General features: G+C 38.6%; 2 protein-coding genes and 1 long non-coding RNA gene across 7 annotated transcripts; 2 read left to right on the forward strand and 1 right to left on the reverse strand.

The window, feature by feature from the left end:
• Positions 1-28,767: 28,767 nt before the first annotated feature.
• LOC123611459 (U2 snRNP associated SURP domain containing) lies at positions 28,768-84,241 on the reverse strand. Of its 3 annotated transcripts, none has more exons than XM_045503395.1 (28): positions 84,055-84,241; positions 75,441-75,485; positions 73,626-73,757; positions 70,760-70,858; positions 68,140-68,254; positions 67,534-67,667; positions 64,828-64,895; positions 64,152-64,246; positions 64,034-64,069; positions 63,860-63,942; positions 62,184-62,349; positions 61,550-61,761; positions 60,574-60,617; positions 57,386-57,490; positions 56,139-56,205; positions 55,898-56,061; positions 54,399-54,561; positions 53,911-53,990; positions 53,143-53,230; positions 51,796-51,918; positions 46,440-46,596; positions 45,619-45,714; positions 44,860-44,926; positions 41,894-42,053; positions 38,855-38,965; positions 36,212-36,330; positions 34,140-34,316; positions 28,768-32,960 (listed from the first exon to the last, which is right to left on the reverse strand). In XM_045503395.1, exons 1-28 carry the CDS (start codon positions 84,097-84,099, stop codon positions 32,822-32,824), a joined length of 3,090 nt encoding a protein of 1,029 aa, XP_045359351.1. In that variant the 5' UTR covers positions 84,100-84,241; the 3' UTR covers positions 28,768-32,821. The 3 variants fall into 3 exon arrangements, with proteins under 3 accessions (XP_045359351.1, XP_045359350.1, XP_045359352.1); XM_045503394.1 differs by having other exon boundaries at positions 64,037-64,069; positions 84,055-84,164; XM_045503396.1 differs by lacking the exons at positions 60,574-60,617; positions 62,184-62,349; positions 63,860-63,942; ... (7 more) ...; positions 75,441-75,485; positions 84,055-84,241 and having other exon boundaries at positions 61,550-61,722.
• LOC123611461 lies at positions 39,899-40,298 on the forward strand. Its single transcript, XR_006718682.1, has 2 exons — positions 39,899-39,998; positions 40,232-40,298. It is a non-coding gene; the product is annotated as an uncharacterized LOC123611461 (long non-coding RNA).
• Positions 84,242-133,544: 49,303 nt separating the features above from the next.
• On the forward strand, positions 133,545-143,248 carry PAQR9 (progestin and adipoQ receptor family member 9). Of its 3 annotated transcripts, none has more exons than XM_045503397.1 (2): positions 133,545-133,764; positions 134,651-143,248. In XM_045503397.1, exon 2 carries the CDS (start codon positions 134,805-134,807, stop codon positions 135,936-135,938), a length of 1,134 nt encoding a protein of 377 aa, XP_045359353.1. In that variant the 5' UTR covers positions 133,545-133,764; positions 134,651-134,804; the 3' UTR covers positions 135,939-143,248. The 3 variants fall into 3 exon arrangements, with proteins under 3 accessions (XP_045359353.1, XP_045359355.1, XP_045359354.1); XM_045503399.1 differs by lacking the exon at positions 133,545-133,764 and adding an exon at positions 134,141-134,267; XM_045503398.1 differs by lacking the exon at positions 133,545-133,764 and adding an exon at positions 134,187-134,349.
• Positions 143,249-144,179: the final 931 nt, after the last annotated feature.

Below are 144,179 nucleotides of genomic sequence, written 5' to 3' on the forward strand. Positions count from 1 at the left end.
ATTCAATGTTAGAATTGCTATTAGAGGGGTGCCTGGGTGGCTTGCTCAGTTAAGCGTCCAACTCTTGAATTCGGCCCAGGTCATGATCTCATGGTTCATGAGATCAAGTCCTACATCGGGCTCTGCATTGACAGCATGGAGCCTGCTTGGGATTCTCTCTCTCCCTCTCTCTCTCTACCCCTCTCCCCACTGTGCTCTCTCTCTCTCTCTCTCAAAATAAATAAACTTTAAAAAAAAGAATTTTTGGTAGAAAAATACAGTGTTGTCTTTTAGTTGGGAGTGAGGGAAAACATCTGAGTGTCCTCTGTAGTTATTGTAAAACAAAAAGTGTTCCCAGTGGTGGTTCTGGATTTCCAAGTACTACTGTCTAAATGGACACTAGAAATCTTCATGGGAATACCTAACATGTATGGCACACTTACTTTGCAACTGTCTAAATATTCTCAATGAATGTGTTACTCAATATCCATCTGATCCTATGAAGTAGGTGTTATTATTAGCATCCCTATTTTTTAGATGAGATAACTGAGATGCTGGAGTTTTCCCACCTTAATCGTGGAGCCTCAGCTTAGAGAGTGGCAAATGGGAGAAACAGCAGAAAGCATCTAGGGGCCCCTCCTGATGACCTGAGCCTCAGCTGAGAGGTTGCAGAATTGGAGTTACGATCTACCTTCATCCCTTTGTTGGAGACAAGCAGCCCTGGAAGCCAGACAGGTCTGAGTTGGGGATGGGGGTGGTCAGGGCACACTGAAATGACAAGGGGAGGAAAAAAGGGGAGAAAGAGAGGTCTGTCTCAGCTGACCTCTCTACCTGCAACCAGGAAGAGGGGAGATGAAGGATCACATGGTGGTCTCAAAGTGTTTCTCAGCCCCTCCTCTCCAGCCCCACTTGGCCATGTGTGCTGCTACCCCTGGGGCCCTCTCCCTGGGCCCTTGGTATGAGACTTCTCGCTGTCTCTGGCCTCTCCTCTCTCTGCCGCCACAATGGCACAGAGAGAACTTTTCAAAACTCAGATCTGGTGTCCCCTTTCCTGAAAAAATGTGACAGGTCCCCATGGCCTCCACCAGTGATTCAGACACCACCTTTGAGAATTTTGTTTCCCATAGCCACGAACACCTATCACTTAGTGCTTGTCTTTAGAACAACTCACTTCCTGACCTAAATAATTGTATCCTCACTCTAAGCAGTAATACCCATAACATTGTGGGTTTGATGTGCTGTTTACCATTTTCCCCAATATGCAATAAAATAATTGCATAACTGAAAATTCTAAATGCTCCTTGGTACCACCTCAAATGATCCCACTGACTGTATTTCACTCTGGAGCCATATTGAGAGTATGTCAGAATACTTGGGTTGCAAGAAACAGGAACTGAGTCTGACCACCATAAACTAAAATATATTTTATTGGAATCTTTGGGGGCATCAGAGGGCGGGGATGTGAAGAGTCTCACAAAGGACTAGACCAATAGGTCTGGTCAGGGGTGGGATATCCAGGAAACTGGGCTCAAGCCCCATCCAGACACCCACATCAGAGTGAATGACAACCAAGCACCTTCAGCCTCTAAGTCATGCTGTGAGTCAAATCCCCAGGAAGGGAATTCCCATGAGCCTACTTGGGTCTCTTGCTCACCTCATAGCTATTGGCTCAGGTGCAACCATAGAGTGGATGCTGCCACACCCAAAGACCGCTCTCTGCTCATTTCCTTCTTCACTGAAAACTGACTCTGCCACATTATTCCTGGGTAGAATATTTCTCCAGCTTCTCACTGAAGGTAGAAATAATGTTGTGTCTTTTAATCAGATTTGGTTCCTTTCGGGGATTTTTATCTCATTAACTTGTTTGATGTTGGAGCTTTTTAGGAGGAAGGGTGGGCAAAGGATATTGACAGCACTAAAACTGTCTAGCTTTTATTTTCATTTATTTTTTTAGAGAGAGAGAGCATGAGTGGGGGAGAGGGACAAAGAGAGAGGAGAGAGAGAGAGAGAGAGAGAGAGAGAGAGAATGCCAAGTAGGCTCCATGCTCAGCCCAACTCGGGGCTTGATCCCATGACCCTGGGATCATGACCTGAGCAGAAATCAAGATGCCCAACCAACTGAGCCACCTAGCCACCCCCAAACTGTCTGGCTTCTAAAAGTAAATCTGATTTAAATGGATTAAAATACTTTAATCATTGTTATCTACTGATTAACTTGGCCCAAAAGAAATTCCCTCTGGCTCGTAATCTAAGACCAGCTGGGATTCTCCTAGATCGACTAGAAAGCTCTAAACCAACTGCTGGCCCACTGATAGTAAAATGTGTGGTTTTTAGCCACCCTCCATATTTATACTTATTTTTCTTTTTCCATCACCCCTTCTCAGCTCCACCTACTTTCTTTTATGAGTATTGGGGTTTTAATTTTTTTAATGTTTTTTTTTTGAGAGAGAGGGAGAGAGACAGCATGAGTGGGGGAGGGGCAGAGAGAGAGGGAGATACAGAATCCAAAGCAGGCTTCAGGCTCCAAGCTGTCAGCACAGAGCCCAACACAGGGCTAGAACTCACAAACCATGAGATCAGGACCTGAGCCTAAGTCGAATGCTTAACCAACTGAGCCACCCAGGCGTGCCAGTTTTGTTTGTTTTTTATATCCTTGAAAGAGACCTTAAATATGATGGATAACAAGTTGGGAGATGTAATGATGAGGAGGAAGAACACACACACACACACACACACACACACACACACACACACACACACCAGGCTGTTAAGGTGAGCCTCTTTCAGGCTCTGTTGTGGTCAAAGCTCCACATGGCCACAAACAAATCAATAGGTGTCAGGTATTCCCACATGTCACACATTAGTACTACGCCATCCACATAGACTCAAAAAAGGGGCTCCAAAATTGCAGTCCTTGGCTCCATACCATCTCTAAGGTTTTAAGGATTGAGGTGAAGAGGTTCTAGAAAAAGCCTTTAGCAAAATGAGAACATTTTCCTCCCCCCTCCCCCTTCTATGGGGAGAAGTGAAGGGAGAGAGAGGCTGTACGGGACCAAAGACAAGAGGGGAGAGTAAGTGTTTCTTGTGAGTCCTCAGGACTCCTAGTCTTGGAACACGTCAGTTCCATAAACTCAGTCTTAACACTCAGACTTTAGATCATAGGGATCAATTCTTTACACAGTGTTAGTCCTGGATCCCTGCATGCCAGTCTACATGATTTCCACAAGAAACCTTATCACCAAAGTAAATGAAAGTTTTTGCCTGCTATTGGACCATAGAACTGTTCTAAATCTAGCAGAACGCCACTCTACCCAGATGCCTCAACTCTCCCTAAGGGTCTTTGGATATAGGAGCTCTCCAAGATTTCCCTTGTTTTACATTGGTCTGTGGAGATAAGGTCTGGAGAACTCCTTCCCCTTTCTCATAAAATTTGCTGACAGAGGCCACTGCCCTGTGACTGGCAGGTATGTGTTACAGGTATGTGTCAAGTATGTGTACCTCTGGAAAGGATCTAGATAGAGGAGAAAATGGAGCCCCAGAAAGGTGTGGACCCAGGCAGCAGGGAGATCCCAAGATGTAAATCTTAGCAAGGCCTGTGAAATATCCTAACCATCAAGATCATCAAGTCAGAAATCAGGTGGTGAAGTGTCCTTGCCTGACTTCCCCGGAGGTTGGGAGGTTAAGCAGCCCTGCTCCTTCAGGAAATGTAGTAGCTAAATGCAGTGCTCTCACAGGGAACAGACCCACTTCTCCTAATTGGTAAATGCTTCAAGATTAGGTCTTTCTACATCTCCTAAATGATAGGTTGTACTGAGTGTTCAATACATGTTAATAGATGTGGTAGGAAGAATGGATTGTACAATTTAAAGCAAGTGGTATGAAATTCTAGCAGATCAATGCACTCTGGGTTAAATGTCTTATTATAGTTATGGAAGAACTAAGATATTCAAATAATGGGCTCAAAATAAATTGTTCCTAGGTTTTCTGAGGTTATGGCTTTAGGGAATTACCTTTTCTGATAATCAAAAACACAACAAATACGCTTTTTTTCTTCACTTGTTTAATTATTTTAAACATTCAGCTCTGGTCATATGCCTGATAGCTATAAAAATGAGAGATCAAAGCATCCCAGGGCTCCTTATTAATTCTGCCCACCAAACATTCCCAAATAACCCTATATAATACACTGCTAACAATAAATATTTTAGTCTGAGAAATAAAATACATTTAATTTTAAATTTATGGTTTGGGGATAAGCCGGTTCTCAGCCTCTAAGCGTTTTATTGTTTCCCAGACTTTTCCCAAATACAGATGTTAAAGAAGGGCTTTTCAGAAAGAATGTTTTAATTTTTTTTAACTTATTTTAATTTAATTCAATTTTAGAGACAGAGTGCATAAGCCAGGGAGAGAGGCAGAGAGAGAGAGAGAGAGAGGATCATAAGCAGGCTCCACACTCAGCACGGAGCCCAACAGGGGGCTCAATCCCACGGCCCTGGAATCATGACCTGAGCTGAAATCAAGAGTTGGATGCTCAACCAACTGAGCCACGCAGGCGTCCCAGAAAGAATGTTTTGATGAGTTATCAACTCAATAAAGAAATGAGCAAAAGATATGAACAGACACTTCACTGGCAATCAAATCCCTTTCCTAAATTTGGAAACTTCCCCAGCATGATTCCATCCCCATAGAGAAGCCAAAAGGGCTAACACATGCATTCCCAGACTCTACATGAAGCATCCAGGCTTGTGACCTCATGCAGCTAAGAACCCTGACTCTTTCAGTACCAAATCAGGAATGTGGGGACACTGTGGTTGCACAAGGTGCCAGACCTCAAATGTGCCTCAGTTTCTCACCTAAAAGAGGGAGCTGCCAACACCAGCTTCTGTTTCACTGAATTCTTAACAAGAAAAGCTTGTAAAATTCCGAATTTCTTAGGGATTAAGTGGCATGGACAAACAAGTATGTGTACATGTTTTGGAACCAACGAATTTTACTAAAAGGAATGCAAATTTCGAAGCCAGGAGAGAGAGAGAGAGAGAGAGAAGACTGTGCGGAAATGCTGTTCCATATACAAATTCCAGTTCCTTCAGGCAATGAGTGGAAATCCAGCCTGCACGGCGGCCTGACTGGATTTCAGAATTTATGGAGCCTCCCAGGAGAAGAGTTTCTTCACGGACCTAACAATGTCATCTAACGCTTTGAAAAGCATTCCATGTAGCCATAATTCCACCTGTGTGTCACAGCTTCTGTGTGTTTCCCTACTCTGTATCTTTTTCAAGCAACGAGATAAATACAAGACCTTGGTCTCCTAAGAATTCATCTATTTGAGACTTTTTCTTCTCACCAGTGTAACCTCCAATCATAGCATCCAACATAGAGGCTAGGGACATGGTAATCATGTCACGAAGAATGAGCCCAGAAAGAGAAAAAGCAGCCAACACAAGGAAACCCTGCTAGTCAGAAGCCCATTCTTAGAACAAAAGGTCACTTACAAGGGAAAAGAAAAAAGAAAATTGAATGCAGAGCATCTGATGAATATTCCTGCATTAAGACTTACTTTTTAATCCTATAAAGTCAGGGCGCCACACCCTTTAGAGAATATCACACACTCTTGTTTGCAAATCCAGCCAACAGCATCGTGTCCCCTCTCACTGCAAACATGCTGGAGAAGATGAACAACAGTCAGCCCCTGGGCGGCCACCATGGGAAAGAGCAGAGCCTCCGGGGACTCCGGGGTATCAGACCAGAACAAGCGGCTTGGACGAGTTAACATTTTCCTGCCGGTGTCAATGACTTGGAAAGTCAATTCTATTCCACTGAGCCTTTTCATCAGTTATGACACCCTAAACCCATCTTCTTTTCACACCTGCAGCTTAGAGAAAATTCTATGAATCAGTCTGTCACCAGGCCGCCCTCGGCATGTCTCCAACAGGCACATCTCCGGCTGCAGCCAGCTGGCCTAAGGCAAACACAGAGATTCCTTTTAGGGGAAGGTGCTACCAAGAGAATGTCAAAGTCTGGGTGCACATAAGGGAGACCTGCAGCCTTCTGCTGTCTCCACAGAACCAAATGCCGCTTATATGGCCCCAGAGGGCAGGTAGAGGATGACTGCTCTCCAGCTCTTGAGGCTGAGTTCGTTCATCCTTTCGCCCTTCCAAAGGGCAAGCCCAAATACAGAGGCACTCACAAATACCAGCTCTGATCCCTCCCTACAGCACAGAAGTGACCAGACAGATCTGGGTCCCACAGGTTAGGTTCAGGATTGGGGGGGTGGGGGGTGGGGCAGGGAAGGGCTGGGATGCTCCATCCAGCTCCCAGGGTAGGGGACATTGGGCACCCCAGGTTTGCCCTCAGGCTGCCATGCCCCTCATCCAGGACACTCAATCAGAGATGGGCATTTCCTTTGCATTGTTCCAAAGTGTATGCACTTTGAGTTTCAGCCACTGCAAGTTCAAGTGGCTTCGTCCCTTTCTAGCCCCAGACTGCAGGGAAGTGGAGGACAGTGGTGTAGACGTGGACTCAACCACAGTGCCCAACAGGTCCCTGTAATATCCATTCTACAGTGTATCCACAACCCATTTTACTGGCCACAGCACAAAGAACCGACTCTTCAGGGTGTTTAAACAATTTGTTAGCATTTTTCAATATTATTGCTAGATAAGATACAGCTTTATTACCATCTCTAGCTGCCCTTTCCAATTCTAATATTCTCATATTCTGTGCATCCCAAGAGGGCCCTTCCCTGACAAAGATGTTTACCTTAGATATGTGTGACTTCCAGGAGTCCAAACTATGATCATAAAGCATTTGCTAACACGGTGACTGTTAGCTTCTTCAAAACAGAACTCACATCATTAATAAGTCTTTTAGGATATCCATCTTTGCCAAGCTTTCTTTTATCCCCCAAGGTGAGGAGGACTTATTATAGATTATATGCTGGATCCACCAGGGGACCACAGAAATGAAGCCTGCACGGCATTTTATTAGCCCAATAGATTATATTCATGATGGAGAGGGAGAAAAAGCAAGTTAACACCCCCAAGAGACTTATAATGGTCCAAAGCATTTCTGTCAAGCTGAAACAGGAGGAAGAAGCCCCAGCCTGGGCAAGGAAACCGGCAGGCTCCAGGGTCTTCTCTCGTAGGGCTCACTTCTGCCCTCGAGAGGCCAGATGGTGTACACTCTTCTGGAAAACAACTCTGAGAGGTCTCCTGTGGATTCAGAGTTGGTTTAGACAGCCGTTCTCAGACTTGAGCCCCTGTCAGAATCACCTGGAAGACTGGCTGAAGCACAGATTGCTGGGCCCCACCAGAATTTCTGGCTGTGCTGATGTTTGGGGCTCGGGGGGAGAGGGGGGCCAAGAATCTGCATTTCTAACCAGTTCCCAGAGCTGCTGCTGCTATGGGGACCACACTCTAGGATCACTGGAGATACAAGATGGGGCACTGCTTTAGGACACTCTAAGGGAGCCAGTGAACACAGGCTCTCATGGATGCCCCAATCCAGCTGCTCTTCAGGCCCCTGGCTTTCAGGCCCCTGTGACCCCTCTCCTCAGAGGTCCAGATCTCCCTGGACTGGCGCCAGGCCTGTTCCCTTCGATTTCAGGGCCAAGTGCTACCCACGCAGCAATTCCCTCACCACAAGGACAAGTTTTCCCCCTGTGGGAACCGGCTACATAATTTGTGGGGTCTAATGGAAAATGGAAATTTAGGGCCCTTTGCTGAAATAGTAGTAAGACTCAATAATAATAGTATTAATACACTGACAAGAGAGCATTAAGCTCAGCATGTGCCTTTCTTCCCAAGGCCTTGTCTTTGGCCCCGCACTATTGAGACCAGAGAGTTACGACTCTTGCTCACCCCACCCTCCTGTCCTCATCATGTCTTCACACAAGAATCCATCCTTCCTCTGCACCAGACCCCACCTCCTTGACTCCACAGCTTCAGTCCCTCAAAACGAGGGCATTGGTATATGTTTGGAGGGAAATTTAAATCCCTGTCAAGATTATGAAAGATTCCTGGGGCACCTGGGTGGCTCAGTTGCTTAAGCATCTGGCTCTTGATCTCAACCCAGCTCATGATCTCACGGTTTGTGGGTTCAAGCCCCACATGGGGGTCTGCATTGCCAGCGTGGAGCCTGCTTGGGATCCTCTCTCCTTCTCTCCCTCTGCCCCTCCTTTACTTGTGCTCTCTCTTTCAAAAATAAATAAATAAACTTTCAAAAAATTATAAAATATTCTTACTCTTTAATACAGCAATTCCACTCCCAGGAATTTATTTGTCCTCCAGTGGATAGACTCTGTAAAGTGCTCTTAAAGTGCTCAAAGGATGTTCACTGAGACAGTATTTGTAATCAGAAAAAAATGGAAACAACTTAATGTCTATCAATAATAGTTACAGCATAAGGAATATTTATAGGTAATGATTAGGAAGTCTATTCAAGATATACCAAGTATAAAAAGAAAGTTGAAAGTGTGTGTGTGGGTGTGTGTGTGTGTGTGTGTGCGCGTGTTAGTGCATGAATAGAGAAACACCCAGGTAATCTAAACAAGTTGTTAGTCATTACCACTGGAAATGTTCACTTTATAGCATATTCACTTTAAATTTTAAAATGTTTTATTATTTCTTTTATTACTTCTAAGTATACGTAGAACAAAAAAAATGCTTAAGACTTCCACCAAAACTGGTCTCAGCCAGAAACCTTGAGCACCGGCCAGGGCTACTATCTCTCCCCCAGCCCCTTGTCCTTCCAGCCCTGTCCCTCCTGCACTGGGACATGGCCCATTCCTGTAACTCTCCATTCCCCGTTGCTATGAAGCCTCTCAGGTATCTGATCAAAGCAAGACCACAAATGAATCTGCTCATCTAAATATATTCAGTCCTCCCCAGAAGGGGCTCCTGCGAAAGCCTAATAAAAATATAGAAAAGAGAAGCATTTATGAAACATCTTTAGATCTATTGCCTTACTTCGTTTTTACTCTGAGGTAATGGATTCTTATTTATTCTTATTTCCAAGTTGAATTTGTATCTTGACTAATAGCCTCCAGCCTGCCCACTTCCTGAGGCTCTAAACCATCCTGTTCCTCACTCTCAGTCTCAAACAATAATACGTTTAGTTGAGATACTAGGGTAAGCAATGCTAGCTAACAACAAACTCCCAAGTTTGGTGGCTTAACACAGAGGTTTATTTTTCACTCCGCTCGTTATGGATGTTCCAGTGGCAGACAGCATTCTGGTTCATCCTCGAGGGTCCCAGGTGCTTCCACCTTCTGACTCTGCCCTCCTTTGTGTCCCCAGTGCAGGGAAAGGGACAGAGCATGAGGACTACAAGGGAGATTTTATGGGCCAGGCCTGGGAGGGAAGAGTAAAAATCATATTTCTCTGGTCACATTCCATTGGCCAGAATTTGGCTTCATAACTCTTTTAACCATGTGGGAGACCAGCATGAGCAATGTGGCAGACAGAAGAATGGCCCCCAAAGATGTCCCTAGAACTTGTGTTATATGTTCCTAGCCAAAAAGGACTTTGCAGATGTCATTAAGAATCCTGAGATGAGGAGGCTGTCCTGGATTATGTGGGTGGGACCAATGTAATCCCAGTGTCCTCATAAGAGAGAGGCAGAGGGCCAAAGTCGGAAAAGGGGCTGCAAGGGTGCAAGCAGCTTGGAGTGATGTCCTTGAAGATTGAGGGAGGAGCCCAAGCCAAGGAACACAGGTGGCCTCTAGGAGCTGGAAAAGGCAAGTAAATACATTCTCCCCAGAAACCCACAGATGGAACAAAGCCCTGCCAACACCCTTCTGACATCCCGGATTACAAGAGAACCAGTTTGTATTGTTTTAAGCCACCTAGTTTGTGGCAATTCGTTACAGTGGCAATGGGACAAATACAAGTGTGCTGTGTGCTAAGGAGGAAAAGGCGACAGAATCTTTTTCATGGGTAGGTAAATCCATCCTTCCTGCCGCTGCCACCTCTGTTCAAGCTCCTGTGGCCTTTCTTCACCTGACCTGTGTGGTTTTGGCTGCCCTCCCAATGATTTTACCTCATGCCAACCTCTCCTACGCAGCCGCCAGAGTGGTTCTCTTGAATTATAGGTCAGATGGCGTCACTCCCTTGCTCAAAAACCCCTGTAATTTCTAAAGGAGAAAATCTAAATTTCTCAGCCCAGCCCTCCAAGTCCTCTGTAATGTGGCTCCTACCTGCCTTTCCACCTTTTCCCTCACAAGGTCTCCTCTCCCAGGCGGGGGAAGTACTGATAAGTGCCCGTGAGTAGATGTCAAGAGATGGGGGTGAAAGAAGCCTGGTTAGCCAGCGCTTATCCGCTTCCTCACCCTCAGCTTCCACCTCCTGTCAAGAGAGAGAAAGCCAGGGCAGGACCTTCCAGGTGCTGGGGAGGTAGGAGTTGAGAAAATATGCCTCACCTATCAATACATACAACCTAAAGGAGCTTGTCAGAAGGCCAAGCAATGAAGAGGGCAAGCCCCAAACAAACTTTGATGGATACTCCCTTGGTTACCCAAATATATTGAAGCCAAATTCCTCAACATGCCAGTCATGTTGGACAGTCATGTTGGACAGACTGGCCAGACAGGCTGGACAGTCATCCTCACCATCAAGCCACGTTCTTCGAAGCCCTTGGTGTGAAAACTATCCACAGTGCTCTCAATGAGGACATGCCAGAGATGGTCAACAGGGAGACTAAAGAGCTTTTAAAGATTCCTCATGCTCATAGGTGAACCATTTGTGAGCTTAATGAAGACAATGATCAGGTAAGACTAAAGGGGGGGGGCACTGTCATGTCCACTGTCACCCCCCAACCCTGGCCCTTCTCAGCCTGGTGCTCGTATCTCCCCCACCACTCCCCAGATAACGCCCCAAACTCTGGGTTCTATCTTACGTTTTGTGCTCCTTTTCCCTAAACCTGTTGTTTCTAAATGACAAGGGACTGCATGTCAGTCAATCATGTAATATCACAGACTTGTAGAATTTCCAAATACATGTATAACTAATTTGGGGGAAAAAATCGGAAAAGGGGGAGGGTAGAGAGAAATCACCCGTTAGGTTACTAACCAACTGCTATCATTTTGGCATATTCCATTTTAAACACTTTCATATGCATATTTTAACATAATGTCATAAATACAATTTTGCATCTGGCTGCATAGTCCTCCCAGGCATCATTTAATGGCCTCATGATATCCCTTCCAGTAAATTCTCTGCAATCTACCTAACTACTCTCCTATTTTTGGATGTTTGAGCTATGTCTAACTTTTTACAGTTTGCAAATAAAGCTTTGATGAATGCATTTTCCATTTTTAAAATTATTTCCTTAGATCAGATTTCCAAAAGTGGCATTTCTGGGTCAAAGTGTATGAAGATATTTCAGGAGAGATACATTTGAAAGTGCAGCTAAGAATATCGGTTGTCAAAATATATGTTTATTTCATATAAATATTTAAAAATCATTCCAAATAAATTTTTGCTACTTTAATAAGAAAAAATAAAACAAAGCAGTGTTTTGGAGTTGAAAGGAAACTCAGATTTAGCCCAGTGGTTCCCAAACTTGGCTGCCCATCAGAATTAACTGAAGAGTCTTAACAATATGAATTCCACTAAAGCTTGAGCAATAATTTAAGTCTGGAGTAAATAATGTACAAGATGAGCCTGGAGAACTTGTCATTTTCAGAAAACAAGGAAACTATCAAAGACCAATGCCATGTGTCCAAAGAACTCAAGAGAAAACTTGAAGAAGCTGCCACTGGCCAAAGAGAGGAATTCTAAGAATAAGAATTGCAGTAGACCAGAGCACATCAAATATGTTAAAAATCCACGAGGTTAGAATGACACTAAAAATAATAATGAAACTTCAATGCTCACTTTGGAGGATCATAGTAATATCTCAGCATCAAAATGACTTTGAAAACTGGAAAATGAAAGAATTTAGGGTATGTTTCCTACTGAACTGTACTGCGAAATCAGTAAGTAGTAGATGAGGGCAAGTTTCTCTGTATTATTCCACCTAATAAGTGAAAAAGGAATGCTGGGGTTAGGATATCATCATTTGCAACCATAATGAATTAATGGACACAGGCAATGACCATAAATGGCTGCTAATGTTACAAAAAGAGACACAACCAGACATTATGTGACCCTAATGAAAATGCACAGTACCTCTTATGAAGTATTCTTGCCAAAACTTTTGAACCTAAGTCAGATCAAACCTCTAGGTCAAATTTCTGTTTTACAGAAAATAAACATGGGAGGTAAGGATGCAATCAGCAAAATCCAGACTATGGGAAAGTCTTCAGGACAAACAACCCAGTTTTTTTTCAACAAAAGGTTTAAAGGAGAAAAAAATTAAATTGAGGAACACCAATGGATTAAAAGTTACTTAAGAGGTATATGAACCGGGGCGCCTGGGTGGCGCAGTCGGTTAAGCGTCCGACTTCAGCCAGGTCACGATCTCGTGGTCCGGGAGTTCGAGCCCCGCGTCAGGCTCTGGGCTGATGGCTCAGAGCCTGGAGCCTGTTTCCGATTCTGTGTCTCCCTCTCTCTCTGCCCCTCCCCTGTTCATGCTCTGTCTCTCTCTGTCCCAAAAATAAATAAACGTTGAAAAAAAAATAAAAAAATAAAAAAAAGAGGTATATGAACCAATGATATTGTACGATCCTTATTTGGATTTCAATTCAAACAAACAAAAAGAAACCATTTTTCATCAGACAATTGTGGATTTGTGAACATTGACAAGAGTTTTGATAATATTAAAAGACTACTGTTATTTTTTCTGGTCTAAAATGGTATTGTGAATATTTTAAAGTCTGTATCTTGTAGAGAAACCTACTAAAACACATATAATTAATTAAAGGATAATTGTTAAAGCTGGGTGATATATTCAAGAGGGTTCATTATACTACCTTCTCTACTTTTGCATAGGTTTGAACTTTCCATAATTAAAAAAAAGTACATATATATCAGGTCCTAGGCCCTACCCCAGACTTGCTGAACCAGGATCTGAGATACAAGAACCTGGCGTCTGAGTTCTGAGAGCCCCCATCTGATTCTGACGTAGCTGGTCTGTGGACTAGTGTCTAGGAAGCAGTGATTTGACTCATAAGGAAACTGAGGCACAATGACAGTACATTTCTTGCCCAAGCTCACATAACTAGTTCATGGAAGAACCCAAGTTTCTTAAATCTTGCCCAAGATCCTTTCCAAGATGATAGGTAGCCTCTTGAATACAAATACCCTAGATCCAGAATGTGCTCCCCTCTTGGGCAGCATGATGTTTTGGCCTGGTTTGAACACATTGTGTTCAGAAGGCACTCTGGGAGTTGTCTAGGATCTTTTATCTCTTTGAAGTCATAGTCCCATGGGGTTATCCATGAGATCTCAGTGTCTATCACAAAAATGGAGGGGGGACTTTTGAGCCACACCTACACATAGGAACACAAACTTAAGATCTCCAATGTTATTTCCGAATGAGATTATACATGGAGATCACAAATTTTCCCTTGCTGTCCTTCAGGATTCACGGTCCAGTAGTTGCAAAATCCCCTCTACCTTCAACCTCTTTTCTAAATGGAAACCAGATGACAACAGAACATTCAGAACGGAGGTTGAGGACATAGGGAATATTGCTTCTGTTGGACTGTGAATCCTGAACAGAAAGGGGGATATTCAGCCTGACAGGTATTAAATGTTAGAGGTGGCATAGGAGTCTGGGGCTTCTCATGATAGCTGACCTAACCTGGGATAAGGAATTGGATAAACTCAGTCTTGGCAGGTTAAGGAAAAATAATGGTAGGAGTGGTTGTGAGAAGTTGTGAGGAGGGAAAGGAGAGGTGTCTGTGGTCTTCTCCTGACCACTGTTTAATATGAGGACTTCTTTTTTTTAATGTATATTTATTTATTTTGAGAGAGAAAGAGAGAGTGTTCAGAAGAGGGTCAGGGAGAGAGGGAGACAGAAAATCCCAAGCAGGCTCCATGCTGTCAGCACAGAGCCCAACTTGGGGCTCGATCTCACCAACCATGAGACCATGACTTGAGCCAAGATCAAGAGTCACTTAACCAACTGACCCCAAAATGAGGACTTCTTCTTGACCTTTGCTGTTGGGGGACAGAGGCTTAAGGGAGGTTCACTCCTAACCTGACCTCTGTTGTTAAAGGGGCAAACCCACACCAAAAGTGCTGGGTTCTCGCTGGCGCAGAAGCTGGAGACGTCTCATCACCCCTGATGATGTAGGGTAGGAAGTTTAGGGGAGATATGTCTCACTCCCCTACCTTGCTACCATATTGGATGTTCAATATTGCTACTGTTCTAATCAAACACAAGATAAGATTTGGAGAATAAGAACATGCAGGTCCAATTTTTTAACTCTTAGTGCAGGAAGACTTTACAGCATTCCATCTCAAAAATCATCAGGGAGGAGAAGGTTTCCCCTAACTAAATATATCAAGATATAGTAGGGAAAAAAAGATACCCATCTAGGTGTCCCTTGTTTGGGGGGCGGGGGGAGGGCGGGTGGAAGGAGACAGCATTGCTTGGCTTGATCTTTTAATGTACCAGAAATATACTCCTCTCTATCACCCCCAATCCTCATCACGCAACACAGGACCACACTCATACACTTACACACGTGAAAAACTAACCTGAAAAATCACATGTAAAAAAATGAAAACAGCTAACATCACCCAAAAAACTTACATTTGAGTTATTAAATAATTTCTCTCTTCTAAACATAGTATAAAAATAGTGATTTTTCTTAAAAAACTAAGTTATAATCGATAGATTCATATTGGGAGTCTTTGGCCTTTTGCCTGACCTGTCAGAGGAAATCAGTGTGGATCTAAGGACATAGCTATCACTCAGTATGGTTGATGCAAGTAGGATTGCTTTAGACCCACACATTTCTTCAGATGACTAGACTAGTTACCTCACTCATCTATATAGCCTGCCAAAATCACCCTCTGTTTTATAGATTCCAGAAATCTCCCCAGCTGGGAGCAAGTAATTTCATCCAATTTGAATTTCTTTTTAAAGTAGTATGTCACAAACTCCCAGTGTTGGCAAAGGTGTGGTGACATACCCATCCCCCACATCACAGAAACTCTATAATGATACATTTTTGGAAAGACAGTTGGCAATATGAGCTTTAAAGTGTTTATGTTCTCTGACCCAATAATTCCATATCTGAGAATAATCCAAAAAAATTTTGAAGGAATGAAAACAAAAGTATTATGCATAGTGATATTCATCACAGCATTACTGAGAATAGAAAAAGCAACAACTCAAGTTTCTAACAACAGGGCCTTGGCAAACTACAGTAAAGGATTGTTTGTGGCCACTAAAGTCATATTTTCTAAAAGTTGATAACCTGCAAAGCAAGGTCCATGTGGTGCTCCCTTCCTGGAATGTACACCTCCAACCGAAAGACCAAGCAGCTGCAGAACACTGGAGCTGTGATCATCTGGGTGGGTAGCCTGGCCAGATTGCCCACCGCTGGATTCTGGCTCCCTCAGCCCACTGCTTTCTCCTGTCCTGCTGATTCCCACATTTGGCTCACCAGCTACACTGTCAATTCTCAGAGATTCCATAGGCTTCCACTGAATTCCTTTTTGCTTAACTTCGCTAGAGATGTCCTCTGTTGTTTGTGCCAAAGGACACTGACACATCTAACTAACCCATTAATCAGATCATCAGACTCTGAAAAATAGTTGCCCAATTACAGCTTGAAAGTGTTTTCCAGAGTCTTTCCAGTAGAACTTTAGCCTTCTGAGATCAGATAAGTTGGGGGAATATGACATAATGTCTCCTGCCTGGGGATACAGAGTACATAGTCTCAGTCCTTTATGAGAAGTTCTGCTGAAAAAGCCTATTAGCCTAGTGTTTCCAATTTACTTGACCACATGACTCTTTTTTTCTAAGTAACACCTGGTTTCACTGTGCAGGGCAGTAGGTAGCAGGAGCAGTGGCCGGCAGCACACCGAATATATGAAGGAATGCTTATGCAGTCTTCACAATTTATCAGTTCCTCATCTACCAGCCAGAGAGCGACAGGGATGCTCTGTCGTGATGTAGCCAGCTTGGTTTAAGAGAGGCCAAGTGAAGTTAATCTTACGGTGAATACTGAGCCTCTGTTGGGGGAAAAGAAATCACAAGATCCAAGAACATGATGAGAGGAGAGGCTGAATTATTTATCAGGGAGCTGCTGTTTGCTTGGGGCGATGCTAGATACTTTACTTATAAGACCATTTAATCTCCACAGCCAAGAACCTCCTAACTGGTCTCCCTGCTTCTCCCCTTGCTCCTCTCCCATTCTCCCTGCTCAGTGACCAGAGTGAGCTTCTGAAACGACATCAGGTCACCCCCTTGCTTAAACTGTCAAGTTCCACTGAACCTCATCTCATGCCACACCTTCCTTTCCTCACTGCCCTCAAGCCACGCTGACTGCTTTCCTCAAGTGCCTTTCCATTCCTCAACACACCACCATTGTTCCCGCTTAAAAGTTCCATACTGGCAGCTCCCTTGGCCCAGAGCACTCAGTGCCTTATCTTCACATAGCTAGCTCCATGTTATTATTCAGCTCAGCTCCCAATGTTAGTGCCATTGGGAGGCCCTCTTTGACTACCCTATCTATGAAAGTACCTCTCACCTTTTCTATCTCACCACTGTGTTTTTCAGTCCATTTTACTATCTGAAATTATCTTGATTTTTTTTTTTTCTTTTTGGTCTGACTCTCCCACTAGTATGTAAATTCCAAAAGACCTTGTCTGTGCTATCCATCACCTTATATCCCCAGGACCTAGAACAGTGCCTGGTGCATAGTAAATGCTCAGTGTGTTGATGACCCCTGTAATCTGGATGGCATACTCATGCTGCAGATGAGGAAATGGGCTCAAAATGCCCTGGTTAAGCATCTTGACCAAGGCCACACAGCTGGAAAGTGATCAGAACCCATGCTTTGCAATGACGGTAGCCTGAAAGGAGTCTTTGGAGTCCAGTTATTATGTTGTATGGCTGGCCAAGTCCTGCTGGGTCACACAATACAAAGAACTAGGTTTTCCAGGAAGCACTCACCTTCTGTGAACTTTGTGCCTGTCAAGCCCTATAGGAAATAATCTAGATTTATTAAATATAATCAAGGTTAGGGGCGCCTGGGTGGCTCAATTGGTTGAGCGTCCGACTTCAGCTCGGGTCATGGTCTCATGGTTTGTGGGTTCAAGCCCCACATGGGGCTATGTGCTGACAGCTCAGAGCCTGGAGCCTGCTTCAGATTCTGTGTCTTACCCTCAGACTGTCCCTCCCCTGCTCATCCACTGTCTCTGTCTGTCCCTCAAAAATAAACATAAAAAAATTAAAAAAATTAAAAAATAAAAAAAAGATGATCAAGGTTAGAAATTCATTTTTAGAAATCAGATTCTACCCAAAATATCCAAAGAGCTCTAAGGTCCTAAGGTTTGACAACTGGACACATTCATACAGGAGATTATGGAAGTGATTACATCTAATATTTCATGCCCTTGCTCCTTGCATTGGGCAGTGGTTTGGTCAAAGGTAAGGATCTGTACAAATTAATCAGAGAGAAGTCACTTTAGCCCAAATCAGGCATGTTATCATATTTACTTTGTTGTCTGCAACACATTCTGCAAGGAAAGAACTAAAAGCTTCAGAGAAAGTGGGGAGGTCAATCAGAGGAGGTAAGGAGGGCAGGGGAAGTCCTCTATTTCTGCCAAAAGCATATTATATTCTCCTCCATTTTCATCAAAATGTTCTGTTTCTGGGGCACCTAGGTGGCTCAGTTGGTTAAGCATTTTACTCTTGACTTTTGCTCAGGTCATGATCTCACAGCTCATGAGTTCAAGCCCTAAGGAGCCTGCTTGGGATTCTCTCTCTCCTCTGTCCCTCCCCTGCTAGAGCTCTCTCTCTCTCAAAATAAAGTTTTTGTTATTTTTTTTTTAAATGGGGGGGGGAGGTCCTGTTTCAATAGAGGTAAACCATCTGCCACACAGACACAAGAAGCTTTGCAAAGTCAAGGACCTTTGGACCCCCAATGGGTGCATATAAGGACACAAAGAGGTGTAGGCATTAGTGTACTCAGGCACTAAAAATAGCTTGAAGGGTTTTTTTTCTACAATCCAAGTTATATAAGGATGTATGAGGTTCAAGCAAAGCTATGAGGAGGTGGTGATCTGTGTAGCTCAGTACTTTGAATTCCACTGTGATAGGCTACGGCACTTAAAGAGAATCATTTGCACTCTCCACTGGATAGGACAATTATCAGTGTATGTGCCATATAAGATGATAAACTGTTCTAAACAGATCTAGATAGGTGAATTCTGCGCCTTACCACTAATAGTATTATAAGCTCTGAAATATATAGTAGACAGAGTAATTATTTATCTCAGCACCAAAACTTTCTCTCCTTCATACATTGTTAGTCATGGCTTTATTATACAACAAAGTTAAGAATATACTAGGTTTCATTACAAAGTATATGCAAATAAAGGATATTCTGAGAGGTTTTGACAATTTCTACATTGAGTCAGGAGAACAAACAGGTAAACAAATCATTCCCTGCTTAAAGACTTTCGCTAACGTACACCTGCTCTTTAAGTAAAATAAAACATGCTTTTAGAGAGATCAATGCAGAATTAAACCAGTATTTTTAGAAGTTGATGCCTCTTAAGAAGTACTTGATGAGTGATATTTCTGCTTGGTGGCACTTACACATATACAGTACTTGGCACAGAGCTGAACATGCTGTAGATTTTTCTAGGGAGGACACATTCTTAAAATAAGATGGGATGTATAAGAAATTGTGGCTAAGCACCCGATGAAATAGCACCTGAGGGTACACATAATACGTGATTTTGAAATTTAGAGTTGACATTCACATTAGCTGAATGTTGTGATTGGAGAATATAGATAAAAAATCTACTTAGATCACCATTTGAGTTTTGATACCTCACTATACCCTGTGAGGAAGACCTATATTAGACCCAAATAGTTTACTTTTCCAGAAGTAAGTGAACAGTTTGACAGCTCTTTTACTACAATGCTAGCATGGCCAAAAACCATCTGAAACTCATTTTCCTAAATGCTCTTAATAAACCGCTCACACCCGTTGGCTATTGCAATGCCATAAAACAAAATATGCTGAAACAAGAAAAATCATCTAATAGCACTTCATGGAATAGGACTATTTAGCTGCTAAGGTAGCCAACATATAGTGAGGTGCTTATTCTTTTCAATTTCAATGCTTCCGCTTTATGGAGGATCAAATAGTGTTTTGAATCAAAGTTTTGCTCTTCCGGCTTCATGTTTGTGTAAGTCGCAAGAACTCTGAAGAGTTTTACAAATGTCCTGAGGACATTACTACAAAGCCATTATTTCTGAGCAGAATTTAAAGTGTCATTTCCTTTTCAAATTCTTTATCATTTCAGCTTTCCAGTCTAAAGGGTATTTTTAGGGTACATTACTTATTTCTGCATAATCTGAAAATACCAACTGTAACATACACATATACACAAAATACAAGAGTTCAATTCTCCTCACATCACTAACCTTAGTCTTCTCTCAGGATACCCTTCTCTGTCCATTCATCTTGTGAAAATTCCCACATTGCAGCTCAGTTCTGTTAATGTGATTTTTTTTTTTTTTTTTACTTTGAACTTGGGCAAAAATTCTAGTGCTTCATCATATTTCATACTGTTCTCTATGTTCCTTCACCATATACCCTATTTAAGTTGTTCACAATTAAGTGTTCCTTTATGGGCTTTCTCTCAGAAACTTTTGTCATGGAACTCTACAATAATAAATGACAACTAATAAAAACTATTTTTAAAAATCTAGTTAATAAAAATATTAAGGTGGGAGGAGCCAACATGGCAGAACAGCATGGAAGTTTTTTGTGTGTCTCCCATCCATGAAATACAGCCAGACCAACACTAAACCATCCTGCACACCTAAAAAACTGATCTGAGGATTAACACGACAATCTGCACCACCTGAATCACACAATTCAGCAGGTACTCGGCACGGAGATGTGAACTGGGGGAGAGAGAAGCCACAGAGGGCAAGGAGCTGTTTTTGCGTGCAGAGAGAGGACTGAGATGGGGGGAAGTGGGGAAATGGGAAAAGCACCCCCCCCCCAAAAGCAGCTGAGAGAAAGTGGAAAAGCGGAAACAGCCGCAGGGACTGAACAAAAAAGGGAGAAAGGAGAAAGAAGAGGGTTTAAATTCCATTAAGACTCTATAAATAGGGGGATCACAGAGTCTGAAACTCCATAGCTCGATACCTGGCGGTGCTCTGGTGACAAGGGTGAATCCCCAGGAGCAGAGTGAAGTCTGGAGGTCTTGGGGCCACGGGGAGAGCCAGTTCCCCTGCTGGGAGGACAGCTGGTAGAGGCTGTGTGATTCCCCCAAAGACAAAGGCCCCAGTGGACCCGGGAGAACAATCACATGCACTGGTGCTGGAACAAGGTCGTTAAGGGTGAAGCCTGGTGCCAGATGCGTGTTGTGATTTTCCATAATCCCTGAAACGCTGCTGCTATATGACCGCGTAAACTTCTTCTGGGGCGGGCTGGCACCCAGCCTCAGGTTCTGGGCATCAGCAGCAGCATAGTCTCGCAAACGTTCCTGGGCGCAGCCAGCACCCGGTCATTTCCAGCAGAGGGACAGAACGGGTCAAAGCCATAGTCCCTCAGAAATAAGGGGTCAGGAAAAACAGCCACATCTGAGATAAAACTCAGGAGGGAGGTTCTACCTGGTGCTTGGTCACAGACAGTGTAAAAGCGGGGAGTGGACGGAATCCGAAGACAAAGGACTGGTACGCGATTGCTGATTGGGAAGAACAGAGTTCCGATACTAGAGTTTGAACAGCTGGGTGACTCCATTTTCGCCGAACGCGCGCACACGCGTGCGCACACACACTGACGAGCACCACAATAATCCACCCCAATAAGCAAGGCAGTGCCATCTAGTGGAGAATGGAGCCATTACACTAAGCCCCACCCAACTGGGCTAACCTTGCTCTTCAGGAACACAAGTCTCTCCACCTGCTTAGTTTATGGACTATAAAGCGTTTCACAGTTTGACTTCTAGGGGAAAATGAAGTGATTTCAGTCATATTTCAATCTGTTTGCCAGTCCATATATTCAGTTTTTCTTTTTTTTCTTTTTTCTCTTTTTTGTTTCTTTTTGTTTTCATGAATACAGAAAGATAAAAAATTCATTTTTATTTTCAATTTGTATTAAAAATATTTTTAAATATTTTTCTACTATATATTGTTTTTTACTTTTGTGTAAATTTTTTCAAATACTATTTTACTTCCATCATTTCATTTTATTCTACTTCGGTGTACTCATTTTTTCAAATTTTCAGACAATTTCCTTTTTTTCTTTCCTCTTTTTTCTCTAATCTATCAAGCCCCTTTCAACACCCAGACAAAAACACACCTAGGATCTAGCATCATTTATGTGTGTGTGTTTTTAATTTTTTAATTTTAGTATTTTTTTTTAATTTTAATTTTAATTTTTTTTACCTCATTAATTCCTTTTCTCCCTTCAAAATGACAAAATGAAGGAATTCACCCCAAAAGAAAGAGCAGGAAGAAATGACAGCCAGGGACATAACCAACACAGATACAAGCAAGATGTCTGAACCAGAATTTAGAATCACGATAATAAGAATACTAGCTGGAGTCGAAAATAGATTAGAATCCCTTTCTGCAGAGATAAAAGAAGTAAAAAATAGAATGAAATTAAAAATGCTATAACTGAGCTGCAATCACGGATGGATGCCGTGGCAGCAAGGATGGATGAGGCAGAACAATCAGCAATATAGAGGACAAACTTATAGAGAATAATGAAGCACAAAAAAAGAGGGAGATGAAGGCAAAAGAGCACGATTTAAGAATTAGAGAAATCAGTGACTCATTAAAAAGGAACATCAGAATCATAGGGGTCCCAGAAGAGGAAGAGAGAGAAATAGGGGTAGAGGGTTATGTGAGTAAATCATAGCAGAAAACTTTCCTAACCTGGGGAAAGACACAGATATCAAAATCCAGGAAGCACAGAGGACCCCCATTAGATTTAACAAAAACTGACCATCAACAAGGCATATCATAGTCAAATTCACAAAATACTCAGACAAGGAGAAAATCATGAAAGCAGCAAGGGAAAAAAAGTCCCTAACCTACAAGGGAAGACAGATGAGGTTTGCAGCAGACCCATGCACAGAAACTTGGCAGGCCAGAAAGGAGTGGCAGGATATATTCAATGTGCTGAATCAGAAAAATATGTAACCAAGAATTCTTTATCCAGCAAGGTTGTCATTCAAAATAGAAGGAGAGAGAAAAAGTTTCCCAGACAAACAAAAATTAAAGGAGTTTGTGATCACTAAACCAACCCTGCAAGAAATTTTAAGGGGGACTCTCTGAAGGGAGAAAAGATGAAAGAAAAAATCAAACAAACAAATAAAGACCAAAAGCAACAAAGACTAGAAAGGAAGAGAAATACCACCAGAAACTCCAACTCTGCAAGCAACATAATGGCAATAAATTCGTATCTTTTAGTACTTACTTTAATCGTCAATGGACTCAATGCTCCTATCAAAAGACCTAGGGTAACAGAATGGATAAGAAAACGAGATCCATCTATATGCTGTTTACAAGAGACCCACTTTAGACCTAAAGACAACTTCAGATTGAAAGTAAGGGGATGGAGAACCATCTATCATGCTAACGGCCAACAAAAAAAGCCAAGTAGCCATACTTATATCAGACAATCTAGACTTTAAAATAAAGACTGTTAACGAGATGAAGAAGGGCATTATATCATAATTAAGGGGTCTATCTACCAAGAAGACCTAACAATTGTAAACATTTATGCACCAAATGTGACAGCACCCAAATATGTAAATCAATTAATCACAAACATAAAGAAACTCATCAATAGTAATACCATAATAGTAGGGGACTTCAACACCCCACTCACAGCAATGGAGAGATCATGTAATCAAAAAACCAACAAGGAAACAATGGCTTTGAATGACACACTGGACCAGATGGACTTAACAGATATATTCAGAACATTTCACCCTAAAGCAGCAGAATATACATTCTTCTCCAGTGCACATGGTACTTTCTCCAGAACAGGCCACATACTGGGACACAAATCAGCCCTCAATGAGTACAAAAAGGTCGAGATCTTACCGTGCATATTTTCAGACCACAACGCTATGAAACTCAAAATCAACCACAAGAAAAAATTTGGAAAGGTAACAAATACTTGGAGACTGAAGAACATCCTACTAAAGAATGAATGGGCTAACCAAAAAGTTAAAGAGGAAATTAAAAAGTTCATGGAAGCCAATGAAAATGATAACACCACAACCCAAAACCTCTGGGACACAGCAAAGGAGGTTTTAAGAGGAAAGTATATACCAATTCAGGCCTTCCTAAAGAAGGAAGAAAGATCTGATACACAACCTAATCTTACGCCTTAAGGAGCTGGTAAAAGAATAGCAAATAAAACCCAAAACCAGAAGACAAAAAGTAATAAAGAGTAGAGCAGAAATTAATCTATTGAAATCATAAAAAAAAAACAAACAAAAAACAAAAAACAAAAACAGAACAGATCAATGAAACCAGAAGCTGGTTCTTTGAAAGAATTAACAAAATTGATAAGCCACTAGTCAGTGTGATCAAAAAGAAAAAGGAAAGGACCCAAAAAAATAAAATCAAGAATGAAAGAGGAGAGATCACAACCAACACAGCAGAAGTAAAAACAATAATAAGAGAATATTATGAGCAATTATATGCCAACAAAATGGGCAATCTGGAAGAAACGGAAAAATTTCTAGAAACACATACACTACCAAAACTGAAACAGGAAGAAATAGAAAATTTGAACAGAACCATAACCAGTAAGGAAATTGAATTAGTAATCAAAAATCTCCCAAAAAGCAAGAGTCCAGGGCCAGGTGGCTTTCCAGGGGAATTCTACCAAACATTTCAGGAAGACTTAACACCTATTCTCTTGAAGCTGTTCCAAAAAATAGAAATGGAAGGAAAACTTCCAAACTCTTTCTATGAAGCCAGCATTACCTTGATTCCAAAACCAGACAGAGACCCCACTAAAAGGAGAACTATAGACCAATTTCCCTGATGAACATGGATGCAAAAATCCTCAATAAGATATTAACCAACCGGATCCAACGATACATTAAAAAAATTATTTCACCACAACCAAGTGGGATTTATACCTGGGATGCAGGGCTGCTTCAGTATCTGCAAAACAATCAGTGTGATTCACCACATCAATAAAAGGAAGGACAAGAACCATATGATCCTCTCAGTAGATGCAGAGAAAGCACTTGACAAAATACAGCATCCTTTCTTGATAAAAACCCTCAAGAAAGTAGGGACAGAAGGAGCATACCTCAAGATCATAAAAGCCATATATGAATGACCCAACACCAATACCATCCTCAATGGGGAAAAACTGAGAGCTTTCCCCTAAGGTCAGGAACAAGACAGGGATGTCCACTCTTGCCACATTATTCAACATAGTATTGGAAGTCTTAGCCTCTGCAATCTGACAACACAAAGAAATAAAAGGCATCCAAATCAGCCAGGATGAGGTCAAACTTTCACTCTTCGCAGATGACACGATAGTCTATATGGAAACTCCAAAAGATTCCACAAAAAAAAACTGCTAGAACTGAGTCATGAATTCAGCAAAGTTGTAGGACATAAAATCAATGCACAGAAATCAGTTGCATTCCTATACACCAACAATGAAGCCACAGAAAGAGAAATCAAGGAATCGATCCCATTTACAGTTGCACCAAAAACCGTAAGATATCCAGGAATAAATCTAACCAAAGAGGTGAAAAATCTATACACTGAAAACTTTAGAAAGCTTATAAAAGAAACTGAAGACACAAAAAAGTGGAAAAATATTCCACGCACCTGGATAGGAAGAACAAATATTGTTAAAATGTCAATAGTATCCAAAGCAATCTACATATTCAATGCAATCCCTATCAAAGTAACACCAGCATTCTTCACAGAGCTAGAACAAACAATCCTAAAATTTGTATGGAACCAGAAAAGACCCCGAATAACCAAAGCAATCTTGAAAAAAGAAAACCGAAGCGGAAGGCATCACAATCCCGGACTTCAAACTGTACTACAAAGCTGTAATCTGGGGCGCCTGGGTGGCTCAGTCGGTTAAGCATCCGACTTCGGCTCAGGTTGTGATCTCACAGTCCGTGAGTTCCAGCCCCGCGTCGGGCTCTGTGCTGACAGCTCAGAGCCTGGAGCCTGTTTCAGATTCTGTGTCTCCCTCTCTCTGACCCTCCCCCGTTCATGCTCTGTCTCTCTCTGTCTCAAAAATAAATAAACGTTAAAAAAAAAATTTTTTTTTAATTTAAAAAATTAAAAAAAAAAAAGCTGTAATCAGCAAGACAATATGGTACTGGCACAAAAACAGATACTCAGATCAATGGAACAGAATAGAGAACCCAGAAATGGACCCGCAAACATATGGCCAACTAATCTTTGACAAAGCAGGAAAGACTACCCAATGGAATGAAGAGTCTCTTCAGCAAGGGGTGCTGGGAAAACTGGACAGCAACATGCAGAAGAATGAAACTGGGCCACTTTCTTACACCATACACAAAAATAAACTCAAAATGGATTAACACCTCAATGTAAGACAGGAAGCCATCAAAATCCTCAAGGAGAAAGCAGGCAAAAAACTCTTTGATCTTGGCCGCAGCAACTTCTTACTCAACACATCTCCAGAGGCAAGGGAAACAAAAGCAAAAATGAACTATTGAGACCTCATCAAAATAAAAAGCTTCTGCACAGCGATGGAAACAATCAGGAAAACTAAAAGGCAACTGACAGAATGGGAGAAGATATTTGTAAACGACAAATTAGATAAAGGGTTAGTATCCAAAATCTGTAAAGAACTTATCAAACTCAACACCCAAAAAACAAGTAATCCAGTGAAAAAAATGGGCAAAAGACATGAATAGACACTTCTCCAAAGGAGACATCCAGATGGCCAACTGACACATGAAAAAATGTGCAGCATCACTCATCAGGGAAATACAAATCAAAACCACAAAGAGATACCACCTCACACCTGTCAGAATAGCTAACATTAACAACTCAGGCAACAACAGGTGTTGGTGAGGATGTGGACAAAGAGGATCTCTTTTGCACTGTTGGTGGGAATGCAAGCTGGTGCAGTCACTGTGGAAAACAGTAGGGAGCTTCCTCAAAAAATTAAAAATAGAACTACCCTATGACCCAGCAATTGCACTACTAGGCATTTATCCAAGAGATACAGGTATGCTGTTTTGAAGGCACCCCAATGTTTATAGCAGCACTATCAACAGTAGCCAAAGTATGCAAAGAGCCCAAATGTCCATTGATGGATGAATGGATAAAGAGATGTGGTATATATACCTAATGGAGTAGTACTAGGCAATCAAAAAGAATGAATCTTACCATTTGCAACTACGTGGATGGAACTAGAGGGTATTATGCTATGCAAAATTAGTCAGAGAAAGACAAATATCCTATGACTTTGCTCATATGAGGACTTTAAGACACAGAACAGGGGCGCCTGGGTGGCGCAGTCGGTTAAGCGTCCGACTTCAGCCAGGTCACGATCTCGCGGTCCGGGAGTTCGAGCCCCGCGTCAGGCTCTGGGCTGATGGCTCAGAGCCTGGAGCCTGTTTCCGATTCTGTGTCTCCCTCTCTCTCTGCCCCTCCCCCGTTCATGCTCTGTCTCTCTGTGTCCCAAAAATAAATAAACGTTGAAAAAAAAAAAAATTTAAAAAAAAAAAAAAAAAAAAGACACAGAACAGGTGAGCATAAAGACAGGGAAGCAAAAATAATATAAAAACAGGGAGGCGGACAAAACATAAGAGACTCTTAAACACGGAGAACAAACAGAGGGTTACTGGAGGGGTTGTAGGAGGGGGAATTGGCTTAATGGGTAAGGGGCATTAAGAAATCTACTGAAATCATTGTGCACCATGTGCTAGCTAACTAACTTGGATGTAAATTTAAAAAGTTAAATTAAACTAAAAAAAAAAGCTGCTGTAACAGAAAAAAATAAAATAAAAATAAAAATATTAAGAATTAAATGCCTGTAATACTGGGACAGAATATATACGGATATTCAGTGTGCAATAAAGCAATGTATATCCCCAATGTAAGTTTATAAAACGTATTACACTGCTATGGAATTACAGTATAACTCTATTTTTAGTTAAGATGTTCCCATCATTAGTTTTCAAATACGGTTATTAATTTTAAATACCACTGTATAAGTATGTGTCAGTGATTTACATGTGATTTCACGTTTACAATAAACACCCAAGGTCAGTACCCATTTTGTGAGAAAATTAGATTCCGAAATATCACACAGCTAGTAATGGTGAATAGCTGGGAATTCCAGTCCAAATAGGACTCCACAGCCCAGGCTCTTCCTCCCCTTCCACACTAGGCCTTGCCACATCTCATTTAAAAATCAAAAAGCAAGTTCCTTACTGTAAACAGTTTGAAGCTCTGCATTTTCTTAGGGCCAAATAAAAGAAACGAGAATAGAGTTTTTCTTCTTTCCTTTGTGGCAAATGAATATCCAATCCAAAAACTGCATTTACTACATGCCAAAGTTTTAGTTTCCTTTTCAGCAGGCAGTAAGAAAAAAAAAAAAAAAAAAAAAGCATTTGAGTATGGTAATTACTATTAATACACTACAATTTCAAAATCACATGGCTTGCTTTGAAAGCATACTTTGTACCCCATGCTATGAAATGTTGATGTGAAATTATACATAACCATTAAAGAGAACACAGCACAAAAAGTGGTAAAAATGGTAAAGAAAGTGATATGGAAATAGCTGGCATATATACTTGGTATTACTTGTTTTCTTTTGAAGTTTTTACTCAAAATAGAAAATGCTAATGTGCCATTTGGGGAAAATCCTTTTCAAATTCTGTAAGGAAACAGAGAAACTTTAAAGAAAAAGTAGGTTTTAAAAAAAGAACCAATGCACAAGCTACCACATGGATGAACCTTGAGGACATTATACTAAGTGAATTATGCCAGTCACAGAAAGACAAATACTGTATGATTCCACTTATTTGAGGTATCTGGAGTAGTCAGTGATACTCCCAGAAATAAAAAGAAAATAGGGGATGAGGAGGACATGAGGAGTTAATTGTTCAATTTTCAATTTTGTAAAATGAAGTTATGGAGACTGCTTGCACAATGTGAATACACTGAACACAACTGGATTATACACCTAAAAATAGTTAAGATGGTAAATTTTGTTATATTTTACCACAATTAAAACATTTTTAAGTCTTAAAAGAAACCAATGGATTATTTTTAGTGTACTAATGATATTGTGACTACGTTGTTTTAAAAACAAAACATTCAGTCAGAGATACATACTAACAAGGTGATACTTGGGATGTTCATTCTACAATTTTGTATGTTTGAAACCTTTCCCCCCGTGAAATAAAATGAACAAAATAACTCTTCAAAGCAAGGGGAACAATAAAATTTCCTAATCAAGAGAATCATCTATCATAAAAATATTTTATTATAGTTTAAACATGTAAGATGTAACATTTTAGCTACAACTGATAAATGTGACACATCACTTATTTCACTTGAAAGAAAGCTGCTGAAAACCAGCTATGGTTTAGTGAGCTTGCATTAGAAAAACTACATGGAGAAAATTACATGAACAGGCTAAAGTTTGCTATGAAAACAATGTTTTTTTATTAAAGTAATTAAAAGTCAAAAAACAACAACAAAGGGAAATTCCACAACCTTTGCAACTATATAATCTTTATGTAGAAAAACTATAAAGTGACAGTCTGGAAAGCAGCTCCACAATAAACTTAATCCTTACATCAAGAGTAACTAAATTATGGAATCAGTTCACCCAAAAGAAAAGGTCTTGCTATAAAATATTTCAGCTGAGCTGATTTCAACTAGATTATTCTCATTCCTGAAAAATTGTCTTTCCTGATATTTCAAATCAGCAGAGATGTAACGTACAAGAGCCTGTTGAAGTAAAAGGATAAAACAAATATTCCAAGCACAATTACATGTGAAAATGAATGAGGGCATTTTATCTATAGATCTACAAAACTATATAAATAATCAGTTATACACATAACCCATTTACACTGAAGCTCCATGAGGTGGTACTGAATAAACACTGAGGCGTTGAATTTTCAACAATGGAACATGGCTCACTCTGAACAGCAGCACATTCCCACCTTTTAGTCTAGCATCACAACACTTCCCCTGGGATTTGTATTTGTGTATTTTCTGAGTCCTGGGAAGCTGACAACAAAAATAAAGAAAAAAAGCAAAATGACAAGAAATGAAATACCCCCTAAAATTTGCCTAAAATCTACATGTGAAATATGAAGAAATCAAGCACTTTGTGAGTTTTTAGTCACGTGTTCTTTTAAACTTGTACTAGTGTCTTCATTAGTATCTGTGCTGAATTTCCTGTAATTAGTTTTTCCATTAAAGTGAAAGAGGAAAACAACAAAGAAAAAAAGCTCTTATTTTGTAAATGTACAGTCTTAGAATAGCGTTACTATTTATTTTTAAAACAACCTTCTCTGTTGAAGAAATCACACTGATGTGGTCATCAGAATAGCCGAGGTCACTTTGGCAATACAGCGATTTATTTGCTCTCATTTTTTAATAATCATAATGATAGACTATTATGGCCATAAAACTTTTCACAATCTATATGATCATGAAGGCAAATGTGTAGAGAACATGTCTAATATACTTAAATCGATTGGAACTTCTTAAAAATATTTTCAAGAATATTAAATTTTGGGGATAAAATACAGAAGTCACAAGCAAAGTCATTGCTTTAATTGGGATACTTTAATTGGGATAAAAATCTCAGGGTTAGCTCACGAATGGTCTGTAACAAAGAAAAATTAGGTCAGCGTAATCTCTGCAAACTTTAGCAGAAAAGCCAAAAACATTCTAAGCATCATAAAAGAGCTTTTTGTTGTTTTAGTCTTTAATCTCTAACTTCTCAACATTTATAGTTTAGAAATGCCCATATGCTTGCTAATGGTAATAAGGAAATACAATGTCAAAGAAAAGATTCACAAACATGATCCTTTTCAATCATAGGTCTCTCTTTGGTAAGAAACAGACCACCATTTATTTGTGTGTTTTCTCTCAGGGTAGGAGAAGGAGATTAAATGGTATTAAACTGGTAAGAAATCCCCGTGTATAAATGTTATTAGGATCGAAGGTAAAGAGATTAAGCCTTTATAAGAAGAGTAGGATCTTCTTTATAAAAAGAGTAGGTAACTCTTACTTGTAGCTATGACAGAGCATCATAACCATCTATTACAGAGCAGGAACAGTGTATTTCCTGCAACTTGTATAGAAAGCCACCCTACAAACCTGTGGAAATTTTGCTGTCTAATGAAGAGTGTTCTTTAGATAGGAAACAGATGAATAATATGCTATTTAAAAAATGGTAAACTATCTCCCCCGCTAAGAATTTACCAATTTATGATCCTATTAAACTTTCATAGAAATGAAGAATTAAACAGGCTTACTCTAGATATTTTCTCATTAAGTAAAATTGGAAATAACCTATGTAACAATACCATTTGCAATTCCAGGAAAAAAAAATCCAATCCCATCTAATACACACATTTAGCAAACTTACAGAATACATATTCTATCAAGCCTAAGCAATCCCCTCCCCCAACACACCCAAAAGAATATTTGCTGTATCTGGATCCAAATTAAAGGGACTGCAAACTTCCATTGCAGTAGGAAAACTACTACAAATAAGCACCCAAAACTGACGTAACAATTTCTACTCACTCCTCCTTCCCCAGGGTATTTTTTTTTTTTTTAAAGAGAAAAAAATAAACACTCCTTGTAACTTGGCTGGGAAAATCATAACCTGACCAATTACTTATAAAACTATACTAGATACCAACTAATAATGGAATGCCCAAATCACTAGCAACTCAACATTATTGTTATATTTGCAGAAAAAAGCAATATATAAATTTCCCTTCTCCCAGGCAATGAACAGAGGAGAAAAAAATGTGTTGCTTTTAAAATGGCTATATTTGTAGGTTTTTAAAAACCAGCACCAAATGTTCATGTTTAATTATTCTGAGCAACATTTAGGAATTAACATTCCCTAACATTATGGACAAACAAAAGAGTGAACAGTAAGGGAGTAACTTTCAAGCAATATTGCATGTTGACAAGAACCATTAAGTAAAACAATCTGATTGGCTCTTTTCTAAAGCTGTATTTTAAGGTTGCCCAGTTTGGAAACAGCATACCTCACTGCTCAGCTAATATACCTACTCCTCAAACCATTGGTATAGCTTATTTTATAACTAGGCAACAGTAAGTAAAACAACTGGAAAATACAGTTTTAAAATCTAACTCAAAACAATCCATTATTAGAACAGTTTTCTACTCTATGAAGGAGGGAAAATATCAAACCACTGCATAAAGTGTCTAAATAAAAAACTGAAAAATTCACAAATTGTAGTAGTGTCAGTTCAAGTCTACATAACCCTTTATTATATATTTATAGCAATATTATGATCAACATTACACAAGTTTCCTTATTTCTTCCTCATACTGCAGCAATTATTCCCATTGTATATAGATTTTAACTCTGCAAATTGCTTAAATCAACTTTGCACAATGAATTTACAAGCTATTGGATGTTAAGTTTCCTGAAAACTATTTTACTTTTAAGTATTACCTAAAGCTAAACCTAAAATTCAATTCTTAAAAAAACAAAACAAAAAACTAAGGTGCTTTAAACAGAACTTTGTAGAAATACATGAATACAAGCATTTGAAAGGTAATCTACAGAGGGCTATATAAAAGGGCATTTATTATACAAAAAACTTCTACGGCCAACTCTTGTTAGAAAATTTCTTTTATAAATAAACTTCTTTCATGATAGAAGATGAGTCAAAAGATGGAGATTTAATTTTCCCCTAAAAATAAGTAGTTGCTCAGGACATAGGCTGAGTATACTGAAATCGTATTGCTTCTTTGAAAAAAGAAAAAATATTGTAGCCAGGCATTCCATTAACAAAAAAGACCATGCCACCTTTACCTAGTCTTTTGATCTCTGGGTACTAGTATTATCCAAGATAACCTCATCGAAGTTGGTTGGCAAGCCTACCAAATAGGAGTCTCAGGTCCCTTAATTTTCATAGTCGTCTTAGTAAATATAAAACTTTAGCTACTTGAACAATGGAGCTTATAAAGTGCATTAAGTATAAGAAACACAACAGAAGTGCTAAACTCAGTAGGACTTTAAGGGACTTGATGTCACCAATGGGGCAAAAAAACAACATTATAGTTTTCTGTTCAGATTTTATTTGAAATCTAATTCAAATTGTCAAAGCTACAAAAGGGGGGAAGACATCTGTATTATTTTTGCTAAGTCACAACATCCTAAAACAAAATACTACTACTGCCAGCAGATCCATTATACACATTTCTGATGAAATTCATTAGCACAATAAAAATTTCATCTTGAGAAACAGCCACAATGAAAGTAATTTATACAATATAAAACAATGACAGGTCTACAGATGTAGTTACTCATGAGTTTACACATGCATTCACAAACAAATAAACAAAAAATCCAGGAATGCTCTTTCATTTGATTTTTTGTTTTTGTTTTTTTTAAAAAAACAGACCATTCAGGCACAAAACAAAATTGCATTTCCAATAAGTGACAGCATCTTAAAGATTTATGTCAGTGTTTGTTTTTCTTTGACTTTTTATGAGACCTGTGTGGAGATCGGGACTGAGATCTGGATTTCTTCCCTGACTTTTTAGGGGATCTAGACCGTGATCGCCTAGACCTTTTAGGTGTCCTGGAACCAGATGGTGATCTGTGGAAACAAATGAAAACAATTTATCAAAGTACTCATGTGATCAAAATGGACCGTCCTTCAATTACCTAAAATGATCTTTAACAGAGCACAAAGTCAGAAATAAAACAGCTTGTAAACTTCCCAAATTTACACTTTGCCTACTTTACAGAAACACACATACACACAAGTTTGCACCTCCGGTGTGCAGCACCCATGATTATCAGTGGTGCGCTTGCTTACGAAGACAAAATCTTGAGCCCCACCACTGTTCTATTTAATCAAAATCCCAAGAGGTAAGGACTGGGAATTTGCATTTTTAACAAGCTCCCCAGGTTACTAATATACCCCCAAAGTCTGAACCTCTAAATCTACAAGATAAAGTTCAAAATGGCATCTAAAATCATTCACACAATTTTTAAAGCATAGCAGCTCTGCAGCCTATCTTCTTGAAGGAAAAGCACCAACTACTGCATATCGTTAAGGAAATCATTTAAGACACCATAATTCTGTACGCGCAGTTCATGAAGATTACCAAAACTAATAAATATACTTTATATGTATATATATATGCAAGTACCACTTAGAAAAGGAGAAACATATCTCTTTTATAAAGAATTTACTAAAAATGGTTACAATAATAAAGTTTTAGGACATAAAGCAGTTTTAGTTCACAGGAAAATTCCACTATGTAACACCAAATGAACCATTTTTCTTCTTCTTTCTTAACCATTTTTCTAGAACTACAAGGAAAAGAAGTATGTAACACACTAAAACTACACACTGAAGAATGGTATTTAATTCCACAAGTCTCTACCCAAGAACTTGCTAATAAGACGCAGGGGCAGGAGGAAGGGGGTAATGTATTTTTCTTTCAGCCTTGACAAAATCAAAGAATATTCTATAGAAACTGAAGAACAAAATGAAAAGTAAAGCAGCTACCCCTAGTCCACAGAGAACACTGGATGTAATGTTTAAAATTCTTGGCTGGTCTTTACTTGTTGGAAGCCTTCTTATGCTTTAAGTCATTATGAGACTGGGGTGGGGAGGTGGGAAGGAATAATCTAAAATGAAAGTATACTTCTCTGGTTTTCTAACACCCTTTAAAAAAATGGCTGCCAGCCAAATTATTTTCAAAAGCTGGTAAAATGACAAGGAAACCGGCATTTGAAATATTACCAAAAAATTAACCGCATTTACCTTTTGGCCTTTTTGCTAACATCTCTAGGAGAATCTTTGTGAGATGACCTGGACCGTGAACTCTCTTTATGAGATCTTTCTGAACGCTCTGATCGCTCCGATTTGGGTGAAGGGGATTTCACTCGTCTACCACTGCTACTTCGAGATGGGCTAGGGGATGTGCTGTGTCGCCTCTTCCTATGGAACAAAGCCCCCAAAACATTACATAAGTGAACAAAGGATCAAGTATTCATTTTCCTTCTACTGAATTAGCGATTTATTCCTATCAGTTTATACTAACTTTATTTTCACTTAACCTTATTAATGTTATTTTCCAACAACATTCAAAGCCCTTTATAAAGAATATCTTAAAGATAGGTTCATCAACATGGATGGAACTAGGGTGTATTATGCTAAGCAAAGTAAGTCAGTCAGAGAAAGATAAATGTCATGTGATTTCACTCATGTGGAATTTAAGAAACAAAACAGATGAACATTGGGGAAAGGAAGGAAAAACAAGATAAAAACAGAGAGGGAGGAAAATCATAAGAGACTCTTAAATACAGAGAAATGAGGGTTGCTAGAGGGGAGGTGGGGGCGGATGGGCTAAAATGGGTGATGAGCATTAAGGAGGGCACTTGTTGGGATGAACCCTGGGTGTTAGATATAAGTGATGAATCACTAAATTCTGCTCCTGAAACCATTATTGCACTATATGTTAATTAGCGTGGATTTAAATAAAATTATAAATTAATTAAATATAGGTTGATCAAAACAAATACTGAACTCAACTAAGTTCAATTGTCTTTTTCTATGAGACACTGGAACAATGGATAAAATTTCATTAAGGTCTCTGATGAGGTGTTTTTTAAACACTTTACTTATTTATTCATTCATTCATTTTTAAAGTTTATTTATTCTGAGCAGGGCTTGAACCCACAAACCATGAGATCATTAAATGTTAGTTCTCCAATCTTGAAACTTATTGTGGTTATATAAGAAAATGGGGCATCATGTTGGCAAGTTACTTTTTTTTTTTTTTTTAATGTTAATTTATTTTTGAGAGAGAGAGACAGAGAGACAGAGACAGAGCATGAGCTGGGGAAGGGGCAGAGAGAGGGAGACACAGAATCCAAAGCAGGCTCCAGGCTCTGAGCTGTCAGCACAGAGACGGATGTGGGGCTCGAACTCACAAGCCGCAAGATCATGACCTGAGCCAAAGTCGGATGCTCAACCGACTGAGCCATCCAGGAACCCCAGAAAGTTACTCTTAAATGGTTGGGAGGAGGGGAAAGGAAGGGGAAAAAAAATAAAGCAAAAGTAGAAATATTTCAACATTTGGAGAGTGTGCGTGAAGGATATCTGGGAATTCTTTATACTATCCTTGCAACTTTTCTATGAATCAAAAAATGTATCAAAAAAATAAATACAAGACAAACAAATGGTAAATTTAGCATTTAACCAATTAGTATACCTATGTTATTTGTAACTATCTGTAGAGTAAGCCAGAATTTTTTAAATTTACATTCACTTGGTTTTTATTAGGAAAATCTCAGTTCTGTTACTAAAGCAATTTTCTCTATTAAATGAGACATTTAGGAACTGAAAGTAAAATAAAAACTAAAAGAGAAGTGATTTTGATTAGAATGAAGACTTAAAATGAGGAGCAAGTCCCTATGGTCCATGTACACAAACTCCTTTTAGACAGGATTGGGAGATTCAAGTTTTCAAAGGCAGCAGCCTCAACTCAGAAGAAATGCTTATACCAGAGACAACAAGCAAGATATAGCAAGCTGTTTAGTTATTTAAGCCTTAGGTCTGATACCTAATACGGTAACTGAATTCTTGCACTTAACTAAGGCTAAGGTACCATACGACCCACGTAGAGGGATGATGTCCCAGTTAGCTAAGCCAAGTGCCAGCTAACTGCCCCATTTCTCAGCTAATTCCGCCTCCTGCAGGCAGGAGCCAAACACATTTATCATGAAAAAATACTTTTCTAGTTTGTTGGCATCGGTGATGAAAACATTACAAAATGAAACACCATTTCAAAACTTGAAACCAGCATAGGAACTGAGTGAGAAATGTTATACCTTTCTTTCCTTGTTGGAGTACATTCATCTTTCTCCTTCTTGTCTTTGGATCGAGATTCCAATTTTTCTTTATCCTTTTTATCTCTTTCTCGTTCTCTTTCTAATTCTTTCTCTTTCTCCTGTTTTATTTTTTTTAAAGAAAGAATAGTCATTAAAAAATACCAATCTGGGTTAATCTCATTTATGCAACAATATTTTAACCACTTTTTAAAATAACTACTGAAGGTACAATGCCATTTTTTAAAAAATACCTACTCTTCCAGGAAAAGTAGTCATTTCTTCTTACACTGAGTGAAAATACTAATACCAGTGACAGCAGCTAAACGGTTGAATTCCTACCACAGACCAATTGCTAAACAACTTGCCATATACCATTTCATGTAACACTTCAAAACAGAAAATAGAAATTTGCTATTACCCTCATTCTAAAGATGAAAAATGACACTCAGAAAGGTTAAGTACCATGCTCATAGTCATAATGGATGGAGAAGTCAGGATCTGAGTCTAAGCTCTACAGCCAGTGCTCTTAACTACTCCCTCTGTCCCTCCACTTAAAAAAAAAAACAAAACAAAAAAAAACAAGGAAAAAGGTAAGAGACTGGCCTTTCTATCTTAGACTACAATAGTCAGCAGCATTCCTACAGCAAGTTGATTTAATCAAAGGAGAGCTCTTTCCAAGCAAAAGGCTTAAAAGGAAATATAGCTATTCACAATAATCATCCATCAGAAAATCTTAATTAGTAACAAGTACCATTTGTATTGGAAATTTTAAATCCTAACTTCTACAAGTACAAAATGACTATATGACTTTATATAAACCAGAAAGATGACCTATCTGCTTATCCCCACTGCTACTACTGCCACTTCTCACTTGAAATTATGACTTCTGTTGATAAAATAATTAAGGGAGTGGCTACAAACAATGAACCGACAAAGCCAACTTAGGTCTTCATTACCAGGCATTGAATCTCTCTATGATTTGTATGCATCAAGAAAGCTACCTGGTAACTGATAAAATGCCTATACCAGATGTTGCAAACATTTTCTACAAAGAGTCATAGAGTAAGTATTTTCTGCTCTATGGGCCACACAGGATCTCTGTCCCAAGTATTCAACTCTGTCATGATAGTCCAAAAGCTTGAAGGGGCATGGATGTGTTCCAACAAGCTGATTTATGATGAGGTGATGAGTCTGCTGACCCTCAGTATATACCTTGAAGAAACACATCCTTCTCTCCAATTACAATCATAGAATGCAGAGAGTAAAATGGTAATATAGGTATTACTACCATCAGGACCAGTGAGTATCTCAAAGTATAGTCTTAAATGCAGATCAAATCCCTGCCACCAACTCCACAGGGACTCTTGGGGTACAGATACATCTTTTTAAAAATCTCATTTTTCTTTTTTTGAAATACAACTAGAGTACAGATTTAAAAAGTGATGCTGAGGGGGCGCCTGGGTGGCTCAGTTGGTAAAGCATCCACCTTCAGCTCAGATCATGAACTCACAGTTCATGGGTTCGAGCCCCACGTCGGGCTCTGTGTTGACAGCCCAGACCTGGAGCCTGCTTTGGATTCTGTCTCTCTCTCTCTCGCTCTCTGTTCCTCCCCCACCTGCACTCTGTCTCTCTCTCTCTCTCAAAAATAAAGATTTTTAAAAATTAGAAAATGAATAAATAGACAGATAGATAGATAGATAGATAGTGATGCTGAGGACACTGTCTTCATCTGGTAATCTGTAGGATATATTTTCCTGATTGAAATACTTAAAATATTTTGAACAAGTGAATCCAATAAAAAAAGTAATTAAAATCCAATTTAAAAAGCAGCGATTATCTCACAGTCCTGCAAAATTGGGACTATCAACCTAGTTTCACAGAGAAAAGCAGGCCTCCGGGACTTGCCTGGGAGCACACAGCAAAAGGCGGCCCCAGGAGTGCACAGGTCTGTGTGGCACTGAAGCTACTTTACCATAGTGCTGCTCCTCTCACTGGTTCTACACCATTAACAGCTTTAGTGAGTCTAAGTTCTAGTGTTCTAGTCTAGCCTTTTCTTTTCTTTCTCTCTATATAGTCTTTTCTACAATGACAATCAAGGTAAAACTTAATAGCAGTCCCAATAAAATTCCTGGGTTCTTTCAACAATTAACAAATGGGCTTTCTTGTTCTAAATTCTCTGTATATCGCCACAATTTTTTTATGTACTCGAGTTCACCAATGAAGTATGTTACCCCTTGGTGTCCTTCTTTGTAAACAATGGAAAAGGAGTCCTAAATGAACGTCCCAAATTCTAAGTCCATCTTTATCTCTGTGCCACTTCTCAGGGGGTTGTTGGTGTTTTACTGTCACAAATGTTGGCACTTCATATAAGGTCTTCCAGCTTTGAAAGCATGGAATTTCTAGTCCACAGGTAGTATATCCAGAATAAAATGGTGCGCTATTGCTTTCAGACCCTTTCCCAAGTTGAAATGATTGCAAAACATCAAATTTCTAATGTTCCTGCCTACCAGTATTCAGCATTTGCACATCAAAGGATATAATTTGAGATATACTTTTCCTTTAGTGTACTAATATACCAAAATTCTAGGTAGTCAAACAAATTACTTCAGAAAATACGCATTACTGAGTACACTTATTCCTTACTCGTTGAAGAAGTTTATCTCTGTAGTGTTCTACTTGCTCCTGAAAGCTCTGGCCTGGTTTTTTAGGTCTTTTTCCAGATTCCAATTCATCCTGAAACTTCATAACTTTGAGCTGTGAAATAAGACATTTTAAAAATAAATCTTTTCATCATTATAGCTTTCAAGCAGTGCTTTGGTCCTTTAAAAAATTCCTTTTTTCTTTGAAATAAATGTGTAAAAAGGAAAAATATAAGCACAGCAAAGCAATATCTGATTGGGACTCAGTCAAAATATAACATCAACATAAAGCTCCCTTATCTGAAGACCATTTGGCAGACAAGCCCAACCATGCAGGATTCAAGCAATCAGGCATGGGCCCACAGGCTCTCTGCACAGCCACATGAGAGGACTCAAAAACCATGAACTATATATAGTTCAGACCCTTAAGAACCTTATTATCTTAGAAGAACTTATTATCTCAACACAACGATAATGAATTTGCTATCTGGCTCCCCAAATGTGAGAGGCAAGGGTGCTATACAGGCAAGCATACTTCCAACAAGATATGACAGCCAGCAGGACACAAGATATTTTTTTTAAAGCATTCTTTACAGTTCATGTAGGACCAAACACAGAACTACAGAATTTGAATGTTTCACTCTATTTATAGTACAATGTAATCACTGAATACCAAGACATCAAGGAAAGGTTAAATCATATCAGAATATACTTAAGATAGTAAGAATATGTACTAATAAAAAAAATCAGAAACACTTCCATTTCTTGTAATTTATACACAAGCAGAAAACCATTTGTATAAAACATCCAATACAGCATTGTGTGTATGTATAATATATATTCCACACTTTAATTATGTTAATACAGTTATACAGTAACACATATATATTTGTATGTACACATATATAAAAATGTTTTATTACATAAAGATATCTATATATAACCTTATTAAACGAAGGGAGAACAAGTAAGATGAAATACATGAGGACTCAGGCTGTTGGAGGTGGAACTGGAAAGCACATGGATCCACCGGTTGCAGCGTCAAACCTGCCCACCCTATGTCATCCGAAGAGGGGAAGAAAACACTCTGGCCTGACAGGATTATTGTATATGCAAACATCTTAACCTATTTTACTGAGCACTGATAGGTCCTTTAAATTTTTTTTTTTTTTCAACGTTTATTCATTTTTGGGACAGAGAGAGACAGAGCATGAACGGGGGAGGGGCAGAGAGAGAGGGAGACACAGAATCGGAAACAGGCTCCAGGCTCTGAGCCATCAGCCCAGAGCCCGACGCGGGGCTCGAACTCACGGACCGCGAGATCGTGACCTGGCTGAAGTCGGACGCTTAACCGACTGCGCCACCCAGGCGCCCCTGATAGGTCCTTTAAATGAACTAAACACTACTATAAATATTATGAGGCTTTCCCATAGAATGGGAACAAACTACAAAAACTTTCTTCCATTCAAAGTATTATTTTCACTATTTTTGACTTCATGAACATTTCTCATAAATTCCCCAATTTTTGCCCTTTTTCTATCAGGGTAAATAGAACATCTTAAAACTATCCAGTAGTCTGTTTTGGCATTTAAACGGTATAACTTCATTATCAAGAAAATATATTTTTATTTAACTCCAGAAAGGCAGAGTTCAGTAAGTTTGGGAGGAGTTCTGAGAGTTAAGAAGGGGCATGTGCAACTTGGAAAAAAGAAACCACAGGTGGAGTGAGGTCACTGATATAGTCCCCTAAAAAATTTGACAACAAGGGCGCCCTAGCTGACTCAATTGGTTAAACACCCAACTCTTCATTTCGGCTCACAGTTCATGAGTTCAAGCCCCACACTGGGCTCCACAATGACAGTGCAGTGCCTGCTTGGGATTCTCTCCCTTCCTCTGTCTCTCCCCTGCTTGAGCTCCCCACCATCCCCTGAGTAAAAGAAATAATTTTTTTTAATTGGTAAAGATTGTATATAAAAAAATATATCCAACACGTTAACTCTGAAAATCCCCCCTCTTCACTTATTACAGACAGTATACTGATTCTGTGTAAGGTTAAAATGAAATACTTTCCCTGTTAACAGTTACTTTGGCTTAATGATATCTGAGAAAGAGTGGGGCAAAAACTTGTACCAGCCCAACAGTGATTAGAGAACTGGAAATAAGGTAATTACTATGGTGGGAATTATAAATTAGTAAGAGGAACAGTGCTGATACATAGCAGACATCCAAAATACTGTTAAATCAATGGACAAAGTATTAAAATACACTCTCAGATATACTTCTGAGACTCTGGACTGACTGCTACACTAACATTTACTACTGGGAATGTTTCATCACCTTGAAACAAGGAATAAGGAAGGTTCCCATTACAATACCCTTCCCTCTGATAGGTCTCCTTTTGGTAATTAAAAAAAAAAAAAAAAAGGCATTAAAAAGGACAGGGGACTGAGGGAGGGAAAAGTCAGGTTGAGATAGTTTGGACTCATTCCCATAAGTTTTTCCCCCTTCTTACTGCTAAGTCTCACTTAATGTCTACTCTCCCCACTGAAATAAAATGCAGATGTAACCTAAAGGTACCAGAAAATAGCTCACTTTTCCTCGTTACATACTATGTTCACTCAAATGTAATAATTTTATAATGCCAGTGTAATCAATATCTTCAAAAGATCTCCCATGTGCCAGGCACTGGATTTATGATGATGAACAGACAACAGACATGGTTCTTTCCCCTCATGTAAACCAGCACCTAGTAGGGACTAGAAACATTAAACAAGCAAGCTAAAACAAAATAAAACACACACCACAGTACATGTAAAATAACGAGAGAGATAAATAGGGAGAAGTAAGCAAATGCACAAGTGTAAGAAAAGGATAGCAGGAGAGAAGAAATGCTTGAACTAAGAGGTCTGTAGGAAGTCAGCTGTTATGAAGGTTTCTAGGCACCGAGTAAATGACCAAAGGAATGATGCCAAGAGGGAGCCTAGGTCAGTGGAAAAGTGAAAGGCGGCCAGTGAAATAGTTTCAACTTCACTGAAATACTGACCTCAATTTCACGAAGTTTAGCTCGTTTTTCCTCACTCATTTCAGAGTACTTAGAAAACTTAGACTCCGTCATTTCTTCTTTGATTGGATTAGAGTACAAATGATGTTCTTCTGATTTGGAACTCTGAGTATCTTCTTCATCCTCACTTTCTTCTTCTTGACTTTGGAAATAAGCAGAATATATCGTATGTCAAGACAGAAAAAAATGTTACATTTTACAGTTTGGCTTTTTTTATTTTTCAGTCTTAGTCTGTAAATAGTGTTAACAAAACAGGACAATTCATCACTAAAACGTTTTTATAAAATATTTTATCAAATAGACAATTCTATAAAACTCTTCTGTTTCTTCCACATAAAAAGTTTGAGCTTCAACATAATCATTTAAAAACAACTTCTATGTTATCTACAACATTCTACAACTTTCCTTGCAGTGTTAAGTCAAATGAATAATCAATGATTCCTCATACTTTCCAGTTCAGAGTGATTTCAGAACACTTCATGTTAAAAAGGCCAAATGTTTACCCTTTATTCAGCAGAGCCTATACACTATAAAATACATCAGCCTGTGTCATACATAGTTAACTAAGAAACAAGGTAGTAGGTAAAGACCTTATCTGATTAGTACACAATCCCAGGAATAAATGTGTAAATTTTAAATATTATCACATATTAGTACTCAATATCATAGTTGATTCTGAAAATTATACTGTTAGAATCTATGTCAGATAAGAAGAAAATGAAAAACTAAGGGACTACCATGGTAAGGATACAAAGAGGAAAAATTCTCCTATCCTTCCAGAGCAATACAGTGCAAAGAGGCAAGCAACTATTGTAAAGTTGGTCTTGTTTATATGTTTTCTATATATAGAGAAAGGATCTAGATGACTAGATACCAAACATTAACCATATTATTTACTTTTAAAATAAGTTATACTTCATAATTTAAGATACATATTTATTTTATGATTTCTATTTTAATTTTGCAGTCCCTGAGCAGTCCATTCTAACTGGTTTTGATTTTAGCTCTTAGTTACCAGTTCTAGGTAACCAGGACTTATTCTTTTAAAGAAATGGAAATTCAAGTCTATAAAACCATACAGAATTCATCATAAATGAAATTAAATTACTATTTGGAAGTTCTCTACAAAGAGTAGTGCTATGTATTTTTTTAATCACTTTTCTGCCATAAAAAATAATTACTAGTTTCAAAAAAGCATTTTGGATTCAGCCACTAGAGAGCAGTAGTGAGCCATAAAAAAATTTCAAGGACCAGAAAGTTGTATGTGAAAATTATCTTTGCCTTGCTTTATACTTCCATAAAGTTATTTTTATGTTACCGTGATTTATTTAGAGCTCTTAAGGAAAATAAAAATTACATTTCCAGTGATCCATGCCTCACTGTATTCTACTGACTCTATTTTCACTGATTACTTTACTTTCAACACTGAAATGCAGTCATAATCCAAACATTAACACTAATATCAAATTTACACAAAAAAAGTTAATACCTATAGAAACAAAACAAACTGAAGAAACATTTGAGTTCTGCAATGGCCTTTTATACCCTCCCTTTCCCCTAAATTAATTATCTCATGAATTAACACATGTATTTTAAGCCAGTGATGCTACAATAGTCAGAGATGTTAATAATGTGGTACTGTAGACATTAAAAAGGTTAAAGCACTATTTTAAAGCAAACTGGACTATCCCAATTCCTGTATTCTTCAACAGCCTTGGAGAGGTATTTCCATCAGCAAACCACATCTATATTTTGTTAATATTCCATCATCATCATTGCTGACTTGTTCTGATCACACCAATGTTTCTGGAAAGACATCACTGATGCGAAGTTTTCCTCAGTATATCAAACTGTGTTCCCACAATCACATTTCTTTAACACCAATCTAAATGCTACTAATATCCATTTACTGAATCCATACAATGCCCAAACTGTGCTGGGACACAAAAGGGACTTTTTCCCTTTGTTCACTCTTCCATTTGAGAAGGATAAAAGAACAAAGATTTTTTCTTTCTTTTTTGTTTTTTTAAGCAGAAACCTCTGCTTTGTGTTCTTGAGGTCATCTGTTCTATTTAAAAAAAATTAATTTCCTTTGCAATGATTTAAAAAGCTGTCAGGTTCTACCTAAAATCTACCAATACAAACTTGCTGGAGAATCTGGGAGCAAGATTCCTATCATCGCATTCAGTATGCAAAAACAATCTTGAGGTGATTACGAAAAAGCAAACTTTGAAATTATAATTTCTCTACATGTTAAAGGAAAGCTTTTTTTTAATTCATTCTTAGTTCTTCTGAGATGTTTACATTTTTTTTTTTATGTTTATTTATTTTAAGAGAGAGAACGAGAAAGCTCATGCAACCAGGGGAGGGGCAGAGAGAAAAGAAGAGAATCCCAAGCAGGCTCCACACCCAGTTCAGAGCCAACACAGGACTTGGGGTTTGATCTCAGGACAGTGAGATCACGACCTGAGCCAAAACCAAGAGTGGAACTTTTAACCAAATAAGCCACCCAGGCACCCCTGTTTACATTTAAATAACATAACAGAATAGCCATAATGCACTGCTTTTCTTAGCAATGTACAATCCAAATAAAAAGCAGCATAATTTCCCATTCACATTTTAAAAATCACTTTCTGCAAAGCCAAAACAGTATTTCATGACAAAGATTTGAAATAAATGCAGTTGACCATTTAATAACTACCAAGTGAGAATATATAAACCTAGCATTGAAAAATCAACTCAGAAGCAAAGTGAAACGAGGTACATCAGACCAGAAACCAAAAGCTCTTTATTCACTGGAAAAACAATGAAGAACAAAAATTATCCTCCCAACAAGGTTTTAAAGAGTGAAGTTTTCCTCTTCACTATTATTTCAAGCATACCTCTTAATGAAAAAGGGAGCTTATATATAATAAGAAACTGAGTAAGTTCAAAACTTAGATTCTTACTTTTGATTTTCTTCTTCTTCTGATTCTTCATGCTGGTCAAATAACTCCCATTTAGAAGTTGTTACAGCTAAAGGGAAGGAAAAGGATGTAATTCCATTAAGGTAAATTAGCATTTTGCAGTAGTATAGTAGAAGCCCAGCTCTAGAATTCAAAGTTTATATTACAGAAATTATCTGCCAATTATCTCTTCTTTGAAAACCATTTCTATGTGCTATATTTCTTTCCTCACACCTATGCTATAATTTTATTCAAATTCATGAAGTGACAAATAATGTTATCGTTTTTATTTGTGTGCTGAATGGTTAAGATTTATTCATTAGAACCTACAAATATTAACAATTACATATTATAAGTACTTAAGGACACGAATCCAAGTAAGTATGAAAGGCAGGTCTAAACTGCATCTAAAAAGTCAAGCATTATGGGAGGATCAAAGCCTGGTTTCTCTGAAACTGACCTCTAAGTAGATTTCCAAATAGGTGTAACTTCCATCTACATTTTCTACTGAAATGCCTTACCCTGAAAGGTATTAGTGATTTCTTTGATTACTCACAAAGCATCCAAACTGAAAGATGTACGAAAATTGTAACAACAACCATAATGAAAACTTAGCCACTAGACATAAAATATAGTAACTCCGGGTCTTAAAGTCGAAATGTTGTAAAACATAAAAAGAAAACATACACACACACACACACCAATAATTGATTTTAAGTACTCAATTTTCTAAAGCTTAATATTTATTGTACTTTTACTCACCCTGTGCTTCTAATTCAGATTCATCTACAGCTTCCCATTTTGATGGGGCAACTTTAAATATGGGCTCATTCTTCTTGGAGTCTTCAGTTGCATCCACTAATGAGGAAGAATAAGCCATTAACCCCTACTACTAGATGACTTAAAGAGTTCACGGGTATTCATTCTATTATTAAAAAGTAAAATAAGGCCACACATGGACTAATAATGCTAGTGTCAAGAACAAGGATTATGACTAATCTAATTCTCTACACCTGAGGTCCGATGTTTAAACACAAATACATCAATACAAAATATACAAGTTATTATGATTTCAAGCAAATGGAGAAGTTGGGGCAGTAAAAAAATCTTTAAGGTCTTTACCTAATCACTATTTAAACTATACAATTCTTATACTGCTTAATATTTTCATGCAATTCAAACATACTACAGATTCTGTATACATCCTATGGCCAAAAGTGACTTCAGGCATCTAAGAAACATGAACCCATAAATTATGAATAAAAACAGAACTGACAAAACAAGGCATCTTAGGATTATGAGTATAACTGAGAACAAGATTGTGCCTATAGTTTTCATGACAATTAAGACAAAAAGAGAAACTTAACTTATACGAGGCTATCCCAATAAAGATATGTGACTAGAAAGAAAACCTTTTTCTTGGCAGAGTCAAATGTATTACTGGGTATTTGAATTTTGAAAAGTCAAAAATAAAAGACAAATTAAAGACTGATACCTTAAACTTTTTCCATATCCACATGTGTGGAAATTAAAGAGTTTTGGAATCAAACTTATTAGCTCATCAGTTTGAAATTTGAACTTACAAGGCACTCCATCAAGATCATCATCAAGACTCTTTATAGGGACTCCGTCAAGATCATCAATGGGAGTAGCATCAATAGGAATTCCATCCACATCTTCTAGAGGTGCACCATCAAGCTCTTCCTCAATGGGGGCACCATCGAGGTCATCTGGTACATCCTACAGAAACATACACACTTGCTGTAACATTTTCCTTTACTAAAGTCATATTGCTATAACTAGGATATACTTCATCCTCCTGTCTGACAAAGAAGCAGTCATTCTTTCATTATTTAAGAAATATCTACCAAGTATTTCTTGATGCCAGGTACCATGTAAGGCACTGAGGATACAATAATAAACAAAAACAAGTTTGTTCCTTTGGTCCCTCATGTAATAGGTCTTACTAGAATTTTCTGGGAGACCAGGGGGTAGGAGGAAGCAGGCAATCATAAAATCACAATATTCAAAGAACTGTGACTATAATGACTGCTACAACAAAGAGGCATATCATACTATTCAAATGTATAAGTAGGTTTCACCTAAAGCGGTCTGAGAAGACTCAAAGATACTGAGTCTTAAATTGACATCTGAAGGATCTCAGGTAAACAGGAGATGTTTCAGAGAGAGGCAAGAATATTTACAAAGGTTTATGGTAGAAGGAAACGTATACTTAAGAAACTGAAACGAGGACCATGTGCTTGGAACAGGGGGGCTAATTAGAATCTCATAGGAATGAAAGTGAAAAGATAACTGGATGAGGATGGTAGAAATGAAGACAAAGGATTCATGAAACAATGATGAGGTGAAAAGCAACAGAATCGTGATGAACAGAATCTGCTACCATTGTGGTGCATCTCTTCATGTACATATTTACTTATATAGCTACTTTAGTTTAATAAAATTAAATCATGCAATATATATTGCTTTATTCCTTTTTTCAACTAATGCATCATGTGTCTTTTCATGTCATCAAATTAAAAAAAAAAAAAAAGTGATCAGGGGCACCTAGGTGGCTCAGTTAAGCGTCTAACTATTGATTTTGGCTCAGGTCATGATCTCATGGTTCATGATATCAAACCCCACATTGGGCTCTGCGCTGACAGCATGGAGCCCACTTGGGATTCTCCCTCTCTCTCTCTCTCTCTCTCTCTCTCTTTCTGCCCCTCCCTGTGGTTTCTCTCTTTCAAAATAAATAAATAAGCATTTTAAAAAAGTCATCAGAAATCAAAAACTACATGGAGACAAAGAAAATGGAAAAAAAAAAAAAAAGAACAAGTCCAAAATCTTTGGGACATAGCAAAAGCAGTTCTAAGAGGGAAGTTTATATCAATATAGGCCTACCTCAAGAAACAAGAAAAATATCAAATAAACACTCTAACCTTACATGTAAAGGAATTAAAAAAAGAAGAACAAAGGCCAAAGCTAGTAGGACTAAAACAGATGAGCAGACACAAACAAAATAGAAACTAAAAAAAAAATTTTTTTAAAAATCAATGAAACCAAGTGCTGGTTCTTTGAAGATAAATAAAATTGATAAACCTTTAGCCAGACTCATCTAGAAAAAAGAAGATTCAAATAAATAAAATAAAAATGAAGGAGAAATAACAACCAATACCCCAGAAATACAAAGAATTATAAGAAAATAGTATGAAAAAATCATATGCCAACAAACCGAACAACATAGAAGAAATGGATAACTTCCCAAAAACATTCAATCTCCAAAACTGGAATCAGTAATCAAAATAAAAATCCAAATTAAAATCCAGGACCAGATGGCTTTCCAGGTGAATTCTACCAAACAATTAAAAGAGTCAAGGGGCACCTGGGTGGCGCAGTCGGTTAAGCGTCCGACTTCAGCCAGTCACGATCTCGCAGCCCGTGAGTTCGAGCCCCGCGTCAGGCTCTGGGCTGATGGCTCAGAGCCTGGAGCCTGTTTCCGATTCTGTGTCTCCCTCTCTCTCTGCCCCTCCCCCGTTCGTGCTCTGTCTCTCTCTGTCCCAAAAATAAATAAACGTTGAAAAAAAAAAAAAAATTTAAAAGAGTCAAAACCTATTCTTCTCAAACTATCCCAAAAAATAGAAGAAGGAAAACTTTCAAATTCATTCTGTAAGACCAGCATTATTCTGACACCAAAATCAGATAAAGACATTAAAAAAAGAAAACTACAGGCCAATATCCCTGTTGAACACAGATGCAAAAAACCTCAACAAAATATTAGCAAACCAAATCCAACAATACATTAAAACAATCATTACCATAATCAAGTGGGATTTACTCCTGGGATGTCAGGGTTGTTCAACACTCATCAATCAATGTGATACATCACATTCAAAAAAGGACAAAAACCACATGATCATCTCAGCGGGGGCAGAAGAAGCATCTAACAAAATACTATATTCATTCGTGATAAAAACTCAGCAAAGTGGGTTTTAGAGGGAACATACCTTAACATAATGAAGGACATATATGAAAACCCACAGGCTAACATCATACTCAATAGTGAAAAACTGAAAGCTTTTCCTCTAAGAACAGGAATAAGACAAGGATGTTCACTCTCAACACTTCTATTCAACATAGCACTGGAAGTCCTAGCCACAGCAATGAGGTAAGAAATAAAAGGCATCTCAATAGGTAGGGAAAAATAAAACTATTTGCAGATGACACAATACTATACATAGAAAACCTTAAAGACTCCACCAAAAAAACTATTAGAATAAATGAATGCAGTAAAGTTGTAGGATATAAAATATACAGAAATCTGTTACATGTCTATACACTAATTACAAAGTAGTAGAAAGAGCGCTTACAAAAACATTCCCAATTACAACTGCACCAAAAGCAAAAACTACCTAGGAATAAATTTAACCAAGGAGGTAAAATACTTATATTCTGGAATCTATAAAAACTGATGGAAAAAACCAAAGATGACAAAAACCAATGAAAAGATATTCCATACTCACGGACTGGAAGAATTAATATTGTTAAAATATCCATACTACCCAAAGCAGTCTATGGATTCAATGCAATCCCTATCAAAATAACCAATAGCATTTTTCATAGAACTAGAACAAATAATCCTAAAATTTGTATGGAACCACAAAAGACCTCAAACAGCCAAATAAAATAAGAACAAGACAGAGGTAGGACGATCCCAAATTTCAAGATACCTACAAAGCTACAGTAATCAAAACCATGGTACTGGTCCAAAAATAAACACATGATCAACAGAACAGAATATCCAAAAATAAATCCACACCTATAGAGTTAATCTACAACAAAGGAGGCAAGAATATTTAATGAAGAAAAGACGGTCTCTTCAATAAATGCTGGAAAAACTGAACAGCTACATGAAAAAACCAAAATGGACCACTTTCTTACATCATACACAAAATCAATTCAAGATGGATTAGAGATCTAAATATGAGACCCAAAACCATAAAACTCCATAAAACAGGCAGTAATCTCTTGGGCACTGGCCTTAGCAACGTATTTACAGATAGGTCTCCTCAGGCAAGGAAAACAAAAGCAAAAATCAACTACTGGAACTACACTAAAACAAAAAGCTTTTGCACAGAAAAGGAAACTCAACAAATCAAACAGGCAACCTACCAGAGGGAGGTGGTGTTTGCACATGATATACTCAATAAGGTGTTAATATCCAAAATATATAAAGAACTTATACAACTCAACACCAAAATGAAACAATCCGATAAGTGGGCAAAAAAGAACCTGACATACACTTAAAAAAAAAAAAAAAAAAAAAAAAAAAAAAAAAAAAAGATATACAAATTGCTCAACAGACACATGAAAGTAGGCTCAACATGAAAGTAGATGATTAAGCATCAGGGAAATGCAAATCAAAACCACAAGGAGACATATCACCTCACACCAGTAAGAATGGCTGGTATCAAAAGGACAAGAAATAACAAGTGTTGGCAAGGATGTGGAGAAAAGGGAACCATCATGTACTACTGGTAGGAATGTAAACTGGTGAAACTACTGTAGAAAACAGTATGAAGATTCCCCAAAAATTTAAAAACAGAAATACGGTATGATCCAGTAACTCCACTGCTGGGTATTTACCCAAAAAAACCCAAAAACACTAATTCAAAAACATATATGCACCCCTATTTTTATTTCAGCATTATTTACAATAGCCAAGATATGGAAATAACCAAAGTATCTACTGACAAATGAATGGATGTGGTATACACACGTACACACTACTCACTCATAAAAAGAATGGATTCTTGGGGCGCCTGGGTGGCACAGTCGGTTAAGCGTCCGACTTCAGCCAGGTCACGATCTCGCGGTCTGTGGGTTCGAGCCCCGCGTCAGGCTCTGGGCTGATGGCTCAGAGCCTGGAGCCTGTTTCCGATTCTGTGTCTCCCTCTCTCTCTGCCCCTCCCCCGTTCATGCTCTGTCTCTCTCTGTCCCAAAAATAAATAAACGTTGAAAAAAAAAATTTAAAAAAAAAAAAAAAAAAAAAAAGAAGAAGAAAAAGAATGGATTCTTGCCATTTGTTTTTTTTTTTTTTTTAACGTTTTTATTTATTTTTGAGACAGAGAGAGACACAGCATGAACGGGGGAGGGTCAGAGAGAGAGGGAGACACAGAATCGGAAGCAGGCTCCAGGCTCTGAGCCATCAGCCCAGAGCCTGAGGCGGGGCTCGAACTCACGGACCGCGAGATCGTGACCTGGCTGAAGTCGGACGCTTAACCGACTGCGCCACCCAGGCGCCCCTGGATTCTTGCCATTTGTGACAACAGAGACAGACCTAGAGAGTATTATGCTAAGTGAAATAATTCAGAGAAACACAAATACCGTACGATTTCATTTATATATGGAATGTAAAAAACAAAAACAAAATAGACTCTTAAACACAGAGAACTGGTAGTTGCAAAAAGGAAGCAAAAAGAGATTAAGATGTACAAACTTCCAATTATAAAATACATAAGTCACAGAGATGAAAAGTATAGCATGAGGAACATAATAACATCGTAATAACATTGTATGGTAACTACACTTATCATGGTGAGCATCAAGTAATGTATAGAATTGCTGAATCACTACACTGTACACCTGAAACTAATATAACATTGTATGTCAACTATACTCAATAATTACCAAAAAAAAAAAAAAAAAAAAAAAATGTGGAGGTACCCAGTTACCCAATTTTCACATAAGGAAACAAAACAGAGAATTACTATTATACATAATTTCCTCTCCTGGGCTCCAGCAATTCCAGGAACAAAATCCACAAGTTAGTGGTAAATACTAGGTATTTTTCACAAAGAAATACTATTCACATCTGTAATATACAGCATCCCCAGAAATCAATTCTAAAATAATCAGACAAATACACTGAGTACCTACCTCTGTTTCCTTTTCTTCAATAATATTTACAAGTCCTAAGAAAATATTTTGTAGTTTGATCAAAAATGGTTCTGGATAAATTGCCCAATCCTCCCATGCTCTGAAACAGGTCATTACCCGTTGCTAAATAAACAGGAAAAAGACAACAAATTATTATTTTAGGGCAATGTCTCAAACTTCATCTCATGAAAATGACCATCACGATTTGCTGTATTTCCTTTAAACCAAGATTCTTAATAAAAAACAATTTAACTATCATTATATTTTTAAAAAATCAATGTCACCTTCTAACTAAAAGGGAATTAGAAATAAAAATAATGAAAAAGAAACAGTAACTATTTTGTTCTTGACCATCTAAGATCAATGCCCCATACCACAAGTGGTACACAAGGCCACAATCTGGGAATAACTTAGAAATTTATGACAGTTGGATACCAGGGTAGCCAAGTTTTGACCCGAATTCCTTTATGGTCCAATGAAGTACTTTCTTGATTCTGGATATACTTTTCTCTTCCCATCTCTAAACCTTTCTACAAGCTCTAATTTATAGTCAAAATTTTTAAATGTAGTTGTTTAAATTCCCTAATTGGTGGGGTCACTGGTATCTTCCCAAGTTAAAAATTTCCTAAAAAAAAAAAAAAGGAAAGAAAAAAAAAAAGTTGTTTTTTTTTTTAAGTTCATTTATTTTGAGAGAGAGCACCAGGGAGGGGCAGAGAGAGAAGGAGAGAAAGAATTCCAAGCAGGCTCCAAACTGTCAGCGCAGAGCCCAACACAGGGCTGGAATCCACACACCTGTGAGATCATGACCTGAGCTGAAATCAAGAGTCAGACACTTAACCTACTGAGCCACACCCAGGCACCCTCCCATAGCTAAAAATTTCATTCCATGAAAAGTCTTCCTCCCATGAAAGTAATATCTATTTATTCCATTATAAGCAAGATTTTTTGTTTGGCTTTCTTAACACTGATCTACAAAGAAAGAGGTTATAAAAAGTAACTGAATACATTTTCTAAGCATGAATAACCAAAATTATGATCCTATTCCAGCCAAATTATATATACCATTCTAAAACAAGTGATATTCTGAATTTTTTGTGGAAAGACTAATATTTAAAACATTTAAATAAAATACTTCAAACTTAACACCGAACAACTCTAGATAAAATATTTCAAAATTTCAGATATTTCTGATACTGAAGATAAAATGGCAGTAAATCTTAAAACAATAATTTCTGAAAGATGCACATTATGTCCTATACTTGTCCTATGTACTTCTCTAGCCCTCCAATGTGCTTGCCAGCCCCTACCCCCTGCTTAACACTAGGGAAAAAAATAAAATAAACATACCTTAAAGTTTTCAGACTGTAAATGGCCTTGGATTGTACGATAGGTAGCATTGAGGTCTGAAAATATCTGACATAACTTTGTTTCAAAACTGAAATTCAAAGAATATAGATTTATGATAGAATTTATTTAAAAACCCCCATTCTACTTCAGCATGCTAGCAAATGAAAAAAACTCTTAAACTCAAAAAAAGAAAAAAAAAAACCTCATAGATTAATCAAGTAACTCTTCAAAAATCAATAACTAGATGTCTAAACTCTTAACACTGAATTCCTTATTCTGTATGGTTATGCCATGAATTAGTTTCCTTGATTAACAAGGAACTTTACATTTATGATACATTAAGTTACCTAAACTGACCTCTGTTTTATATTAGGAAAAGTTAAGTGACTTGTCCAAGGCAAAAAAAACTAGTTAGATTGAACAGCTAGATAAAACAGTTCATGTTCTGTCTCTGGTCTCTTCCTTTATGCCTCCTATTATTTCTATTGTTTCTGTTTATTTACTACACAACTGGCTAAATATGCAATAGAAATATAAAGTTATTTTTTAACGCTTATTTGTTCTAGTGTAATTTATCAAAAAATTAATATGAAAACTTTGAAAACATTTAGCTTAAAGTGGATTAATGAATGCAACCTGATTTTTTAGAAAATTCTATGAACTATAAAGAAATTCAAATTAATTAACATTAACAAAATAATTCTCTCTTCTGAATTCCTTACCCTTAAATATTATTTCAGGAATATCAGCTTACAACATTATACTTACAATTTTCTATAATATGAAGCATTGGCAACTTTGGCTGAAGAGTTATACAAAACATCAGAAACCAAATATAATCTGGCAATCTAGAATACCAAAAGATAACATAAATGAGATTAAAAATAAAAACGAGCAGCAAATAATATAGCTAGAAAAAAATCCATATTGAAATTTTTTGCAATTAGTGGCATAAGGCTAATGTTTAGCTATAACACTCACAGCTAATTAGAAGGGTTATAAGAAATTCAACATTCCTGAAGCCACTACCTTGGCAGGGATAAAATATGTAACTCATTTCTATTTCAACCGGTTGATAATCTGCACATCAATTAACATAACAAGTTTCCCAGACAGAAGGAAAATAAGACTGCATAGGAAAGATTTCTTCAGTCAAGTTCTTCATGTAAAAAGGAAACCAATTTCAATCCAAAATGAAGTCAACTATTATTTCTTTTACTTAATTAATGTTCCATAAAGAGAAATTATGCTCATACCTTTTTAGGGAGGGGTGTTTTTAAGATGGACAATGACTCAGTAATGCAATCCACTATTTCTTCAGCAGCTTCAGCATTATTAAGACAAAAAACCATTGCATCTCCAATATCATTTTTCCTTGGAGTTAACCCCCTCAGGATTTCTTCTAATTTGTCCCTCTGTCTGAATACAAATGTTTTTAACATAAATATTTATAGACATAAATTTCAAATGCCATTATAGTTTCTGCTCACAAACTAATTTCTTTAAAACCCACTCAGATAAAATTCTGAAGACTAAATTGTGTTAAGTCTGATTTGAGTCCCCCAAACACATTACATTTCTTTGAAGAACTTACATGTGGGAAGAATACTTTCTCATAAATAAATAATTCAGTGATTTTTAGTTTTCAAATAAAGTAAATTTTAAATTATGGGCATTTTTTTGCAAGAAGTGTTTGTGAGTGTCCCAGTCCTATTATCCCATTACAATGGAAAAAAGCCTTCATGTTCTTTACTTTCTTTTGAAGGAAGTCAGTTACTTTAGCACTTCTGCATCAGATCACAACAGGCTAAAAGCAGGGGATGACAAACTGTCTGTAAAGGATCAGATAATAAATATTTCAGGCAATGCAGATCATATAGTCTCTCTTGTAGTTACTCGACTCCACTGCTATTAACACCAAAGCAGCCATAGACAACAAGTTAAAATGAAATAAAAAGAAAAAAAAAAGGAGGGGAGAGGGCATGATTGTGTTCTAATAAAACTTTATTTACAAAAACACGAGGCAGCCAGATTTAGCCTATAGGCTGAGTTTGCAGATCCCTGGAAAAAATGATGAAAATACATCTTAAGAAGCAAATAGGCTTCAAAAATATATAGCTCTCCATTAGCAAATGCTTTCACAAACAATGAATCAATGCAGCTAGCATTAAGATTTACTCTACACAGTTGAGTATATACTCCTATATGCCATAACCTCTTAGCCAATTTTCTTCCATGAGGACCTCCTCTTAATATTTAATAGCTGTATTTGTTTCTGCTTCTTAAACGAGTCTAACTTCACTGTACCCATAATGACTGAGTACTGATAAATATGTTTCCATGGTGGCCACACATTGTAAACTCTTGTGGAAAGGCTTTGAATAGTCAACCATATGATTTCACAAAGCTCTACAGTAATTTTTCCTCTTTAATGTTGCATTCAGAGAGGCAAGAATTCTAAGGGTCCCAATATAATTTCTCTAAAAACCACAAGTATTCCATTGCTAGAGAATCATTGCTTAAGAGACCATCACTACTCTTCATCAGTAGGAAGAGACAAAGGTCAATAGAATACATACTTATACTTACCAAGATATTTAAAATTACAAAGCAATACAATGTTGGTATTCTAAACATTCACAAGTAAAAGAAACAATTCACATTTTAGAGTTAACATCTTAATAAGATATTAATTAAAGCAATTATTAAAGTGACTTTTCTGAATATGTTAACAGAAAAGGAAAAAAATTCTTACTCTTCCTTAAGTGCTCCCTTTTTACTAGGCTCCTCTACAAAAGCTTCTGTTTCTTGTTCTTCTGACATCCCATGCAGGTATGGATTTAATGGTGGTGGCCTCCAAAAAGATCCATTTTTGAACATACGAAAATCTTCCGTCCGCCACTTAGTCGGAGAATCTCCCTAATAAATGTACAGAATGTTATTAGAACAGTGAAATACTCAGAGTCAAAATTAACAAAGCAATTGATTCCACTTGCCTGCAGAATAGAATAAAGCTTCCACCTATAGTAAACATGGGCTGGTGTCTGGTTTTCAAATAAGAATCTAAAACAAAACAAACCCAAAAAACAAAAATTAACCATATTAAGTGTCTTCAAGTAAATATAAACAAATCAGAAATACTACTTGCCTATTTCATTTAAAATAAAAACCAAAAGCAAAGATCCCTGAAGAAAAATACTTACCCATTGCCTTCTGCCATCTATCCCCTTCCTCACCCTAGCCCCCAGACAGCCTTTGTGACTAATGTTAGTACTCAGAAGGTATGTATGCATCTTACAATCAATTTTATTGAACGCTTACATGTAGGCTATTGTATCTGGCAGTGGAGAGATTTTCCAAAGATAGAAATTTCAAAAGCAGTGTATTTTAAAGACTTAAGAGTGTTAAATGAATGCCTTAAGATACCACAGCTATTCAGAAGATAAGCAATTTTCTATAAATCTCCATTATTCTACTATATCTCACTTATGAAGGACTTTCATTGAAAAGCACAGAGTATTTTCCTCCTAGAGACTGCTAAAAACAATGTTATGCAGTTAACTAAATCAAAATCAGATGGAAAACTGATCCAAGTGCATCCTATTTACTAAAACTGTCTTCTCATTCCTACGACAAAAATAACCCCAAACTTCTAGAACTTTATTCTTGGAAATATTTTTAATTCCAAAAAACAAAGGTGTTTTTTTTTTTTTTAAATGTTTATTTTTGAGAGAAAGGGAGAGAGAGAGACAGAGCATGAACAGGAGAAGGGCAGAGAGAGAGGGAGACACAGAATCTGAAGTAGGCTCCAGGCTCTCAGCTGTCAGTACATAGCCCGATGCGGGGCTCAAACTCACAGACTGCAATATCATGACCTGAACTGAAGTCAGCTGCTTAACCGACTGAGCCACCCAGGTGCCCCTAAAAGTTTTTTTTAAATGCACACCTGAGGACAAACAAAATGTGGTTTATACAGGCAATGAACTATTATTCAGCTTTAAAGGTAAGGAAATTCTGACACATGCTACAACATGGAAGAACCTTGAAGACATTACGCTAAATGAAATAAGCAAGTCTCAACATACAAATACTGAATGATTCCACTTATACGAGGTAGTCTGCACAATAATATGAATGTACTTAACGCCATTCAACTATACACATAAAAATGGCAAAAATGATATATTTTGTTATATGTATATTTTACCACAGTAAAAAAAAATTTAAAAGAAAAAAAGCACACCTGAACATAGGATTGTTGATTTCTCTGTTCATAATCATAGCTTCAAACATTGGCCCTTCACGTACAACAAACTCTATCATTCGATGTATCAGGGCGAGTAAATTCCTACAACAACAACACAGTTAAAGAAAATGGATTCAGACCTACCACTACATAAAACTATACTTGTCCTAAGTTACTATAATTGTGCAGAAAAAGATTATTCTGCTAATACAAAATTTTATACCAAAAAAATAACCTGGAGCATATGTTAATGCCTTCCTTGTGCATTAAGAGGGAGTGGGATAATGGGGACAGGGGAGTTGGAGGGGAAGGAAAGGAGAAGGGAGGGTGGGAAACCACAACACAGCTTCTTAGCAATAAAGTTTTAATTTTTTAAATGCCACTTAATTTTATTTTCAAAATGCAAAACATTAAATTATGAATCACAACTAATTGGAAAGCTGCAAATATATAAAATCAGTAAACTCAGAGCTTACATGTTATAGCCATCTAAAAACTTACATACTATCTCAGTTTTAAAAGAAAATATTCCTAAACCAAGCACTTTTGTGGTGGTATTGAAACATTATATACATAACTATAATTTATAAAAAAGCAGAACTATTTAACAAGTTTAAGGCCTGATTTAATAAAAAATCCATCCAACTCCTGTGCTTTTCTGGTACACATATAGCAGATGGAGTTTTTATTGAATCTGACCTTTAATGAGGCAACATCCCTTTGGATCACACTTCAAACTAGTTCACACCACTCATGACATGTATAATTCTGCCTGCATATTATGACTCAATGAAGCAATTATATTGCCAAAGACTTAAATGGAGTCCGCTTTCCAAAATATTCCAAAAACAGGGACATGGTGAGATGCTTTTCCCACTTTTCAAAACAATTACTTTCCAATATCTAAGCCAAAAAGAAACTTGTAACTTTTTAGTACATTTTATTGGTTGGGCTCATAGAAAATCTTTATTTTCAAACTCTAGGTCCTAAAATCATGTGATATATAACACTATTTTAGACATTGATTACAGCATCAAGCAAAAATGACTCAGCTTATTATAAGCTGCTTTTGATTTCTCACTTCACCAGTCCCCCAACATACAGAGTTGGCAAATAATAATTGGGAAAAGCAAAAGGATATTGGCTCTTGGTACAAGGCACACACTAAATTACACCTTTAGCATTCCCAGCTCAAATTAAGTTCATATAATTGCTAGAATATGAATAGAGTTATAGAATAAGACAGATTTTTTTGGCTCTATAAAGCACTGCTTCAGAGTACATAAACAGTAAAATAATTTATCTCATGGTCATTATAATTATTTTCTTACAGTTTTCAAACAAAACTACTTAAATGGACACTAAAATTTCAACATAGTGAAAAAAATTAATTTTTTTGACCTCTTTAGATCAAAAAAATTATATGTAAGTTTAAATCTTTAATAAAGGGGAAACTATATTTAAGACTATTCATTCAACCTCAAAATTGTTAAAACAAAAAACCAAAAGCATCAATTTTAAATCTAAAAACTAGTATTAATAGTTCTGCAAATAGGCAGTTCTTGATATCCAAATAAGAATGTATTCTTGGCATCCATACAGCTAATGATATCATTTTGAGGGAAGGGAGATAATGTAAAGTTATGATTCAGTTCCAAAACTCCCACTGGTATGTGCCAAATTGAAGTGAAGGGAAATTTTATGTGAATATCATAATATATAAAATCAATTACTAGGGGGACAAATGCTATACATCCAGAAACTTATACGAATTAAGTCAAATGCAACTTGACTTGAATATTATCGATGAAAAATAGTTTAGCAAGTTTAAAACAAAGGATTCACTGTAATGGTGAGTTAAGACTTTTCAACAAAATATTTACTCAAAATTTAGTTTTGAAATAAGCTGAGCCACATGTAAAGCTACTACTGGATATATGCTTTTTAAAATGCTACAAAAATACTTTCCTGTGAATGCTTTTTTATCAGTGGAAAAAAAACCCACTATAGTTTTAAATAGGCTTGTAAACTGATAAAATCTATTTTAGAAAATTTAAAGTTTAAAAATATTTAAACGTTTCATGTGATTATTTAAAATCAAAATCTGACAATTAGTTTGTTGTTAACCCGAATTCAAGATTATTAAAGAATTGTAATCACACAGCTTTTTCCTTAAAGATTGTGTATTTAACATCATTTTTAAAAGGGTGACTTTTCTATCAGAATGAAACAGTGTAGTACAAAAAGAGGATATATTTTAAAGTGCATTATTTTATTTTAAAATGGCAATTATCTTACTCTGGGCAATAACAACCAAAAAAAAACAAAAAAAACCAAAAAATTGTCTCTCAGTTATAATAAAACCACATTTATTGGAGTCGATCGTACCAATGTCTGGTCAAAAACTGTATACTTTCCCAATCCATCCCATGATGTTTTCCTGGTCCCCCGCTGCCGCAGACAGTTCAGCTGGTGTTGCTCACCAAGGCCAATGTCAAAGAGAATTTGGTATTCTTTTGTGTTCATTTATTATTCAACCAGTGTTGTGTTCCTGTGTTTGGGAAAAGGCTTAGCTTGACTGAGCAAGAGCATACCTAGAGCATGAATTCTTCTGCTTTATCATTATGTTGAAAACGAAAAAAAGGAAGAAAGGAAAATAAAAGAATTCCAAATACCTTTGTTACCATGAAAAAAAGTTTCTAGTATGTTCAGTGTTCATGAAATGAATTGGTAGTAATTCCTAATCAGAAAAAAACCAAAGCTATGCCCTTCAGTAAGGAGAACTCAAAGTAAAGTTGCATAAACACAGATCATTCAGGAATAAAGAGAAAAAAAAACAGATGGGTCAAAATGTAACATTATACACAATTTAAGATACATTTAAAATACTATTTTCCCATCACAATAGTCTAATATTATTAGACTAACAACTCCATATTAAATCTATTAAACACCTTCTAACTACTAAAGCTATAAAATCCCCTACATTGGTAACAATAAAAACAAAAAGATAAGGACTTAAATTGCAAAGTACACTAAAGTTAGTCACATATCCCCCCCAAAAAGTACTGGGAAGGAACCATTGCTCAGTCAAGATATTACCTTTTCCTCAACACCATTTTTTTTTAATTCAGAAGGGGATATTGTCTATATTTAGATCAGTAATAATAAAGAAAAACATGTACCTTTCTGTTGGGATAACCACTTTGACTATGGCTTGCGACAGAGTCTGTATATGAAGTCACATCAGATAATAAACATAGAATATGTGAGTATTGTTAACAAGTAACAAGCAAAAATATACATAATGCATTGAAAACACTACACATCTAATCACAAGTTTTGCAGGCAATGACTGCATTTGAAGTAATTATACACTAAGCAATTACATAAATGCAAATGGATGTGTTCAGTGAACAATAAATGTTCACCAAATGCAAAGAATCAGAACATTCCTGCCAGAATGCACATCAATGCACTGAAATAGGTACTACACTGAGAATTATCAGATAAAGATTTTAATTTGTGAAATAATTAACTGTTTGCCTCTGACCATACAGTTTGCTACTTTGTTCCCAAGCCTTTAAAACGAGCCCTGTCATTTTAAGTGTAATTATTTCATAATAGAACCAACAAATTCTTATAAACTTGAAATTAAGTTGGTTTTATGTTTAATAAAAAGAAAATACTCACCCTTTGCTTTTACTAGAGTAGTTAACTGTTTTTTTAAAAAAAACCACATATGCTCTCAAATACTCTAATGCCTCAGACCTTGAGAATTAAATTAGCTAGCAGCCATCCAAACAGTTTAACTATTTAGGTCTTTCTAATTGAAAAGTCACTTAACCAAATACAAAGTATCACTTTCTCAGAACAAAGTTAATTTAGATATTGCACTTAAGCAAACCTGGATACAATAGTGGACAAAGGAAAAAAAACTTAAGTGGTCAAAAAAGGAATGGTAGCCACAAATAAAAATATGACCTAGTATTTCAATACAGGGTTTCCACGGGCTAAGGCAGGGAACACATCTACTTATTTCTTTAAGAGTTGCCAAACAAAATTACACACACATTTTCTATAAAATTATTGAAAAGAAATACTACCACAGATTTAGTATTTACAAATTAGATGCGGCCCTATGTACATTTTTTAAATTACCTTCTCAAAATCCTCCTTGTTTTTAGGTGGCGGTAACATTGGAGCATTGGGGTTTTTTAACCTCTCTCTAGGCTGCGCATTAAAAGGCAGTCCTGATGGAGGTGGGGGAAGCGTATGTTCCATCATAGAAGGCGGAATGTATATTGGATGTGGAGGAATAGGCACAGCTTTACCCCAACCTAGCTTCATTTCAAAAGACATAATCATCTTTCCTACAAAAAAGAAAAGAAAGGTCACCCTGGTAACTCTCAAAAGAAAATAAAAGATGGGGGCGCCTGGGTGGCGCAGTCGGTTAAGCGTCCGACTTCAGCCAGGTCACGATCTCGCGGTCCGTGAGTTCGAGCCCCGCGTCGGGCTCTGGGCTGATGGCTCAGAGCCTGGAGCCTGTTTCCGATTCTGTGTCTCCCTCTCTCTCTGCCCCTCCCCCGTTCATGCTCTGTCTCTCTCTGTCCCAAAAATAAATAAACGTTGAAAAAAAAAATTTAAAAAAAAAAAGAAAATAAAAGATGACTGATAATTTGAATTAATTTTAACCTTTCCATTTCTGGTCTATTTTTCCCCTAGAGTTTTCGTAAGTATTTCCAGAACGAGAAAAAGTCTGAATTCTATTAAGAGACAATAAAAACTTTCTTACCATTTAAATTTTTTAAAGCTCTTTCAGCATCTCTTCTATTCATAAAGGCCACAAAGCCACAGTTTCTCTCTCTTGCTCTTTCTTCATCAGTTCTAGGCCACATAATTTTCACACTGGCTAATGGTCCAAATCTTCCAAATTCTTGACAAAGCATTTCTTCATTCATCTATTAAAAAGATTGAGAGTTTTTTGGTATGCGAAAAAAGGGAAATTCTATGCAACAGAAAGCAAAGTAATTGTTGCAAACTTAACAAAAAGACATTTTAATGCTACAATTTTCCATTCAAGTACTAGGACCTCTATCTATACAGGTAAAATCTTGCCCTCATGGGACATTCACAAATCTTTTCATACCAGAAACACAAATAAGTGGTCAGGGTGAAGAGGCCGAAGGCTAAAGAAATCAGAAGTACACCTCTATATCCTCTCTTGCTCCTTTTAAGATCCTGCATCTAAAATAAGCTGTTTTAGGGGCGCCTGGGTGGCTTGGTCGGTTAAACGTTCGACTTCAGCTCAGGTCATGATCTCACGGTCTGTGAGTTCGAGCCCCGCGTCGGGCTCTGTGCTGACCGCTCAGAGCCTGGAGCCTGTTTAAGATTCTGTGTCTCCCTCTCTCTCTGCCCCTCCCTGTTCATGCTGTCTCTTTCTGTCTCAAAAATAAATAAACGTTAAAAAAAAATTTTTTTAAATAAATAAATAAATAAATAAAATAAGCGGTTTTAAAATTAAAAAAAAAAAGGGGGGGGGGCGCCTGGGTGGCTCAGTCAGTTAAGCGTCCGACTTCGGCTTAGGTCATGATCTTGCAGTTCGTGGGTTCGAGCCCCGTGTTGGGCTCTGTGCTGACAGCTCAGAGCTTGGGGCCTGTTTCAGATTCTGTGTCTCCCTCTCTCTCTGACCCTCCCCGGTTCATGCTCTGTCTCTCTCTGTCTCAAAAAATAAATAAACGTTAAAAAATAAATAAAAAAAATAAAATAAAATAAGCTGTTTTTCGGCAGTGATTTATTTAGGCATTTAGCAATGTTTTTCAGGCAGCAGTGATTATCGCATTTAAGAAAAGGAGAAAATATATGTTGGTGATAAAAGAAAAAAAAAAATCTAATCACTTTTTCTTTTTCCAGCACCCTATGTAATCGAGAGAGAAAAGAGAAAATGGTAAATACACAAGCAGTTCCAAACAGATGTAACTTTTAAAAAGAGCATGTTATTTATTACAACCACTACATTCCTCATAACACAAGTGACACTAAAATGAGAAAAAGAATTAAAATATAAAAGACAGGCACAAATCACTAGTTTGCTATTATGAAGAAAGAAAAAGGAAATACATTATTAAGGAAGCAAGCTATGCATCAGAAGGGGGTAGTCTCAAAAGAACATTGACTAGCACTGGTCATATCCTATTTTGATAAATAATAAAATCAGCACATAGTAAGACATTTCAAAATCAGATAGTCCAGTTACAGAAAGAGGAGATAAACCCTTAAGAACTGCAGCAAGATAATTCAGCCCATACCAGTTGAGACTTAATTTTATAAGGTAATTTTAGAGACTTCGATAGTCCCTAAGTTCCATCAAATTTTATTTTAGATTCTTGACTTTATTTTATTGATAAAGCAGTTTTCTTCCATAATTATAAAGAATACAAGTCAACATTCATCTAACTTTTCTAATATTACCTGTGGATTAATGTTTCCAAGGTATAAGTTAGTAGTGCTTGGATCTCCTACATCATGTGAGCCAGGTGCATAATCATCAAGAACTAGGACAAAGAGGAAAAAAAAAATTATAACCTGCAAAATACAAAGTATGGACAATTTTTATTAGTTAAAAAAAGCAAAAAACTGTATTACCACCAGATGATCTATTTCTTCTTGAAGGCGCATCCACTTTAAAAGGGGAAAAGAAAACAATTCTTAGTTTTTTGAATAGTTAATCACAACTATAAACATTAAAAAAAATGCCACTTACTAGAACGACGCTGACCATCAGAATCTGACTGAGGAGGCTCAAATCGGCTTAACCTGCCTTTTGTTTTATGTCTCTCATCACGCTCTTCCTGAATTCTGTTGAAAACATTTATAATCACTAACAATGAGCCAAAATTTGTTCGTTCACATCTGTTAAGAATACAACTTACCCAGGTACCATGTTCACAGAACTTGAAATATTTGTGAACAATTAAATGCCAGTACTAACAACTGAGATCAGTGTGTCCCATAGCTATAAGTCATGAGCAAATTTCTGCTATGTCAAACAAGCATTAGAATACAAAGCCCACTTCCAAGGTGGAAATTCAACATCAAGACCACAGAATTTGTTCTTTCTTGGTTAAGTTTGCTCACTCCTCACCCATATCTCAGTGACTACATTGTTTCCACTGCAAACAGGACTCTGGACATTAAATACTTAGATACTATCAATTGAACTGCATCTACATGATGTAACCAACCCAGGTGCTGGATGAAATGCTAATTCACTTTCAAACATATCCTAAAAAAAAATCACTATAATATCTAAAACAACCTCATAGTAGGTAAGCCAGTTTAGTGGTAACTAATCAGTAAACTACATTCTTCATACCTGCATCTCTAAGCCAATAATGCAAAATACCTATGATAGCTGTTCTCCACACTATAAAACTTACTGTTTCAATTCTTCTTTGAAGAGTTCCAAATTGCTTTTTTTCTTTTCTTTCTCCCCTTTCTTCAGTGGCTATGAAGGATATAACAAGTTATACTTCATACAAAACAAGATTAAACAAAACGAATGGTTCAATAATCAGATCGTTTTAAATAATTTTTATTTTAGTGCCAATTATGTTCTAATTATTTAAATTACTTCTGTTTTCACTGCACTTCCTTCCTGTTCTCTTGAACTAAGAATTTAACAATTCAATTATTAAAGCAATTAAAGAAAATAACAAACTACAGTCTTAAAGTAAAGGACTCGCTAACTTTATCCCCTAAAAGCCTGGGATAATTAGGCCTGAATATTGTTAGAGAATAACAGGAAGCAAAACTAATGAACATAAAGTAACTGAACTGCCAACTAAAGTACCATGAACAACTACCAAAAATATGCCCTTCTTCAAAAACAATCACTGTAGGAGGACTATGAATTAGTAAAACAATCAGTAACATCTTTGGGATTCCTCTTTTAAATCTGCTTTTGAAATCCCTCTCTTAAAAGTGCCAAAATAACACAATGGAGAAAAATAGCCTTTTTTCACAAATAGTGCTAGAATATCCACATGCAAGAAAAAGTGAAGTTGAACTTCTTCATGCCATAGACAAAAATTCACTCAAATGACTCACAGAAACTAAACTGAAGCACTAAAACTATAAAACTCTAAGAGAAAAACATAGGAATAAATCTTCATGACTTCATGACTTTGAATAAGGCAATGATTTCTTAGATATGACATCGAAAGCAAAATCAACATACAAAAAAAAAACAGATAAACTTAACTTCATCAAAATTAAAAACTTTGGGCTTCAAGGGACACTATCAATAAAATGCAAAGACAACTCACAGAAAGGGAGAACACATGTGCAATTCAAATAGCTGATAAGAGACTTGACTCCAGGAAGTGTAAAATACTCTTACAACTTAACAGTAAAAAGACAACAAGAAGCCCAATTACAAAACGGGCCAAGGAGCTGAAAAGACATTTCTCCACAGAAGACTACAAATGGATGATAAACACATAAAAAGATGTTCATCATCAGGGAAGTGAAAATCAAAATCACAGTTAGATACAACTTCACACCCACTAAGATGACTAAAATAAATTTTAAAAATAGACAATTTTAACAAGCGTTGGTAAAGATGTGGAAAAATTAGAACCCTCATACATTGCTGATGGGATTATAAAATGATACAGCTAATCTGGAAAACAGTTTTGGCAGTTTCTCAAAAGATTAAACAAATAGTTACCATACAACCCAGAATTCCATTCCTAGGTGTATGTGTATGTAGGGATATAAAATACATATATCATATATTTGAGAACTGAATATGTAAGTCCACAAAAAAAGCCTACCCACAAATGTTTATAGCAACATTATTCATAATAACCAAAAAGTGGAGACAACCGAAATGTCAAGTGATAGATGGATAAACAGTATGTGCTATATCCATAAAATATTATTCAACCATAAAAAGGAATAAGGTACTAACATGTGCCAGAACATACAGATGAACCTTGAAATATTCTGCTAAGAAGCCAGAAACAAAAGGCTACATGTTGTATGATTCCATCTGCATGAAATGTCTTAAACAGGCAAATCCAAACAGATAAAAAGGAGATTAGTAATTGCCAGGGGTTGGGGATGACTAAAATAGGTAGAAGGTTTCTTTCTGGGATAATAAAAATGTTCTGCAATTAGAAGTTAGTGATTTTTGCACAACTGTGAATATAATTTAAAAAATAACTAAATAATTTAAAAGGGTAAGTTTTATGGTATGTGAATTATATCTCAATTAAACTGCTTTTTTTCCTTTGCATCCAGAGCTATTTTAGTCATGCAAGGAAAGTCAGTGTCACCTTTCAGTGTAATCATATTTCTTCACCAAGCATGGTTCCAAATGACGTGACCCATATCTATATACCAACTACCATGAAAAATCCATCGAAAAATAAAAATTTTTCTAATACCAAGAATACTTAAAAGAAAGTGCCACTAGGTTGACAGTATTTCCAAATAAATACCAAAAATGTTCTAGGCAAAAGATACATTATTGGAATACGTAAGTTTTCCAAAGTTAACTGCCACTACACATGCTGGTATTATTTAAATACCTCAGCTTAGAACTGTTTAAAAACAAAAATCCCATTACTTTTTATTTAAAATACAGTCAACTTTTGGGGCGCCTGGGTGGCTCAGTCGGTTGAGCGTCTGACTTCAGCTCAGGTCACGATCTCTCACTCCGTGAGTTCGAGCCCCGCATCGGGCTCTGTGCTGACAGCTCAGAGCCTGGAGCCTGTTTCAGATTCTGTGTCTCCCTCTCTCTCTGCCCCTCCCCCACTCATGCTCTGTCTCTATCAAAAATAAATAAACATAAAAAAAATTTTTTAAATAAATACAATACAGTCAACTTTTTACTTGCAGTATGCAAGGAGTACAGTAACACCAAATGTTTATCGCTCAAAGAACATAAGAATATCGTCTAAATGTCCTACTCTAATTTATTATCTCTTCTCTAGAAAGATTAAGCAACAAAACTCAACATCTATTCCAAAAATAATTATAAAAAAGAAACCAAAGTCCTGCTTACAATGGAAGTACTGAAATATCATTGGCAGTGTCATCTCTGAACATATAAAGCCACTTATTTGATTATGACTTACAGGTTTTTTGGTTTCTATGACAAGAAGAGATGGTGGTCTTTCATTGGATGACTGATTTGGAGGATTTTTTTGATCTGCAAATCTTGAAGACGGCTTATAGATTTTACCTCTTTTTTCATCTGTTTCATGTTCTTCTGAAATTTAAAATACTAAGCTTCAAAACTAATTTTCAAAAATAATTTCATATTATTTGATCTTTTATTATTTTTAGTTAAAAATAAACAAAAATTAGGAAAATGTGTTTAGCACTAAGATATACTAGTGACAAAATATGAAGTTAAGTTCTTATTACCACCTTACTCTCCAACAAGATACTAATTTAATCATTTTATAGTGAAACTATGAAATACATTAAAATTTTTGCAAAGTGCACTGCTGTCTTCAACCTTGAAAGGCACTAAATATTTTTAAAACTTCTCTGGCTCCAATTTCTCTAACCCATATCTGGCCATTTATTTTGCTAATTAACGATTAATATCAACACTAGAGGGTGCTGATAGAAAGAAAATGTGAAATTCTAAAGACAACAAACATCTTTCATAATTACCTACAGTCATTCTACTAGGACATTTTGGATTTGCTCAGGACTGTAATATTCATACTAACCTTTAGCTGCATTAACAACACCTCCACGCACAAATGTCTTCACTTTATTACCATCACTTCCTTCAAAAGCAGCAAGAAATTCCTCATAAATCTCAGCTGCTGCCTTTTCATCTTCCTAAATATACATGAAAATAATATCACTTAATATGAAAATTATTGTACACAGGGTGAGACTCATCAAGTAATAATGTAAACAAAACCTTTCCCTTCACTGGGAAAAGCAGGTTAGGCAGTCCCAATAAGTAATAACACCTAATTTTTAGTAGGTATTAGATATTAACATTGAAACTGAAAGAGACTTTGATCCTTTACTGGCAATTTGTGGAACCAGAAAAAGACCCCCTAAGTAAATCTGTTTAGAGACAGCAGGAGTCAGGGGCGCCTGGGTGGCTCGGTCGGTTAAGCGTCCGACTTCAGCTCAGGTCATGATCTCACGGTCCGTGAGTTTGAGCCCCGCGTTGGGCTCTGTGCTGACAGCTCAGAGCCTGGAGCCAGTTTCAGATTCTGTGTCTCCCTCTCTCTCCGCCCCTCCCCATTCATGCTCTGTCTCTCTGTCTCAAAAATAAATAAATGTTAAAAAAAAAAAAAAAATTAAAAAAGAGACAGCAGGAGTCAAACTGTATGACAACTATATAAAATATATTACTCTATTAATGTTTTTAACATTTCCAAAGCACGATGATTTAATTCAGTGATTATAAAGATTTCCTGTACAAACCACCAAAGACATGAGTATTACAAGCTGAAGCAGCAATATCTCCATAGCTGGCATTTAAAAAAAAAATCTCAAAAGAACCTTAAAATTGCAGTTATTACTCTTCACAATGTCCCCAAAATATGTATGCATCAAAGGCCAATGGAAGAGAATAGAAAACAAAGAAATAAATCCAATAACAGTCAGAAATTTAGTATTCAATAAAAGGAATAGCTCAACTCAAGGGAGAACAGATGGGACTTTTCAATGAATGATATTGGGATAACTTGATAACTATCTGAAAAAGAAAGATAAAAATGAGCCAATTCTTCGCAACACATACTAGGAGAAACTGCAAATGAATCAGATTTAATTTTTTTTAATGAAACTATATATAAAGTATTTAAAAAATGAGGAAATTCCTTTATAAGCTAGGAGTGAGAACAATAATGGAATACTAGAAATCATAAGGGAAGATTGATAAATCTGATTACCTAACAATAAACAGTTTCTACACCAAAAAACACCAGAAACAAAATAAAGAGACAATTGACTGGGAAAAAAAACACTGCACCTGTATCACGAAGTGTTAATATACTCAGTATATGAAGTTTTTAAAAGAGATGACCTACAAATTTCTGGAAAGACTGGTTGAGATACATGCAGATAGTTCACAGATACAAACACAAAAGCTGTTCAACCTTACTTATACAAGAGAAATAAAAATTTAAAACTACACTGAGATAACATTTGTCACCTAGCAGATTGGCAAAATTTCAAAAACATCCTCTGTTGGCAAGGCTATAGGAACATTATGGACAGAGATGCAAAATGGCTCTGCCCTTATAGAGAGCAATCTGACAACACCCAACAGAGCTACATTTAGGCATTTACCATTCAACCCAGTAACCTCACTTATAGAAATATATCCCAATGGGGCGCCTGGGTGGCTCAGCTGGTTACGTGTTGGACACTTGATTTTGGCTCAGGTCATGATGTCATGGTTCATGAGATCAAGCCCCACAGAGTCCATGCTGACAGCACAGAGCCTGCTTGGGATTCTCTCTCCCTCTCTCTCTGCCCCTTCCCATTCAGTGTGCATGCGCGCGCTCGCTCCCTCTCTCTCTCTCAAAATATATGAACTTTAAACGTATATACCCCAAAGATAAACTAGCAAAAAAAAACCCACATGCATAACAGTATCCATTAACAGCACTATTTGTAATGGCAAAAGACCAAAATAAAAATGCCCTCAACAGAATTTTAATGAATAAACTAATGTATGTCTACACAGGTTATTATTAAAAAAAAAAGGGGGCGGGGGGCATGTACCTGGATGGCTCAGTCAGTTAAGCATCTGACTTTGGCTCAGGTCATGATCTCACAGCTTTTGAGTCTGAGCCCCGCATGGGGCTCTGTGCTGAAAGCTCAGAGCCTGGAGCCTGCTTCGGATTCTGTGCCTCCCTCTCTTTCTATGCCCTCCCCCACTCACACTCTGTCTCTCTCTCTCTCTCTCAAAAAATAAATAAAAACATTAAAAACAATTTTTTTTAAAAAGGATATTTCAATATACCTGCAGTAACCTCTGAGATATGTTAAGTGAAAAAAGCAAAATGCAGAAAGTACACTGTATATAGCATATTATTGATCATCTAGGAAAGAGGAGTACAGTATATATTTATACAGAGTTACTTATACAAAAAGAACAGACCAGAGAATAACCAAAACTTACATATAAGAAATGGTGGAGGGGACAGGGATACAAACTAGACTCCTCTGAATGTACTCTGTGTTACAGACTTGACTTGGTGGTGGGAACTGAGAATACCCTGAGGTCAAGAAACTTTCAAAAGCATTTCTCTATTTGTACATGCACTTACTTAGACACATTTCCAAGGATAACTCAAAATGCAATTTAAACATTACCTTTTTCTTTAATTCTTCTTGCTCCTTCTTACTTAAAGTTCTCTTAGCTGTACTCATTTTTCCAATACTGAATGCTTTAAGTTTGTTTTCTAGAAGAGGCTGTGAAAAGAAGTAAAAAGCATACATTTACTACATACACATTCTTAATGCTACCTATAACTCAACTGATACAGCTTTCAAGTGGTAATCAAGTCTTCAGATTAGATGACTTTTAAAAAAGAAATTTCACTGTAAAGCAGAAAAGCTGAGGCTACTCTTAAGCATCAAGTGCCTCCATTGGGCTTGATTCTGATGTAAAGTATTCCTTAACGTATGTCTTCATTGGCTAACTCAAGGTCAGTAACACACAAAAGCCATTTTCTTTTAAAAAGGTAAAAATAAAGCAGAGAGGGAGACGCCAAGGCTTACGACTCAGTCAGCCTACTTGCTGGAAAAGCACTTGAGAAAAAGTACAGATGATTCTGAGGAAAAGAAGTAGTGATGGAAAACAGACATTCAAATAGGGAGAAGGCAGCATGTATTTCCAAAGTTCAGTAGCAAGAATCTAAATACCATCTATAACCCCCATTTCAGGTACTACATCACATCACTTCCTTTTATAATTCAGTAAATTAACTCATTCTTCATCAACAACACTGTTTTTATAAACATAATCACAGAATTTCAGATTTCAGAAGTAAAACTGTTGTTGACCTTTAGCTGTTCAGTTATTCATTTGAATGTTAGACTTTGATTCATAAACTTAAGAGGAACGTCTATTAAATACAACTTAAAATATCAATCTGTAACTAAAATCCAAACGTTTCACTCTTGCCTACCAAAATGACAAGTTAACCAATAACAAATTAGACTTTATCAAATTCCTGATTATTAAATAGGCTTGACCTTGAGAGAAGCAAAATGGAAGAGTAAAATGCTATAAACTATTTTAAAGTTACATTAAAGTCACTGAAAAAAATAAAACCGTTTATAACCCCAAAGTCAAAATGAAGTTTCAGTAATAGATTCAAACTAATTTTTTTCCCCAAAGTAGAAAGAAAAATGTTTGCTCATCATTCAACATCTCTGGATTTGTTTGGGGACTCTTTTTTGGCACTTTTTAAAAATTTATTAATTTTTTGGCAGGGGGAAGAGAGAGAGAGGGAGAGGGAGAGACAAGGAGAGACAGGGAGAAAGAGGGAGGGAGGGAGAGAGAGAGAGTCCATAGCAGGCTCCATGCTCAGTGTGGAGCCTGACGCAGGGCTTGATCCCAGGACCCTAGGATCATGATCTGGGCCAAAATCAGGAGTTGGATGCTCAACCAATTGAGCCACCCAGGTACCCCAGCATCTATGGTTTTAACTTCAAAAATTTACACAAAAGGTTGGGTGCATGGGTGGCTCAGTCAGTTAAGTGTGTCCAACTCTTGATTTCAGCTCAGGTCATGATCTCATAGTTCATGACCCACATCAGACTCTGCACTGACAATAGTGAGCCTGCTTGGGATTCTCTATCTCCTTCTCTCTCTGCCCCTCCCCTGCTCACGCTCTCTCACTCCCCTCAAAATAAATAAACATTTAAAAAGAAGTTCAAACAGCAAAATTACATACAAATTCAATGAAAACCATAATTTTCCAAAAAAAAATTGGAAGGGTTCCAATTTTATTTATATCCTAAGAGCTAAATTTACACACTTAACAGAAAAATAGTTAAGGAAACTATGGAATGTTTACACAAAGAAATACAATCGGGGCGCCTGGGTGGCGCAGTCGGTTAAGCATCCGACTTCAGCCAGGTCACGATCTCGCGGTCTGTGAGTTGGAGCCCCGCGTCAGGCTCTGGGCTGATGGCTCAGAGCCTGGAGCCTGTTTCCGATTCTGTGTCTCCCTCTCTCTCTGCCCCTCCCCCGTTCATGCTCTGTCTCTCTCTGTCCCAAAAATAAATAAACGTTGGAAAAAAAAAAAAAAAAAGAAATACAATCATCCATGAAAATATATTTATGCTTAGAAACATTAAACAAGAAAAATTAAGTGTTACGAATTTTAATATTGGCTGGTGATAACTGTCTTATTATATTTCCAAATTTTATTTTTATTAATATATTAGCATCCCAAATTTAATCACAAGAAAAACTATTTGAAATAGAAAAGACAGGGGCGCCTGGGTGGCGCAGTCGGTTAAGCGTCCGACTTCAGCCAGGTCATGATCTCGCGGTCCGTGAGTTCGAGCCCCGCGTCAGGCTCTGGGCTGATGGCTCAGAGCCTGGAGCCTGTTTCCGATTCTGTGTCTCCCTCTCTCTCTGCCCCTCCCCCGTTCATGCTCTGTCTCTCTCTGTCCCAAAAATAAATAAACGTTGAAAAAAAAAAAAAAAAAAAAAAGAAATAGAAAAGACTAAGAGCGTGAGAACACTTTGCAGATACATACAGTAAAGAAGTTCCTTCTCTGGGTTCTCATATTGCCCTGGGCACTACACTAGCCAGAGTGAACAGTACCTGTTCCTGTTTACTTCCCAGGGCAAGACTATATGCTCTCCAAGAGCAAGAACTGTGTTTTAATCATCTGTTTATTTCCAGTGACTGTCATGTGGCACTTGGTTCAGTAAATGTTATAAGGGAGGAACAATAAATCTGACTATTAACCATTTTATATCAAAAACACTCCTTGGTTTTTTCAATAAAATTTTAAATTTTAAGTGAAATCTAGCTCACATATTAGCTACAAAAAACATTTCCTTACATGAACTTGTTTATCATTAACCCAAATACAACAAAGAATGCTATTTCCAAATAGTGCAAGATGAAACAACCAGTACCAAAATATTCAACTACCAAATTTGATCAAGACAGATTAAAATCATTAATCTTTTCTCATCTTTATCAACACTTACTCTTGAGAGATTCTGATGAGGAGAATCACAAAGGCTTTCACGGGCACTCTCATTCCTATAATTATGTTTTCTTGGACTCTTAGGTCGTGTCCGACTTGGCATGTCACTATCTGAGGGTCCCGATGCATCCATCTTCGGGAAAAGTAAAACAAGTTTTTAAAAATCACATATGTAGTACTAAAAGTACAAATAACCCAAATGTCCAAATAGTGACAAATTTCACTATACACTATCAAAACTCTCATCCCTTAATATCACCACTGATTTTATCAGAAAAGTCCTTAAAAGTTTCCAAAAATTATGGGGCGCCTGGGTGGCGCAGTCAGTTAAACGTCCGACTTCAGCCAGGTCACGATCTCGCGGTCCGGGAGTTCGAGCCCCGCGTCAGGCTCTGGGCTGATGGCTCAGAGCCTGGAGCCTGTTTCCGATTCTGTGTCTCCCTCTCTCTCTGCCCCTCCCCCATTCATGCTCTGTCTCTCTCTGTCCCAAAAATAAATAAACGTTGAAAAAAAAAAATTTTTTTTAAAAAGTTTCCAAAAATTCTAACTTAGACCCAAAAGCTCAAATTTTGTATCAGTAACAAATAATTATTTTCTTTGGAGTAACAGATCTGTTCCCTTAAGTTTTCACGAAAATATCTGCTAAACCCCCAAGTCTGATTAACCAGTTTGTCAGTTGTTCCTTCAAGTAAAGACGGTATTCCATGAAAAAAGGAGCCAGTTTTCATTTCTCAACTTAAATAATCTGGCAATTATCTTTTCCTCAAGACAAACATCACACTTTGATAAGCAGTAGTGCCTTATATGTACTTCCCATTTCATCATACAGAACATTACAGAGACCCATACACAAGGACAAAATATTAATAATTTTTACTGCTTCATCAAGAACATTCTTAAGTGAAACTAGCATATTTCTACTTTTACTGTGCCAGGTGGGGAAGAATACAATGACTATTGGTCCACTTTGACAACACTGGCTTGATTCATGCTAAGATGCCAACAGTTTATCCATCAATTGCTTTTGCACCATTAATGCAAATGTCAACATGATGAAAAAGGCAAATATTATCTTTGTATTATTTAAAATAGTTGAACTCACAAAGCCCCTGGAAAATTCTCAGTAACCCCCAAGGGTCTGAAACCAGACTTTGAGCACTGCTGTAATAACATGTAAAGGAATGTTTACTGAGGAATTATTCAAAATATCAAAAAGCTTTTCAACAGGTATATGCTCATCAATAGAGAAACAGCTTAATAATTTGTACCTTCCCCTATGGAATGATGCCAGCAGATTAGAGCTGTGACTGCTGACTTGCGGGGATTTCCAATAGGTATATTTATTGTGCAGTGAGAAAAGAACAAGTGTGTATAATGCAAACCATAGTCAATGTACAAGTACACACATTTGTATATGTACAGAACTTTATAAGCACATATATATACTTGTGCAATATATACTTGGTTTCTAACATGGTCTGTGGGGGCCAACTTGTGCAAATAGAACACACAAAAAAGAGTGCACCTAGCTAAAAACATGATAGAAAAGGACACACAGAATATAACTGTTATCTATTTATCAAGCAAAATCATAAACGTAGGAATATACACAGAGAGAAACAAAATGTTAAAGAAAAAGACAAGGGGCACCTGGCTAGCTCAGCTGGTGGAGCATGTACCTCTTAATCTGGGGGTCATGAGTTTGAGCCCCACATTGGGTATAGAGCTGGAAGGAAGGAAGAAAGGAGGAAGAGAAAAAAAGGAGGAAGGAAGGAAGGAAAAGAGAAAGAAGACAAAGATCACCTTTTACACTTACGTGTGCATCTGAAGATCCAGATGAATGAACATCTGATGATCTGGTCTGCAATTATTACAAAAGGAAGTCAGTATTTAAATGATCCTAAAATATATTATGCTAACAAAACAAGGGTGCCTCAGGTTATACAGACTTAATCTTCCCAAACGTGTAGCAATTTCTCCTCAGCTAATAAAACCAAAGGCAACCTATGACTTATAAAAAGGTTGTGACCAAATAAATGTGCAAGTCAATTCTTTGAAATTGAGGAAGCATATGGGCCAAAATATGTAAATGAGAGTGGGATATCTCTGAAGCATAGTTAAACCTTTTAAACTGTAGACTGGAAAACTAACCACTATTTTACAACAGAATTTTTGTGTAAAAGCTCTTCCCAAGTCATAAGATACACTGTTTACTGCCACAACACTGACAGAACAGCAACATCTTGCTATACAGCAAAGAAACTTCCCCTCCTTCCAACTACCCGGTCATTTAAGGAGCAGATTCTAATAACAAGAAAATCCACACATAAACCCTGAATGTAAAAGGTACAAATGCTACTGCACAAATAGTTCAAGAAAAAGAAAACCCTATTATCAAATCCACAATTGGCCACCATTTACAACTTGTTTTATGGGGGCTGCTCCTAATTCGGCATGCCACTGTTGCTGATTGTTGCACAGAAGGAATTCAGTCTTCAAATAATGGCACTTCCTGACAATGGCAACTGGTAAAATTTCATATTTTTCCTAACTGACCTACAGATCAAATTATATACGGCATACAATATTATTTTTTTCCACTATGCATCTAAAGACAAAAAAGCCAAGCTGCAAGACTATTAACTAAATAACATGTGATATCTGTCTGAAATTTTTACTAGGAGTCCCAGAATTTAACTCTGTCACTGAGCTGTTTTTATTTTGCGAGGTATTAGGTAACGAGATTTGACTTATTTCTATATGTATTTAAATGTTTAAAGTGAAACCAAGAGGGGCACCTGGGTGGCTCAGTCAGTTAAGCATCTGACTCTTGATTTTGGCTCAGGTCACGATCTCATGGTCACGAGATCACACCCCACATCAGGCTCTGTGCTAAGTAGGAGCCTGTCTGGGATTCCCTCTCCCTCTCTCTGGCCCTTCCAGAGTCAGACGGGTATGTGAGAGCATGCATGTTAGTTCTCCCTCTCTCTCAAAATAAACAAACATTTAAAAAAAAAAAATTAACTGCTTGCCAATATACTATATTAACCTAGTAGGTAACAAAAATAGTATCCTAATCACAATAGTAACAATAAGCAGTAAACGCCTAGAAACCAACTAAAGAAATGTACACAACCCAGATGAAGAAAACACAAACTTTATAGAAGGCTTCAATTATTCATGTTACCTTTTGAAAAGACTCATTATATTCCTGGATGGGAATAAACATTATTAAGACAATGTCAATTATAACCAAATTTATTTATATATTTAACGCAATTTCAACAGCTCAATACCCCAAAGGGAAATCTTTGCATTGGGACAAAGTTACCAAAAATAATTCTAAAGTTCACCCACATAAGTAAACACTCAAGACCTTATAAGACAGCGCTATTTAAACTTCTATGCCACCACATTCAAATCATTTCTAGGACTTAAAAATAACAGCATGGCTTAGGAAGATGCATTAGCTGATTTCAATTAACCTAAGATGGCATTGGTCACATTTACTGCAAACCAGGTATTTCCCACTGATATGGAGCTATAACTACACTGCATTCAGAATGGAACTTCTTTAGACTTAAGAAGAGTTAGAGATATACAAATAGTACTTAATAAGATTTTAAAAAGAATAACCAACTTCTAAAGCTAATGGTCCTAGTAAACAGTAAATGTAATGCTACTACAGAAGCTGACCTTCCCTCTTCCTAACCTAGAACTGACTACCATTTGTCCTGAGTTTGGTTTTTATGTTTTTTAACTGAAGAACAACAAATTAATGATACCTCAAGATCTTCCGAGGTCTACAGCACAATTTTTCATCCAAATGAAAAAGACCCAAAAGCAAGAAATCAAAGGGCATAATAAGGGAAGCTTGAGACAATAAAGAAGCAGACACAGGAGAAATTTATCTCAGGATAGAGAAAGCAGATAGTACAGATGTGATGAAAGACAGCAAGAACACCCAAAAGTAAAAAGGATCATTTGTTCTCATGATTGCTAAGGAGTTAAAGGTGAAAACAACTATTCTATACCATATGGCACTACATCCTAGTGGCTGAGAATAAAAACTTGGTTCAACTCAGCAGGCTAGCCACAGCAACACTCCTCCAACACTGCCATTCTGCCCCTTGAGCTTTCCATTCCCTTTACTGACTCCTAAAATGTCTTTTCTCCTCTCATCTTCTAAAGCAACAACTTGCATCTCCACAAGTTTAATAATTTCTCCATAGGCGGCATATCAACACCTTTATTGCACTGAGATGACTTCTAATTCCTTATTTTTGACCTTAGTACCTCGGGTGGATTCCCATCTGTTCTCAAACTACCTCCTGGTTATTTTCACCTGAATGTCTGCAAGCTCCTCAAACCCAATATATTTAAAATTCTTTCCAAACTAGCTTCTCCTATCAGCCTTATTTCTGATACTGGATTGTATCTCTCAATCACTCATAATATGGAAGTAGTAAAATGTTTTTAAGAGCAGTTTCTGGAATAAGACTTCCTGGTTTTAACACTTACCAGTTTTGTAACCTTGGCCCTACTTCCTTCATCTGTAAAATGAGGAGCACCCTGCCTCACAGGATTGTTGTGAAGGACAAAAACAGGTAAAGTACATACTTAGAACAGTGTCTGGTGCATAAGTGTTCAATAAGTGTTGGCCAGCAACAGCCCTATAACAGAATCATCCTGGACTCCTTTATCCCCTCATAATCATGTGAGTCAAATTCTGTTCATCCCACTTCTAATACAGCTCTCCCATGGGGACTCTTCCTTTCTAAACACACCATTATGGTCTAGATCTTCCCTTACTTCAACTATCTACTGGTACTGTGTCTTACAGTAGAGATACTATAAAGTAAAATAAGACATACTTCCTATCTTCAGGAGCTAATAAAAGAGTCAAGTAAAACAATGGCCACAAAAGCACAGAGGGCAAGGTATAATGGGAGTGGCGAAGTTGTTACGAAAAGCTTCCCAGAGAAGATCTGAGGTGAGATTTCTGAAACAATCCTCAAAATTTATCAGGAGCACTGCAATAATCTTTAAACTGGTCCTCCTCACTCCCAGATCCTTGTTAAAGTATGTCCCAATAATCTTTCCTGCCTCAAATTTTCCATGGCTTTCCAATTTTACTCATAGCATTCAAAATCTCCACTATTTATTTCAAACCTACCTTTGCATCTCAGCAACTTTTATTCCCTATGCAAGTGCCCTATGCACTGGCTAAATAAGAGACCATTTACGAATCTATTTCCTGGATTTTTCTTTACCTTACCCATCTCTTTATAACCTCTGCTTATTGTTCAAAAGAACACAAATTCTTCTATTCTTCAAGTCTCCTCCTTGCCACCCTCCATTTAACCAGCGGTCACTTCTGTCTCTAAACTTTTAGGTACCTCTGCTTTGTACTATTATGTGTTGACTTTTTTTCACTAAACAGCATGCTCCCCAGTTTGTATAGTCTTAAAGTTTTCTTCCTCAAAGTCAAGCACAAGATCTGCCAAGTGACAGAGCCTCAATATACCTGTTGACCTAACCTGCAGGAACAAGTACGTACCCAACAAAATTAAGTTACACTCCACTGTCAACATACTATGCTGTCCACTCACTAACAAGTGTAGCAACTACCTACTTTAATATCACTCTCCCAAGGCTAACTAAACTAAGGTCTACCTCTCAAAAAACACTTTATAAGATCACTGAGACATGTACCACATATGATAAAGTTAAATAACAAACCTGAAATTATCTTTATTTAAAAAAAACAATTTTTTTAATGTTTATTTACTTTTGAGAAAGACAGAGCGCAAGTGGGGGAGGGACAGAGAGACAGGGAGACCCAGAATCAGAAGCAGGCTCTAGGCTCTGAGCTGTCAGCACAGAGCCCGACACAGGGCTTGAACCCACAAACCGTGATATCATGACCTGAGCTGAAGTCAGAGGCTTAACGGATTGGATCACTTAGGTACCCCATGAAATGATCTTTAAAATTACATCCAAAACCATATCAATACATGAAAAGTTTTAAGAACATTTTGAATGTCCTGTAATTAGGCCAAACTGAGGAAAGGCCAGTAAAAAATTTTAACTCCTCAAGGAAGAGACATCTAACAGGACCAAATAGCATCAAATGCTACTAGCAAATATCATCTTCCTTTTTGAAAAGCTATTTCAGCAAAATATCTAACACATGGCTGGTCTGCAATAAAATGTCAAAGCTTAATGATAGTATAAGAGACAAGTTATCTATAACATTAGTGTTTTCGAGTTTAATATCCCGTAGCAAGTTTTTGTTTTTATTTTTAAAAAATGATGCTCTTTGTAAAAAACTGGTAGAGAGGCAGGAGTCTTCAACTTGCATACCAAATGAGCCTCTCTTTCTAAGGCAAATGAGTATCTTCCATAAGTTTACATTCCAGGAAGAATAAAGCTTCAGGAATAAAAACCAAAAGAAAATTAAAACTGGACTTTCAGAAAACAATCAATCCGATGAGAATTTTTAAAAACCGTATCGAGTCATATTCAAGCACCAGAGCTGCAAATACTCAAGTTTCTAAAGAGCACCAACCAAGAAAATGGAAGTTCATAATTCCACTCTCCCCCCAAAAAGACAACCTTCCACTCATTAAACTATCCACCTTATATTTTAAGATAAAGTTACAATCATAACATAATAAAGTTTCACTCTAAACTAAAAATGGCAAACCATAAAGAACATAATTTTCAAGGTTTGTGTTTTGTTTGGAATGTTTTACCATATCGAAACCTTACATATTTTCAGATACCATCAAAAGAATGTACACATGGGGCGCCCCAGTCAGTTAAGCATCCGACTTTGGCTCAGGTCATGATCTTACCCTTCACAAGTTCAAGCCCCAGGTTGGGCTCTGTGCTGACAGCTCAGAGCCTGGAGCCTCCTTGGGATTCTGTCTCCCTCTCTCTCTGCCCCTCCCTGGCTCGCATGTGTACTCTCTCTCTCAAAAAGAGTGTATAAAAAAAAAAAAAAAAAAGGAACACAGACAGTAATAAATATCTAAGGGTCACAAGCCTTGAATGTAACCTCATTTTACTCATTTCTTAGAAGCAAAATACTTTTGGGGCACCTGCGAGGCTCAGTTGGTTAAGTGTTGAACTCTTGATTTCAGCTCAGGTCATGATTTCACTGTTTTGTGAGTTGTGAGTTCAAGCCTACATCAGGCTCTGCTCTGACAGTGTGGACACTTGCTTGGGACTCTCTCTCCCCATCTCTCTCTCTCTAGCCCTCCACCACTCATGTGGTCTCTGTCTGTCTCAAAATAAATAAATAAATTTTTTAAAAAATTAAAGAAAAAAAAAAAGTTTAAAAAAAAAGAAGTAAAATACTTTTGTTAATCAGCAATTCTAACAGTTTTCTAAACAATTCAGCAGTAAACGTCGAAGGAAGCCAAGGTAGTCCAAGGAAGTATGCTCTACCTGCTCAATTTACCTAAGCCAATTTTTTACACTATGGCAAAAAAAAAAAAAAAAACTGTCACAGAGGGAAATAAAAGGGTGCATAATTGCACTATATTAGCAAGTGTAACCAGCACAGGAAACGCAGAAGGAAAGAAAATACCGCATTCTCTGCCTATCCTCATTTTGCTGAACAAGCAAACAAAATCTTTAAAATCAAAATAATACACTAATTTTTGTAAACTAAAGTCCAAGGAAATGCGTCTAACAATTTTTCTAAGGAAACGATTATGGTCTCTCCTCCCAAAATCAAGCTACAACATGGCACCAACACCCCTCTCCTTTAAAGCAGTATTTTCATCTGGTGATAAACAGAAATAAATGCATAGGAAACAATTAAGATACATCAAATAATTTGCCATCAAAATCCTGCATATCGTACATTTTAATTTATTTTTATTGAAGTACAAGTGACATGCATCATATTATTTTCAGATATGCAACTTAATAACCACAATAAGCCTAGTTAACATGTTACCATGCATAATTTTTCTTGTGATGAGAACTTTCAAGATCTACTCTCTTAGAAACTTTCAAATATGCAATACAGTATTATTAACCATAGTCACCATGCTGTACATTCCGTTCCCTTGTACATATTTGAATTAACACTCTCCTCGATGTGTAGAAACATGATTAACAGGCATCCTGAACTATATCAATGGGAATTTAACTACCAAAGAATGAGCAAGAAACAGAAGAAGCTGTAAGTTCCATCTGTACTGTAGAATGGGTCACTCATCTGCTCTGCCAGAGGAAGGAAAACCAAACCACAGAGATCAAGACTAGAAATTCCAAATACTATAGTATTAGCCAAAATGATCTGATACTCTCTCCAATAAATTCAGCACTTGTGTGAGAAATAGAAAGCAGCAATCTGGGCATCATTATATGATAGTTGATGACTTAGATTCTAAAATCTTAGGATTCGAATTTATACAACATTTTGAAAAGTAAGTACTTTCTATTTCCTCTAAGGACAAAAAGGAGAGGGGAAAAAGGAACTAAGGTTTATTATGTACTTTATTGACAGTAATTCACTTAATCCTTACATCAACTCTGTAAAAAATAGATTTACATCCATATTACAAATGAGAAAAATGAAGTGCAAGAGTTTAAGCAATTTGCCTTAATAAGACAAATACAATTAATTACCAAGTCATGATTTGAACCCAAAGGTCTTTTGCTTGTCATCAAAATCCATAATCTTTAACTGCATCGTACAGCCCTCCATACTAATGGGAAAAATTACACCGATATCCTTTGAGTCCTGAGATACCCTGATCCCTTTCACAGACACTGGTAGAGAATCTCGTAATAGCATGAACTGATGATAACCTAAAGCAATATATAAACTGAAAAGATATTACTGGAAGATCCAACAATTTACTTATAGAAACAGCTACTCCCTCACAACCATGAGAAGTACTATTTTAGGAGGAAGCCTGAACATACACATTAAAATGTTTTCAATGTATCCAAAACCTCAAATAGGAGATACTTAAAATATGACTTTGAAAACAAACTAAAATCATGAAGCTTATGCTCGAACTATCCCAATAGTTCCCTAACAGCAGGCCTGTTTTTGTGAATCTGTTAAGTAGCCGAGTGATGTACCCAACTATTCCCGTCCACACCGACAGGAAACGTACAGGGGAAGGAAGAAACTGACAAGGAGTAAAAGTGGGATGTAAAACAGCCAAAACTGGTCCTCTAACCATAGTTTCTACAAAATTAAAGGCTGACTGTTAAAGCCATTACTAGTTACGAGCTAATTACAAACATCATCCACAAAATGGCACAAAGATTCTATTTATCAGAAACTGATAAAGCAGGTATAAAATGTGCTGGTTATGTTTCTCAGAACTAAGGCTCGCCCCGTCTACCGTAAATTTAATTTCCTAACAACCAACTTATAATCATACACGTCTGCAAGATATAACAGTCCCTAGAACCTTTAAGTGTTGTTACACAACTTATTGCATTGGCATCAAAAGCTTAAGAACTATTTCAGGCAGTACTTACTACTTTTAATATCATGTTGGACTTGAGAAACTCAAAGCAAAAAAACAATCAGTGATCGGCCCAAGACGGCAACTAAGACCTGATGCTAACCACCACCTAACTGCTGCTAAACTACTTGTACAGCTCAATGGTTTCACAGTATGTGCACACGTTTCCCTGTTAACTCAAAATCAATTTAATAATCTAAAGTGGCTTCCAAGTCTATGGAAGGAGGAACACACAACATGGAGATGCAGGGGATCCCGAGCTCTTGAAAGTGAACCCTCAAAAGGAGCGCTCATTTTGTACTTCCTCGTAAGCGATACAAGACCACGTGTAGAGCGTAGCATTAACCTTGATGAGGCAGCTCTGCAAAGGAGAACTGCTCCCGCCTCTGCACTTCCCACCCCGCGTCCTTCCACCATTGGTCCTCCCCTCACAACTTGCAGCCCTAGATGTTATTTATTCCCTGGAGAGGGTTTGAGGTAAACTGAAGGAAGCCGGAAGCGTGTGAAATCTAGGACCAAAGAACCGAGGACAGAGAGGAAAACACTTAAGCACCGGAAAGAGATTCCCGCCTCTCCCAGGTGCTGTCCGGCGGCCTTAGAGCGCCACAAACAGGGATACAGGGGCGCTTTTTCACGGCTTCAGACCTCAGTTTAAATCCCGGATTTCCCTCCAGTGCCAAACGCAGGCCGAACGACTCACGCCACCCGCCGTGGGCCCGCCAGCCTCCAACCAAATCCAGGCTAGGACTAAGGGGAGACACCAGGCCTCTCAACCTGCGCACCACAGTGCGTCGGCGCCCGGGCCTACCGTACTGACCAGAACGCGGACTCCCACCCCAATCTCCTCCCGCTGGCCAGAAGAGTCTGTAGGCCCCAGATGACAGTGATAAACTCACTGACTTATGAAGTCCTCTAAGAAATTACCTTCGAACTGGCCTTCTGAGATCCGCCTGGCGTTTTGTCCGCCATCTTGAGTTTTGCCCCTCCTTCGGCGGCCGCAGCAGCACGGGCGAGTCGAACGCCGAAACAGCGGATCTCAGCGGAGCCCGCCAGAGGCGCCTTCAAGGCTGAATAGTCGACTGCCGAGATAGGGAATTCGGGCGGAGCTGTGCCACCTGACTTCCGGTGTCAGTAATTTCCCCGGCCCCGCCCACTCCGCTGAATTTTGTGTGTTTCGGTTGCCTGTCGTATATCGCGGTCCAGGAATTTAGAGAATCTCCTTTTTTTTTTAACTTTCAGGGCTGGCTATTATTTCATTTGTCTTCCAGGCGCCAGCCCTTAGTAGGTGCGAGCCAGTTGAATTTCGTGGGTGAGGAGGGAACGGCTCCTTAAAGAAGATGTGCACTGGTCAGCTAGGGAGCTGACTGGGGGGCCAGGGGGTCTCGCATTCCTTGGCCAAAGACGGTGTTTGCGCCACCTCTGGAGCTTACCCCACAGTGCGAAAGGCAAACTTGGAATTTGCACGTTACTTTCAGATAGAACGGTGCCTGGAAAGCGAAGAAAAAGAGCATTTAACTCAAACTGAGAATCTGGCAGTGGAGTTATCCCATAGACTGTTGGAGGTATCTACAATTGGGTACATGCAGAGAAAGGCAAAGTGAGAGAAAAGCATAAGTAGACAGTATTCTAAATCTAGCATACATGTAAGCTGTGTGTCATTTAAAATTACATTTCATGGGGGCGCCTGGGTGGTTCAGTCCGTTAAGCACACGACTTGGTTTCTTTGGCTCAGGTCATGATTTGGGGGTTTTGCAAGTTCAAGCCCGAGTAGCTCTGCGCTGACAGCGAGAGCCTGCTTGGGATTCTCTGTCTCCCACTCTCTCTGCCCCCTCAAAATAAATAAACTTCAAAAAAAATTAAAAATAAAATATTTCATGGTTTAGTATTCTTTTCCTTTTTAATCACAAATGGAGAGGAGACCGTAAACTTTTCTGTACTTAATATCTTTTTAAAGTTCTTTTTTTTTTTAAGTTTATTTATTTACTTTGAAAGAGCATGTGTGCACAAGCGGAGGAGGGGGAGAGAGAGAGAAAGAGAAAGAGAGAATCCCAAGCAGGCTCTACACCATTAGCACGGAAGCTGATGCGGGCCTCGAACTCACAAAACGTGAGATCATGACCTGAACAGAAATCAAGAGTAGGATGCTTAACGGACTCCACCACCCACGTGCCTCCTTTCTTTAAGTTCTTAATAGGATCTGTATTCAAAGAAGGAAAACTTGCTTGAGAAGGTCATGCCTGAACCCAGCCAGTCAAGAAAAATGGAAAGGGCATTCCAGGCAGAGGGTAGTTGAAATAAAAGCCTGGTGACATGAATCAGTACAGCCCATTGTGTAGCCACCATAAGCAGTCAAGTTTTATTAGAAGAGGTATAGAGAGGGTTGTGGCTGGAGAGATGAGTGGGAGCAATTTCACATAGGGCCCTGAAGCGAGCAGCATGCTTAGGAGTTAGAATTCTAGTCTGAAGATGAAGAGTGGGCTTCAATAGGGTTAGGTAGGGCTGTGGTGTCAGATTTTAAGTTTTAAAAAATTGCTCTTAGGGGCGCCTGGGTGGCTCAGTCGGTTAAGCGGCCGACTTCTGCTCAGGTCATGATCTCGCGGTCCGTGAGTTCGAGCCCCGCGTCGGGCTCTGTGCTGACCGCTCAGAGCCTGGAGCCTGTTTCAGATTCTGTGTCTCTCTCTCTCTGACCCTCCCCTGTTCATGCTCTGTCTCTCTCTGTCTCAAAAATAAATAAATGTTAAAAAAAAAAAAAATTGCTCTTAGGACTGCAGGAAGGGAAGAAGGAGTCATCACTTTCTCTCCTTAATTCCTTTACTTGAAATACTTTTGAGCCCCATTTTGTGTACAAAATCCTGCCCGAAGTTTTGAGAGGTTTATAGAGACAAGTAAAAATCACTGTCTTCATATGATTTTAAAACTTAATGACGAATGGGAGAGAGAAAGAGCAGAATTAAACTGATGCCACAAGGAAGGATCAATAGTTGTGGGAACTTTGAAAGGGGTAATTCTGAGAGTAAGGGTGCTGTAAAGAGATGGGGAGGTTTCACAAAGAAGGGAACATTTGAGCCAACTCTGAAGAAGTAAAATTTTGTCTGCTGGTTGGTGTTGGGAGGAGAGGGAAAGGAGCTTGGTAGGGTGCATGAGGGAAGCACTGAGAACAGGATCTGACCCATGGCAGGCCTCAGGAAAGATTAACCGTCGTATAGCTGGGCACTGAGGGATCAGCAGGCTAGAGCTCCTGTTTTGGGTGGGCGAATGGGGGTGGCAGAACACACAGTAAATAAATGAGCAAACAAGACATGATCAGAAAGTGAAAAGTGCTATGCCTTGAAACTAAATTGGAATGATTTGCAACCTCCAGTCCAATTGAATTTATTTCCAATCTCGGGTTTTGTCACACTTTTTAAATTCTGGGCTTCTACTTCCCCCACCCTCACCCTGGCCTCTAATTAAAAGTGAATCAATTTTACACTCTTACTGAAGATGTCACTTCCTCCAGGAAGTCTCACAGACCTCCCTTCCCCATCAAGCCTAAGATAGAGACTCTGCTTCTGTTTCCATAGGAACCTATACTTTCCCACCCCAAATGCTCATCACACTTAATTGGTTACAGTCTAGGGTTAGAAAGTGAAATCAGCTGAAATGAAAGAAGGATTGGAATTGGCTGTACCTCATCATGTTCTGACATGCTGCAGGCTGACTTTATCACTATAAAGTGAATAACTGCATGCTGTTCATTAAAATCCTCAAAGTTCTACTTCTCACAAAAATAATTTTTGCCAAATTTCTACTCCTAAAGAGTTAGAAGTAAGGGAACACAGACCTCCTCCTTCTCTTCTTTTTCATACAGTAAGATCCCAGAAGAAGCCAGACAAACGTGACCTGACAGGAAGTAATACATAGGCCTTTATTAAGGCCTAATTAAGTACATGTTAAAAAACTCACAATCATGGTTATGAGCAAAGTTGTCCTCCACACATATACGTCATGAAATTGGCCCTATTACTCAAACCACAAATTAAAGAGGATGACAGCATGAATCATACAAATGGAATTTTACAGAATCTGAAATTTTTAGATTCACAATTACTATTGCCAAGGGACAACACATAACTGGTTAAGAAAATCATAGAATTTACTACAATTAGTACTTCTTTTTTACAATCTCACTAAAACCAGGCTCTTTGTCTCTGGCTGTTGTGTTGGGTCTCTAGTCCCACACCTGTCATCTGTTCTCCCTGCAGCTGTGTTCAACAGAGATTCCAAAATAGTGCCAGATGCCGTCCACAGAGGTGTTTTATTTGGTTCAACCAAGGAGATTTTTTCTTTGAAATTTGAGCTAGCATTTTCAAATTGGGAGATTTTATTCTTTTATACTCAGGGTTTCCGGCTTTTCTTGAAAAATGGGAGTCTGGCAACAATTCAGTGGAGGTGAGCCACAAGGGCCTTCTGGGAAGGGAGCTGCACACTGTAATTCACCATGCCTTCACCACACACACACACACACACACACACACACACACACACACACTGTAGACAAATGCCCCACACCTGACCTGCTTGTAGGCATTTGAGTTTTCTAATCCTCATGCACAATTTAAGTTTTACTAGTGATAAACAAAATGTTTAATACTCCCTCCCCCAGCACCAATGAGAATGACTTATCCATTAAGTACAAAAGGCTTAGTGCCTAGGACCTCCCAAATGTTAAATTTCTTTTAAAACAAGGCGGGGGTGGGGGCGGGGGTAGATTGGAGAGGCTGAAACAAAAGCAACATTTACCACTGCACACAATGAAAGACAGAGATCTTACAAACGATTGCCCCAAAGCCAAAATCTGCCGCAGGGTGCCAGTGGACTGCTCCTACTTAGTGGCACTTTCATTCTCCGGAATTTTTCAAGCAGCTTCTCCCTCCTGTCTAGACTTCAGGATAGAGTCGGATGAAAGCACAATCCCATCCATTTGTTTATTTGGCAGTTATTGAATTTCTAGCATGTGCCAGGCTTTGAAAAAAGAAGATAAGAGAGAGAAAAGAACAGCTAAAATCAGACTTAGCTCTTCTGTTAAGAGACATCCCAGCTGCTTCTAGGAATAGTCAGGGAATAGCCTTCAAGGAGGGTGTGTTCTGTGTGAAATTAAAGATTCTTTCTGATAAACTTGATTGTCTGCCCCACTTGAGCATGCTAGCCTGACAAGATTTCAGTGGTAATAGCAGGTTCTCCCTTTTCTACCCTCCCCCACCAACTTACTTACTGATGGTATCTAGAATTCTTTTGACAATAGTAATTAGCAGTGGCTTTTTTTTTTTTTTTTTTTTTTTTTTTTTTTTTTTTTTTTTTTAGCATTGGCATGTTTTTTTCAACTAAAAATGCCTGGGGCGCCTGAGTGAGTTTGTGAGTTTGAGCCCTGCATCAGGTTCTGCTGACAGCTCAGAGCTTGAAACCTGTTCAGATTCTGTGTTTCCATCTCTCTCTGCCCCTTGCTCATGCACTCTCTCTCAAAAGTAAATAAACATCAAAAAAAAATTTTTTTAACTAAAAATGCCTAAGAAATAAAAGATATGTATAAATGGTGTCAACAAGCATATAGCCCAAGAATGGGCTCGTGACACTTAAAAGATAATAAAAATTGCTATTTTAGCTGTGATCCTGGTGAGAAGATTACCATTAGCATGCTACCATGTAACAATTGTTTTATCAACAAGAAAACCTAAGATGATCTAGATGGGGTATCCTGGAAATGGTGTTCCTTAGTGAGTGACTGCATATGTGTGTACATGGGTGTTTGTGGCAAAACTGTACTGACGGTGCCCATGGCAAGTTGAGACAACTAGCAAAGGGCAACATCTCCAGGGAGTCCTCACTGACTATGACCTGGTAGTCTAAAGGTGGCGTTGGCTTGGAACACAAGGAGATCAGGCTTCAACTTAGGACCTGCCTTCTGCTGGGGGGAAGCCTACATATCCCCACGAAGACTGAAATCCTAAAGACAACACCAAGTAATATAAAGATTGAGTGAAGAATGAAGTTATGAAGAGAAAATGAAACAAGATTATTTCCCTTATCAATTTCACTTGGTTGCCAATAACAGAAGTCCAACTGTAGTGGTCTTAAACACAAAAGGCTTTATTGTTACCATGGTAAGTCTTCTATCAAAGAATATGGCATACTTTTCTTCTTTTTCAAGTTTTGTTCTGTTTCCTTCATATCCGCTTTGTATATTTCTTATTATTTTATTCTAATTTGTTTTATCTTTTCTGTTGTTACTGCAAATAGATTGTTTTTCCATTATGTATATATGTCCTAAGTAATCGTTATTCATATGGTGATTACCATACATAAATGTGTCCAGTCCCTTTGCTGAATGCCTTTATTATTTGTATAGTTTTTCTGTTTTTTTTTCCTCTTAGTCTTTTAGGTATACAATCATATCATTTGTAAATAATTGCAAGTTTACCTCCTCTTGTCCCTTCCCTCCCCCCATCTTTTTGTTTTTCTCTTGTGTAATAACAGCCAGTACCTCCAGAATAATAAGGTAAGAGTGGCGCTAATGGATATCCTTGTCTGGTTCCTGACTTTAATGAGAATGCTTTTAGTGTTCTTATCAGGAAGAGGCTAACTTTTGGGCTGTGAGTTGAATTCTATACAATTTTTTTAGCTAACCATGGAACTGAAAATACAGAATTTTAAATTCTCATAGAAAAGCTGAGGACTCTGAGGATATGCTAAACAATGCCAATGGTGAGACAAGATGGTTAGAGAAACACTTATAGGCTTGTGTTAAGAAAACCCAGCACATCTCAGTGACTTAGAAAAATAAGGGAACAAAGTAGAAATGTTCTGCTCTGTGCAGCAGAAAGAATGGGCAGCCAGGAGGGCAAACTGGAGGGAGGACATGTAGAAATCTAGGTTAGTTTCCTGTTGCTGATGTAACAAATTACCACAAATTTAGTGGCTTATAGCAGCAACACAAATGTATTATCTTATGGTTCTGGAGGTCAGAAGTCTAAAATGTGCCTGCAGGCCTGTGTTCATTTGGAGACTCTAGAGAATCCTTTTCCTTGCCTTTTCCAGCTTCTAGACTTCACCTACACTCCCTGGCCTTCTTCTCCATCTTCAAAGCCAGCAGCATAACATCTTTTCTCCTCTCTGACCTCTGCTTCCATCCTTGTTATCTTCTGTCCGACTCTAATTCTACTGCCTCCCTGTTAAAAGGTCCCTTGTGATTACTCTGGGCCCACGATGACAATCCAGTATAATCTCCCCATCTCAACAGCCTTAACTTGATCACATCCACAAGTCCGTTTACCATGTAAATTAACATGTTTGCAGATTCTGGGAATTAGGATGCAACCCTCTTTGGAGGGTTATTATTCAGTCCACCACAGGATCTAAAGTGAACTTTCTGCTTCTGTATTTTGTCCCCTGGCTGCCAGGCACAGCTTTGATTCCATCAGATCCCATGGGAAGGGTCATAATAAATACAGTCATCTCAAACCAACTGAGTTCTGAAATTGTTACTGGGGAATTCAGTGGGTATGGTTCCAGCGAAGAAGGGTAAGACAGGTCTCTATTGTCAAGGACTTAACAGGGCATAAAGGGGACAAATGTGTCACAATAGGAGTGTCATAAGTGAGGACTGAAATTTTACCCTGTTGTATTTGCTGCTATATCTGCAGTGCCTAGAACAGAGTAAGCACCATGCAGGTACTCACTGAGTATTTGTTAATGAATGAAATCTTTATCAGAGGTGGTTTAGGAGAGCTTAGAAGATTGGCACTGCAGAAAAGGAGAGGGACGACCTCATGAAGGGTGCTATACACTTTTGGGCACATCTGTCTCAATTTCAAGACTTCAACTCTGGGACAAACTCCCAGGAGTTAACTAGAAGTTGCTCAGAGAGGAGAATGAGGACCTTAACAAAATGTTGTCTTATTTTTTTAAAAAATTTTTTTAACGTTTATTTATTTTTGAGACAGAGAGAGACAGAGCATGAACGGGGGAGGATCAGAGAGAGGGAGACACAGAATCTGAAACAGGCTCCAGGCTCTGAGCTGTCAGCACAGAGCCCGACGTGGGGCTCGAACTCACGGACCGTGAGATCATGACCTGAGCCGAAGTCGGCTGCTTAACCGACTGAGCCACCCAGGCGCCCCAATGTTGTCTTATTTTAAGAAAATGAAAATTTTATTATTTGATCAGACTTAAAAGTCTCCCTTCATGTACAAATTTTGAAATAATACAACTCTCCTCTCATCCCCAATTAAAAAACAATTTTCAAGAATTGTGTGATTTCTACACAGGCAGGCTCAATGGACTATGAACATCATTTACTGTTTTGCCACCTGGTGGCGCTGCTGCAGCCGATAAACAAAATACCCACCATCCTTTGTAGGTATCCCATGAACACATAGGGAACCTCTGTAATATTGGTGTTCTTGTCACATTTGTTGTTACAATGAAAAATCTTTCTAATACCCTGTTGTGGTCCACCAAGCTTTCACTGAACAATTGTGCTAGTGCTGTTGCTAAAAAATGTGCTAAAAAAATAATTTAGAAGGGGAAGTTAAATGTGATAAAACCATGGTATACTGTGTTATTTGGGGGAGAACAGTTCACTAGATATTAGAGATAACAAAAATATTAGAGACAACATTAGAGATAATATCTTTACAGTGAGGTTTGCTCTGCTTCTCTGGGAAGGCAGGAGCAGGGCTGAATCCCAACACCTATTTTCATGCTTGGCACACAGTAGGCAAACAATATATATTTGTCGAATAAATAATAAATAAACATGAAAGATGGCCACCTTATATAGCTCCCAACCACATATCCATCCTCTCAGTTTTACCCCTACATAGATACCAACAAAAAGTTCCTGAAACCAAATTCTAAAATCACAGCAATGAGTTTCTGAATAGTTCAGCTCAGGTTAGCTGCTCATTTTGGTTAATCAACTGTGCTAAGGAAAATAATCCCACAAAAGACAAATGGCTCCCAGAGACTTACCATGGGATGAATGAAGATTTGGAGGAGAGAGGAGCACCTGGATGGCTCAGTCAGTTGAGCATCCTGACTTTTTTTTTTAATTATTTTTTTAATGTTTATTTTTGAGAGAGATAAAGAGAGACAGAACGTGAGCAGGGAAGGGGCAGAGAGAGGGAGACAGAATCCGAAGCAGGGTCCAGGTTCCAAGCTGTCAGCACAGAACCCAACGCTGGGCTCAAAATCACGATCTGTGAGATCATGACCTGAGTGAAGTCAGTCACCCAGGTGACTGAGCCACCCAGGTACCCCGCATCCTGAATCTTTATTTCAGCTCAGGTCATGATCTCACAGTAGGTGAGATCAAGCCCTGCATTGGGCTCTAGACTGACAGCACAGAGCTTGCTTTGGATTCTCACTCTCCTCTCTCTCTGCCCCTTCCCTTTGAGTGCATGCTATCTCTCTCGAAATAAATAAATAAATAAATAAATATTAAAAAAAAAAAGATCTGGAGGTTGGCGGGGGGGGGGGGATGTGTGAGCCAAAGTTTACTGTACTGTGTATGAATAATAGGTGTCAAATAAATATACAATTAGTTTTCAAGTGTTTGGAGATGCTGCTGTAATTGCCAGGACACAATTTGCTTTACTGTGGTCAAATACACATAACATAAAACTTGCCATTTTAACCATTTTTAAGTGTACAATTTAGTGGCATTAAGTACATTCACAGTGGGCAAACTATCACCACCATCCATCTTCAGAACGTTTTCATCTTCCCAAACTGAAATTCTGTATCCATTAAATAATAACTCCACAATCATTCCTCCCCATACCCCAGGAAACCACCATTCTATTTCTGTCTCTATAAATTTGACTACTCTAGGTACCTCATAGAAGTGAAATCATACAGTATTGGTCCTTTTGTGACAGGCTTATTTCACTTAGCACAATGTCTTCAAGGTTCGTCTGTGATGTAGCATGTGTCAGAAGTTCCTTCCTTCTCAAGGCTGAATAGTATTCCATTATATGTCTAGACACCAATTTGTTTGGCCGTTCATCCGTTGAGGGACATTTGGATTGTTTCCAGTGTTTGCATATCGTGTATAATGCTGCTATAAAGATTGTCAAAGCATTCTTAAATTCACAACAGCTCTTTGTCATTATGTTTACTCTCAATCAGTGGTCCTAAAAGTACACGGACTACCATGTGGGGATCAGCAGAAAAACTGGCACTGTGAGTATCTTCATGCTTAATAACTTTAGAGTCTTAGAACAGGAGTATGTAAAGAGGAGAGGAATCAGTGTGGTGGTACATCTGAAAATCAACTGCAGAGAAGAAGGAATGATGCAAAATAGTCACCAGCCAGGAGAAGAGCAGACTTAAGGGAGCTATCAGAACTGTTTACAATGAACAAAGACTTTTCCCCTTTGCTCCTTAAAGCAGATGAGGAAGCACTGAACAGAGAGACACAGAACAAAAGATTTCTGACTTCAACTCTGTGTTCAAAATAATCTTTAATTTCTATAACTGTTGAACAATGGAACAATCTACTTTAATGAAATAAGCATTTCTCTGTGAAAATACACAGACAGAAGCTGATCGATTGTAGAAAGGAGGAGGAGGTTGAAGGAGAGTTATATCTGGGCTCTAAGGCATCTTAATACCCCTACATTCTCTGTCTTTCTAATGCTTGAAACATTGGCAGAAAAGACGAAAGTGACCAAAGCTGTAGAGTTGCCAAAGTAAATAATTATTCAGTGTATACTTGGTTTGATAGTTATTGGTGTCATGTCCTCCAGATGAAGTTTGAATCTGATAAGCTAACTGTTGAGTGCTTTCAGAAATCCACATAATCTTAGAGGAGGACATTATCTGAGATTATAGTAACAGGAGCCAGAACAGATTATCAGGGACACTGAGACTTAAACCGGGAGTCCCTGCCCTTTTTGTATAATATACTGGGAAAATACCCTGGGAAATCCAGATCAAATTAAACAAATAGCAGAGCCTTGTTACATTTTCATTCAATAAAAATCAGTGACTCCAATTTGTTCTGTTCATTAAACATCGGTTTTTAGTTTTTCTTCCATGATTTCTCTTTTTGTTTTTCATTAAAACTTGTGGGGGGGGGGGGTGGGCACCTGGGTGGCTCAGTTGGTTGGGCGTCCAACTTCTGCTCAGGTCATGATCTCAAGGTTTGTGAGTTCAAGCCTCACATTGGGCTCTCTGCTGTCAGTACAGAGCCCACTTTAGATCCTCTGTCTGCCTCTCTCTGCCCCTCCCCCGCTTTCACTCTCTCAAAAATAAATAAAACATTAAAAAAAAAAACTTGTGGGAAAAATGCCTCAAGAAGCTGGGGAGAAGTAGACAATTCTCATACTTCGGGGCTGGAGAATAAATAGGTACAAGCTCCCCTGGAGGGCAATTTGGCCATAGTTATCAATGTGAAATGTACATCCCCTTTGACCCAGCAATTCCACTTCTAGGAATTTACCTTCCAGATGCATTCTCACACTGGTAAAGAATGTGTGCAGCAAAAGATCAAAGACAGCCCATCAATAAAGGGTTGTTTAATAAAAGTATGGCACATCCAAAATGTATTCAGTATAGAGTCAGGACTGAAATGCTATGCCATTGCTAGAATGAAGGAGATCTTTATGGACTGACTTGGAAATTGCTTCAAATACACTATTGCATGACAAAAGCAAGGCAAGAAACATTTTTGTGCTTAAAAACAAAGACTTCTTTAGGTAGAAATATAGTATACACATGTGCCCAAGCAGCTTCTAAGTTGACCCTAATGATCTCCAACCCCCAGTAACAATGACCTCCCTATGTAATCCCCTTCCCATGAGATTGGGTTCAACCTAGTGAGTGATGTGCTTCTAATGAACAGCAAAAGTGAGAGGATGTCACTGCTGATGCTTGGTTATAAACAAAAACTTTGGCTTCTTGTCTTCATAGACTTTTCTGCTTCTTCTTAGCTGTTTGCTCTGATCAAGCCAACTGCCATGCTGTGAGGTGCCCTCTGCAGAAGAAGCCCATGGGGCAAGAAACTGAGGGAAGCCTCAGGCCAAAAACTAGTGAAGAAATCAGGCCATCAGCCCAACAGCCTCTGACAAACTCAATCCTGCCAACAACCCCTCGAATGAACTTGAAAGCAGATCCTCCTGAGTGGAGCTATGACATGACTACAGGCCCCCCTGACAGCTCAGCCACGACCTAGACCCTGAGCCAGCGGCCCCACTAAGCCACAGGATTCCTGACCACAGATTATGTGGTATAATAAATGTTCATTGTTTGAATCCACTAAGTTTAGGGGTAATTTGTTGCACAGCAGTAGATAACTAATACAAGATGTAATGTGGGTTCAAGCATATATACAATATATTTCTTTAAAAATTGGCCACTGTGGGAGTGCCTGGGTAGCTCAGTCAATTAAGCCTCCAACTCTTGATTTCAGCTCAGGTCAGGATCTCGTTGCTCGTGAGTTTGAACCCTGTGTCGGGCTCTGTGCTAACAGTGCAGAGCCTACTTGGGATTCTCTCTCTCTCCCTCTCTCCCTCTCTCTCTCTCCCTCCCCCACCTCAAAATAAATAAATTAACTTAAAAAAAATTGGCCGCTGTACTTGTCCCTGCAGAGGAAATGTAAAATTCTGGGGATCAAAGGTCGGAGGAAACTTACTTTTTACCGTATGCCCTTTGGTCTATTTGAATATACTGCTTATTCAACAAACAGAGACAAATAATAACACTTAATATCCTCCAATAAATGATAATTCCAAAGGCCCATTTCAAAAATTCTCATACAATTTTTTTTTTCCTATATCTACATACATTAGATACTCACAAAGAAGTTGTTCATACTTCTTTAACCTGGGCACATATCACATCACGTCACATTAAAAACAGAGACTCTTTCCTTTCACACTTTTTTGGAGTCATGGGGAAAATGCCTTCTTTTCAACCTCCTTGTCAGCCCCTCCTGGCCTGACTCCTCTGTGCTCCAGCCACACTAAGATTCTGGTTCTTGCATTAGGCTCTGTTTTTCCCAGTCTCTCTCCCTTAACTCACACCTCCTCTCAATTTGGAATACTTTTCCTCCCAGGCCCCTCCCCTGACTAATTACTATACAAAATACAAGACTCAACTCCAGGCTCCTCCTCTGACACCCACAGCCCACTCCTGTCCCACCCCAGCTCTTGCCAACTCCCTCATCCAGCAATTGTGTTTCTGGCTATGCTCCCCAGATGCATTGGTCCCTCACTCCTTTGGCTGTCCCTTATTTTACATAGTCCAAGATAGCTATTCACCCATGTACTGTCATTTTTCTGTCTTGCCTACTAGTTGGTAAGCTCCATGGAGATGGGAAGGCAAGTTATAGAAGGCAGGGATATGGGAACTGTGGTACAACAAGCCCTTTTTACTTATCCATTCCCAGTACATAATCCGAACTAGAGAAGAAGTGGATATGTTTAGCTCACATAGAGGTTGCTTACATTCCTGACACAAATTCACAAGACATATTTGAAGATGTACACATGCATCTAACCCTTAAGATGCATGTATAGAATACCTTTAGTTGCAGTTGACAGAAGCTTCTTCACTTATGTAGCTTAAACTGTAAGGAGATTTTATTTCACCTATCAAGAGGCTCAGAGGTGAGACTGCCCCAGGATTTATTAGTTTAGCAGCTCAGTCTCATCAAAGACCCAGGTCCTTTCCATCTTTCTGCTCTGCCATCTTCAGTGGGTAAGCCTGCCCTTCAGGCTAATTTGCCCCTCTATTCACAGGATGGCTACCACAGCTCCCAACATCACACCAGAAGAAGTGTTCCTTTCTTCCTGAAAGCATGGGTAGCTCTTTTGTTTTAAGACTGAGCGAAAAAAATCCTAGAAGCCACTCCAGCAGACTTTCCCTCCATGTTTCATTGGCCATAAAAGAGTTGACACCCCTGTCTTATCTATCTGATGGCAAGGGGAGTAAGATAGATGATCATGATCAGTTTACCTGGAGTACCTGGCTGACTAGGCCATGCGTTATCTGAATAAAATCTGGGTTCTGCTAAAAAGAAGGAAGGGGGTGGGTAACAACAACACTGTCTTCTATATTGTGAGGACCTGGGCTCTCTGGGTTTTTTTTTTCACTATCGTGCTAAATTGCATATATTATAATTAGGAAACACTTCATCACACCCAGCACCTGGAGATCTATTTTTAAAAGTATCACACATATGACCTAAATCCAGCCCAAAATATGGATATTTTAAACTTTAGCATTGGTCCTACTCGTCTTACTGTTTGGGAAAGATACAATGGGGTCTGAGTGAGAAGAGTGGGGCAGTTAAACCTAGGACCATGCTGGTGTTTGCCAAGGGACTGAGATGATGACTTTTTCCCCCTTTCCAAATTGGCCAGAACTCTTCAGAGAGCTTAAAGAGCAGCCAGACTAGGAGCTGACAAGCTGGGCATGTTATAGAATAGGACACACCGGCTCTCTAGCTGGACTGACTTAGTTTAAATCCTAGCTCCACTACTTAACATCACATGAAATTTAGGCAATGACATTACATTTTCTCTATTCCTCTCTTTCCTTCTGTGTAAAACAGAGATAATAATACAAACCTTGCAGGTTTCTGAAAGGATTAAGTAAAAATCTGAAATAAAAAGCATATGGCAGAATGCCTAGAATATAAGAATAAAAACATCAAACCTATTATAGGAAAAACAAAACGAACAAAAAACAGTGTTATCATAGCACAAGAACTAACAAATTGGAACTAACAAAATGGAATAGAAGAGAGATCTCTAACATAGACCCATTTGCACAAGGGAAATGAATATACAACAAAGGTGTCACCACAAATCAATGGGGGAAAGGATGAATTGACCAACAAATGGTGGTGGGAAAAGTGACTCACTATGAAGAAAAGGAAAATGTGGTCCCCATCTAACACCATGTCTCAAAGCAGGTTCATGGGACTGTAGTGCAAAAGTTCCTATTCACTTTCCAAACTAGCAGTATGGTTTCAAGATGAATAAAGGACCTAATTGTCTAAGGAATAACTCTAATGTTGATGGAAGAAAGTATAGTAGGGTGTCTTTGTAACCCTAGGAGTTGGGAATCACTTCCTAAACAAAATTTCCCAAGCACATACTGTAAGACAAAAAGCTGATGCATTTAAGGGGTGCCTGATTGGCTCAGTTGGTAGAGAATGTGACTCTTGATTTCTATGCTATAAGTTCTAGCCCCATGTTGGGTGTCAAGATCACTTAAAAAAAAATAAAATCTTTAAAAGAGGTGCCTGGCTGGCTCAGTTGGTGGAGCATGCAACTCTCAATCTCAGGGCTGTGAGTTCAAGCCCCACAATGCAGCCTCCTTAAAAAAAAAAAAAAAAAAAAAAAAAGGATGCATTTGATTACATAAAAAAATTAAGGAATTGGAATCAACAAAGGCCATCATAAATAAAAATAATGGAGTACAGAATATTAGAAAATATTTTTATTGCATAAAAATGAAAAGGTATTAATATCTAGAGTATACAAGAACTACCAATCATCAAGAAAAAAACACCAACTTCGTAAGAAAAATGGGCAAAGGATACTAACAAGCAATTTAAGAAAAGGAAGCCCAAAGTCTACCAAACGTATAAAGAAGTATTCAATTTTATTAGTAATCCTAAAGAAATCCAAATAAAACAAGATATTTTATATCTATAAGGCAAAAATTAGAAAGCTGAATGATACAAAGTGTCAGTGGGGATGTGAGATGTATCATGCCCTGTGATCAGGATTCAGCACTTATCTATGTTTTTTCCCACTTATCTATTAAGTGCATAACAAAACATCCAAAACTTAGTGGCTTAAAACAACAACTACTTTATTTAGCTAGCAATTCTATAGGTTTTCAATTTGGACCGGGTTCTACTAGGTAGCCAAGTCTTCTGGTCCAAATGTTCTCCACTCACTTACATGTCTGGGGCCTCAGCTAAGGTGGCTGAGGACCTGGGTCCTCTCTCCACATGGTCTCATCCTCCATCAGGCTAGCCTGGGCTTGATGGCATGATGATTGAAAGGCTTTCAGCTCACCAACAGGATTTGTGGGATCTCTTGAGGTCTAGGGTCAGAACACAAACATTTTCTGCCACCTTCCACTAAGCAAATCACAAGGTGAAACCAGATTCAAGGGAGAGGGGAGTAGGTTCTACCTTTTGATGGGAGTTGGTAAAAAGAATGTGTGAAGGTTTCTTTGTTTGTTTGTTTTGCCCTCTGGTATAGGATGTGTGCATTAGTTCATACATTCTGGAGAACAATCTGGTGTTACAGTCAAATTAAATATTTACATTCTGGGGCGCCTGGGTGGCACAGTCGGTTAAGCGTCCGACTTCAGCCAGGTCACGATCTCGCGGTCCGTGAGTTCGAGCCCCGCGTCGGGCTCTGGGCTGATGGCTCAGAGCCTGGAGCCTGTTTCCGATTCTGTGTCTCCCTCTCTCTCTGCCCCTCCCCCGTTCATGCTCTGTCTCTCTCTGTCCCAAAAATAAATAAACGTTGAAAAAAAAAAATTAAAATAAATAAATAAATATTTATATTCTTTTTTTTTTAAGTTTATTTATTTATTTTGAGAGAGAGAGGGGAAGGGGTATGAGAGAGGGAGAGAGAAACCCCCCACACTGACAGCATAGAGCCCCATGCAGGGCTCAAGCCCGTAAACCATGACATCATGACCTGAGCCAAAATCAGGAGTCAGACACTGGGGCCTCTGGGTGGCTCCGCTGGGTGAGCATCCGACTTCAGCTCAAGTCATGATCCCTCAGTCTGTGAGTTCGAGCCCCACATCGGGCTCTGTGCTGACAGCTCAGAGCCTGGAGCCTGCTTCCGATTCTGTGTCTCCCTCTCTCTGCCTTTCCCCTGCTCACACCTCTGTCTCTCCCTCTCTTTCTCTCAAAAGTAAATAAACATTAAAAAAAAAAGAGTCGGACACTTAACCAACTGAGCTACCCAAGCACCCCTAAATACATTTATATTCTATAGCCCGGCAATTTCCTCCCTGAATACATATTCCAAAGATATATTCTCACTCAAGTTCATTAAAAGACTACATTAATTGTGGTAGCAGGGAATTAGAGATAATCAGATATACATCACTTGGCAAGTAGATTGTTAAAGTGGTGGATATACACCAAGGAGTATTACGCAACAATTAAAAACAATACATTAAAAGTATACATAGTAATATACAGAGATCTCAAAGATATATGCTAAAGCAAAAGAAAAGAAACAGAATGAGATATATAGTACAGTACCATTCAACTAAAAATACATGTACACAAAACAATATACATTTTGCAAGAAACATGCAGATACACATTAAACACATTATAATGGTTGCCTTTGGGGGAAGTCTTAAAGGGAAGCAGATAAGGGAAAGGAAGATAATAAATTATTTAATTAATAAATCAATGACAAGAGGAGCCCTGCCCAGCAGACCAACAATGACAATTGTACCCTGAAATTTGAAACCTCTGCATAGGAGGTCCAGGAAGGAAAAGAGCAGATGGCTGCTTCATCTCTTCCATCCCTTCTTGCACAAGAGTTCCTTTTCATCATAAAACATTAAAGAATTGTCAACCTCAGAAATAACAAGAGCCAACGAAGGGGAAGGGCTGGCCCAGGGACAAAGTCCTACATAAGGGTCACATCTCTGTGTAAGGGCCACTTTCACAGGTGGTAAATTCATGAAAATGTGGCCTGGTAATATCCTGGGCATTTTTGCTAGAGTCCGAGGGCAACAGGCACAGAAACTGGATGTTCTTCCTTGAAAAGTACTCAGTGCCTATTCTGTTTTCCTACCACTGACCTGAGGGGAATTATCGGTCACCTTCATCAGGATGGCCGCAACTACTCTGAGCTGAACTCCCTGTTGGAAAAAAGTACTTTCAGAAAACCAAACGCCAACTCTCCATAGGCTTCCAGGCCTCTTCAAAGAGGTCCTGGTTTACTATGACCAGGACCAAGGGCACTTTGCAAACAAAGGACATTGACCATCACACTCTTAAAAATGTCTATGAATTTTGTTTTTAGATCATTCACTAGAAGTCAAACATTCTTTCATTTACCAATTCCAGTGACTATTTACTTAATGCTGCATCCTTTGTTTCTTTCATGGGTAAATTTTTTTTATTATTATATGAAATTTATTGTCAAATTAGTTTCCATACAACACCCAGTGCTCATCCCAAAAGATGCCCTCTTCAATGCCCATCACCCACCCTCCCCTCCCTCTCACCCCCCATCAACCCTCAGTTTGTTCTCAGTTTTTAAGAGTCTCTTATGCTTTGGCTCTCTCCCACTCTAACCTCTTTTTTTTTCTTTTTTTTCCTTCCCCTCTCCCATGGGTTCCTGTTAAGTTTCTCAGGATCCACATAAGAGTGAAAACATATGGTATCTGTCTTTCTCTGTATGGCTTATTTCACTTAGCATCACACTCTCCAGTTCCATCCACGTTGCTACAAAGGGTCATATTTCATTCTTTCTCATTGCCAAGTAGTATTCCATTGTGTATATAAACCACAATTTCTTTATCCATTCATCAGTTGATGGACATTTAGGCTTTTTCCACAATTTGGCTATTGTTGAGAGTGCTGCTATAAACATTGGGGTACAAGTGCCTTTCATGGGTAAATTAAAGCTATGGTCACTTTAGTTTTTTACTTCCAATTCAATTACCCATATAACTAAATCTAGACTTGGAAAGTCACATTTGAGCTGTGTATTTGGCTTCAGAAAATTGGACATTAAAGCAAATTAAATACGTTTTCAATCATTCTCTTTGTTAGTGACTATTTATTTCTGGCTTAAGAAACGTATCCGTTGTGATGGGCTGAATGTTTGTGCTCCCCCCACCCAACCCCCACCCTGGCCCAAATTCATATGTTGAAATCCCAACTCTCAGTGCAATGGTATCAGGAAGTGGGGCCTTTGGGAGATGATTAGGGCATGAGTGTGAAGCCCTCATGAATGGGATTGCGCCCTTATAGAAGAGGCCCCAGAGATCTCTGTTACCCCTTCTGCCATATGAGGACACAGTGACAAAACAGCTATCTATGAACCAGGAAGCAAGTTTTCACCAGACACCAAATCTGCCAGCACCCTGATCTTGCTTTGTAATGCCCCCAATTTTGAATCTGAGAGACCACCAAGGAGCCGATACTGATGCAAACGCACGAGGGTTTATTTGCAAGCTCAAGCTTGGGCCCAAGTATACCCGACACAGCGGAGCAGGGACTTGGACCCCTAGGTTAAGAGGCATAGCAGTTTTATAGGGGCCGGTGGCCAATGAGATTGTAACACACACAGAAAGTTGCATAGTCATGTCAGTCCACACGCAGGTGGCCAATTGAATTACAATTTACCCTATAGTAACTGTTTGAACTAGCCTATCACTCTGGTCAGAATTGGCGCGCAAGTTTCGTGGGCAAAAGGCGGGGTTTACATTCTTTGGCGGTTAGGGGTTCCACATTCTTATATGAGCCGGTTTCCAGTAAGGGTGTGCTCAGCGGCCTGACTAGGGTGGGGGAGTGTCTTAAGCAATAAGTAGGTCATGTGGGGGTTATACATGAGATGGTGGGTGTAGCACAAAATGGAGTTAGTCTTGCTCTGCTTGTCCAGGGGTAGGGGATTTTTGTTAAATTCCTTGGGTCCCACAGCTTCCCAGCTTCTAAAACTGTGAAAAATAAATGATTTTTGTTTAAGCCACCCAGTCACTGGTGTTTGTGTTATAGCAGCCTGAATGTTTATGTTTCTCATGGCTTTTTGATTTTACATTAGCACTTAGAGTTTTCACTCAGATTTGTAAAACACAGAAGTCCTTGATTTAAAAAAAAGGGGGGGGGGGGGCTGGTAAAAGAATAGTTTGTTTTCTTTAACCACTAGAGGGCACATTGCAACAGATATTTTAGATTTTTTTGCTCCCAATTCTATATAATTTGAATGTCTTTTCTTTTTAAGTTTATTTATTTATTTATTTATTTATTTATTTATTTATTTTTGAGAGAGAGAGAGAGAGAGAGAGCGCGCACACGCGCACAAATGAGAGAGGGGCAGAGAGGGGGAGACATAGAATCTAAAGCAGGCTCCAGGTGAGCTGACAGCAGAGAACCTGACACAAGGCTCCAACGGGTTTGTGAAAACCGTTGAATCATGACCTGAGCCCAAGCCCAATGCTCAACCAACTGACCACCCAGGCACCGCTTAAATGTGTATTTTAAAAGAATATCAAAGAATAAGAGAAAGGATAAGAGAACTTTGATTTTTCAATGTACATGATTTTTTAAAAACCTCCATTCACTAAATAATAAATGACTAAGTATGAAGACAGGGACAAAATAGAGGGGAAAAAATCAAAATCCTGAAAACCTAAAAACTGATAAATCCAGATACTGTAATTGACAATCAAATGAATAAATACACAAATCGTTCTCTTCAGCTCTTAAGTGAAAAGTGGATAACTCTGGCTCTCTAGGGAGACAAAGAGAGAGTTGCAGCATGAGAGAAGAGCTATGGTATGAAGTGTACACAAAAGATGCCCTATGGGTTGTGAAGAGAGGAAATTCTGTACTTCAACAGAAGTCATCAGATGTTGTATTTAGTATTATTGAATAGGCAATATATGTATATCATTAAAAAATTTAAAGGTACAGAATATGTAGAGTGAAAGGAAAAGTCTCCCTTCCCACAATACACAGTTGCCCTCCTTGGAGGCCACCATTACTACTGGCTTTTATATATCCTTCAAAAACAAATGCATACATTTACAAGCATACAACCGAGCAAATATATTGAGTTTTTACCTGCATAGAAATGGCAGTGTGGTACATACACTGTTCTCACTTCGCTTCATTTTTTTAAATTTTACATTTTTTGAGGCATAATTGATGTATCAGTTTCAGGCATACAACATTACAACATAAGGATTTGATTTTGTATATATTGCAAAATGACCACCAAAATAAGTTCGGTTAACATCCACCACATACATAGTTACAGGGTTTTTTCCTGTGATAAGAACTGTGAAAGAAAGAAAGAAAGAAAGAAAGAAAGAAAGAAAGAAAGAAAGAAAGAAAGAAAGAAAGAAAGAAAGAAATTAAAAAAAAAAAAGGAGCACCTAGGTGGCTTATTTGGTTAAGCATCCAACTCCTGATTTTGGCTCAGGTCATAATCTCACAGTGAGTGAGTTTGAGCCCTCAATCAGGCTCTGCACTGACACTGCAGAGCCTGCTTGGGATTCTCTCTCTCTCCATCTCTCTGTCCCTGCCCTGCTCGTGATCTCTCTCTCTCTCAAAATAAATAACAAACAAACAAACAAAAAAGAACTGGGGCACCTGGGTTAAGCATCTGACTTGGGCTCAGGTCGTCATCTCGCAGTTTGTGGGTTCAAGCTCCGGATCGCCTTCTGTGGTGACAGCTCAGAGCCTGGATCCTGCTTCGGATTCTGTGTTTCCCTTTCTCTCTTCCCCTTCCCTGCTCACACTCTGTCTCTCTCTCTCAAAAATAAATAAACATTAAGAAAATTAAAGGAAAAAGAACTGTCAAGATCCTAGCTACTTTCAAATATGCAATACAGTATTATTAACCATAGTCACCATTCATTATATCATGATTTTGCTTCCTTTTTTTTTTAACTTATCTCAGGGATACATCTCTGTACATATAGATCTGCCTTGTTTCTGTCTTATTTTTAGTGGCTGCCTGCTATTGAAGTTACATTATTACTTTATAATTTTGTTTAAATTATACCCATCATTTATTTAATCACTCTCTGTTAATAGACATTTAGGTTCTTTCCTAAATGAACACTAACTACTGCAAAGAATTTTTTTAAATTAACACTACTGCAAGGAATACCCTTTTATGTATGCCATTTTTCATAGTGTATATCTGTTGAATAAATACTAGGATTGAGTCAGAGGATGTGCATAATTAAAGTTTTGGTAGTCACTGTCAGTGTGTCTTCTACGAAGGCAGGCTAGCCAAATTCCCACCACCATCCTGTTTTCCCCTACCTTGCCCACAGAGTTTGTATTTATTTATTTTTTCCTTTCGGCCAATCTGTTAGGTGAAAGACAGTATCTCCTTGTATTTGGCTTTGTGTTTCTCTTAATATAAGTGAGTTGAGCATCTTTTTGCATATTTAAGAGAAAGGCTGGTCTTAAACAGGGCACTATCTACTATATAAAGGAGTAGCATGTTGGGGTATTATCAGGCAAGTTAAGACCAGAGGGGAGTACATTTTCATAGGGAAAAGAGAATCTGGGAAAGTCCTGAACTGGCCCTAAAAAGAAAACCCTCAGCATCACCCTGCAACCCCCTCTACTCAGGCCTATACTATGCAGGGACCCTAGCCCTTCTGCATATCTCATAGGAGCCCTCCCCATCAAACTGAGATCAGATCAGACACCACTTGGGACCAAAATGTACCAAATGCCTCTCATCTTCATAATCCTCAGCACTGCTCTGGCCTATTCCCCTGTTCAACCTTTTCCCTTGCACTTTTTAGACTAACTGTCCAATTGAAATATAATTCAAACTTCGTATGTAACCTAAAATTTTTCTAGGAGCTACATTTTAAAAATGTAGAAATAGTTGTAATGGCTTGCACTAATATTTTTATTTAATATAATATATCCAAAGCATTATCATTTCAACATGTATAATCAATATGGAAAACTATTAATATTTTACATTCTTCTTTTTGTACTAAGTCTTTGTAATCCAGTGTGTATTTACACTCACACCACATCTCATTTGGGACCAGCCACATTTCAAGGGCTCAATAGCAGCATGTGGCTTGACCAGCATTGCCAAGTAGAACTTTATGCAATAATAGAAATGTTAGACCCTTGTTCGCATAAATACCCTTTACCCTCGTACATAGTCCATTCATTCCCCAGAGCACTTTTTTCCTTGTCCAGACTCTCCAAGGTCACTGCACCACCTTGGGCATTTCTAGTGGAGGCCACTTACTCTTCTGTCTCCCAAACCACCAGAACCAGCTCCTCATTCAAGCTTCACTCCAGATCTCTGCTGTCCAATATGATAAACATAAATGAACACGTGGCTACGTAAATTTAAATTAATTTAAATAATTTCAATTTCTCAGTTGTACTAACCACATTTCAAGTGCTCAGTAGCCACATGTGGCCATTGGTTATTGTGTTGCACAGCAGAGGCCTAGACTATTTCTCTTCCATCATTGGATAAAGCCCCCTCTCCTTGGAGACTTTTGCCATGCAGCTCTAACCTCCAGCCATGCCCTCGGTGAAGTCACGGAACTGCCTCTCTTGATTAAGACGTTTTGAGGGTTCTCATTCTTCATAGCCTTTAGAATGCCCCATGGTGCTCTACCTCAGCTCCCAGTATTACGTGGGCTTCGTAGCATCTGTGTACCTCTAGGTAATAGCTTTGTTGAACAGTTCTTGTACCTTGTTAACTCCAACCTCACCTTCACTCCATTGCAGTCACCTACTCCCAGAACCTGCTTCACCTAGCACTACTCAACCCCAGAAAGATTTTTTGTTCCTTTATTTATAATTAATGAACAAGTGATACATACTACACTTTTCCTGGAAAACAACAACAACTGAACCATACAGCTAAAGGGAAAGTCCCCATTGGCCAGCCCACTCCTGATTTCGGGTTCCTTCTTGAGCCTTTCTCCCAACCTCCTCTCTCTTGTATTTCTAAACTTGGTAAGTGTGTGCATACTGTTCTGCAACTTGCTTGTTTTTCTTAATAATATGTCTTGTGGACCTTTTCATGTCAGAACACATAGATCCATATCTTCCTTGTTATGTGCATACGAGGGCAGGGGAGAGGTACTATACTTACATAGTTAAGGCCCAAGAAGTACAAAAAAGAGGTACAATGAAGTTTCCCTCCCCATTCTTTTCCTTCATCTATACCATTCCTATACCAGTTTAATAAACAACTATGAAACCATCTATTTCATAGATAACTACTTCTGTTAATTTCTTATTACAACTAGCTATTGTTCATGCATAGAAATATGTATATGGAATCTTATTTCCCTCCCATTTTACTCCCATTTGATGCATATTTTATACACTGCTCTGTACCATGAAGTGCCTTTCCATATCAGTACACAGAGAGCACCTTCATTCATTTGTCCATGCTGTGGTATTATTCTATTATGTGGCTATACAATAATTAAGCAGGTCCCTGTTGATGGGGCCTTGGATTGTCTTCAATGCTTACTATTACAACCAGTGCTACAATAAAGAACTTTGTACTTATGTCACTTTCCATGTGTGGAAATATATCTGTGGGATGAACTGACTTTCCAAAAGGGAAATTGCACAAATGGTATTTGAATTGCTAATTTTGATAAATATTGCCAAATTGCCTTCCACAGACACTATGCCAACTCGTACTCCCATCAGTGCACAGCTCAGAGTTTTTAACTGCTGCATAATATTTCAAAGGCTATATATCATAGTGTTAGGTTCTGCCTACTGATGCAGGACATCAGGTTGTTTTCAATGGTTGTATTACAAAAATGCTGCAATAAACATCCTTGCATGTGCTTCTTTGAACATATATATATCTAGGATAATTAAAGAAAAAACAGACCAAAAGAAGCAGTTGTGTCAAGGCTCCAAGGTAGAAGGGAGCTCAGAGTGTAAGAAATAGGGAGAGAGCCTGTGTGGCTGGAGCACAAGGGCCACGGTGGAGACCTCAGGGCAGATGCGGGCAGCAGCTGTAATAGGGCCATGGAAGCCATTGGTAAGGCTTTGGATTCTATTCTGAGATCAAGATGATATGATGAACATTTTAAAAGCTCATTCTGGCTGCTGCTTGGAAATGGTTTTGAGGGAAAGAGTAGAAGCTAGAGACCAGGCAATGATGAATGTAAGAATGGGCACCAGAGTCCTGGCCAAGTGAATGGAATAAATCCTTAGCAAGTTGCAACAAACGGGAAGTATATGGAATAGGAAGTGTCCTGCTCACAATAGTGCAATCTCTAAAGTGTGATGAGGGACACAGGGAGCCACAAGGTAGCCACAGCTTCTGCCCTCAAGGAGCTTATTCTTACGGAGATGAAGCAAATAATTTCATGTGTGGACAACAGTCCGATAGAAAATAGAGCAGTGGCTTTGAATGTCAGTTGGCTCTGTATTCAATGGAAATTCTGCTTTCCCACTTATTAGCTGTTACTTTGTTGAAGTCTCTCTCTCTGATTTCTTATCTGATTTCTTCATCTCTAAGGCTTAGTGCGAGGATTGAATGAGATCAGTTTTGAAAAGCACCTAACACTGGAAAAGGAGGTACTTAATTATATTTGGTGAATGAATGGAAAAAAACATTCCCCTTTCTCTGCCATCTGTCTTCCTGTGCCCCTGTCGGCCTTTCCAGGCAATCATCTTGGTTCTAAATTCCTGCTGTCCCTTCCAACTACAGAATGTGCTTACCAGTGGAGTCAATTCAGCTCATTAACTCTTTGCACATGGATTTGTCAGAATCATATCATAAACTGCTAAGTAATGCAAATGAATTGTTTGCACTGCTTTGGGTTTGTTCTTTTTCCAAAGTTATCCTGTTTAAAAATAAATAAAATATTTTTCCCTCTACCCCCTTTTATTATCAGGGAGTTTAAAATATACTAGAAACAATAGATGGAGGAATTAATTTATTTGGTTAATGGATACCAAATTATTATAGTTAAGTTTATTGTTTTAAACCACAGTTCCATGGGGACATTAATAAATGTGATTGCTTTTACTAGAATATTCGTTAATCCTGTGGTTTAGTGCACTGATAATGGAACATGCTGTTCCAGTGACTTTTAATGAGCATACTCCACTGTCTAGCAGAAAGGCAAAGAAAATAATTTTACAAATGCATACATGTTAAAAAGACTAAGGCAGTTTTTAAATCTCCTTATGCTCTCAGATCATATCACAGAATTGCTCTTAAATATAATTTCCTGTTCCTATAAGTTTTTCTCTATAGATTTTTTTCAAATTTAAAATAGAAATCTAATGGATATTGCTCTTAAATTCTGAAACAATATGAGTTATTCCTGGCTATTTCTTTGGCTTGGAGGCCTTACTTAAGATGATTTGTTTTGGCAGTTACTGGGTATTCCTTCTTTATGAGTAAATAATTCTAAACCCACGAAGTAACATGATGATAATAGATATAGTACCTTGTTAATCCAGGTCATATTCACAGTTTCAAAATGAAATGATGTTATTTACAAAATCAATGGAGCTTTCCACTCAAGGAAAATAGATTGCCAAGGTTTCAAACCAAATGTTAACTCTTGTGTGTACGTTCTCATGCTTTCCACTGCCCTCATACCAATCTTTACAAATCAACGCATACATATGCAAGGCAGTTCTCCCCCACCCCCATTTCTTGTTTGAAAACATGAAATTAAAGGCCTCTGATTCAAGAGAGTGGACCACACATACACATTTGCCTCCTCTTGTTCCAGAGAACATCACTGTATACAAAACTTTTAATGGGGTTGGGGGGGGGGGAAGTAAAATTAAATGGGAGAACAGGTGAGGAAGTCACAAATAGATGATCATCTCTGGAAGACAAATCAGATGAAACAAAGCAGAAAAAGACAAAACCCAACATACAAAATACAACAGGAAGGAGGATGCACATGAATCCTGAGCGATCCCCTTAGCAATGATGTTTAATGTTTTATCCCATGTAAATGGCTTAGCACATTGTAAGTGATCAATAAATGTTAACTATTATATCATTACTCCAGAACTTGCTTTTGTTAGTCCAGATCAATACATCTACATGTAACTTATTATTTTGTAGAAGTAAATAATATTCTATAACTTATTCATCCGTTTTCTTATTTGAGATACAGGCCTATCTCAAGAAGCAAGAAAGGTCTCAAATATACAACCTAAAGGAGCTAGAAAAGGAATAGCAAATAAAGCCTAAAACCAGAATAAGAAGGGAAATAATAAAGATTAGAGCAGAAATAAATGATATAAAAAAAAAAAAAAAAAAAACCAGAACAGATAAATGATACTAAGAGTTGGTTCTTTGAAGAATTAAAAAAAATTGATAACCCCCTAGCCAAACTTATCAAAAACAAAAGACAAAGGACCCAAATAGATAAAATTGCAAATGAAAGAGGAGAGATCACAGAAATACAAGGAATATTATGAAAAATTATATGTCAACAAAGGGCAATCTGGAAGAAATGAACAAATTCCTAGAAACCTATAAACTACCAAAACTGAAACAGGAAGAAATAGAAAATTTTAACAGATCCATACAGCAAGGAAATTGAATCAGTAATAAAAAATCTCCCAACAAACAAGAGTCCTGGGCCAGATAACTTGCCACGGGAATTCTACTAGACATTTAAAAAAGAGTTAATACCTCTTCTTCTCAACGTTTGTTTATTTTTGGCACAGAGAGAGACAGAGCATGAACGGGGGAGGGGCAGAGAGAGGGAGACACAGAATCGGAAACAGGCTCCAGGCTCCGAGCCATCAGCCCAGAGCCCGACGCGGGGCTCGAACTCACGGACCGCAAGATCGTGACCTGGCTGAAGTCAGACGCTTAACCGACTGCGCCACCCAGGCGCCCCAATACCTCTTCTTCTCAAACTGTTCCAAAAAATAGAAATGGAAGGAAAGCTTCCAAACTCATTCTATGAAGCCAGCTTACCTTGATTCCAGCACCAAAGATCCCACCAAAAAGGAGAATTACAGGCCAATATCCCTGATGAACATGGATGCAAAAATTCTCAATAAAATACTAGCAAATCAAATTTAACTGTACATTAAAAGTATTTTTTTTTTAAATTTTTTTTTTAAACGTTTATTTATTTTTGGGACAGAGAGAGACAGAGCATGAACGGGGGAGGGGCAGAGAGAGAGGGAGACACAGAATCGGAAACAGGCTCCAGGCTCTGAGCCATCAGCCCAGAGCCCGACGCGGGGCTCGAACTCACGGACCGCGAGATCGTGACCTGGCTGAAGTCGGACGCTTAACCGACTGCGCCACCCAGGCGCCCCTGTACATTAAAAGTATTATTCACCATGATCAAGTGGAATTCATTCCTGGGCTTGCAGGGCTGGTTCAATATTCGCAAATCAATCAATGTGATACACCACGTTAATAAAAGAAAGGATAAGAACCATATGATCCTGTCAATGGATGCAGAAAAAGCATTTGCAAAATATAGCATCCATTCTTGATAAAAATCCTCAACAAAGTAGGGATAGATAGAACACACCTCAACATCGTAAAGGCCATATATGAAAGCCCCACAGCTAAAATCCTGCTCAATGGGGAAAAACTGAGAGTCTTTCCCCTACAATTAGGAACAAGGCAAGGATGTCCACTCTCACCATTGCTATTTAACGTAGTCCTGGAAGTCTTAGCCTCAGCAATTAGGCAACAAAAAGAAATAAAAGGCATCAAAACCAGGAAGGAAGAAGCCAAACTTTCATTATTTGCAGACGACATGATACTCTATGCATAAAACCTGAAAGACTCCACCAAAAAATTGTTAGAACTAATACATGAATTCAGCAAAGTTGCAGGATATAAAATCAACATGCAGAAATCTGTGACATTTCTATACACCAATAATGAAGCAGCAGAAAGAGAAATCAAGGAATCGATCCCATTTACAATTGCACCAAAAACCATAAAATACCTAGAACAAACCTAACCAAAGAGGTGGAAAAAAAATATATATATATATTTAAATATAATTATTTATTATCAAGTTAGCTAACATACAGTGTATACAGTGTGCTCTTGACTTTGGGAATAGCCAAAGAATAGAGCTTTCCCATGATTCATTGCTTACATACACACCCAGTGCCCATCCCAACAAGTGCCCTCCTGTTGCTGTGGCTGAGGTCAAAGAAGTTGTTGCCTTTTTTCTCCTCTAGGGTTTTGATGGTTTCCTGTCTCACATTTAGGTCTTTCATCCATTTTGAGTTTATTTTTGCATATGGTGTAAGCAAGTAGTCCAGTTTCATTCTTCTGCATGCCAGTTCTCCCGGCATCATTTGCTAAAAAGACTGTCTTTTTTCTGTTGGATACTCTTTCCTGCTTTGTCAAAGATTAGTTGGCCATACATTTGTGGGTCCAATTCTGCATTCTCTATTCTATTCTATTGGTCTGTGTGCCTGTTTTTGTGAAAACTGGACTACTTTCTTACATCCTACACAAAAATAAATTCAAAATGGGGGCGCCTGGGTGGCTCAGTCGGTTGAGCGTCCGACTTCAGCTCAGGTCACGATCTCGCGGTCTGTGAGTTCGAGCCCCGCGTCGGGCTCTGGGCTGATGGCTCGGAGCCTGGAGCCTGCTTCTGATTCTGTGTCTCCCTCTCTCTCTGCCCCTCCCCCGTTCATGCTCTGTCTCTCTCTGTCTCAAAAATAAATAAACATTAAAAAAAATAAATAGGGGCGCCTGGGTGGCGCAGTCGGTTAAGCGTCCGACTTCAGCCAGGTCACGATCTCGCGGTCCGTGAGTTCGAGCCCCGCGTCGGGCTCTGGGCTGATGGCTCAGAGCCTGGAGCCTGTTTCCGATTCTGTGTCTCCCTCTCTCTCTGCCCCTCCCCCGTTCATGCTCTGTCTCTCTCTGTCCCAAAAATAAAAATAAACGTTGAAAGAAAAAAAAAATTTAAAAAAAAAATAAAAAAAATAAATAAATAATAAACAAATAAATAAATTCAAAATGGATTAAAGACCTAAATGTGAGATGTGAAACCATAAAAATCCTAGAGGAGAACACAGGCAGCAACCTCTCTGACCTCAGCCATAGCAACTTCTTACTAGACACATCACCAGAGGCAAGGGAAATAAAAGCAAAAATAAACTATAGGGACTTCATCAAAATAAAAAGCTTCTGCACAGTGAAGGAAACAATCAATAAAACTAAAAGGCTACCTACAGAATGGGAGAAGACATTTGCAAATGACATATCTGATAAAGAGTATCCAACATCTATAAAGAACTTATCAAACTCAACACCCGAAAAACAAATACCTGGTTAGGAAATAGGCAGAAGACATGAATGGACACTTTTCCAAAGAAGACATCCAGATAGCTAACAGACACATGAAAAGATGCTCAACATCACTCATCCTCAAGGAAACACAAATCAGAACCACAATGGGATACCATGTCACACCTGTCAGAATGGCTAAAATTAACAACAGAAGAAACAGCAGGTATTGGCAAGATGTGGAGAAAGGGGAGACCTCCTGCACTATTGGGGGAAATGCAAACTGGTACAGCCACTCTGGAAAACAGTGTGGAGTTTTCTCAAAAAACTAAAAATAGAACTACCTTACAATCTAGCAATTGCACTACAGGTATTGACCCAAAGGTCATTTGCACAAAAGTACAAATTCGAAGGGGTACACACACCCCAATATTTATAGCAGCATTATCAACATAGGCAAACTATGGAGACAGCCCAAATGTCCATTGACTGATGAATGAATAAAAATGTTAGAGATATATATACATATATACACAGTGGAATATTACTCAGCCATCAAAAAGAATGAAATCTTGCCATTTGCAATGATGTGGATAGTGCTAGAATGTATTATACTAAAAAAATATTCCAGAGAATGACAAATACCATATGATTTCACTCATATGTGGAATTTAAGAAACAAAACAGATGAACATATGGGAGTTGAGGGAAGAGGAGAGAGGGAAACAAATCACAAGAGACTTTTAACAATAGAGGACAAACTGATGGGTGATGGAGGGAGGTGGGTGGGGGATGAGCTAGATGGATGATGGGTATTAAGGAGGGCACTTGTGATGAGCACTGGGTGTTGTATGTAACTGATGAATCACTGAATTCTACTCCTGAATCTAAGATTGCACTGTATGTTAACTAAAATTTACATGAAAATTTAAAAAAAGAAAACAAAAGAAACCTTCAGATTATTTTCAGGTTTTTGTGGGGTTTTTTGATTGAGTGGTCTACCAAAAAATGATGCAAGAAATTTCTTTATACACTTATCCTTTAATTATTGAAGTTTTTATTTCTATATGTTAAATTTTAAAAAATGACTTTGCTGGATGAAAAGGTAAGTGCAAGTTTAATTTTAATTGATTCACCAACTGATTGAAATTTTTAAGGACTGTAGCAGATGAACTCTGACCAGCAATGCTAAGGACCTGCCTATTTCTTTATTCTTCAGCCAAAGTTGGATATTATCAGTCTTATAAATCAATAAATTTATAAATTGTTGTCAGTCTGATGAATTAAGAAAAGGATAGTTCACTAATATTGTAATTTGCTTTTCCCTGGCCTAGTATAGTTGAACGTCTTGTTATACATCTTTAAGCTATTTGAAGTTCTTCACTTGTAAGATAATTATTCATATTCTCTGCCCATTTTTCTTTTTCTGTCTTATCAGATTGTAAGAGTTCTTTGTATTTTAAAGACATTAATTTCTTGTCTGTTGTGTACTGACTGTGATTACCATTGTTTGCTAGGCAGAAGTTTCTAATTTTTATGTTGCTGAACTCACCAGATTTTTCTTTTATGGTTGCTGGGTTTCTTTTCTTGCTATAGGCTAGGTCTCCCTCAAACTGAGATTATACAAATAGTCTACTATATTTCCTTATGTTATTTTTACCATTTTAGGTTTCTTTTTTTTTTTTTTTAATTTTTTTTCAACGTTTATTTATTTTTGGGACAGAGAGAGAGACAGAGCATGAACGGGGGAGGGTCAGAGAGAGAGAGAGGGAGACACAGAATCGGAAACAGGCTCCAGGCTCTGAGCCATCATGAGCCATCAGCCCAGGGCCTGACGCGGGGCTCGAACTCACGGACCGTGAGATCGTGACCTGGCTGAAGTCGGACGCTTAACCGACTGCGCCACCCAGGCGCCCCGACCATTTTAGGTTTCAAATTTAGTTCTTTAATCCATCTGGGAATTATTTTTATTCATTTATTTTTATTTTTTATGACATTCTCATTTTTTTAATTAAAATTTTAAAAAAAATTTATTTTAATCCCAGTTAGTTAACATACAGAGTTATATTAGTTTCAGGCATACAATATTCAACACTTCCGTATGTCACCTTGTGCTTATCACAACAAGTGCACTCCTTAATCCCCATCACCTATTTCCCCATTCCCCCATCCACCTCCCCTCTGGTAACCACCAGTTTGCTCTGTTTCTTGATTTCTCTCTCTCTCTCTCATTTTTTCTCTTTGCTTGTTTTGTTTCTTAAATTCCACATATGAGTGAAATCGTATGCTATTTGTCTTTCTCTGACTGACCTATTTTGCTTAGCATTATACTCTTTAGCTCCATCCATGTAGTGGCAAACAGCAAGATTTTATTGATTTTTATGGCTGAATTATATTTATATGTATATGTGTATATATATATATATATATATATACACACACACACACACATACACACATACTATCACATCTTCTTAATCCATTCATCTATTGATGAACACTTAGGCTGCTGCCATATCTTGGCTATTGTAAATAATGCTACTATGAACATAGGAGTGGATGTATCTCTTTGAATTAGTGTCCTTGTATTCTTTTGGTAAATACCCAGCAGTGCAATTGCTGGATCATAGGGTAGTTCTATTTTTAACATTTTGAGGAACCTTCATACTGCTTTCCACAGTGGCTGCACAAGTTTGCATTCCCACCAACAGTGCACAAGGGTTCCTTTTTCTCCACATCCTTGCCAACATCTGCTGTTTCTTGTGTTGTTGATTTAGCCACTCTGACAGGTGTGAAGTGATATCTCATTATAGTTTTGATTTGCATTTCCATGATGATCAGTGATATTGAGCATCTTTTCATGTGTTTGCTGGCCATCTCTATGTCTTCCTTGGAGAAATTCCTGTTCATGTCTTCTGTCCAGTTGTTTTTTTAATGTTTATTTATTTTTGAGAGAGAGAGACAGACAGACAGACAGAGCACAAGCAGGGGAGGAGCAGAGAGAGAGGGAGACACAGAATCTGAAACAGGCTCCAGGCTCTGAGCTGTCAGCACAGAGCCCAATGCGGGGCTCGAACTCACAAACCGTGAGATCATGACCTGAGCTGAAGCCGGACGCTCAACCAACTGAGCCACCCAGGCACCCCTTCTGTCCAGTTTTTAATTGGACTTTTGTTTTCTGGGTGTTGAGTTGCCTAAGTTCTTTACATATTTTGGATATTAACCCTTTATCAGACATGTGGTTTGCAAATATCTTCTCCCATTCCATTGGTTGCTTTTTAGTTTTGTGGATTGTTTCCTTTTTGTGCAGAAGCTTTTTATTTTGATGTAGTCTCAATAGTTTATTTTTGCTTTTGTTTCCCTTTCCTCAGGAGATATCTATAAAAATGTTGCTATGGCTGATGTCAAAGGAGTTGCTGTGTTCTCTTCTAGAATTTTTATGGTTTCAAATCTCACATTTAGGTCTTTAATCCATTTTGAATTTATTTTTGTGTATGGTGTAAGAAAGTGGTCCAGTTTTATTCTTCTGCATGTTGCTGTCCATTTTTCCCAACACCATTTGTTGAAGAGACTGTCCTTTTTCCATTTGATATTCTTTTCTGCTTTGTCACAGGTTAATTGACCAAATACTTGTGGGTTTATTTCTGGGTTTTCATTTCTATTCCATTGATCTATGTGTCTATTTTTGTGCAAGTCCCATACTGTTTTGATTATTACAGCTTTGTAATATGACTTGAAGTGCAGAATTGTGATGCCTCCAGCTTTACTTTCCTTTTCAAGATAGCTCTGGCTATTTGGGGTCTTTCGCAGTTCCAGACAAATTTTAGGATTCTTTGTTCTAGTTCTGTGAAAAGCGCTGTTGGTATTTTGGTAGGAACTGCAATAAATATGTAGAATGCTTTGGGTAGTATAGACATTTTAACAATATTTGTTATTCCAGTCTATGGGCATGGACTGTCTTTCCATTTCTCTGTGTTGTCTTCAGTTACTTCCATCAATGTTTTATAGTTTTTAGCATATAAGTCTTTCACCTCTTTGGTTAGTTTTATTGCTAGGTATCTTATTATTTTTGGGTGCAATTATAAATGAGGATGTTTTCTTAATTTCTTTTTCTGCTGCTTCCTTATTAGTGTATAGATATGTAACAGATTTTTGTACATTGATTTTTATATCCTGCAACTTTATTGAATTTGTTTACCAGTTCTAGCAGTTTTTTGGTGAAGTCTTTCAGGTTTTCTATATATAGTAACATGTCATCTGCAAATAGTGAAAGTTTTACTTCTTCCTTACTGATTTGGATTTATTTTATTTCTGTTTGTTGTCTAATTGCTTGGGATTTATTTTTATATAGTGTGAAAAAAATAACAAGAGTAACAATAACAGAATTTAATGAACAATTTCTATATGCCAGATGCTCGGTAAGCATTTTGTGCATTTCACATAGATAAGAAAATTGAGGAGTAGAAAAGTTAAGGAATCAGTCAAGTTTATATGGCTACTAAGACATAAAGCTGGGGCTAGAACTCAAGCAATCTCACTCAGGACCTTATATGCTAAATATCCATATGAACAGCTAATTATGCCAACCCTATTTAATAAACATACTTTCCCACTTAATAGAAAAAAATTTCATGATACAAGTTTTCAAATACAGTAGATCTATGTCTGGATTCTATTGTAGTTTTATCACAACTATATTGTTTTGAGTTTAGTAGTTTATAGTAAGTTTTTAACTTACTATTAAGTTCTCCTCCTCTGATATAGAGGCAAGTGTTCCCTCACTATTCTTCCAAATTTATCCATAAACTTTAAAATATTTTTACTCCATACAAACATTTAAATCATTTGTCCAATTTCAAAGCAAATATATCTTCACATTTGATTTGGATTGCATTAAATGTGCCTATTAATTTAGGAATTGATATTTATATATTGAATCTCTCTATCCATGAATATGCCATAATGCTCTGTGTATTTAGGTACTTCTATAAAATGTTAGACTTTTTAAAAATATAATTCTTGTACCTTTATTATTGAATCTGTTCTAAGTTATTTTATAATTTTTGTCACTGGTGTGAATGGAATATTTTTTTCCCATATCTAACAGGCAGTTGTTAATATGTGAGAAACCAATGATTTGGGCATATTCATCGGGTACTGAGCAATTGAGGTATACTCTCTAATTGTTCTAATTCTTTTTTAATTGAGTTCTTTCACTTTCTAGATATAAAGTCACGCCACTGTAAAATAATGTATTCCTCTTTTCCAATATTTATATCACTTGCTAAATTTACAGAAGAAGAGTCTTATTGCATTAGTTAAAACTTAAAAAAAAAATAGGGACTCCTGGATGACTCAGTCGGTTGAGCACCCAACTCTCAATTTCGGCTCAGGTCGTGATCCCAGGGTCATGGGATCGAGCCCTGAGTCTGGCTCCATGCTGAGTATGGCACCTGATTAAGATTTTCTCTCTCTCTCTCCCTCTGCCCCTCTCCCGACTCATGCTCTCTTTCTCTCTCTAAAAAAAAAAACAAAAACAAACAAACAAACAAAAACCATATTGAATAGTGGTAAGAGTGGATATCCCAGCTTTGTCCCTGATTTTAATGGCTGTAGCTTTAATTTTTCACTCAATAATATAATGTTACTGATTGCAATCCTTAGTCTTTAGCAGGTTTAAGTAGTTTCCTTCTGTTCCTATGACATTTGTAATTTTTATTAGAAAACTTAGTTAACGGGGCGCCTGGGTGGCCCCGTTGGTTGAGCCTCCGACTTCAGCTCAGGTCATGATCTCAGTCTGTGAGTTCGAACCCCGCCTCGGGCTCTGTGCTGACAGGTCAGAGCCTGGAGCCTACTTCACATTCTGTGTCTCCCTCTCTCTCTGCTCCTCCCCCATTCATGCTCTGTCTCTCTCTGAATCAAAAATAAATAAACATTAAAAAAAATTTTTTTTTAAAAAGAAAGAAAACCTACTTAACTTTATCAAATTTTAAAAATGTTTTGCTATATCACATAATTTTTAACCTTCGATGCGCTAACATTATAGACAACATTGATATATTTCCTAATGTTATAAAACATAACAATTCTGGTATAAGCACTACATGATCATTCCTATACTTCTTGGATTATTCCAGACCACGGAAAAAAACAGAAAACACTTTAGTTCACTTTAGTATGATTTTACCATACCCTTAATACCAAAACCCACTACAAAATATATAACACAAAGCTTACAGAATACTTTCACTTAAAAGATAGAGATAAATAATTCTAAATAACACATTAGCAAATTAAATCTAGTAGTGTGTTAAAAGAATGATAGCAAATGATATGAGGGTATAGTTAGAAGTCCCAAGAGATTCAACAACAACAAAAATACTAAAGGAATTTGAAAAAATGGCTGCACATCACAAACCAATAATATCAAACATTAATAATAGTTTTCTTATACACTCACAACAACCAGTTAGAACTGAAAATGAAAGAAAAATATCCTACTCATACCATAGTCCTATTTTATTTAATAAAATAAATATCCTACTCATACCATAGTCCTATTTTATTTAATAAAATAAAATTTATTATATTTTATTTTATTATTTTTAAAATTTTTTGGAAAAAATTTCCTTTTTTTAATGTTTATTTATTTTTGAGAGAGAGAGAGAGAGTGCACATGAGCAGGGAAGGGGCAGAGAGAGAGAGGGACAGAAGATCCAAAGCAGGTTCTGCACTGACAGCAGTGAGCCTGATGCAGGGCTCAAACTCACAAACTGCCAGATCATGACCTGCGCTTAAGTGAGAGGCTCAACTGACTGAGCTGCCCAGAGGCCCCGAAAAAAATTATTTTCCGTGTTATTTGGGGATTTGTGAAACATAATCTTGAAAATGGAAAGTAAACATGGGTGGAACCCTGCATGGTTTCTAATGATTAATTCATGCCAGACCATTTGGAGATAAAGCACCGAAGGCTTGTCTGACTCATCAGATCTTCATTCCCTCAAAGAGAACAAGTGCACCAACCAAATTCAAAATAATCTTGGAGTTTCCCTGAAAATTACTGTGAGAATTTCTAAAATTAATTTCCTTTTGTTTGGGTTGGTCTTTACATCAAGGGCACGGCTGATGTTCACTTTAAGTCAGCTAAGCATTGTTTTGTCAGTGTTAACTATTAATAAAACACAAAACTGTCACGTGTAGTGTGGACAGAAAGTCCCTGGAGAGAAAGCACTGGGTTGTCCGTTTTATTGGAAGTTTCCTATTTCTAGGAATACATGCACTCATTAACGGCTATCCCAAATATTTACTACATGCCAGGTGCTGTACCAGGTGCTGGGGGTAGAGTGGCAGGCAGCACAACCAGACAGGTCCCTTCCCTCAAGGACCTGACCGATCAGTGGGCTGAGGATGGTGCTCCACAGAAGTTGTGCCTGACCCACCGCTTTCCTCTAGAACAGGAAAATGGAGAGCAATGGGTGAATTAAGAATTGGTTATCTCCACTTCTAACTGAACAAATTGTGTCTTTCATTATGAAAAGACCTGACATCAGTACACCACAGTGACTCTGAATGCCACACATAGGAAAGCCCTTTGCCAGTGCAGTTCTCTACCCTGCTCCCCTCTCCTGCCTCTCCTGCCTTCCCCCCGCCCCTCCCCGCCTATGTGCTCTCTCTAAGCAGAAGGGGCAAGAGCATCTCCTCTCCGGGGCTGAAGTCAGCCTGGGGCAGAGGCCAGCAAAAGTCAGCTTGGACAGCACAGACTTGCAGCTTGGACAGCACAGACTTGCACCTCTGCCTCTAGGATGGCCTTGCTAAAACCTTGATACACACATGCAGTGTGTGTATCCAAGGTCCAGGACAAAGGTGGGGCACCTCCCTGCGGAATATGGGGTGTGAGACCCAGGTGGGATTTGGGTTGACAAGGTAGTGAGTGGAAACATCTCTTTTTTTTTTTTTAAGTAAGAAATTTGTTGATCATAACAGGAGCCACCAAACTGTCCATATATTTTGATCTCATAATTCTATTTTGGGGAATTTACGGCAAGGAAATGATCTAAGAGAAAAAAAAGTCCCAAGATATTCTCATAATTGCAATTGGTAATCATGATAAATTCTTAGCATCCCGAATACTGCCATCAGAGAACTATAATATAATCTGGATGAAACATTACAGAGGCATTAAAAACGGAAAGGATGTATACTAAGTTAATTCATGGAAATATCTACATTTAGAACAGAACATAAGATGGAATTCACACATAGATTATAATTATATGAAACATCTGTATATATATCAGAGAGGATTAGAAGAGAATTTTGAATATTGCCAATGACTTAGAATTTAATTAGTTTTTTCCCTAGAATTCTCTATTTAAAAAACAACAACAACCATTCTTTTATGCAAATTAGAATGAATGGCAACTGAGATATCAATAGACACAAGCTATTCAGGCCAGGCTTAAAGGGGAAGAGCAGAAGCAGTTGTCTGCATGTTAGGATTTGCTCGTCTGTCCCACCTCCAACCTCTCCAGATCCTGAACAGAAGACCAGGTTCTGAGACCCCACCACCTCCTAACAGATCACCCTGATGTCAGCTACTCAGACCTAGAGCATGCATCTCAACTCCTCTGGGTTTCTGGTTGCTGTACTCTGTCCCTCATCAGTCTAATTAGGTAGCATTACCTGCATTTGGCTACCTCCCCTGAGGCTGCCTTCCTGGAACACCATCACGTCTGTCTCCACACCTCTTGTGTCCTCCTCACATGGGCTGCTTCCCAGCATCTTCAGTGGAGCTGTTCCTGTATCACTTATCCAACACACTGCATGTAGCTGCATTGTGCCCAAATGTCCTATTACTAAAGTTCATTGCTATGTATCTCAATGGCTTTTCATTTTCAAGGATCTCTACTAAAAGATAAATATCCTTGAAAGCTGTACTATCTTAAGCCAGTGTTGTGTAATTTCGTAGCTGGGTTTGATTTTCTTTTGAGTAAGGCAGGGGGGATAGGGATAACACTAACAACTACCTTCTATTGGCACATCTGTTTGTATCTAGCACTTTTTATACATCAATCTTCACAACAACCTTGCAGGAAAGCATTATGGTTTCCGTTTGCAAATCAGAGAGGTTAAACAGCTCGTCCAAGCTCACACTGCTGATCCATGATAAAGTCGGACTTCAAGCTCTCAGGCCCATCTGACTCGAAAACCAGGGGTCTCTCAACCACCTCACGGTGTGTACCCGAAGTAGTGTCAGAGAAAGCACAGACAGGGCTGAGAGTCCGAAACCTAGCTGTGTGGACTTGCGCAAGACTCCATTTCTCTAGGCTCTGGTTTCCTCATCTGTAAAATGAGGGAGCTGGGCTTAAAAAGCTGCCCAGTAGGAAGGAAAAGAAGGGGCTAGGAAAATGGCCAAAAGGGTCTCCAAAGGCCCGTCTTTCCCATTTCACCCCTGAGACCACCGTAGATTGTCGTAGATGCACGATTCCAAGCAGCTATCCAAGCACTGGGGAGAAGAGGAGAAAGGGCCAAGGGTGGTCACCACAGTCGAATTTTCCCCAGCTGTCACATGAAGAAACAAACACAGGACTCCTTACACATTTCGAAAGAGAATCCTTTCTGACAGGGCGCTCTTAGCTGGCAATTTTAAGCCCTGGAATATAAATAGTTTCCCATATAAGTGGGGGAAAGTCCTGGTGGAAATGTTACTGGCACCACCCGGGTGCAGGATTAGCAGTGAGGAAGTCCTCTTGGGACAGACTCTTAAATTGCAGAAAGGGGTTTGGAAGGAAGAAGTACAGGCAGCTGTGTTATTTGCACTCAGGGCTAAGTAATAGCATCATCACAGGCTCTGTCATCGAAGAAAACATACAGAATACAAACGAGAAGAAGCATTACAATAGGAATCCCCCTCCCCCTGAAAATGTCAGGCAATAGGGTACAAAACTGTTCCTTTCCCAGGAGCTATCACCAGGTGCAACCTTCCTGGGCCATCGTATACAAATATATAATCACCCCTCTTGAAAATACAAGGCTATACTTTCCTAAGTTTCCTCAGTGTCTTATTAAGCACATCAGATGAAATGAAAGCCAACCTCAGTCAAGCTGGAAGGCATTTCAAGTTCAGCTTCAACTCATCAGGGATTAATGTTGAACTCCAATCCTCATCCACCTCTCGTGCACTGATGTCCCAGAGTTGTTTTCCTTCTGCAGCCAGAGCTGGGCTGTTAGCCTCAATCTCCGCAGGAGGCTGTCAGGGCACTTGGCCCCTGCAGGAGCTGCCCTGTCCAGAAGAGGGCCCATGGACAAGGTGCTCAACAAACCAGACGGCAGGCAGCAAAGCTTGACTGCTGCCCCTGTTCTTCCCAAAGGGAGCTGGCTGTGGGGCCATGTGTGTGCCAGTGAGACAGGTCACCTGGGTGCCAGTGCCGGGGCTGGGGATGGGGCTTTGGTGTAAACCTGTTCCTCTCTGCAGCTGCCTGCTTGGCCGTGCTCTCAGTGGTGGGTCAGAAATTTGTGTGCGGCAGTCTCAAAAGCTCTTATGACATTTGCAAAACTCCAAGTATTTTTAAACCAGACTTTCAGGAGGAGGATCCGTTTGGTTCTAAAAGCTTAAGCCGTAGCCAAAGAGGGTGTAAATTTTTTATACCTCTACGGCACTATATCCACACTGACATTTGCTTCGCTCTCAGTTAAGGTGAAACCATGGTGAGACAGAGTCCCAAGCAGTCTCTGCTGAGCTGCAGGGGTGCTAAATGATGCTATTAATAGAAGAGATTTGAGGAATTCTCTTTGATAGAAACTACTTTGTTAGAATTGACCTTTAAAATTCAAAGCATTGTAAATCTTTCCTATCATAATAGCCCATGTTATATGTTGTTTCTTTACCAATAAATTACTCGTCCACCAAGTCAAACTTCTAGAAGCTCAGCTGAGTGGGGGTGGGGGGGTGGGGCGCTATGTGTCACTTTTTGGTGTTGTTTTGTTGTTTAAGATCCCTGGGTGATTGATTCTGAAGTGCAGAAACCACTGCCCTGGTCACTGAAGTTCACAGCCAACAGCTTTTGTGTTTTCTATTTTTGGTTTAGCTTTTCTAGGTTGTGGAGGCCAGTTAATTGGAGAAGATTCTGCCTGAGCAGGGTCAATACAAATATTCGGAGTTGAGCCTAACGCTGGGCTTAGAAAGCCTTGGGGATGGGTATTTTTTTAAACATTCCACAAATGTTTATTAAGTGCCTACTGTGTGCCAGGCACTCTGATAGGACTGGGGATAGAGCAGTGACCAAAGCCCCTGCCCTCACAGAGCTCATATTTCAGTAGGGAAGAAAAAAATGAAGAAGTATATATTATGCCATATATTATATAATGTCCAATAATAAAATATGAAGAAAATAAAGCACGGTGAGGAGGCAGAGAGTGATGAGGAGGGTGTCATTTTAGATACGATGGGTGACAGAGTTTTCTGAGAAGTGGTGATGTTGAACAGAGAACTGAATGGAGAGTGTCAGGGTGGGAAGCATTTGAGGCAGAGGCAGGCAGAAAGAAACAAGTGCAAGGGCCCAGGGGCAGGTGTCAGCCCACCAGTGAATCAGGAAAAGACACCTCTTCTTCTGAGCAAACGGTCCATGCCCAGGCTTAGAACATGGGAGCCAGATCATGGGCTGCTTCTCAGACCTCCCTGCCCCCCAAGCCAGGTCATTGTTGTGCAGAGAAGCCACACGGAGCCTCTCCCACTGGTACATGCTTGGGACTTAGAGGAACAGCAGGAAGGCTGGTCAAGTTGGAGAGGAGAAAGGGTATCATAAGGGAGAATGATAACTAGCAACCTCAGTCTTAAAAGATTAATGATTTAGAATAAAAATCCCTTGGTTATGTGAACTAACCACAACTACATGGGATAGGATTTGGGAGCAGCTCTTTCACTGGGCACTTCATCTCCTGTTGCGGTGATGATTTTCTGCCATCAACAATGAGGCTGATGCAGAATTTAAGAACCACATCAGACCTAAAGAAAATACCATTCCAATTTGGAAATTAAAGCTGGCTCTTTCCATGCCCATCTCAGACAGAGAAATTCTCTCCTCCCTCCCCTCTTTTTATTCCTGCCTTTACAGAATTTGTATCATTCCTGTCTTCCTTGAGGCAAGACATTTTGCACAGCAAAGTCAAAAGAGCCTTGGCATAAGTGTAAGTCACGAATATTCTTTAAATTACATAAAAAACAAACAAGTAAAATAGACTTTCTTCACCCCTTCTTCCATCTCTAACTCCCTTATGGGAGACATTCATTTTCTACTTTATTTCTAAATTGTTTATAGAATGTTTTACAAATCTATTGTTTGACAAGCCCATATCTGATTATACTCGATGTTGTTTTAATTTTTCTTAACTATTTGAGAAAAAAAAGTGTTGTGTTGTATTGTGTTGACATCTGCTAGCCCCGGATTAGCCTGTCTCCCCTAAGTGGCTATTACAATGAAGTTTGAGGACAAGAGATAAAATGTTTATACATTGCTGAAGGACCTATTAGAAATGTTAATTTGAGACTTTCCAATGCAGTCTGGAGGTGGGAATATGAGATAGAATTGTAGCCCGCAGAGCCATTCCATTCCCACTCCACTTCCTTCCCAACATAGACCCAATTAAACAAGGTCAGTATAATCAGGAAGCCTTCAAAATACATGAGTAGCCATTCATATGATTTAAAATGGAAAACAAAAGAAGTTCCATTCTATCCAGCACTCAAACCTTTTTGTTAATTAAAAGTAAAAGATCACGGGCATTGTTATGGTAAAGAAGAAATCAGGAAAGTGTGATGCAAGCCAAGGGACAGACAACAAATAATGCAGGATCGACAGTTCTCTTTGAGATGAACAAGTGTGGTTGACCCAAGACTCTTAGTTTTACATGGTTTGCTTGCCAGATGGTGCCTAACCCTCCCTCCAGCCCTGACCTCTGTGGGATTGGGATCAAGGCTGGGGTGCAGGTGTCTGTCTAACACATTACTCAGAAGTAAAAACACTGAAAGCTTAATGGTGTTTGAAACAGCTTTGAAATGTTCCTTGTTTCAAAATGGTTACATTAAATAAGCAATCACAAAATGGTTGCATTAAAACATTGCAGACATACTTCCCAAGTAACTGAAAGCAGGGATGATTCTGATTTCCCTTTGTTGTGCTCCAACTTGCTCCTCTGCTCTTCCATGCCCTGTGCATCTAGTACCAGCTTTGTACATAGGTGATGTTTATTACTGCTGGTTAAATATATATTCAGGAGTGTCTCCAGAATGCTCACTGTAGATGTATTCAATAATCCTTATGCAGTACTGGGAAGTCTCTCTAGACAGTGAGCTAAGTGTGTGTGAAAATACAGAATTGAGACTCTTGGGAGGAAGGATGGAGGTTGGAGGAGCCAGGCAGGGATCAAGAATAAAACAAAACTAATGCATTTTGACCATGGAACTCTCAGAACACAAGGCTCAAAGGAAATGTGCCAATGGGTGACCATGAGAATAACCATGTTCCTAGAAAATGCTCCTTGTTCACTTTTTAGAAATAAATTAAGTGTGCTGAAAAGAATCTATTGATAACTCCATATTATATATTGTATTCTTATAATAAAGTAAGCTAAAGAAAAGAAAATGTTATTAAGAAAATCGTAAGAGAAATGCATTCACAGTTCTGAACTGTATCCAAAAAACCCACCTATAAGTGGACCCACATAGTTTAATTCTTGTGGTTTTCACATGACTGAGGTACAAGAATGGACATAAGATCACTGAAATTATTTCTCTCTCTCTGTATATATATGATATATATCTGATATATATCATATATATGATCTCCCTTTCTCCTCTCTCTCTCTCTCTCTCTCTCTAGATATATATATCATATATATATATATATGTATGATATCCTTCAATCAGTTTAGTGTTTGGCACCTGGAAAATTATGCTGATACATATTTTCAACAAAAAGAAATTATACCTCAAAGAAAATAAAAATCATTACATTAAAAAACTAAATGTACATGTATATGAAAAGATATCAACATCACTCATCATCAGGGAAATGCAAATCAAAACCACAATGAGATATTATCTCACACCTGTTATCAAAAAGATAAGAAATAACAAATAATGGTGACGTTGGGAGAAAAAGCAACGCTTACGTTCTGTTGGTGGGAATGTAAATTGGTACAACCACTATGGAAAACTATATGGAAGTTCCTCAAAAAATTAAAAATAGATGGGAATGCAAGCTGGTGCAGCCACTGTGGAAAACAGTATGGAGGTTCCTCAAAAAACTAAAAATAGAACTACACTATGACCCAGCAATTGCACTACTAGGTATTTATTCAAGGGATACAGGTATGCTGTTTTGAAGGGACACATGCACCCCAATGTTTATAGCAGCACTATCCACAATAGCTAAAGTATGGAAAGAGCCCAAATGTCCATCAATGGATGAATGGATAAAGAAGATATGGTATATATATATATATATATATATATATGTGTATATATATATATATATATATATATATACATATATATATATATATATATACACACACACACACACACACACACACATACACACAATGGAATACTACTTAGCAATCAAAAAGAATTAAATCTTGCCATTTGCAACTACGTGGATGGAACTAAAGGGTATTATGCTAAGCAAAATTAGTCAGAGAAAGACAAACATCATATAACTTCACTCATATGAGGACTTTAAGACACAGAACAGATGAACATAAGGGAAAGGAAGCAAAAATAATATAAAAACAGGGAGGGGGACAAAATAGAAGAGACTCTTAAACAGGGAGAACAAACAGAGGGTTACAGGCGGGGGTGTAGGAGGGGGAATGGGCTAAATGGGTAAGGGGCATTAAAGAATCTACCCCTGCAATCAGTGTTGCACTATATGCTAACTAATTTGGATGTAAATTAAAATAAATAAACAAATAAAAAACCAAACAAATAAATAAATAAATAAAATTAAAAAAAAATTAAAAATAGAAATGCCGTATGTTTCAGCAATTCCATTTCTGCATATTTATCTGAAGAAAACAAAAACACTAACCTGAAAAGTTACCTGCACTCCCATATTCATTGCAGCATTATGGACAATAACCAAGACATGTGAATAACCTAAGTGTCCACTGACAGATGAATGGATAAATAAAATGTGGTATATATATATATATATATATATATATATATGAAATACTCTTCAGTCATAAAAAAGAATGAAATCTTGCCATTTACAACAAGATGGATAGAACTTAAGGGCATGATGATGAGTGAAATAAGTCAGACAGAGGAAGGCAAATAGGATAAGCCCTCACTTATATGTGGAATTTGACACCAAAACAAACCAAACAAAAACCAAGCTCACAGATACAAAGAACGAATTGGTGGTTGACAGAGCCAGGAGGTAGAGGGTGGGCAAAATGGGTAAAGAGGGTCCAAGGTACAAACTTTCAGTTATAAAATAAATAAGTCATGGGGATGTAATATGCAGTATGGTAACTATAGTTAATACTGTATTGCATATCTGCAAGTTTCTAAGAGAGTCAATCTTAAAAGTCCTCATCACAAGAAAAAAAATGTTATAACTATATATGATGACAAATGTTAAGAAGATTTATTTCCCAATATGTACAAATAACAAATCATTATATTTTACACCTGAAACTAATGCCAGTTATACCTCAATAAAAATTTTGTTTTAGTTTTTAAGAGGAACAAAACCAAAATGGAACTAATGGGAGGTGAGCTCAAGGCCCAGAGGCCAATGATTGAGATGCTTTCTCTTTGATGTTAAGTATGCAGTAATACAGCAGAATATTTTCCTTTCCATATTAATATATTGCTGTAATCAATAATATTGTGCTAAATTCAGGGATCATCTATGAATCATGGAACTGGCTATTTGCCTCTTTGCAGAGATCTAGGGTATGGCAAGCCCCCTGGTAACATCAGATGTTATTTGTTTACAGGAAAATGCTCTTTATATGAAAAGTACCTTCCAGCCATGCCTGATCAATATCCAGCTGTCACACAGTGCATGCACACATGCTTTATTTGGCATCATTCTTTTCAGGGACTTTCTAACCAGATCCAATTGGTAACCACATTCAATAATAATTATGGTTGAGCTTTGAGCCACAATACAACTGTGCTTTATTCTCATCAGTTGTGCTCATTTAATTATTTGCAAAGTTTTCAAACAAGTTAAAAAACTGAAAGTAGAAGGAGAGACTATATGAAATAATAAGTCACCTTTACTGGAGACGTTCAAGCCTAGCTATACAATAACCACTCAGGAAGAGGTGCCCTGTAAAGGAAAGAGTGGGGAGTTTGGAATTAGTAAAGTTTAACTCTGGCTTTGCTACCCAGCTGCTGAACATCTCTGAGCCTCTCGGTTCTTGTCTGAAAATGGAAGTAGTTCATACTCACCTTGCAAAGTGTATTCTGAAAATTTTAAAGATAATATGAATACTGTATTCAGACTATTATAAATGGGAAGACAGTTGGACTAGATGACTCACAAGGATATGTGACATCCCTATTCTAAGATTCTAGGATTCTAAATTCTAACCTTTTAAAGGCTTACAGTACTGACAATAATTTCTCCACCTACAAATATGTGGTGTGTGCTTAGCATGTGCAAAGCACTGTGTTCCAAAGAAAACTGTTCATAAATTATTAGGAGCAGGAACTCAATGATCTATCTTACACACTTGTATAACTGCTTCTAAGGTTAAATTAATGAATGCTACCTAAAAGGCCCTATCAAAAGCAAGCCAACAGCCTATGTTAGTCTCCTACCCAAAGGATAACTCTGAATTTGGATGAATAGAACGTGTAAATATAATGCCTTTTAGAAAGACAAGGAAAGAGGAAGGGCAGAATTGGGAGAAATAACCCTCAAATGGAGACTGCCATCCTAGCTTAGGGAAGCTGTGGGAGGGCTGAATGAAAGCTTGGGTAGGTCTGTTCACAGCTTAGGGGCTACTGGGTGACAGATGAGGACCTCCAAACACCTTTTCCAGTGACCTGAGAGGCAAGAAAAGGGAGTCCATCCTAGACCTGGGAGAATGGATGGAAGCAAGTTAGACAAACAAGAGGCATGGACTCTACAGTGTGGGGTCAATAGCATGGATGGCGTACCCTTATCAGCCAAAGTGTCTTGACTTGTCCACCTGCCCCAACATGTTATTTACAAATCACTTCCATGTACGGCATAGTAAGTATATCATAAACCTTCACAGAGTAGAGACATTGAAAAGGATTTTGAAACAGAAGTTGTAATATTTTATTCTTCACCTTAGTCAGTCTTCTTGGGCATCCCACTTTGGAGACCAGTAATACAGAACAGGTGAACTTGTGGGAGAAAGGGGAGTATGGAGTTGTCATTCCCTGCATAGAAGCTCAAAGGGGAAACACACCCTCTACAAGTCTCCCAACGCTTTTCTTCAAAAGAGAACTTTGTCACCATGTCAGTGAATAGGCAGGAATAGTGCCAGATAAGAACTCAGTGTCCCCACCACTCTCACTCTAGCTTCCAGACTTCTGCCTGGCCTGCAGATTGCACTTTTCTTCCAAGGTTGCCATAGTTACATCTGATGCCACTGCCAGAAGGTTTTCCACCATTAGGAAGTTCAGACTCTATAATCTGGTAGTGACTGTATCCGACCTGGATGAGTTTGGATGACAACACTATGACTATTTTCAATTTGAGGGAAGGGAAGCACTTTGTTTAGACTGTATATTATGAGGAGAGGGACTGAACTTTACAGAGTTCTTTTTATACAGAATCCTGGGCACTGGGTCCACAGTGGGTTTTGTTTGGTCAGTTGATTAGTTTGGGTTAAAAATTAGACTAGGAAAAAAATATTTCCTGCAAAAGCAGGTATATAATTAGCAAATATCATAGCATATGGTTGTTGTTTTTTTGTTTTTGTTTTTGTTTTTTCTGCAGGCTTTACAAAAAGCTCACTGTCCCTACTAGGGAACATCAAATTTGCTGTGGATTTTTTATATATGCTTCATCTTATGACTGTAGAGAGAAACACAAATAAGCCTATAAATTGGTCTCTAAAAACATCACCAAAGCAACCACATGGGGAAAAAAACATTTGTCCAGTTTGCTACAGTTCCCGTATATGATTGCATTCTGCAGTGGGGACCACTCAGCACCCAAATGTACAGAGCCTCTACAGAACTACAAAAAAACATTTGTGGTCTTGGTTTGACAAGCTTTCAGTTGGGAGAACTGGCTGGGTTCTGCCTCTAAACGCTGGCACTGGCATTCCAATTTAATACTTGGTGATTCCTCTCATCAAGAACTTGGTAGTCAGTTCTGGTTACCTTAGAGATGCCTTATCTCCCAGTGAACCTTTAGGGAATGGCAGTCAGCCGGCTGCTTCTATCTGTTTAGCCAAGCCCATGGGGTGTGAGAGTGGTTCTCACTGACAAGAGGCAGTTAGCTGACTGGAGTTAAACCACAAAACCTAGCCTGGGTAGGGTTTGGGGTACACATTTTGATATCTCAAAAAAAACTTATGGAAAATTATTTCTAAAGATTGGTAGTAATTACGGAAAAGTCATTATACTGGGTTTGGTTCGGTTTGTTTTTTTAGTAAGTTAGGTCAGTTTTGCTGACTCCTTAGATCTTTTTTACTTGACTTTGTCAAGGTATAGCAAAGACAGATGTCTGGGTTGGCACCAAAGAGCTTTGATGACACCAGTCCATTGCATCAGTTCATCTTGTGCCTCATGTGGAGTGGAAGACGGAAGGGAAAAGAGAAAAGCAGAAATCATAAAGGCTTTCTGAAAGTTAGGTTTCAGATGTTTTGACTTTGTAAAACTGAGTGTTTTAGTGAATATCATAGTTTATTATAGCAAGTCTCACCACTCTCAGGCATAAAATAAATATGATTTTCTCTAACTAGAGTTTTCACACATTCATTTATAGTCAATTCCATTATTTCACTCAGTGTGAACTATTATATTTTCCCCAATTAAGTGAGCTGATTATGCAACTAAAAGATTGGTAACAGCTTAGGTTGTTTGTGGAGTACAAAGAAAGTATGAAATTATTTTTCCTACTCTGCCCCAGATTCAAGTTAGTCATTCCCAGGATTGAATTATAATCCCAGGATTGATTTATAAATGTCTAAATCTTAATCCCTTTTACAAATTAGCATGGGTCTTTAGTCCAGATGTTAAAGGAAATTTGCTTTAAATTGTTTTAAATTTAAATTTGCTTTAAAACAATAAGACTACAGACAGTGGAAAAATAAAAAATACTAAAACAAAACACTAGTTGAGTAACTACAGCAAAATCTCATTTATTTGAAATTCATTAATCAGGAATTGATGATTGTTCAATAAAGGTACAAGACCAAAATGTACCTTTAGCCTAGTTGTGTAAGAGTTTGCTAAGTCAGTTACTAGCAGAAAACATTTTTTTAAAAAGAGAGAAGGCTGAAACTTCTATAGAGAATGTTCTAATACCTTTAAGTAATTTTAGAAATTTAAAGCATTGAATATCTGTTATAAATAATTCTTATAAATAATTTAAGTTCTTCTTGAGCCACTAAGTAAATCTTCCTTGACCTACTTAAAGGATTTGCTGTAACCATGAAGGTGGCCTTTCATTTATGAAATGAAAATGAAAGCCTTTTCCTAAATCAAACTGTCCTTCCCTCCTAGTTTTCTTTGCGCAAAGCAAGTCGTTGGATGTTCTGGTTTAAGTGCATGAGATCTAGAAGCAGATTGCCTGGGTTCAAATCTCCCTTTTACCAATTGGGCATGTTATTTACGGTCGTGGTGCCTCCATTTCCCAGGCTGCAAAGGGGGGAAAAATAACACCTAAAACATTTGAAACCGTAAAGCACTTAGAACAGTGGGTGGTCCCTTTAAAATTAGCTCTTGTTGCCATAACACTATATTGCAGGTCAGTGATTCAAGTTAGACTCAGTCACACCCCCAGGGCATCACTAAGAGAAACTTCTGTGAAATGGTAAACATTTTACAGCAGACAGGCTTTAAAGCCCCTTTTTACAAAACTCAAGGGCAAATTTTCTTTCACACCGCAGTGCATCACAACCGTCTTTCGATTCTTCAGACTTCCTTTCTTCTGGCCTCCATCCACCCAACCTAGCCTGCCAGGTACTTCTGGTTAATTATGCATCAGCTTTTTCCAAGCCCCCCCGCTGCCAGTCTCTACGAATTCGTCTTAGTTCTCTTTCCATTTCGTGCTAGAACGCACCTCCTCTCTTAAGTCCTGCCTCATCAACACCCTCCGCTATGCTATGATCAGCCCTTGACTCGGGCACAGCTCTGCTTGGGAACCCTTGTTCAATAAATGCTTCAGATGGTTAGAGGCTTTCTGAATCGGCCGGTCTTCATCTGAAATTTTTCAATAAAACGTGGAGTTTGAGCAGCCCGCCCTGAGTTGTTGGACTTTGGCTCCAAACCAGACTCCCAGTTAAAGACACAAGAACACGAGGTTGGGTGAGCCACGGCCCTGGAGGGTTGGTGAGCGCGACCGGAGGCCGGTTTAGGAACGGTTGGTTTGGACAGGATGCGGACGAAGGAAAGGAGGTTAGTGACGCACCTGAATAAGTCCGCTAGACGAAAAGGAATAAACTGAGGCTTTTATCGTGTAGATTAAGGGACCCGCGCGCCCGCGCGCAAGCGCGCGCGCACACACGCCACATACAAGAAAAGAGAGGGGCAGTCTCAGGTATCTGACAGTGACACGGCTCTGATCGAGACATGGTCTCAAAGGCCCCCGATTTCCGGAGCTCCCTACCCCCGCCACCTCCGAAGATTACTGTTAGCGCATCTCTCCGCCCACCCTAGGCTCTGGAACTCCAGGCACCCTCCCCCCAACCCCGTGGCCCCAGCTCCCCGCCCCCCCTCCCCCCCCCCCGAGAACACTGCTCCCCAGTGTCCTCTGGAACGCCGGAGTGGCTGTCGGGTTTCGAACCCGGGCGTCGACCCTGGCTCTTGGTGCGCTCAGCCGAGTCGCTGGCGCTGCCTTTGCCCCCACATCAATCATTTAGGGGCTAGCTCGGGCTACTGCGGCCCGAGGAAGGGGGATGGTACGGAACTCGAGACAGGGGACAACTCTATCCCCCGAGGCGGCTGCGAAACACTAGCCGGGGAGGCCCCCGCCCTCCCTCGGTGCGCCTGTCCCTCCCTCCCTCCTTCCAGCGCCTCGGCTCCCACATCCCCGCCTCCCGCTCCGGGGGCGGCGGCGGCGGCGGCGGCGGCTGCGCCCGCACCGCGCGATGCCCAGTCACCGCAGCAGCGCCGCCGCTGCCGCAGCAGTCCGCCGCCGCCGCCGCCGCCGCCGCCGCTGCCGCAGCGCGGGCGACCGCGAGCCCGTAGCAGGGAGCCTGGCGAAGGCGCCGCCGAGCCCGCGGGCTCCTGCCAGTCGGTGCGCTGCTTATAACCTGATTATTGTTTTTATTTATTTTTTTAGGAAGGGCTGCTCAGAATAAGGTCTTCTCTTGAATCGGCAGCGACGCCCCCGGCGCGTGCACAAAGGCTCCGACGGCGGCCGGCGGGGACTGCCGAGCGCGCGGGAGCCGGCGCCAGAGGTCGCCTGTGCGCGACCTAGCCAAGCCCCAGGCACCATGCCGCGGCGCCTGCAACCCCGGGGAGCAGGCACAAAGGGCCCGCCTGCCACAACCTTGGCGGCTTCGGAGGCCGCCTCGCGTCCCCATCCCTCCGCCTCCGGGGACCCCCCAGCATCGGCCAAGCCGCTGCTGCGCTGGGACGAGGTGCCCGACGACTTCGTGGAGTGCTTCATCCTGTCGGGCTACCGGCGGCTGCCATGTACGGCGCAGGAGTGCCTAGCCTCGGTACTGAAGCCTACCAACGAGACGCTCAACTTCTGGACGCACTTCATCCCGCTACTGCTGTTCCTGAGCAAGTTCTGCCGCCTGTTTTTCCTGAGCGGCCAGGACGTGCCCTTCCATCACCCATGGCTGCTGCCGCTGTGGTGCTACGCGTCGGGCGTGCTGCTGACCTTCGCCATGAGCTGCACGGCGCACGTGTTCAGCTGCCTGTCGCTGCGCCTGCGCGCTGCCTTCTTCTACTTGGACTACGCGTCCATCAGCTACTACGGTTTTGGCAGCACGGTGGCCTACTACTACTATCTGCTGCCGGGCCTGAGCTTGTTGGACGCCAGAGTGATGACACCGTATGTGCAGCAGCGCCTGGGCTGGCACGTGGACTGCACACGCCTCATTGCTGCCTACCGCGCGCTCGTGCTGCCCGTGGCCTTCGTGCTGGCTGTGGCCTGCACAGTGGCCTGCTGCAAGAGCCGCACAGACTGGTGCTCTTACCCGTTCGCGCTTCGCACTTTTGTCTTCGTCATGCCGCTCAGCATGGCCTGCCCCATCATGCTCGAGAGCTGGCTCTTTGACCTGCGCGGTGAGAACCCCACGCTCTTCGTGCACTTCTATCGTCGCTACTTCTGGCTAGTGGTGGCCGCCTTCTTCAATGTGAGCAAGATCCCCGAGCGCATCCAGCCAGGCCTCTTTGACATCATTGGCCACAGCCACCAGCTCTTCCACATATTCACTTTTCTCAGCATCTATGACCAGGTGTACTATGTGGAGGAGGGCCTGCGCCAATTCCTCAAGGCGCCGCCTGCTGCACCCACCTTTTCTGGCACAGTGGGTTACATGCTGCTGCTGGTGGTCTGTCTGGGGCTGGTCATCAAGAAGTTCCTAAACAACTCGGAATTCTGCAGTAAAAAGTGAACCTTCGCCTTGGAGGAGGCCGCTGGTTTGCTCACCTATTTGTTTGGAGTTTCTGTTGTTGCTACTGTTGGTTTGTTTTCAAGTTTTGTTGTGTTTCCTTCTTTGCTCGAGGAAGGTGCTGCAAAACCACAGGAAAAAAATCCAATGCAACAAGGGGGTCTCAGTGCACTTGGGGCTTTTGAAGAGGGAGGTGGTTCCAGCAGGAGGGAGAGGGTCACTGGTTCTTGCCCCTGGAAAAATTCTGGTGGTGTCTCTGACATCCAGAGGCAGTGAGGAAAATCCCAAATAAAACCCCAAACGGTTCGGTTTTCCGGTCACTTTCTGTGCCAGTGGTAATGACAAGTAGCCCTTGTGAGGTCAAGTATGCAGTAAAGAGGGTAAGTAGACAAAATCGTTGGGTACTTCCATTTCAATCTGAGGAATGCTTGGATTTGTCAAAAGAATGGAGCTTTGTAGGAAACGGGCACAAAGACACAAACCCAGGGCTTAACCTACTAGAAAATGCATGGAATGTGAACACAAGTTAATTATCTCAAAATGTTTCTCAGATGTTATTTAAATAGTAATATATACAATGATTTTTCATGATTTATCAAAGCCTGTGATATGCACTGAATTGTCTTTGTTACATAGTTTTGAATTTTGCAGCCCTTCTGCATTGCATACACTTGAACTGGACATCAGGGCAAGCTGCTTGAGAATTCTCAACTACTTTTTTAAACAGTGTTTTCTGAAGGTGTATGTGTGTCATGATACAACTGTGAATTATTCTACCTTAGGGACTCTGGTTAAACTATTGTTGAGGAGCTCAGTGGTTTGTATACATCCCAGATTCCAATTTACTTTAATGTATTCCACAAAACCTTTCTTATTTTTTGTTTTGTTTTTGATTTTATTGTTTCCTTCTCTAATTATTTAAATTGCCACTAGAATAATGTGCCTTTTGAAGGAATGCCCAAAGGACCGGTCCTCAAACATAGTTTCATGCATGGGGAGAGCAGTAAGAATAAGCTTTTCTTACTTTACTGCAAATCAGGGTCTAACATTCCACCCAGAAGAGAAGGAAGATGGTGTTGGTTTTAAGTTTTTGGTAGGACTGGAAGTAGCTTACCGGGACCTGCAGAGCGTTTGACTTCTCTAAGAGAAGGAGTCAACCCGCTAAAGTGGCTGTGGTTCTTAATGCGGCCATTGGGGGAAGGTGAGAGGAAACTGTTCTACACCGATGCCATTTATCCTTGCTTGAAATTCAAAACATAATATGCAGGAATAACTGAGGCAGTTAAATTATGGAAGTCGGGAGCATATTACTTGAGTTGTAATTGAAAATGTTGAGTTAAATAACATTAACTTTGCATAGTTAAAACCCTGAAGTCTCATTTGGATCCCCACTATGGAAATGAATGGCAGTGGCCCTAAGTCGTTGAAAAATTAGTGAATGTGCTCCTGCGATCCTTCCTAACAACAACATTGGCCGATGTTATTTAAGACATGTCTCATAAACAATAACCTGTACTTGAGATAACAACTCTAGATTAACACAAAACCACTGAGGTGGCTTATTTAAATACTTATCACACTTCCTGATAAGTTCTTTTGGTTAAGAGCCAAATAAGTCATTGAATGGGGAGTCTTGACTTCATAGTATAATTTAGATCAAGCACATAAGGTAGATGAACACTTACCTCAGCACTGGTAGGCTGGATCTCCTAAAAAGATCTGTTTTTGTTTATGCTTTTAATCTCTACTGTATTTGTAAACAGAGAGGCTTGGCACAATTCCCTGGAGTAACCAGTATTCTTGTGTGTTAATCTGCACACAGAAGTTAACTTTATATATGTCTATATTTAATTTAGAACCTCTTAATGGGATTGTAAATACACTTTGCACATTTGCTGATGGGTGTCTGTCCAATCTTACGCAAAGTGCAAGGAGGTTCCCCTTAGGTGATAGAGGCTGAGAATTTGTGCCTAGCACAGATGTTTTTCCTCAGCTATAACTTAACTCAGTGCATGTATTCAAGGACAGTTGTGGAAATCAGGATATTTCCACATGCAAACTTATTTGCATGTCATTGCTGTCTCTTCTAGAGCTCCAAAGAATGTTAGTGTGGAAGCTAGAGAAACAGGTCGAAGAGTGTTTGGTAGCTTCCTTGTAAAATGGGACCTCCCCTTTCAGATGGAACTTTCAAGGGACAGATTCTAAAAAGGGTCCATGAGTTTGAGAACAAGAAATAAACCCCATATTTGTCATTTTAAACTTTTGTAGGAGATGTTCTGTGTCTACAAATAGAATTATCTTCTTGCCCTGTGTCTTTGTCCTTAAACAGAGGCCACTTAAGGATAAATTTATACCCATATCATTTTCAAGTGATTATGATGCATGAGCCCAGTAAGGTGACACAGTTTTCCCCTGAAAGTTTTCAGTACCCCGTATGTCCCAGAGTGAATGAGGACTCACTTTCCTTCCCTTTGCCTTTTCCTTCCTCCACTTTGCTTTCCCTCATTCCATCTTAGTTTTTATGTACCACATCTAACATTGATAAAAGGACATTCTGGTGGAAAACAATGGTTTGACTTCACTTCATATTTGCAAATAGATACCATATATGCTATAAAGGACCAGGGATGATTTGTGAAACTATGTATGTTATTTGCTAAATTATATCAGATTTCTGTCCAGATGAATGATGATATTTTAGAAGCAGCAAATATTTACTGAGTTTCCATTTGCATGGAACTAGCCAGGTATATTATTACATATTTCAGGGGTAACACGGCAGTCAGAATAAAATATCTTTAAAAAATATCTTTGACATTCTCCATTTTGCCATATCCATTAGAATTCAGTTTTGCTTTATTGTGTTCAGCTGTTTGAAATGTAGAACAAATGATAAATAAGAATGTACTCCATTATCTCTGCAAAACCTATTTTGCCAGTGGAATTTTGAAGCAGATTATGTAATACATTTTATTTTTACTTGTTAGTCATGATCTTGATGACATCTCAAGGAGCAGCGTCATAAAGTCATGCCTGGGAAATGAGGGGGTCTGACTTCAGAGCCTGTCACCTTGGGGGCTGGTCTCGGGCTGACTCAGCTGAGTGGGTTGGCTAAAGGGGGTTCCTTTCTTCCATGTCCTTGCAGCTACACCCTCAGGTGAAAGGGATGACCTTCCCAGAGAGAAGTGAGTTTTTTGGTCATGTCATGACTGGCTTGTAAAAATAAACGTGATCTTTTCCACTGGCCATACACTTTCTATAAATAGCCTGGGAAGAAAGTATGGGGCTTCAGAGCTGGCCAGAGTGGCCTTCACATGTTTCCATTCATAAATCCTACCCTTAAGTGCTTGCAGTTAAAAACCATTTAGCCTAATTCATCATGCCACTTCAAGGGAATCATTTCTAAGAATGCAGAATTGGGGGGATGGAGGTGATTTTTATTTTTTCTGATTTGGTGCTGAATCTGAGGGCTCCCAGCAATAAAGAACGGGGATTGTTACCTTCAAATCTCTTCTCAGTTTTATTTGGTTAATCTTCTCAAAGCTATAGTAGGAGACAGGTACAGTAGGAATTATCTCCATTTCGAGGTTCTACCAAGGCACAGAATGAAGTTTTCAAACTGGCATTAGAATGTGGGGATGGCTGTGTGCTCAGCTGAGTGTTTTTTGCTAGTTTGCATGGCTATGATGCCTGGCCAAGCACACAGACACTAATTGGAGATGTATGTGGATACAGGTATATAATTTATAATTGTAAAACAGTGAAGTGAGATGTGGTTATCCTTGAATTTAGATTATAAAAATCTTAAACAGAATGTTACCAGGTAGTTTTTATCATCTTGGATTGTTCTTCATCTATTAACATCTACCATGCTGACTTTACCCTGCCAGTATCTTTTGAGTTGATTTCCACATTTGTTCATGTAATCCTTTTAATAATCATTGAGCACCTACTGCATAGAAGACATTGGTCAAGGATCCATCCGTATTATTACAGTTTGGTTCTTTTCTCCTTTCGGTTAGCATAAGAGCAATGCATAGAATCTTATTTCAATTAACATGCTAACTTACCCAGAATCAATTTCTTTCCTTTCTCTCTCTTTTTTTTTTTCTGTCTGCTCCTAGGCCTATGTGAATTTTATTATTAAAAATAATTTAAAAATTTAATTACATTGCGGGTGAAGGGATAGCAGGCATATGTACATAGAAAGGGTTGGAAATTTTATCATCAGTACTAATAGAGATACTAATCACAACCACTTTTGGGGTGGTTAATAGTATTCATGTCATTATGAAGCAAGTTTCATCCAAAGTGCCTAGAGTGTGATGTCATTAAGTGTCTGAATTTCATAGATAACATACTTAAGTTTTAAAAGTATGAGCTTAAATCTCCAAAGATTAACTGACGTTCTTTAACCTTTTCTTCTTTTAAGGTCATTGTGTTGTAATCTATAAAACAAGTCTTAGAAAAAAAATTGATCTAGAGTAAATTATAAAGAAAAAGTATCAGATGTGGAAAAGATAGGAAGAAGGCATGAGATGGGGAGAACAAGGAGGATTAGACTCAAAGAGTTACAATGGGACAGCAAGTTCAACTATGGACAATTTCTCCTGAGTTTTAAGTTTTGTCCCTAGAAAAGCATGTGAACTCGCATGGGGTTAGCACTCAAATGGACAGGCAAGGAATTCTATTTGGCAGCCTAATCACATCCTGTAGCTTTTGACCTGAGCACCAGTGCCAAGGTACATTTCGAGTAGTACACTTACCCCTAGCTTAATGTCCTTAATTTGTTTCCATAAAAATTAGGACGTAAGGCAAAAAGGCATTAGGGGATAGCACCAGCCAATTGTAAATCACCTTTCAAATCATCTCTTTAAAGGATTGCCAATATCCTCTGACATAAATTGCCTGACGAAAAGCAAACAAGCCTAGACAAACTGAAAAAAGAAGGCTTTCACTGGTTTAAGCTGAGCACTACTGTATTCCAATGTGATAGGCCACACACCTTCCTGGTGAAGATTTTATTCCTTCTTCAATACTATGAATAGTTCTCTCTTAATTGTGAAAATGGATGTCAGTTCTTCTTAGTTACTATTCTAAAAATTGAATGCAAATTTTTGTTGTTGTTTTAAAAGGACAAATGTATTGTGTTTCTGGTTTGCAGATTTCTAACCAGTTTGTGGGCTTTTTTCTTTTAGAACAGCTTCTTAAGAGTCTGTGAGCAAGTTGCAGAATTAGAGTATTTATTTATAGGTCAGAGGCCAAGAATGCTCATTTGGCTGTTAACTCTGGCAGGATGTGAAAGCTTTGAATACATATGCAACAAAATGATCACTTATTTACTATTTAACTCAATGGAAAATAGCCTTTCATTTGAACTTTGGAAAAGTTCCCCAATGTATTGTGCATCTAAATGTTATGCATGATCCTTAATATTTTTTGTTCTTAACCTATCTCTGAAAGCTATTCCAAACATGGCATTCCTCAAGGAATATTTCTTGAATGTGCAAAATTATTCTTGAATGTGTAAAAGGGGCAGGCCACCTTTCTCATGCCTTACAGCTCCACCTAAAATATGCAATAAGCACTCAAGGAGGAGTGGAGGGGTCTGCAGATGGTTATTTAACCATGCTGGAGAAATGGCCCTACTCCTCCTCACAGCTCACCACAACATTGAGAAAGGACACCATGTAAATAAACCTTTGTTTCTAGATGAGGGGAGTACAGGGACACATTAATTTCATTTTTTCTTTTAGTTCCACATCCAGTTAGAAAGCATAATCTGTTTTTAATACGCTGGATGCAAAAAAAAAAAAAAAAGAAAATTAATAGGAAAACATTTTAAAGAAGTATTCTAATTTTATATTTTAAAAGTTTATAATAGCAATTTGTTTGTAAAAACAGGCCTTAGCACATAGATGAGAACCAGCGCTTTTTGGAAAGCCTCATTTTTGTCTTGGAAGTTTAATCACCCTGAGCTCTTACCCAAATGATAAAGACCTAGTAGGTCTTTAAAAATGTAAATAATGTATAGTTTAAAGAAAGGTAAAAAAAAAAAACTTTTTAAAAAAGAAGGAAACAGGTCAGATATGTTATAGGTGTGTAACAAGGCTAAATTAAAAGTCTTTTAAAAATTCTAGTTAGAAACTTCATTAAATTCACTCTCCCAGCAAGGCTTAACACAGAACATCTACTTTTCTACCAGGTTGATTTTCTTTTATGGAGGCTATGAGCAAAATTATTGTAAGCAACTGAGTACCCAGGCAGTAAAGGAATGAAGCACAGTTCACTTTGATGAGGGTATAACCACAGCTAACGATGCAGCCAGGAAAACGTACAGCCCTGACACGCTCCTCGTTTCTTTGGAGTGGAAAAGGAGCGTAGAGCCCCCTGCCATCGTTACACACATCAGGCAAGGGCTGTCTGCATTGCAGGGCTGGGGACGACCCCGTGGCTGCTCTTTTATCTGCATAAAGCATGTGGTAGCTCTGAACTCATTTCAGCCCTCTCCCAGGCCATTCCCACCACCCTGGAAGCCTTTGCGTTCCACAACCTCAACCTTGAAGACAAAAGGTTTCTAAAAGGATTCCGTGTGTATTTAGGCCTTGTCAAACCATCTGCCTTACTAGGTTCATCCATTTCCAAACCAAGGATTTAAATATGATTACTGTGCTCGGATTTACAAGAATGTACAACCAACAGGTTCCCTTTGGCAGTAAAGGGCATTAATTGAAGATCATACTCCTTTTTTCCCTCAGGTCAGAGGTAGAGGGTAGATTTCACAGTGACCAAATAGAGACATTCTTATATCAGTATTTTTTTTTTAAGTTCATTTAATGGTGATAATGGAGGGAGAAAGGAGTAAAAGATAATGCAGGTATGAAGAAACTGAAAGATCCCACTGCTTGCTAAATTAATTCTTCTTAGGCTACCTGACTCCAGCCATCACCTACATCCTAAACAGCTGTATTTAGCCAGGTAGAGAGGCTTCTCAGGATGTGTGAACTTCCACACAGGGACTGCAGTGTGGTTTGAAATCATTAATGTACTCTACCAGAGAAGCATTATTTAATCATAATTCCACATTACCTGATAAAATAATCTATAAAAGTAGATATCACTTTGGTCAATTCTGTGCATGTAGCTAACAAAATTGTGATTCATTTCTCTTGTATAGTTTGCTATGATTTGGGTTTTCTGAGACAATTGTTCCTTTATGATCTTGAACATGGAATTCTGTAAAATAATATAACTATGTATTTTTTGCTGAAAAACAAATGTATGAAATAAGAATAAATTATTTGTAAGCATAATGTTGAGGACTGTATTTATATGCCTTCAGCAAACAAATAATTCTTAAATTAATAGTAAGTGTGTATAATATTAATACACATAACTGGAAAAAACATCCTTTTTATAAAAATCAGCAGGTAGAGGGAAAGAATTTAAGTTTCTAATGTAAGCCCTGAAGAAGCACACTTAGCATATTGTTACAATTTTAGTTAAATGAAAAGAGAAAATTCATGAGTTACTTTGAAACTGTATCGTCTAAGAAAATGCTTGTACAACACAGATAATGAAGCTTTTCCTTTCTTCCCTATATTTCAAGGCACACGTGGTCCATGGACTTCTGGGCAATGCGGCCTGTCCCAGAACCCTGGTGATGTGTGTGAATTTCTGGTATCTCTGTCCCAAATAACCCTAGCAAAGGAGATCTACCTTCAGTTATTAAGGTCTGTGATATAACCTCAGGGAAGCCCAAATATAACCCTGAGTGGACAGATGGAGTGGAGCTGAATAGAGTAAATCACAAAGGGAGGATTGGTCAATCTGTGCCTGAAGCCTACCTGGGCTTTGGGTTTTTCCTCATGTGAGCCAGTAAATTTCCTTCATTTTACAATCTAGTTTAAGTATTGCTTATAGTCAGAAATATCTTTTTTTTTTCAATATATGAAATTTATTGTCAAATTGGTTTCCATACAACACCCAGTGCTCATCGCAAAAGGTGCCCTCCTCAATACCCATCACCCACCCTCCCCTCCCTCCCACCCCCCATCAACCCTCAGTTTGTTCTCAGTTTTTAAGAGTCTCTTATGCTTTGGCTCTCTCCCACTCTAACCTCTTTTTTTTTTTTTCCTTCCCCTCCCCCAAGGGTTTCTGTTGAGTTTCTCAGGATCCACATAAGTGTGAAACCATATGGTATCTGTCTTTCTCTGTATGGCTTATTTCACTTAGCATCACACT

Source organism: Leopardus geoffroyi, chromosome C2 (assembly GCF_018350155.1).
Source record: "Leopardus geoffroyi isolate Oge1 chromosome C2, O.geoffroyi_Oge1_pat1.0, whole genome shotgun sequence".
Lineage (NCBI taxonomy): Eukaryota > Metazoa > Chordata > Mammalia > Carnivora > Felidae > Leopardus > Leopardus geoffroyi.

What these genes read in the sequence shown, in the direction of transcription:
- LOC123611459 (XM_045503395.1), bottom strand. Translation starts at nt 84,099, where the DNA reads ATGGCGGACAAAACGCCAGGCGGATCTCAGAAGGCCAGTTCGAAG. An exon ending in TTGGAAACATTAATCCACAG is followed by an intron (nt 62,350 to 63,859) that starts GTAATATTAGAA and finishes TCTTTTTAATAG; the next exon opens with ATGAATGAAGAAATGCTTTG. An exon ending in ATCAACAATCCTATGTTCAG is followed by an intron (nt 56,206 to 57,385) that starts GTGTGCTTTTTT and finishes GTTTTGTTTTAG; the next exon opens with ATTCTTATTTGAAAACCAGA.
- PAQR9 (XM_045503397.1), top strand. Translation starts at nt 134,805, where the DNA reads ATGCCGCGGCGCCTGCAACCCCGGGGAGCAGGCACAAAGGGCCCGCCT.